The 124,549-nt window shown below is 39.3% G+C and overlaps 1 protein-coding gene across 3 annotated transcripts; it reads left to right on the top strand.

The window, feature by feature from the left end:
* Nucleotides 1–17,458: 17,458 nt before the first annotated feature.
* LGR5 (leucine rich repeat containing G protein-coupled receptor 5) lies at nt 17,459–118,983 on the top strand. 3 transcript variants are annotated; one of them, XR_004778197.2, is made up of 19 exons: nt 17,597–17,883; nt 54,227–54,298; nt 68,152–68,223; nt 69,912–69,983; nt 80,746–80,961; nt 83,717–83,788; nt 86,276–86,344; nt 88,839–88,910; nt 89,723–89,794; nt 89,899–89,967; nt 90,097–90,168; nt 92,969–93,034; nt 93,245–93,316; nt 94,256–94,327; nt 96,260–96,385; nt 101,482–101,627; nt 102,622–102,705; nt 105,368–106,769; nt 118,469–118,983. XR_004778197.2 is itself a non-coding variant. In XM_035543944.2 (18 exons), the coding sequence occupies exons 1-18, from the start codon at nt 17,669–17,671 to the stop codon at nt 106,456–106,458; spliced, it is 2,730 nt and encodes a 909-aa protein (XP_035399837.1). In that variant the 5' UTR covers nt 17,459–17,668; the 3' UTR covers nt 106,459–109,206. The 3 variants fall into 3 exon arrangements, 2 of the variants coding, with proteins under 2 accessions (XP_035399837.1, XP_035399839.1); XM_035543944.2 differs by lacking the exon at nt 118,469–118,983 and having other exon boundaries at nt 17,459–17,883; nt 105,368–109,206; XM_035543946.2 differs by lacking the exons at nt 17,597–17,883; nt 118,469–118,983 and adding an exon at nt 49,894–49,950 and having other exon boundaries at nt 105,368–109,206.
* The last annotated feature ends 5,566 nt before the right edge of the window (nt 118,984–124,549 follow it).

The raw sequence follows: 124,549 nt of genomic DNA on the forward strand, positions 1-124,549 counted from the left end.
TGGGATTTTAACAATGTTTGTAAAAATATAAAATGCTTGAAGCGTTCTCTGCAAACCTAAAACTGAACATGTTTCATCTCATTACAAGCCTTTTTTTTCACCCAGTGAATTCCTTTAAATTTTCTGTTTGAAGACTGACAGTGTTAACAGACCTGTGACATTTAAAAAGAAAGCCCAAAATCAACCTCTTTGGAAACAAATATCGATACATATGATAAAATACTTGTGTGATATCACCAGCGTAAATCCTATGTAATAATAACAACATGATTGCACAGTCTCAGTGCTGGGAAAAACATAATGATATTTTTGTTTCATTCTTCTGTTGGATAACTAAGGCATAATATAACATATTATGTTTATATTTTCAACAATCAGATAATACTTTAAAAGTGAAAAAGCAGACTACCTATCCATCATCACTTTGAAAGAAATAATGAGTCCCTACTCCTCCAGGATCAGGAATGAAGCTGAATGGAAAATTTTAAGAAATCTACTATTGCCACAAGATACACAATGATTTAAACTGAAATTGTTTGGAGGGGGAGAAGAGACAGCTTCACTGAGTTTCTCCTTATTAAAAAAATAAATAACAATAATAAAAAAAAAAAACATTTCAAAAAAATTGGGAAAAGTTATTTAGATGATTTTCTAATTAATTTTCTGTTTGATCAGTTTTACTTTCAAAGCTTTAATCTTAAAATGTAAGGCAGTATAGCTGAAATAATACACATTTATTAATGAAATGATGTATTTAGAAATGATCAAAAAGAGCAACTCATGTCAAAACAATAGTTAAGCTTTCAACCATTCTGAAATTTCAACATATTGCCCAGACAAGGGATGAACAGAATCATCAACATCTTGAAAGTTTGATGGGAAAGGAAAACATTCTAAACTGCATGAAACAATGAAGTTAATTTATATGCAATACAACAGAATTCTGTAGAAGGAAACCTTGTCTGTATAAGAGCAGCCTTGAAACCTACTCATTCTCTTAAATCCAAACAGCATTTGAATTAACTGGATATTTTAAAGTATATGGTGCATAAGTATTATTTCCCTTACCAAACATTTCTGATTACAGGGTAGCTGCACTTTCCTGAGCAATGGATGCACAACTCTTATACAATTTAATATTTTTCTGCCTTCATGAGACAAAGCAGTTATTCCAAGGCTAGATCTGTAGCTAGCATTAATAGGTAGAGGGGCGTGTTTTCCTGATCCAGGAGCCCAGGTCTCCCTCATTTGGTAAGTGGCAAAGTTGAACTTTCTGCTTTGCCTTTGACAGCAGACTCTTCTGCTTCCAGCAGCAGTGACATCTGGGTTTAATGCAAGGACTCTCTTCTCAGCATACACTGCAGTAGGAGCTGCCATGCTCCCAGGGGAAGGGAAAGGCAGTGCCTGCAGAGAGCCTGGAGTTTCTCCTCATTTTCTGGCTGGATGCTGTTAGGCAAAAGGTAATGTTGACATTGCTTTAGCAATCAGGTGGTCAGGATCTGGTCACTGAGTGCAAATAGGAGGTTGGCTTTGGATGGGAGAGGCATTTCAAGGAGAAGCTCCTCACTCCCACAACCCGGCAGAAGTCCAGTGAGAAGAGTGTCCTCTCACCCAACCTTCGGGCACTTCTGCATGGGGCTGGTGGCAACTTCAAGGGCAGCCAGGGCCATGCCAAAGGAATTTTAGGCAGTACCTGAAGTGGGTAATGCTGGAAAATAGCTTTTCTGACATCTTCTTTGTGAATTATGTACCTCATTTCAATGCAGCTTCAGCAGTCGTCAACTTTTTTAGGTGTTCTGGAGGGGAAGAAGGGAGCTGTGTTGGTAATACAAAATAGCTTAGTTTAGAAAAATTCAATTCCAGAAATGCCTATTTCCATCTGAAGGTACTTAGTAGACTGTGGCATTATAGGTATTTATGCAACAGGTTTACCAGATTCTCTCAGTTGTGATTTATATTTATTATTTAATTTTAAAAAGGCGTCAAAAGAATTGCGGCCCCCTTAGAATATGCCCTTTCTAGTTGTGACTCTTGGATGACTTTATAAACAAAAGAGCAGGGTGTCGATTGAAGTAAAGCCACAAATGAGTTATGCATGGTCATCTTTAAATCAGGAAAATATTAAGTGTCTTTGAGTTTCCCTATCCCTTTGCACTGTAGGCCCAAACTTCATAAGGTGAAGCCTGATATCCATATATTTTATGAGCCTAACTTTGCACCAGCAAGTGTCACAATTGCATCCTCAAACGTAGCTTTATTTTGAGAAAACATATGGATATGTGGGTGACTGAGAGCCAGTGAAGACTAATTGAATTCATTGTGAACCCTTCCACCAACTTCATTGGTGTTTATGATTGCAGTAGAACCACATTTTTATTAAGAAATGAGATATTTCTTTAGACAGTTGCATAAAACAAACAGCAAAACCATAGAGTCAGATATCTCATAGAATCATAGAATAGAACCAGAGATTGATTTAGGTCAGAAAAGACCTCCAAGATCATCTGGTCCAACCATCACCCTACTACCATTGTCATCCACATGACCTCTGGTGTGCTTTGTGAAAATCCCACACTGAAGGTCATCCAAGGAAGAATGATTTAAGCAAAGCCAATGCTGATAGAATCTTTTTTATTATGCTTTTTGTAAAGTTGCTTTTTCTATTAATTCAGTAGCAGATATCAGCTATAGCTACTGACATTCTATGCATTATTAATTGGTGATTTTTATTCTCTTCTCCTGTGGTGTATTATTGCATTTCCTGAGGGTCTGGTGTGAAGTGCAGTTGGTGTTTTTTGGTTAAGTATTTTTAAAACACTAATACTGTCAAGATAAAGACAACCCAGAATAAATTCTACTCATGAAATTTTTATTTTGGTTAAGTAATGTATATGCATTGCCTACACATTTGGCTGCATCCATTTGCAGACAAAATCTGCTTTCATAGAAATTTATGTGCAAGAAGCTAGGGACAAACTTTAAAAGCTGGAACACTTTAGCAGAGACATTTTACAAGGGTCCTACAATTCGTGTTCATCAGTTCCACATGTGGCACCCCCTGGAAACCTACATTAATTTTGAGTATACAGTCACAGAAGAATTGGGTCCTATATACTCCTTAGTGAGAAAGATATAAGCAGTCAGTGTCCTCAGGGAATTCACAGAATAAAACCTATCTCACTATGCAGTTGTGTACTAAAATACATCTTTGTAAAATCATGGTCCCTTCAGTATTTTTATTTTTCCATGATTTAAAAGTTAAAATACGCTTGGGCTTCCCTTTTATAAATGTCAGCCCTCCAAACTAGGCCTGAAATGCACAACTTGAGATAGGTTTTCTCAAGTTTATACTCATCAGCATCACTGGTAAAAGAAGCTCTGCAGCTGGAGCTCCACTAACAATGCTATTGTGCAAGACTGTCAATAAGCCAAATCACTCTCACTATATTTTCTGGCTCTCCAGAATGAGGAAAGTAGCTAAAACATACTGGCAGGAGCTCTGCCACCTTTGGAAGAGCTGTAAGCATCATGTGTCCAGCTCCTGTCTGCCTGCTGCCCACACACGACTGTTGAAGGACAGGCTGCAGGCTGCTCACTAGGACCTGCCTAGTGGTGCATCACTTTGGATTTGGGCTTGCACTGGCTTCCCTTTGTTTGATTTTATGCATCAGGGTTCTTTAGCCTGTGCTTGAGAGCCTTTATAAGCCCTGAAGGAGCCCATACCTCTATAGGCCATGAGTCCTGTGGTCCTGTGGTCCTCCGGATTACACAGGCGCCATCATCTTCAGACTACCGTCATCCCTACAGAGTCAGCACCGTGAGCTGGCAAAGCTCAGCACACAATGGGAGCAGACAAGAGAAGCAAAAATGTACCATTTTTAGTGTGTGCCTTCACTTTATTGGCAGTGATTACCCTCAGAGTTGCCTACAAGGTGAGGTATAGCCTCTGGGTTTCAGGGGGAAACGGGAAGCCGTATCCCAATTCACCTACTTTGGAAATGGCTATCTGTATGTTACTTGTGATGCTGCAAGAATAAAAGAAACAGTCAGATGGAGAGAATATTCTTCCAATTTCTTTTTGGCCATGGAACGAAACTGTCAATTATTTGTGCTGGTGTGCGTATGTGTCCAGATGCTGCTTTTCAAGTAACACATCCTGCCCAAGCTCCATGTAATGGCTCCATCCACAGCGAGTGCGTTCAACTGAGCTGGGTTCTCATTCCTGTCTTCTCTTTCTCATCCAAGAGAGAGTCTATAAGGCTGAATGAGTCCTGAATTATATTCTTTTTAATGGACCCAAATGCTAACTGCCCTTTCTGTGTTTCAGAATTCACATCTGGAAGCAATAATAAAGCCACTTTGCCTATAAGTAACTTTATCCATACTACTTACAACTTAAAGAGCATTTTCTTTGTATTCCTATTTAAAAAATTTGGCAAAGAAATCTCTCAGACCCTGGCTGATTCTCCTTGTCTTGGCTAAAAGGTGCAGTGCACCCTTTTCAACCTTCAAATGTGATCTTTCTGTCTCTTCTGAAAATAAAAAAGTTTCCCTTTGAAGTTGCTGAGGCAAGCCGGTGGTGGTGGTTCACGCACTTGCTTCCAGAAAACCTATTATTCATAAATTGGAACACCTACCTGATGACTGCAAAGGCCCAAGCTACAGACTCGGATACAGCACATTTCAGCAAACATTCTCCTATGTCATTATTACAGCAGACAAACCTAATGTGTGGAAGAAAATATTAAAAAAAGAATTTATGCTCGTATAAAAGCAGATACACTGAATATAAAATGAGGTTAAAAAAAATCATAGAATATACACTGTATTTTAATGAACAGTGCATGCTTCTCCCAGGATTTTTAGGCAGCATATGGAAGAATTTATTTTTTTTTGCATTTTCTGATGGGATCAAATACACTAAAACTCAGATAGCACTGAGAGTAGGGTAATCATATTCATATTTTTACATGACTTCTTGAAAATCCAGGCATTTATATAAACTGCATAATCTGTTTTCCAGTATATTAAAAATGTGTTAGAAAATAAAAAGCATGTAAAAATCTAACACCTAAAGCCACGTCCCTTCTTTGGTTTCAGAAAGCAATTTCTATTTAGCAGTGGCTTTGATTCTTCATCTTCTTGAAGGCATGACTTGAGCTAGCTCAGCTTTGCATTTGGCCTGAAAGACGTGTCAGATCTGTCCAAGAAAGCTCTGGTATATCAATATACGTATACACAGGCATGTAAACAGCTCCACTCCGTAGCATGATATATCACTTGTGAGTCAAAATTTCCACTAACTTCAATTAAAATCAGCAAAACAAGAGTATGAACTGAAAGACTGGCCCTTACAACTATGGATTTAAGATAACTGTGGAGGGGAATCCATCCCTGAAACTACACTGGGCTCAATGTGAGCTGACCCGTCTACCATTTCATAACCTCATCTAGCTCAATTAATAGATTATTTTTTGTCACAGAAAAAACAAGTCTTGAAACCTCATCCCTCAAATCTAAATATGTGTCTCAAAGTGAGGTATAAAGGAGAGAGAAATTCCTAATGCAAAGGTGTTTGCAAAGTAGGTTGTTTGCTCTGTTCATTTGCCTGCGTACAATTTAGATTGGTAAATGGTGTCTACTGACACCATTAATGGGCTAAATGCAAGTAGATTGTGCACAGCTATCTAATAACGGCTATTTATACAGAGAATATCTGAAGTAATCACATAAATACAGTGAGCTCTAAAAATACCCTAGAACTTTACAACTTGTGAAGAATCACAAGGCTTCTCCATGTTTTTTCTGTACCTTCTGTTTTGTTTTTTTCTCTATTTCCTGAAAAACCGTCTAGTGAATGAAGAGTATTTTGACCACAGAGGACTAACTAAGGATACAGTGTCCTCGTGAGAACTATCATCATAAAGCTACCAGGGTGTTTTGTACCCCTTCCTCCTCCTATTACTTACGTTGTAGCTGGGTTCATCACTGCTAACATGGGAATGAATTGGTCACCCTATGTCTTAAAGATTTCAGAATATTCATTCAGGATTGCCTTTTGTAACCTTGAAACATATCTCATAATAATTCTGACATCGTGTTTGTGAAGGCAGCTTTCCTGAAAATTAGTAGAAAAAGCACAGTCCTTTTGAGAGTTACCTTTAACTGAAATCACAACACGGGTCCAAACAAACTTTTCATCTGACCCATTGATGGCAGGGTGATAGGGATCCTGTTGTGGCAAGTTGATCTCACCACTTTTTCATATAAAATCCAAACTCATCAGATAAGAACCAAAATCCATTTCCATCCATGGCCTGCAGAACCAAGAAAATCACATTGGACACCAAGTGAGGGAAGGGAGAGAAGTATTCACAAAAGTTAAGTTTAGCCTTCAAAGAACAGACTTGTTAGGCTACCGTTGTTGTTGATAGGAGATAAACTGTATTGGAGGAAAAAATCAAGAACACCCAGATTATGGCTTTTGTTCTGAACCATCTTCTAAAGAAGCCTCTCTCTCTCATGAATATTGTATGTTTCCTTGCTTCCCTCAGGCACTGTAAACTTTCATGTAACCTACATACTGCTGTTCAATACTTTGGGAAGGATGGAGAGTTTACATTCATCCACCCTCTTTCCCATGCAGCGAATGGTTGTGGCAAGCATCTCTGTGGTAAGTGTTGGTCACAATACAGGGTGTTAAAAATATTCCCTTACTGTCATACAGTCTGTGCAGCCTTTCCTCATTGTACAGGAATGCCAGAGACTATTTGCTGAACCCTCAGTCTAAAACACAGGGTCTAGGATTCCTTCTTAAATGAACTGTAGATAGTTTTCCACAGCTTTATTAATAGCTGCTAGTTGGTGCAGAGGACATGCAGGCACTTTCCTTAATGACAAAGCAGCTCACTAATCTGCAGCCTGGTCCTCTGCACCTGTATTATACCTCTCCTCTTGCAAAGACCTGCTGGTAAGCAAGGGTTACTGTGCAGAAAGTGCATCCAAGCCCCTCTCTTTATGCAGGTAGAATGCTACTTTCTACACTGAAGGGCTTTTCAAGATGAACATTGGGTTAAAGGCTATATTATACAAACTCTTTGTTGTAACTCTAACCTTCCTCTCACATCTAGGATAAAAATACAGAACAATGTATGTTGGGAGTGGGGAGGGCTTACAGAAGAAATCTGGTTCAACATCCAGCTCAGGGCAGGACCAGCTTCAGGTCAGGTTTCTCAGAGCCTTATCCAGTTGAGGATTTGAAAAGAAATCAAAGGCTCTTGAAATAAGTTATGCCCCCAAGTCTAGAAATAGCTAAAAATAAGTTAAGGATGGGATATTAGCTTTCTGGTGAGTTTTACACAAGTTAGAATCGGTTGGACTGCATCCTCGCTTCTTTACATATACCAATCTCTTTTGGTGTGTGAAGTCACAGAAAGTAAAAACCTCTTTTGAGGTCTGTCGGTTGCAGTTTTGCCATAAAACTATTACCATTTCAGAGTGTCTGGGCATTTCAAAGGCAAGTTTTACGCAGCGGCTGCATTTAAAGGGCTAGATTACATTTTTACTTCCTGCTTTAATTGTTTAAAATAAGCTGCAGCTCATTTCTTCCCAATCGTTTTGTGCAGAGCGCCTGCTGAGCATCCTGAGAAGGGCTCGGAGCACCACCGTAGCCAGCAGAGGGAGCCCACGCTTTTAGCTTGGTCTGGGTTTACTGAAATCAGTAAGAAGGATGGAGAGCAGTGTCAGAGGCAGTATTAAGCATACAGCTTCAGTACAAAAATGCAAGTGTTGGTAAGAGATGGTAGCCAAGTTGCTTTTTAATTCAAGCAGAAATCTCTCTCTTGTGTGTGCGTGCTTTTGGCAAAACAATAAATAAAATCCCCACCTTCCAGTAATACGACGAAATTATTCGCTGCGAATACACAAATGTATGGGAATCCATTCAACTTCTTCACAGATCAGCTTATAGATACGGTTGGAATCTTTTAATTAACCCTTGGCCTCATATGCCTTTTCATCTGTCACTACTTTTTCAAAAGTCAAAATAATGTCTTCCTCTACTGCTTTATCTTTTTCACTTCACTAACGTCTTTCGACTTCAGCATCGCAAACAAATATATACTTACTTTGTCCATATAAACAGTCCGAAAGTTTTGTAACAAAAAAGAAATTCATTTATAATACTTACCTGTGACTTTTCTAGAGAGTAGTTTGTCGTTTTAATGTTTTTCTGTAATGTTTTTTCATAACAGCTTTGTCGTAACTGATGTTAATTACTCTTTCTGTGAAAGCATTAATAAAAGATACCATGTTTTTCATGCATTATAGGTATTTTTTTTACAGAAATTTCCCCAAAAAGTTGCAATTCACCTGAAGATAATTCTAAACTTGCTAGTTCTTACTGTGTCAAGGTGCTGAGATAGAAATGGAAAGAATAGCCTTGCATACTAAAGGCAAAGGAACTACCACAAAAGCCTCTATTATTAGGATGAATGACAGTAATTAATAAACTGCATTTGAGAAACATCTATGTACCTGATAATACATTTTCTTGCATCTGTCAACTCACAGAAATAATAAGAGTTGAAATAAATTATTCTTATCAGATTACTCCAAACTTCTACACCTCAAAATAATTTAATGCTAAAATTAACTTAATGCCGAATTTGATGGTTTCTTTCAGATGTATATTCCCAAGAAACATAAAGCAAGAATTTTTGCTGCTTGGAAAAAATGCAGTGGAAAAAACTTTGCAGTTACACTGCTGGGCACCTGTAAAACTGGAAAAAAAAAATCAAAACACTAAAGCTCTGAAGTAAAATATACCATAATCTTTTTTAATCAACAAAGTAAATCTGAATTTAGGATTCCAAAATAGCTTCCTTAGTCTAATTTTTCAATTTGTTTTTAAGTTGTTCTCAGTTAGTAATTAAGTTGTCCAAGGTTAGGACAGCAAGAAATAACTAGTGCCTCAAAAATTTGCAGGTACGCTTTGAAAATGTAAATAAACAGAAATACCCCCTTCTGAAGATTTCTGGGTACAAATGAGCATTGCTAAAGAGTAGTATCTGGTCTGACTTCAGTTAATCAGTGAATAGCATGCTCCTGCCCTAACAAACGTTGAATACAATGCTAATGTATATATACATAACATAACACAATGCATAATCTGACAACTCTGGCACTGTATGGAAGAGGTAGATTTTGCTCTCTGTTACAAGTAAATGGGTCAAGCTGCAAGTTGTTGAGAGGACATAAAATCTGAAGCAAAAGAGGACAGCTGAATTCATTATGGCCACCTGTGAGCAACACAGCATCCCTCATGAAGCCCTCCTCTCTTCCCAAATCATTCATACCATATTAAGTTCCCATGTTCAAAGAAGTACTCCCTAAAATCATCAGTCAACAGACATGATGCTCATGACATCTTTCCATAATAACATTTTCTAAAATTCAGCATCAATCATTATTGTTCCCAATATAAAGTGCATTAAGTGTATATTTGTTCTACAGATGAAGATGTGTTCCCTGAAAAGGAAAACCTATAATTGAAATGAAAAAGTATAAATGAAATGTTTTTGACTTGTTGCTTTTGAAACCCATTCCAAGTGGTCAAACTTGAAGTAATTACTTTTCAGTACAATGCAGTCTGTTCTCTTTTGTCATTTTTTTCTACTTAGTGTATTTTTGATTCCATCTGTTTTTACCATAGTTCACAGAAATATTTCAAAGAAAAATTAAACTTGACCAAATGCTGCTTTCTATACCACTGCTACTTCTGACAGACTCCAATCTGCATTAGACCAAAAGCATTAGTACTGAATTACTTTCAACCCTCTATTTCACCTGTCTCAGGGGCCCATATATTGAGCCAAATGCAGACCAAAAAAATGTTCTTAATCAGAATGCTAAGCCAGGGCTTTTTGTATTAGCCGTTGTTTGTCAAAATTTCCTCTTTCCTGCATATAACTACTCAGGGCTCTGCTTTACTGTAACATTAACTCTAATCATAATCAATGCAAGGTTACTTTTGCTTAGCAATCTTGATTTACTTATCCACAGATACGTAAAATAATTAATATAGGTGCTTTGAACCACCTTCCGGAGGAGTCTATTACTCTTAATCAGCTTCAGAGAGATGCCTGGGAGATTAAATTTGGGTGGTAAGAACACTCTCTCCTCATCTCTTACTATCTCCATTAATTACTAAAGAAAAGTAGCCAAACCCTTAGAGGCCTTGGTTACTAACAGAAATAAACACACTGGCTTCCTTGAAACCATACTAATGCTGTATTGCTGAGCATCTTGCCCTTTCAGCTACTGCAACAAAATGAACTTTACTCTGGATTTCCAAAGGTTTAACTGCGATCTGAACCCGGTCTATGGACTATAAATTTGACCTTCTTTCAGATGCTTTTAAATGAAAAGTGCTGCAGCAACCATGTGTTCGGACATTTCAGTGCTAATGACAGTACTTTGAGTATTATCCAGCACGGGCATCTTTGTTAGCCTTGTAAGAGCCTCTATGGTTCCCTGCATGATCAATGGACATTGACAGAGTTCTCTCAGCTTAGAGCTGGGGCCAGCAAGTGCCTCTCAGGAACCCCTTTGGCTTCATCAATGATGGAGGAAGCTCAATGATATAACATCCCGTTCCCCACTTTTGTAAAGACTTTACATATCACAGGTCTATGCTGACACTCCATTAAGGCAGGTTTTATAAATAGTAAACTCTTTCAAGTAAGTCGATTGCCTCAAAGGGAAGCACAGCCCAAAATAGCCGTGCCTACCCTGAAGTCAGCTAACCAGCCAAGGAACAGAAGAAGAGCAACCCAATGCATGTTACAAACGTGTTAATGTTATATAAGGCCCTGATTCTGACATTCAGTCCAGAAACATATCTCCATCTTTCAAATGTTCTTTTTTTTTTTCATATTTAATGCAAATATATAGCAATTAAAAGACTATTAACACTATCAGCGGTACTGTTTGTGGATGAAAGGGCACAGAAACTTGACAATAGTGTATTTCATAATTTCAACTGGCTGAGTTTAGTGCAGCTTCCAAGACTTCTTGCCTCTTTCCCTTGCAAGTTCTTTGTGGGACACTTTCCCTCCCCCTCACTGTAAAGACCTCTCTGTGATGCCTCTGCTCCAAACTTCCTGTTAGTTCTGAATGTCCCAGTGCTCTTCTTTCAAAGACAAGGGCTCTTCCAACATAAGGCTCCTTCTATCTTCAACTCCTCAGCAGCTGCCGGCACACAATCCCGTTTTCCTTTCCTGCTGGCTGCACCATCCCATTTCTGGGCCAGACCCCTTCCTCCACCTACAGCAGGGGCACTGCACGACTGCCAGCCATGCAGAAGAAATAGCACTTCTTGCACGTCCATGTAAACACTCCACATTTCCTACAACAATGGCAGGCTCTAGTGGAGGTTTTGTGCATGTGTTAGGGTATTGGGCCTGCATTTTACTCCTTCCCTCCCCTGTGTCATTTTGCATTACTGCGGATGGGACTCATCAACTTGGAAGAGTCAAGAGGTGAGTAATGCATCCTGTGGGTTTGTCCTAATGGTGATAAACTTATCAAAGTGAGGATGAAGCATGTGAGCCACAGAGATATGGATACTTCAACATCTGCTCCGATTAACTATGTACTAAAAAGCTTTGTTGTTTACTTTTGCACTGGACAATTTGCAAACAGTTTTCAAAGACTTCTTAAAAAATAAAGTCCTGCAAGGTATTTCCTGTGTGATTGTTCTAAAGAGCTGGTCAAGAATAGGAAAAGCACTGCTATTACAATGATAAGACACGTCTGAAATATTTTGGTCTGACACACTACCAAAAAATTCTTGATCTCCCTCTCTGCAAAGAAATCTGCTTTTTCTGTGCTCGGAAGCCAAATACACAGAGACAAAAATAAAAATTCAGAAATCCCTCTTCTAGAGTGGGATTTACAGGAAAACAAGATATTAGACCACATCTAAAGTCTCCTGATAATTTGTCACAATTAGGTGTTTCTTAGATACATCTCTTCCTTTTGTATGGTGGCTGATCCCAAAATGTCTAAAACTATTAAAAATACCACAAAAAAAAAGAAGAAGAAGAAAAAATCCATTATTGTGACCTCCTTCAAACAACTACAAAACAATATAATCACTCATTATACCGTATCATGCAAATACACTTCAAAAACCACAGGAACCCCAGGGTGTTTGCCACACATACACAGTGAGAGAAGGAAGGATGAAAAGAGTTGGACAGAATTTCTATATGAGCTGCTAAATTAAGAAATGACTCTATGTATGCACATGGTATGTATCAACTCTTGTCTTTTACCCAGAAAAAAATGCAGATCACCACAGCACGTACAGGACACAGAAATACATCATACATCTCCACACACTCACATATTCAAAGGTTTTATGCTTTAAAAGTGTTAAGGAAAAAAACAGTGCAACCCTTTATGAACTGGAGTTAACTTCCTCGCAGATGTGGAGGTATTGACTTTCCATGGAAATGCTGAACTTTTGTTGCATTAAGTGAGCAATATTTTGCGGAGCTTCCTCAAAGTCTCACTGACAAGCACCACAGAATGCAGCACTTTCTGGACTCACTACTGTGCTATAATGCAAATTATTTTAACGTTTGGCTCTGACACCTGCTCTTACACTGAACAACTGGCTATTGATTACTTGGGCAGGATGAGAAAGTAGAGTCCAAAAATCATGCAATTCGGGAAACAAAGTGATTCATCCATCACAACACATCCTTCCAAAAGTCAGAAGCTTTTTTCAGTCTTTTCTGAGCAAGATTTGAGCCCACTTGCCATTTGGGTTCAAACCTATTACTTCTTCTGTGCATGTAAAAACTGACAAACACATGTAAAAACATGACAGATCATCTCATTCAGAGACCTGCTGCAATGACTTACTACCAGAAAGCACAGTTAAGAACACCATATAAATACCTGGCTAGAGGAAGAATAAAGGCAATTTGACCTGTCTTGCTGCCATACTGCTATGCCTCACTGTTCTTAAGAAACTGTATCATAGCTGTGCATGACTCTCTAGGGCTAGAGAAAGACAAGATTTGTATCGACAGTTAGATACAGTTTGAGAAAAAAAGACTGATGGGCCAAAAAGAGAGATGCTGTCTGTTTTCAAATCTTAGTTGCACTAATAAAAGGTATTACGGCTCCTCTACTGCCTCACAATTCTTCATGGACCTTTGCACACAGCTTTCATGTTCTCTTTCTTCTTTTGGCTTTATGTGAGATACAGACATAAAGATAAGGTAACCGAGCAGTTAACTTTAGAGTTAAAAAGCATCATTTCAAGTATTATTTAAAGCACATAGTTCCTACGTTGGTGAAATATCCACTTAGTGCTTTTGCAGACTGGCTGTAATTCCCTAAATGATGTCACATCCACCTCAACTCACAGTAATAGGTTTTCTTTATATAGCTTATTTCCACATCTTCGCTCTAACACATGGATTTTATTTCCTATACAGAGAATTACTGTAACGGTCAGCTTTCATTCCCTCCAAACAAAAATTCAGTAAATTTGCATCCTCTGTATTTATATTTTTGCCTCATTTCTTTTCCCAAATGCCTACCTATTGCAATGTGCCTGGCTAAGCTTGTTGCGTTCTTTATTATCAAAATCTTTCAGAGAGAAAATAATGTTAACATCAGCACATCACGACTTGCTTCAAAATTACACTGAGTCAACTCTCACTGTATGAATTGTAACAATAGCAATATGGTTCTTCTAGTTTTGTCCCTTCTTCCCATCAGCAATTTCATTACTGAAGAATATTTCAGGTGAATCCAAGTAAACCTCACCTGTCAAATGTTTGATCTTGCTTCTAGCTTAACTACAGAACTGTTGAGGAAAGAGTGCAGCTAGGTGGCAGTGTGCCAAACAAAAGAATCAACCAAAAGTGACGATTTCTAAAGATCGATAACTGAGTATGCCCTAAATAGCATGAAAACCTGAACAAAAACAAGTTAATGACACATAATCCATAATACCATCACAATCGACAGGTTATGGCCATGTGGTGAATTGTTCCATGGTACTTAAACTTCAGTATTTTTTATGGTTCTAGGAGTGACTCTTTCCTAACCATTGTCCATTTCAGGTACCGTCATTTATTACTATGTAAAACAGAAATGGTGCTGTCTGCCTTGGTCTACATAACATTGTATGGCTTAATAAAGTGATGTAAATACATGTGTTAGCCTAAGATCCTCACTGAAACAAGCTAAGTACATGATGCAAATGTGAATGTATACTGACAGGTAAATATGACATTGGACACAGTACACAGCCTTCTCCTGTACAAATAAAAACCCTTCATAGTGATAGATGTTAAAAGGCATACATAATTCTTCAGGGCCGGCCAGAATAAAAGGACAAGTCAGGTGTCCTGCAAAGGGAAAAAGATCTTTCTGCAGAGATCACTGGGCAGAGCAGCACTGCTCTACAATAGCACAGCCTAAGGGCTAATGGAGCTTCACACTTGCTTAATGAACCCCTTCAATGTAAGGACTTCCAACACATCCAATGAAGAATTTGTTCCCCCAATGGGCAGAAAAAGAAATTCCACCCTGCACAATAGCTTTATTTTTTCCACAGCCTAACCACACGGCTGCACTGCCTTCTAGGTACTTACTCATCATCCATAGACAGAAAAGGAAGAAACATGATATATTCAGCTGTAAACTACCTTGTCCTTCCCTGCTGTACTTTTTTACTTTGGCGTTCTGTTGGACTCGCCTTAATATTAAAGCACTAGCTGCTACCTTTGCTAGTGCAAAATCTCTTAACATTTCTGCTTTAAGCTCCATTTTGGCTGGGACATCCGATGATTTCAGGATTAAGCATAAATTTCCGTTGTTAAATGCTTTAGCCACACTCTTTCTTTTTTTTTTTTTTAATCAGTTCATCCAGTCTAAGCTTACAAAACAGAAATAGGAGTGAAAGTTTCTTTTTACAGTCCTGTATTTTAAAGCCAGCTTTCACGTAAAATCTAAAGTCTGTCATGCTGCAATTAATGATCTGCCCAAAAGATACATGTTAAATATATATCCGCTGTGTATTCTTGACCTACAAATCGGTATGCTCTTTGTTATGCTAACAATCCATAACACACTGTTTTGTTTATGAGTACATGGCACATATTTTGTATCGATAAACCTGAAGCTGGAGGGTCATCACATTATCACAATGAGAGGACAGTTTGCTTTAGTATCAGGAAGATAGGAAGAGATTCAAGACAGTGCTTTGCTGAAACCCCTCAGGGTTTTTTTTACTACTTTGGTAAAAGCCAAAGACCACTGATGGCTGCACTACAGATGTCACTCCAAGTGACCCGGACATTATGCTGAGTGCCAGAACCTGTGGGAAATCCGATGGTCCCAAAGGCATTTTGGAACAGTAACAGAATAGCAATTCCCTAAAACATTACCAAACTGACCGATGATTTTCCTTTTCTCTTTGTGGAGAACCAGAGACCTATAAGAAACATGAAAAGAAAATAACTGTAAAGCCTAATTTAAACGTATGGAGCTAAGAACTATCCATATCCATTCCTATCACATCCTTCTGTTAATCTTCAAGATGCTCTTTTTCCAAAAAAATATTTAAATTAAATAATAGCACCTTTAATATTTCAAAGAAAGTCACTAGCAAGACAAATGTATGCATGAAAAATAACCTCTCAAAGGAAGATATTTACAGTTAAACCCCACTATTAATTAATCCACCTGTCCATCCTCAGGTATCTTGTGCAAGGTGATTAAATCTTCTACAGAAAATGAACAAGCAGACTACTCTTTGCTTTCTAGAACAAAATATGCGTGTAATGGCCTCAGGTTATATATATGCTACTTCCCTACAGTTATGAAAAAGATTTGCTTATTTGTTAACTAAAACTATTCATATGTCTTTTGGCAGAGCACATTAATGACTCTAATGCCATGCAGTACAGATGCCTAAAAGAACTGTTTCACCCCAGAAGAAAGTAAAATATTCACAATTTATCAAGCCATTAGCATGTATCTATTCTGCACAGCATGAAATCTCTTAAAGACCATGCGATTCAGAAACAAAACTATTGCTGCTTTGCAGTGATATTAGACAGGGATAAGGAAGTCTGAGAACTGAGGGGGAATGGGTCTCCTGGACAGAGATCATAATACATAATGAAAATTGATTCCTGCAGAACTTTTCTCCTTGGCCATTTCTTCCTGTAAATTTGTGCTTTCAACCGCTGTTCTTATTAGTTTAGGACACGGTGATGCTTGGGGAAAAGCTTCCCAGCAGCCCCGTAGGCCTAAATCTACAAACCATTCTGGCCTAACTAGCAAGACAGCAGATTCCTTCTTTAGTAATTTAACTAAAGCACTTGAGATCCAGCTCAAGGTCCTTCTGCTGCTCGGATTACACCAAATGATGGTCCAGCGGTGGGAAGAGCACTTATAACTGGGTTGTATATAAAAGTACGTATTTTGCTGTCCTTTTCATTAGGGTCTCATTTCAGACTTAATTGTAGATTCAGAGACAGTATAGACAAAAACCTTCAACTAACGCTCTCCAGTGCATACCAAATAGCCTGACCAACCATTTAGTCACCGGTTTCAACAATAATTGGGCTGGCACTTGGTTATTAATCTGGTAGCTAGTCTCAAATCTGGAGCTTGTGGCCCGATTTGGAGAGAAAAATGTTTTTAAAAAATGGTGTGGAGGAAGAAAAAGGTTTAAAATTTGGCGGTCACCAGTGGCTTTGCTATCCCCAGTTAGAGAGGAGCTTGTTGAAGGCCTCTTTCTGCACAGAGGAGGTGGTGAAGTGACAGAGGAGGTCGTGAAGGCAAGGCCAGGGGAAGCTCTGGCAAGAAGGTGGGTGCAGGACAGCCCAAGAGCTTTTGGCAGCAGCATCACAAGGTAGTTTCCCTTGGCAGCAGATCTGCTTGGGAAAAGGACTGGAAGCAGATCTCCTCAGAGAAATGATCACAAGCCTGCGATTTAAGTGAGCGGGAGTGGGCAGCTGGTGGATCCCAACCTCTCCACAGCTCATGGGTGGCCAAGTTGTCTTGTGAGAAGCTGGTGTAATGGGGGGCTACACTTCCTTTCCACCCCAAACGAGCACCCGACCCACCTCAGCTCCATTCCCAACATTTTAACCGGGGAGGGGGCAATGAACGGACGGGTCGGCAGCCGTGGGGGGGGGGAGAACACAGCAAAGTGCCACACCGCGGCAGGCGGGGGCCAGCCGACATTCCCCCCACCTTCCAGAAACGTCGACCGCCACGGCGAGATCCCCGCCCTGAGGCGAGCCCCGGGCCACGGCGACGGCGGCGGCGGCTGCCGCGGGCCCGGCGGGCGGGCGGGGAGGCGGGAGGTGGGGGGGGCCCCCCCCGCCTCCCGCCTCCCCGCCCGCCCGCCGGGCCCGCGGCCGCCCCCGCTCGCACGGCGAGGCGGGCAGGGCCCGTCGCTGTTCGGCGGGCAAGGCTGGGGCGGCGTCAGCGGGAGCGCGGTGCCGGCTGCAGGGCTTTAAAGCAGCGCGTAAGCCGCGATGCTACCACAGACAGCGGCGCGGCGGCGGCGGCCGCAGCAGCTCCCCCGAGCCGAGCGGGCGCCCCGCGGCTCCCGGCGCTCCCCATGGCGGCATCCAGCGCCATCTTCCTCCTCCTCCTCCTCGTCCTCCTCTTCCTCGCCTTGTGCCCGCAGCGGGGGGCGAAGGGCAGCGGGCAGCGGCCGCGGGGCTGCCCGGCGCCGTGCCGCTGCGAACAGGAGGGCATGCTGCTCCGAGCCGACTGCTCCGACATGGGGCTCACGGCCGTGCCCGCAGACCTCAGCGCCTTCACCTCCTACCTGTAAGTGGCGGCAGGACGGGGGCGGGGGGGCCCGGCCCCGGCGGTGACAGGAGGGCGAGCGCCCGGCTCGCAATAAGTTCGTAATCGCTTTTTAATTATCCGGGGGCTCCTAAAGCGGCTCCGGTGCCTGGAGGGTCCCCGTGCGATGTGCCGTCCGGAGGGCGATGGGAGGCGGTTGCAAGAGGAGAAGGGCGATCAGGTCCGCGGGGACGTTATCTGCACCTTGGCTTCCCGGGACGCGGCTTTGAACTGCGGCTGCTGCCGATTTAATCGTTAACGCATCTCCCCTCGGGCTGCCGGGAGGCAGGCAGGTGGCCGGGCCCCGCCGCAACCGGAGCCTAAACCGGAGCCGCATAAACCGGAGCCTAAACCGGAGCCGCAGCCCGAGCTGGAGCCGGAGCTGCAGCCCGAGCTCAGCCGCCAAGCTCCCGCCGTGAGGGCATCGCCACCAGCCCGCCCGCCGCGCTCGGCAGCTCCGTTAATACTAAAATATATACATATGTTCTTATTTTTGAGAAGGGTCGGCCTTCAGGCTCTCTTGGTTTGTGTGTGTTGGAAGTGCTGATGTGAGATATTCTGGTGGTCTCCGTGCTGGTTTCGCGCAGGTCCTTGCGGTTGCGTGTCCAGGGGTCCTGTAGTGGAAGGCTTCTCCCCGTCCCGCACGCTGCGGGTCGGAAAGTGTCCGTCCGTCTGTCCGTCGGGTTTGGCTGGCTGTTGACATCCTCGCTACTATGGTTACTGTAAGGATGGTTTCACGGCGCTGTGTGCCTGCGGTACTTCGGTGATAATTCTCGCTCGCTTCTCCGTTAATGCTGCTAATTCTTCAGAGGACATAAAACACGGCGCATCTGAGGGAGCAGATGAAAGTAAACTAGGAATGGCCTTCCTAAGAGAAGGGCAAACATGACAGCATCGGCGAGGTAGAAATTAAATGCCACTGATAAAATGTAAGTAGTAAGTATATGTTAGGGGAGAGCTTAGTTCAGGGGAAATAGCAGTGGTTTAGAGAGCTGAAAGGCTTTTTTAAATAGTGTACACATAAATGCCATCTGAAAATTATCTTAATAAGATCAATTTTAGCTTAGTTTATGCTGAGCGTTTCAAAGTGAAAGCCATTAATAATGTTAACACACCATGTTATTTAAATACCACTTATAGAAGAGCAGAGCTTTGGCTATACACAATAAAAATACAGTCTTCAAGATACATACACAATTCACCACTGATTTCTAACGTATCAGATGAGGATTTGGGGTATGTACAAGACACAGCACTTTCTGGTGCTTTGGAAAGTTGTAACCAGACAGATAGGTACTGAACATATAAAGGCATACTTAACCTGTACACGTCCCATGTCAAGTAGATGCCCAAATTTCATTATTACTTGGAGGAATGCTAAAACTGGTAAAAACTTCTGAGGGTCTACTGCTTGACTGTTCTATGAATAAAAAGAGAACATAAATATGCACAATGATGTCAAAATACCACTGGTGTGGACTTCTGCTGTTCAAAAGCTATATACCACCAGCAACCTGCTTCTAAGCAGGACTCTAATCTGGTCCACATTTTTTTTTTAAATCCTCTTGTCCTTCAGCAGGGGAATGACTTTTCTCCAGTCAAGAATTCTGTGCCGTTCCATAACGAACACCCTGAAGTGTAAAAACTCCGCTGCAGGACAGGCAGACTTTTAAATGACCAAGACTGCATACACACAGTGTAATAGTCAAGTGGGTTAAAGACTGGTGCATCCAAATTTACCAGGCTGTTATTCTTGGATTGATTAATTATTGCCTAATTATGCAGAGCTGTAGCTCCTGCCCGCCCTCCGTAAAGAGCTGTCAAGTCTCATTTTCTGTAGATGGCTAAGCAATGGCAAATCTTAAAACATGCCTGCTTGTTACAGAGATGTTTCCCTCCTTGAGGTTGGTAGTAGCCAACTAACTCTTTTTTTTTTTTTGGCTTTGGGTTTGTTTTCTTTTCCCAGCAAAACAGAAATGTCTTTTTGCGCAGTGACTATTTCTGCTTTAGAACAAAGTGGGAGATTAAAACCGTTTTAAACACATGGACTCTCTTTCCAGCAAAGAACATCCTCTCTAGTAGATTCCCTTCTTGTACAGTATATACATCTGGCCAAAAACTGTCTGTGGTTTTACCTTGTGTTAAGTTAGTTTATTTTTTTAATATAGCTTTTTTTCTTAATTTCTGTCATTCTTATCTGAGGCACCTGCATAGAAAACAAAAAGAAATGATAACTTGGTGTCCACTGGAAATTGTGTGAAAATTTGAAATGCCGAGGCCATTAAAGTTTGTTTGATGTTGGGACAAATGTGCACAGATCATGATATATCATAGTGGCTAAATTCCATGTGTTTCGTATGAAGGTGCTCTTGCAGCAGAGCTAAATGTAGTCTACAGCTGGACCTGTTACATGCTTCTGCACTGTTATTTAAAGTTGCAATTCTTGCCTTCCCATCAAAAATCTTTTTTTTTTTTTAATGGTTATGTATCTACTGCCACGAACTGTTAGACTTTTTAAAAACAGGCAAGGAGAATCCAGTGGTTTCTTTCCGTTTCTTCTTCTTCATTTACTTTTAGGCTAAATAGTGTACTCAGTGTTTGTAATGCAATTCCTGGTGGCATTAATGTGAATTCCGTGTGCTGAAGGGCAGCACCGAGTCTCTGTTTCAAATTAAGAACTTGTCACTTTCCTCTCAGTACACAGTGAAAGGAAGAAGCCAGGATCTACAAGTCTTTGGTACATGGGATCCTCATTAATTCTCACACTAAGCCTGTGAGATAGTGAAGTATTGTTACCAGTTACTGTGATGTGGAAAACGGAGGCAAAGAAGGGCTTGCTCAAAGTTATGGGTAACGTTTATGGCAAAGCCAGTAATTAAAGCCAGAATGCCTTATCCCAACTCCATTCTTTCACCACAGGCTCAACCTACTTCTTCTAAATATATGCTCATTAAAAATAGTGTAAAATCTGCCAACTCCTGCTTAAGAATATTTAGTATGACAAGCATAAAAAAATCTTTTCGTATGTCATGTGGTGACAATACAGATGATAGCTCTTAAAGATTTTGAGGATCTTCGTGCCTGGATAGCACAGAAACGAAAATGTATCATAAATGCCAGTGCCATCTAACAGCTCAGATGCAATGTTCTTTGTGATCAAAACCTTTAAATGAGGAGACTAACGTGAAACCCTTAAGAGGAATATTTTCATAATGTTACCATCTTGGATTGACACAGATATGTGTGCATACATGTATAATTATTGCAGGCTACGGTACGTTGCCTTTTCCATTATGGTTTACTTAATGAGCTATTCTGGGATAAGTGTTAGTTACATTTTAAAAGTTTTGAGTACATTGTAAATAGGTGTAGTAGCATTTTGAAAAATATGATTCATATAATTTGTAATTCTTCATAGGAATAGCTTGTTAAAAAGATTCCTTTTCAAAACTATGGTAGCATTGATAGTATTACAGTGAAGTCTATGAAGAGGAAATCACTGCATATTGGAAGTTTTATAACATAGTCCTCAAATAAATTTTGACCTTCTGCTTCATTCATTTCCATAATACTTTTTTTGATAATAATTGTTCCTGTAAACTTCTGAGGGTGTCTGCAAGTGTTTAAGGGCACTTAGCAGAAAAAAATGACAGAGAATTTTGGAAAAACAATACTTAGTTCTTGAAGGTTAAAAAGTACGTTGCCGTAAATTATCTGCACTTCCGAAATGAGACATTAGTTGTTTCTGTGCCAGAAATACCTGAAAACCTGAAGACTAACTCTTTGGGGGTAAATCTGCACTATTTTAGTCATTCTCATTTCACAGTGCAGGCTCAAGTTTTGTCTGCCTCTTCATCTAAAATACTGTGAGAATGACTGCAGTGTCTCCAAGAGATCTTTTCGCAGGGTATCTCCTTATGCAGAAGCAAACTTTACAAAGTCTCTTACCACTTCCAGATCCCTTGACAAGGTTTAGGTGTTAGGTAGCTAGTAAAATGTTTGCCTTTTCTTAAAAAGTACTTCTTCACATAGCTACAAACCTTATAAACCATTTTTTTTCTTTTCTAGTTGAAATAAATTAAACGTTTGCCATGTGGTTTCAGTTAATAACCTGAGTCTCGTCCCAGTTGTGGATGAAGGTGAATCCAGATTCTGGGTTTAGAATTCAGTGTTACATCCCCTCTTTGAGAAGACCACGAGGCATTTCCTCTCTGCTCGTGGCAATAATAGGTATACAGAGGTAAATGGTACACATAGATAAATTAGAGATGCATAAAAACTGAAGAAGTAACAGACTGTAAAGTTGATGTTCGCCAGATTTCAAAGGGTTTGCTTTACATTTCAAATCATAATACATCAACTCAAAGTTAATTTATTTGTGAAAAAATTAGATTTAAACTGCCCTTTAGAAGAGAATGTCACTCTTCCCACTTGAGACTAGAGTGCCAAAAATAACTTTTCACTGCCTTCTAAAGAGCCCTGTGCTGCTCAGGAGGGGGAAAAAGGACTCACGCTACCTCTCTCCTGAGAGCATTTGCTGCGTGGAAATGCTGCATAAATTGCTGGGGAAAAGGGAGCTGTCTTTGAGCTGGAAGAATACAAGGAGCTGGCAGGGTGAAGGCACCTTCCATTTCGTTTGGTATCTGAAGTGCAGAGGACAATTGGCTGGGCAGAGGGAGCCCGACTCCAGCTGGGAACGCGTGCACTGGGCTGACCTTCCCAGCCAGCATGCCAACGGAGATTAGGCTTTCCTCAAGTGCTCCCTTGTTAACCCAGTCTTCTCTCCGACGTCATTTATCTTTCAAACATTGAAAATTGCTACCAGTTTTGCCGTCCCGATTGCTTGCTTTTATTCTGTGTTTGTTGGCCAAAGATAATATTTCATCTGCATGGGCTGCTTTCGTAATTCTTGACCGGTCACTTGAATGGTCTCGATTAATGCAATTTGTAGTATTTGCCCTCACTTACTTCCTTGAACTGTCCAGCAGACCTGATTCTTTTCCCAGTAAAATCATGGTAAATAGGGTGTGGTTCCTTTGGCTCTGAGTAAACCGGCAGACGGCAGAACACGATGTGGTGTTTTTGACATATGAAAACAGCTTTAGACTGGAGCTAGAAGAAAATACCCTAATGTCTTTAAAAAAGAACGAGATGTGATCAAAGCATGCTAGCTCCTCAGAGACTTAGCAATTCATGTGGCAAATCCTTGTGCTGCACGCTCTGCGCCGTTTACTGAGAAGACCTGAGCAATGTCTGTGCAGTTTTACTGATCAGATGTGAGAAGGTTAATACCTGGAGAGCTATAAAAGAAAGAAACGTAGTGGGGGAAGGCCTGAGACAATGTTACTGTTGCCTGCTGAAGGAGTGCTACCCTCTTCTTTCTCATGGAATGGAAGTTTAAGTGAAAACTCTGCAGAACTAAGACGATGAATGTCTTGTACTATATATGACAGTAACACATGGTACCCCTGGTTTTAGACCCAAGAAGCATGTTTTTTATATTTTATTTTTTTCCTAAAAGCCTGTGGGCAACAGCTTGAATTTCTGATTTTTTAATGAGAGACATTGAAATGAGTATTAAAGCAGCAGGACCCACTCAGACATAGCATCCTGGAGTGCCTTTGCTGTTTGGATGAGAGAAACCCATCAGCTGCTGCTCGGAGAGAAGCGAGCACTCTGGCCAGGAGAACATTAAACTAGGTGCAAGCAACACCTGGAACTCCAAGCAGAAAAGAAATAGGATAGCAGTGCAGATCCCCAGGAACTGTATAGGATGTCCCCAGCTTGATAAGGCCTTTGCTGAGACACCTTCCAGTTTTATGATTTGGCCGTGGTTTATTACATTCTTTTAGCTGTGAGCTTTAGTTTTGGGGGGCATTGGCTGCAGCACTAACTTCCATCTTGGATAAGAGAAGCTGTATTTTCCTGGCTAGACACTGTTGCAAAAATAGTTATTTTGAAGTGTAGTGTTCTCCAATAGTGATAATTATAATAATCAGCCCCTCCCAAATTAAGATTTTATTGGTAACAAATGGGCTCTTAGTTTGGGCCCAATTGTATGATTTGGCTCCCATCCTGCAAATACTTATCCAGATACTTAACTTTAGTGTCAGGAGTGGTTCCACTGAAATCACATGTGCAAATGTTTGCAGGAGCAAGGCCTTGTGTAATTTTAAAATAATTGTCCCCTTCCCCAAATATGAACTCATTTGTGCGGAATAGTTCCAGTATGATGTTCTGCTACACAGTGTCTTTACACAGCCCGATGCATTATGTATACCATGAATTGTTTGAAAGCCTTTATTTCATTTTTTTTGAAGTCTTATGTAAAATGTGTATTTAGTTTAATCTAGAAAGCACTGTCTTTCAACATTGTTATGTAATTGCAAGTAATTTTAGGGACGTGTTTTTGATAAAAATTGCTGAAACGTTTTGCATCGTAGTATTTCAAGAAAGGCAGGAGGGTTTCTGGCAGGAGATACCATACTGGTGTGGGTACTGGGAAGGTAGGTAGGTAGGCAGACACCTTTTAACAACATGCCCAAAATCTATCAGTGGGTTGCAGTACAGAAAAGTGCTGCTCCCACCAGGGAAAATCTCTTGCAGACACTTGAATAAATGCTTTCTTTTTTATTGACAGTAACCGTGTTTATTAATGTTACCTAAGTATTACCTGCTTAAGTACCACAGAAGTGTTTGGTGGATTGGAACTTAATTTGTATAATGATTGTGTATAGGCTTAACCCTTTAGTCTTAATTTTGTGTGCGTGCTTTTGTATATATAACTTTTCCCATAAAAAACATACAATAATTTGTTCATGCTGTTCATGAATGGGATGTGGAGGGTAGAAAAGTGAAGATCGTGTTTAGCACTAGTTGTTTAATACTAGTACTGCTCCATTTTCTTCATGTTTTTTTGCTGTCAGTTCATTTTCCAAACACTTCAGGCTGCTTTGCCTGAGGATGAAACAGTTACAGCACCAGTGTTAGGCAGAAATAAAATTTCCCTAGCTCTCGTTTCTGCAGCAGTAGGCATCTTAGGATGCCAGTTGTACCATGCCTTCTGGATCCTGTGATAATATAAACGCTAGTCTAAGTGAATGAGAGAACAGATGTGAGATGATGTCAGCATTAAGAGAAGTGTAACTGCACTGATTTGGCATTCACTGCGTTTGTAAATGAGTCTCTGCGTGCCCTGAGGGGAGAAGTAGGTCATAACTGGCAAAGGAAACAAGATAAGGCAGAGCTCTCCCTCACCCATCTCTGAGCGTTACCTGTTCTAAGCCACCTTGATGAGTAACTTGCCTTTGGGTCTTTTATCCCTGATCAGTTTGGCGTGGAGGCTGCCTCGGAAATTAAATCTTTCTCCTGGTGGTCTTGCACATGACAAGGTTACAATTATGCATGTGATAGGGGGCAGGTGAGGTTGTCCAGTGTCCAGAAATGAGATTCGTCCTCACAGAGGTGTCAAAACCAAAGCTTCTGCAATGCCCTGCTGCACAGAGGTTGCCATTTTGGAAACATGAGGGAAGGGCAAGAACTGCTTCTGAGAATGGGGAGAGTGATCGGATAGGGATAGCCAGGATCCAGGTAGCGATTGAATAATAATAATAAAAGGTAAATAAATAAACAGAACCTTTGGTTCTGCTCCTGGATACAGTAATGAAGCAATTTACAACTTGAAGCGAGTCGTGCAGCTGTTGTGTAGTCTTAGTTTATGGAATGGCTGAGACAACCACCTACATCTGAGTTTAACTAATTTGGTAGTGACTGATAAATGCTAGAGATCTGTAGATTAAAAACACTTAATGAGGTGCTAATTACAAGTATGGCATGGTAAAATAAGGTGAAAAACCAAAGTTGTTTTGTTTTTGTTTTTGTTTTTTTTTTTTTTCTTCTCTTCATATGGATATACGTCTGCCTTTCAGTTTGGATCATGGCTGCCTACATAGGCTGAACCTGGGGGTATGTAAGATTCTTACTGGAACAGGTAAAATCCACACAGGCATCTGAAAGCAATATTTGACCTGCTGACAAAAACGTACAGGATCCATATGTTTGGTGCAGTGTGGAAGCATTGCCTGCACTCATGCTGAAGTCGTACAAAGACAACAATTTGGAAGAGGGCCAAAAGAAGTGCAGGTTCAACCCTGTGGCATGATAAGGGTCTCAGGAAGTCAACCCACGCCCTGTGGTGTCCCCCACGTAAAGCTTCAATGTATTGACCTTAACCTGCAACAGGCATACACAATTTCAGAAGGATTAACAGAGGAGTTCAAACTGCGTTGCGAGGAGAGCAGGTAGCCTGGGAATCCGTCTGTATCAGTGCCATAGAGTACTGAAATGTGGCTCTCAACAGGCACCTCAACCAATTCCAAACCCTCAGGAGAGGTGGCAGTAATCGAAATCACAGTTTGCATTTGTGCCAGGAGTCTGCAATAGGACTTTGTAGGGTACAGTTACCTTGGCATAGTTATTACCAGAAAAGAGTGTGACTAACTGGCCCTGGTGGAGATAACGCCTAAGGATAATTGTGATGGGGTGAAGAGCATAGGTTTGCAGTACTGATACTGTGTTGTTTTTTTGTTTGTTTTGTTTTTTAATTGAGTGTGGAGCACAGTGAAAGTGTTAATTGGGAGCAAAATAAGGTGCTCACATGGTGTTATGTAGGCCAGCACTGACAAAGGACAATGTGAAAGCTCATGATCCTGGGAACAGCATCTGGAAAGGCTTTAAGTTTCTCAGCATGTGGAGACTACGCATCTGACCTGTTGCCTGTACATACGTAGAGTAGTGTGAACTGCTGAGTGCCACAACATTGCTTCCTTCTGGCTAAGGTAGGAGATGTGAAATGAAAGGGCAGGACAAGCATCTTGGAACTGTCTGTCTGAAGGCCAGAGACAGCATGGCCCGTAGCTGAACAGATTACTGAAATCTTGAAGCAGATGTCTTTAGAGTAAAACAAATGTTTACTGAATACTGATACGGGGAAAAACTTTAATCTGGAATAGAAAAAGCCATTGTGTAGAAGCAGATACTTGTGGAAGAATATTATCGTGGAAGTATTTCTTGGGTTATTTGGATGGAGTATTTATAATAAATCATTAGAGGGGGTGGAGAAAAAAGGCACAGTGCCAGGTTCATCTCTGCATGTCCCTCCATGTGTGCAAGTCAATACTTATGCCAGGAAAGACTTCAGGTAGTTTTTTGCTCTGCATATACTAACAGAACTAGCTTGATTCTGTGGAATTGGTACTGCTAAAATGAATTCAGTCTGAAAAATTCAAAGTCTTTAGAAAAGCATTGGTTAATGTAATTAAAATGAAGCATTAATTTCAGTTTTAATTTGCCAGCTCATGAAGGAAAACACTTTTAATGTGTTATTACTGTGCAGGGTGTCTGTCTTTCAGAAACAAATAAAAGTCAAAATTGTTTTTAAGAAAAGAAAAAATATTTTAATCATGCAGCCAAGTGATCATTGCTGTGTCATTTGTGTCAGGATGTGGACTCTGCCAGGAGAGTTGTATTGTATCAGAGTTGTGGTCAACTGCACAGACTTTCCAGCAGTTGGAGGAAGGTGGGATTTTCTTTTATTTTCCAGTCTATTTCTTGTTGTGAAAAACGCAGCAGATTTTTTTTGAGGATGCTTACACAGCACTGTGATATATTCATTACATTTATCATAGACAGATACTATCCCACCAAATAGAGTTATCAAAATCACGTTTGTCCTCGTATTAATGCCTCAGCTGTTCTCCCTTCAGTGGCTGTCTCCGGTCAATCTGTGAAGAATCCTGTAAACCTGAAGCCAGATGTGGCCTGTTTTCTACATTTATCATCAATCATGGCTATAGCGTCTCGCAGGCATGTAGCTCTATGTTCCTGCCTGCCTGACCATAGGGCACTGCTGTACGAGCATCAGATTTCACAAGGAATTTGCAATATCCAGATTGACTGCATGGTGTTATTTACAGTGTTACGTCTCTGGGTGGGAAGCATACAGGGAAATGCTGCATGCTTTCAACATGCTGTTAGATTAATCTATGCTGATAAGGGTTTGTGAAAACTTAATTATGAACCAGTTCCGTTCCCATTGAAGCTAAAACTGCAACTTCTTAGGATCATATGGATCGAGCTCCTGGCATGTCCCAGTTAGTTTTATTATAGAGGGTTCTGTTGGGTCGCAGTGAGCCTAATCTAAAGCAAATTATTCAATCTTTATCCAAGTATCACCGTATGTTGAGTACACAAACAGATTTGTTTTTCGTATTTGGCAAATGAATAATTGCCTGAGAACACAATGAGAGTAATTAATGGTAAATTATATTCATTAGTGGTTTTGTTTATCTGAGTGCAGAGGGCTTCCGTTAAAAGTGTTCGCAGCTTTCCTAAGGCAGCAGTGAGGTGGTTGCTCAAAACTATGTACTGATTGAGGTTAGACCATAAGAAAATAAGCACTCTGTGTGTCATCATGGAACAATATGAATCTGGTAAATGTCTGGATGTCCTAGCCACAGACGAATAACAGAAAAACATTTTTAAAAAAATAATAAAAAAACTCCTTGGCAGCAAAGCCTGATGTCTCTATTCTTTGGGCCAGTAATATCATCACTAACATTAAAGGTAAATAAAAGACACGTAACAAAATCAGACATGGAATAAGCCTCCTATTTGTTCCCTGACTATAACATAGTGTGGTTTATCAGAAGTGATTCCAGCAGTGAAAACATTTGGTAATCTATCATTTGTTACCAAGATTAGACAACAATCTGTGTCCCTCTCTGCTATCAAGTCCATCACAAGGAAATGCCTCGGACCTGCATTCCCCATCGTGGCTCCTCAGAAGATGGCTGTCTGACAAAGCGACTGGTGCATTTGCTTGCTGTTTGACTCGTGGAGCAGCTCCTGGCTTCTTAGGCAAAGCAAGGTGTTCAAAGTGTGACAGGCAAGCTGCTGCATCGGTCCACTTGGGTGCAATTACTGCAGGCCTGTTGCTACTGCCGCGGCCTCGGGTGCACTTGGGGAACACGTGGTGCGGGCCTGTGTAAGCTGACCCGAAAGGAGCAGCCCAGGGCTGCGCCAGGTGGGGAGGATGACACACAACAAAGGGATCTCAGCATTTTTCTTTATGCACCATGGCAGCATTATTGATGGAGCTGAAATGTGAGGTGGAATTTCGCAGGAGTTACAGTAAGAAAGAGGCTTTGAAGTTGCATACTAAGATGATTCTACAGGGATGTTTCAGCGCATATCATTCTTGAGTATTTTAATGATGGAATTTATATATGTTTTTCTCTTCTAGTTAAAATAGCTTTGAATAGTTTGTCATAAGCCATGTCAGATACAAAGAAATAATTTATCTGTGCACAGGGACTGATCTCGGTGCATGGGGATCTAACTGTGGAGAAAGAAGCCCCAACAACATTCAGGTATTCAAACTCAGTCTTTCCTTACACATCATAACCTATCTGAATAGATAATGCATCTCAAGTAAAATCGGAAGTTTTATTTGTTATTAATAATTTCCATTTATTTAGTATTCATAATCTTGTTGACAGGATTGTCTCCGACCATCAGATTTGGTAAAATTGTGTAATTATATGTTCGGATAGGCAAGGTGATGGTTAGGTTTTATTGCTGTTTTCTGCTGGTATGGGATCATACACTAGAAATTGTTACAAAAGCACTGAGAGCACAAATTGCATTAACATAGTACATTGAGTATTAACATAAGACACAATATTGATGGATAAAAATTCAAACTAGACAAAGAAAAGTACAATTAGGCCATGGAATAATGTCTTTAAACATGTAACACTGAATAGCCCTGCAGTTTCCTTAAAATAAATAAATAAACAACACTTAACCTTCACACTGTAGGGAAACAAATTTGAGATGTCAGCATGTAAGCATATACATGAGGCTGAGTGATATTCTGAAGTGAGTACATGATGTTCTGAAATGAATGCAAGATTGATTGTAATACCAATTCTGTACCTCTTGCTGCTCTTGCAGTATTTCACAGAGCGCATGATGCAGTTCACTTTGAAAGATGCTGATTAGGACCAGTTTCATAAGGGATATTGGAGCAGAATTTAAGCTGCTTCTAAAAGCCAGGTTTGGCAAGGACAGCTAGAGGTTCCTTTTGCCATTTTAAAATATTTTCCACTGTAGGTTACTTAGGACAGCAACACATTTTACAAAGAAAGTAGGAAATGCCTAAGGCAGTTTTTCAGAAAAGCAGTCAGCTCACAGCTACCCCGGGAGCTACTCCGCTCTTTGGAGCTGTCAGGCAGGAACATGAGGGACTTCCATCGGCTTCTGAGGAGGCTTGCCATATACTGCTGTCAGCCTGCCCCTGAGAGGGATAGTTCCTTGGAGGCACGTGATCTGCATCCACACTGATCCCCAGCTGGGAGAAGTCAGTGAAGCAGTTCCCGAGTTCTGTTAAAAATGGTCAGGATCTGCCTGATCTATTGATTTAGTTCTGTAGTTGAAATCATTGCCTTTCCCTGGATCTTAAAAGACTTGCATCTGTGCTCTTAAACCTTCAATATGTAGATGACCTGACAATATAACTACAAGCTTTGCTAGTTCCAGATAAATGTCTCCAGTAGAATGACTGGATTCATTATACATAGTGTTGTCTACTTTCTGGAGACGCACAAATGCAGGATAATGCAAATGCTTGCATCTTCAGGTTAATTGCTTTGGCTGCAATGCTTCTGGATGGTGCAGAAGCTCCACACAGCAGCTCAAATTCTTATCCTCAATATAAAGTGTAAAATGCACAAAGATACAGAAGTCAGTGTAATTTTTCTCAGTATCTGAATCTTTCATTCTGTCAAAGTAGAAATACTTTTTATAGATTAAATTTTCCCTTAGATACCAAGGTATCTTATATTCACGGGAGTTAGGCAGTTACATACTTTCGGATAGAAGTGCAGACCTAGCTATTTTGTGTTTGGAAGGAAAAAGAGATCATGATGTAATTGGTGTGACATAGGTAATCCAAATGTGGGGACTATTACTTCCATATTATCTGCTCAATGCCCGATCCATTCCTAGTAAGCCTGTGTTCACTCTCTGCATCTGTAAGTGCCTATACTGCTTTTAAGACCTCTATCCTTACCATATTTAAGCTATTAAAGTAAGAAAGAGATGCCTTACAACGGAAAGCTAATAGCACATTCAAACTTCTCAGCTTACTATCCTAGGTCTAGCAAGAGATTTTTATAAGCTATTATAAGAGATTTTTCTAGCTATTGAGTCTGAAGTGTGTTTCTTACTTTTTAAGACATTAGCTGACAAGATGAAGATTGGATATCAGAAGATTATTTCCTTTGCAAGTTGCAGTTGGTAGAACACATAAATGTATTTGTGTGCTTGTATGCAGGCTGGGAAAGAGGTTCTGGCAAATATTTATTTTTACATTAGTTTTTATATTCTATATCATTTAAAGGTGCCTGACAGTCACTTGGAGATCTGCAAACTTATACACCTACATTGCTTAAAGGCAAGAGCATGACTGTACATGTACAGGCAGTGGAGAATAAGACAGCTGTCTAAATTTGATCTTCAGATCACTGATTAGTTTTCTGTCATATTCCTAGGTCTGTCCTCACGTGGAAGTAGATACTTTCAAATAAATGTGAAAACTGAATGGTCTTGTTATCACAGTGAACTGTGTAAGCTCTGGTAACAGAGAGTCAAATTATTAAAGTCTACAAATTATAAAGCAATTAAATGGGGAAAATCAGCGCTGAATTATTAGGCAAGCTGTATTTTTAAAGGGATCAGACCAAGATGATTAAATCTGTGTCTCATTCTAACAGTGGCCACACCTAGCTGTTTTGGAAGGTATTTAACTACTGCTACCTTTTAAGTAAGAACAAATCCCTGTGTCCCATGGTATTTTAATATACTTGTGAATATTCTTATTCCTGAGAACATACTGATCCATCCTAATTGCTGTCAAAATATTAATCTCAGCTGCCCCAAGACAATAGTTTTTTACAGCTACAAATATGGTGTTTTTTAAAGATTATTTTTTTTCATGGTTAAATATTGATAGCTTTATTATCACAGGAACCTGTTATTAAGAGGATTGTTTCTCATTTTGAAGAGTGTATATACAGGTATAGTTTAACAATTCTTTTCATCTTCTTTCTAAATGAAACAGTCAATCTTTTTTTTTTTTTTCATCCTCCTATAGTAAGTTGGTTTTTTTTAAATTCTTTCAAGCAAGTGTTCTCGAAAATAGTGGATAATCAATGGATACTGATTTTTTTTCCAATTCTTTGCTTACCAAAATGGATAAAAAAAATACAGTAATCCAAAATCAGCTCAGTTGCAGAGCTGTGACTGAGAGCCAGTTTTGGACTTTGAAATAATTGCTGTACCTGAAAAGGTAACAGGATAAGGACTGAGTGGACATACTGGGTTTGGCCCAAAGATTGTACTTGAGGGATAACTCATCAAATGCTATAGCAGTGATGGTTTAGTGAACAGGATGGGAGAGTGTAGGAGAAGCTTGATTTATATGCTTTATTTTCTGGTATGTTTTTTCTCTTCTGGTTTCGTCAGGATAGAATCTCCTCGTACAAAAGCATAAGAAATTAAAATGGACTTTTTTTTTGCAAGCTGTGAAGGGTAACAGATTTAGGACTTGCTAGATCTGAGGAAAAACATTTTAGAAGGAGAGGTGTTCCACCAAAAGTGTACTTCCTAGGTGCTAGCATGTGTGATGAGTCCCAACACTCACAGCTCAAGCACAACTGCTAATTTCAGTTTGCAGGGCAGAGCACTGGGAAAAGCACTGGCTTTCTGCAGCTGAATGCCTTGAGTAGGAGCCACTTGCCTTTGCTGGTTGAGCTTCTGAATTCACAGAGTTGGAAAAAGATAGAGCTCAGAATTTTCTGGAAGATTGGATTTGGAATAGAAAACTCAGAAAAAATGTGATTTCATATTAAGAGTCTCTCAGCAAGAGAGACAGTTTAAGATGTTCGTGTTGCTTTCCTTCATGCAAAGCCAGTTGTTCCCACCCTCCTGCTCTAGGCTTCATCTCCTTTGGCTGTGCCGACTTAGCTCTTTGTTGGGCAGTGCTCCCAAGCAGATCTGTGAAAAAATCTGGTCTAAAAAGAAACACATTTTTGGTCTTTGAAAAATACATCTCTCATTTCACTGATCAGTTTTAGAATGTAACTGCAGAAATGGCCAAACCAGTGGAGCTGAAGGGACAGGGACAACCAAGGGGAGAATGGTCAGCTGCCAAAGGGGAGTAGAAAACTCTTCAAGTACTCTTGTACCATTGCAGTTTCCAGTGCAGAACTGAAGATACAGAAAACCATGAGGGTGGATTTTTCTCATCTTAAATTTATATGTACATTATCCAAACTCTTTTGCTTTTATTAGCTGTGTGTAGTTGATAAACAGCTTTTCATAAAAAAAAAAAACATTGTAGGTGCTTATAATAGGCACAATATGAATTCTGCAGATTATTCCAAATGAGTCTAGAATTAAGCAAAACCTGCAGAACAGAGTTAAACATACACAGAGCACATGGGTTGGTTTACATGAGTAGAGAGAGAACTTTTCACCCAGACATAGCTCTATTAAAACAATCACAGAGCAGGTCTTGAATTTGTGAGTCAAATAAATACAAAGTTTATACACCAAATAATTTCTAAATAATAACTGGAAAGACATCCCTTCCCCTACATAAAGATGTTCCTGCAGGTAAAACATTTTGTCCACTTAATGGCAAACTCCACCCAAGATACATATATCATTGGCCCACAGACCACACAAGCCCATGAAAGAAAGAAAGCTCATCAAATATGAAGGTACAGTTGAAAATATCACCTTACTCTGAAATTGCTATGAAATACATCATCCAGAATAGAACTCCAATAAATAACCCTATGGAGAGCAGTATGGCTTGTGTCTATATACTTGACATCTTTTTACAAGCATAATTTCATTCCTTTTGACACTGTGGCACTGTTATGATGCAATAACAGGAAAAAAGCATTTTAATAAGTGACTGCAGCAGCCAATTTCAAATATATTTGCTGTTTTTGCCTTATTCTCTATGCAGAAAAGGAATATTCTCTTGCATCTCCCAGCTGCCATTGCTTGTTTTGAAAATCAAGCCAAATTCTGCCTTTTGTATGCATTCCCGACCAATGTTCAACAAGTAAAACATCTAAAAATAAGGCAGGCAGTTTTAGTAGGCTATCATCTTAAATATCTCTGGTTGCCCAGAGAAGCTGTGGATGCCCCATCCTTGGAGCTGTTCATGGCCAGGTTCGAAGGGGACTTGGCCAACCTGGTCTAGTGGGTAACATCCTTGCCCACGGCCGGGGGGTGGAACTAGATGATCTTTAAGGGTCCTTCCAACCTGAGCCATTCTGTTACTCTGTGATATCACCTAAAAAAAAAAAAAAAAAAAAAAAAAAAAGGCAAGATGTAGACACGTTTGTATTTCTAAAAAGGTAAGCCATTCTTCAATTTTCTTTTTTTTTTTTTTTTTTTTAATTCAGAAATATAAGAAATGGTACACTTGGGGCATTAAAGAAAGTATATCTTTATGATAATGAATCATTTCATTTTGTGTCTGGTACAGTAGTCCTGGGCCTGCGCTTTACATGAATTTTACTATATGACAATCTTGACAGAACTATTTTTTGTTATTAAGTTTTGTATATTAACATTTTCAAGCCAGTTCTGTGTTTCTTAATATTAAGTAATAACTCCCCAAAATATCTTTCGTAATTACATTCTGTATATATAACGTGATAAGGAATTGCATTAAAAGCATAACAAGATAAATAGAGCTGTATTTTGAAACCTTGCTTCTCCTCCATGTGTTTAAGGCAAAGAAAACTGCTATATGTATTCTTCTGTAATAAGTGTCTCTTAAAATTGGCTTTATTTGTTTTACAGTGTAGAAAACCCTGCTTTAAGGTAGCTTTAAGAGCATGTTCATTTCATTATCATTAAATCAACGAGCAGAGCTTCTTTCTGCCATTCTCTGGCAAGATTAATGGGTTTTGGCATGATTTGTGCATCTAAAAGTGAAAGCTCTTGCTGTGTAAGCTAGCAAGCTTGACTAATTCTCAGTTGTGCTAAGTTCATAAACCTATTTTAAGGTTTTACCTTTGACTAAAGATTAAAGGTAATGACTTCATGCTGCTACCTTTGAATATATGATACTCTACCACGATTATGGTTAGTAAGTGTTCATAAAATATTGAATATAGATTGTATAGTACACATGTGAAAAAATGTCTGTAATGGATATTTGGCAACATCCAGCAAACTGTCGTTTTTGAGGATTTAAAATGAGATTTCACAAAAGAATTGATACAATAATATTAAACACCTGCATATATCTAAATGCTTGAAATACTAAATGATAGAACTAGTAAAGTGTATAACAGGAACAAATCATTTATATTTCAAAACAACTTACACTTGAATCAAAAAAGTGAACAATTATGATTTGACTTGATTTGATTTGATTTAAAGCTGGCTTGCTCAGCAAAGCCATTTTAACCTGTAAAGCATTCCAGTTACTATCAGGTTTTTCACCTTTCCAGACAACCCTAGAATCAGTATTCAGAAAAGCCTAAGGAAAGGAGAAAAGAGAGGAAAAAATATTTTCAGCCTGTCTGACAAGACTACATAAAAAGCTCATGATCAAAGGGTCTTAAATACACGTTACTGGTGTGACAAACAACATTTTTGTCCCTTTATTAGATTTATTTTTCTTCTGAAAACTGCAGTGGCCAGTGCATAGTTTGTGAAAGAAAGCTGGCAGGGTTGTATTCTTTGATTCCTAATTAACACCTTCAGTCTCAAAAGAGGACTAACAGAAATACCATAAAATGTTGCAGCTGCATTGTTATTCCGCTTGGTTGATTTGTTAAAAGTCGGCTGGGCATTGGCAGCTGCAATAAAGGAAAAGCTCAATGGATGTTTTGTATTGTGCCCACTGAAGTGAAAGAAGGCAACCATTTTATTTTCAAATGGGCAGCTGCATAGTGATGTTTAAATGGAGCTAAATGTGAGATTTACTGTTAATTTATAGTAATTGGTTATAAATAAAGTAGCAGTATAGCTTGGCTTTCATCTATTAAAGCCACAGAACCCAAATCGAAGGGAAATGAGTTATGAAGGGTAAAAAGTGAACAGTAAGATGCTAGAGCGATAGAAAATGCTGCTTGAAGGGGTTACTTCGAAGGAGCAGCAGTATTTGGTTGTGCAGTGTAGCAGCCACCTTGGCAGCAGCTAGCCGAGCCACTCTTTAGATTGTGCTTTGAGAAGCAAAGGTAGGCATCGCTTTGTCCCCCTATAGTGAAAACAAAAATTTTAATCTGGGATCAGAACCAAATGCAATTCTGCCGGCAGTGCATAGGTTTGTGTTTTGGGTGGCAGAATAAAGGAGGCGTTTAACTCTGGTCAGATAAATCTCGCTCACATTCAAAAAATGCAATTAGGGAAATATGTAAATCTAGATGTTTCATCAAATGCTAGCTGAGGGGTTACCAGTTCTTTCCTTGCACAATGACTGAACTAAAGAACTTCAGTGTCTGTGTAAGAACCATTGTCCCAGCCCCAGAGCCTGTTGGAAACAGAGTCCAGACTGGCCGTGGGAAATACCTACATATTTGACACAGGCCCCGTTTCTGAGAGAAAAGGGGGTGGAACAGAAAGTATGGAGATTTTACTGTTGCATTCTAATCAGCCATGATCTGCCTAATTTGCTTTGATCAGGAAGATAAACTAATTTTCCTATAGGCTGGATGAAAGTAATTAGCAATCCAATGCTTTCATGTTTTTGAAAGGGGTAAGGAAAAGAAGAGCAGAAATTGTAATGGTGGGAGCAAAGTACATCTTTTCGGCTCATCTGAAAGCATTGTTAGTTGAAAATAGGATGGTGCCATAAGAGAGAGGCCCTGATTAAGGTGGTTTTATGGGCCGGGGTGTCATTGTACACCACGATCTGTAATGCTATGCAGCTAGCAGCTAAAAGTTTCTGAAGATCAGTTTAACATGAGTTTTAGTATATTTAGATTCTCTCTTTAGATTCTCTCCACTCTTTTGTGGAAAGGGGATATCCCAGATAAACAGTACGTCTGCCGGTCACTGAGGATGCTGTTTGATTTCCCAAGGTATTTTGATACTTCTCCACAGTCGTGGTGGAATAACTTAATGGTTAACTACAGTCTGGATCTGCTGCTGCCATAAGACTTAAAGATGAGGGTTTCTAAGTGGACACTGTGAAAGCAAAAAAAGCCCTAGCCGTAGCCTAAGCCAAATTGCTGGATACCCTGCCTCCTGATTGTGTTACGGAGCAGCTGTGCAGCTCTGCAGGCCTGAGCTGTGGCTGTCAGCCTAACACATGCTGTGGTATAGTATACCTCAGCTAAGTTTTTTGGGAGCTGTTACTCCTCTTCTCCTTGGCTTCAACCATTCTGTTTAAGTATAAATCAAGATGCCCAGAAAGAGATTAAGTTTCAGTCTAAAACCATGAACATGCAGACAGTGTGAAGTGCCAGGACATGGTCCTGCAGTCTTTACCCAGGCAAACAGTTCAGGTAATCTTGCTGAAGTCCATGGGGCACAGAATCCCCCACTTTTAATACCCATCTTAAAAATGAAGAATGCTCTGGAAACACATAGTAACAAGTCGAAGTAGTCTTAAACTAAGAAGTTTTTAAAGAACACGTGTTCCTGTATTTTTTGATGTTTGCTGCCAGTCAACAGTCTGAGGTTCTGTCAGTAACGTGCCTGTTATCATAAACAGATCTCTAAATTGTCCATCACACATGGCTTGGAAGAAATTACTGAACTCCTTTGTTCAGCATTCAGCTATCTCACTCTCACAAACTTGTCTTACAAGGGCATAGAAGGTGTTTTGGGGAGGACATTGGGGTCTAGAACGCCCATTCCTTGCAGGGGGCAGACAAACCTAAAAGTATTAGGGCCTCACATTTGCACATACTTTTGTGCTGTGCAATAATAATGCAGAGGAGAATCACGTAACCTTAGGCTGTACTAAATGAAGGTTAAGGATTACGTCTTCCCTCAGGTTTCCCCATTTTGCTATGAATTGAGTAGTGGCAGGCAGCTACAGCCAGTCTGCTTAATAATTCTGTCCACCTACCTCTTCATATTGTGAAAGTTATATTTAAAAAGTCAGATAAGCATAAGGATTCTATTCATCATTTGTGTCTTGGTTGTATTGCAGCCCACAGCCATAATCAGGATTGTGGATCCGCTGTGTCAGGAACAGTTAAAACACAGAGGTAGGCTCTATAAAAGCTTTCGTAGGGAAAAAAAAAAAAGGCAGCTATTTGTGATGAATGGGAAAAACATTTTATGGTGTGGATAGAGAAACAGGGGCATATGTTCTATCTCAAGGACGCTCCTATTAAAAAAATAATATCCTTTAAAGACCGAGTTTGGAAAATTAATTTCCCCTGCCAGCAAGATGCATTGACTAGTATTTGCGGGGACAAAAAGTATGTTTCTGTATGATATCACTCTTAGACTGAAGTAGATAACAGATTTTTCGGTTGACTTTTTATCTCCTAAAATATGTTGGCATTGTGAACATCTGCAGTATTTGTATTCCAACCCATGTGATGTCAGCTGCAAAAGCTATGTTAGCATGGATGTGAGAACATGGTCACAAAAATAAAAATTGATGGAAGAGTTACAAAGAAAAGTAGAAGCATTCATTGAAGTACTGCTGAGAGTTACAGTTAGCCTGGGAACATTTATAGTTTATGCTTAAGGAGGCAGCACCACCTCATAGGTAAAGCACTGATCTGACGTTCAGGAGACGTGTATTTTCTTCCCAGGTTCACAATGGTGTTGCTTAGTGCCACAACAAAATTAGTTCATCTCCCTTTCTAGAATTTCCTCAACTTCTAAATAGTAGCTAACTCTTTCTTTAGGAGCTCTCTGAAAAGTACTGTGTAATTGAATATTATTGTACCAAAAAAAAGTGTAGGAAGGAAGACCCAGCAAGCATGTAATTACTTTTGGCCAGATAAGATGCTCATGCTCTCAAAATTCTTTCTCAACCCCACTCCCCCTCCATCCCTTGCCAGTACACATCATTCTTGGTTATCTGTGGGCAAAAGTTGCTCCCCTGACACTCCCAGGAGGAAAAGATAGCAATTGTGTCTGAGACCTTTCAATTACATCACATTTTCTGTAGGATGTGAGCTAGAGTGCAGATCCCTGCTTTATTCACAAACCTGGGGAAGGATGAGGTTGCTTTTGTCCCCCTTTCTGAGCTACACAATTTAGTTTCTTAAATCCGTAGGGTTTTTCAGAATCAAAATTGTGAGGAGATAAGAGGATTTGTGACTCCTACGGGAGGAAAACACTGACCCTAATTCTAGAAGTTGTCCTTCTTCCATAATGTTCTGTTCATTACAAGGCTAACTTTTTTTAAAAAATAACTTTCTTGTGGTAATCTGGAAAATCTAACTCTCATAATGGTGCAGAAAAAGTTTTACAAGGAATACTTCGCTCTCCTGCGATATCACGCATTTCCAGTCCCAAAAGATTCAACATTCATTTGAAGTAACATCTACACAGAATTTTTTAGAAAAATGTGTGAGCTCTGCCTGTGTTCCTAACCATCTGGAAAGCATCAGCAAAACGCCGTGTCTAACCTTACCTGAGTACTAGCCATACCAAAAGGATGCATTTTATCTAAAGACACCTAAGAATCTGCGTGGGAGACAAACCTGCTCCATCTCATTGAACCTAAGGGAATGCAACCGCAAGACAGAAACCTGCATGAAGCTAGGCTCCCTAAGCTCTACTCTCATGGAACATACCCTGAGTTACAGAGAAGAAAGATTTCAAAAGTCATGAAGTGTTGTTACAGACTAACTTCCATTCACTTTTGGTAGGGTTTTACTAATTTTTATTAAATCATCCTTTAAAAGTGTTTTTTATTTGTAGTAAGACCTGCCTGTTTATATTTTTATAAAACAAAGACCAACAATCAAATCACAAGTTTTAAAATATACTGACAAAAAAACAGATAAATTTTCACTTTCCTGCATAAAAGAAACTTTTTTTTTTTTAATTAAAAGGAAGGCTTGAGTAAACTACCAGGCATGACAGCGTGCTTCAGAGATCATAAATCTTGTTATATCAGTGCAGAGAAGGAATCACCTAATTCCTTTACACCACCACTACTCTGAATTCTATGTACACATTTTATCTTGTAATTCAGGTGTTCCTGAAGTTGACTGAGCTGGTATTCAGCTCCAGATTGACATGTGGATCTAAAATGCAGATGTCCGGAGTAAGCAAAGTGTCTCACTGTCCCAGTGGTGAGCGGAGAGCACTGGAGAGCATTGGAGAACACTGACCAAAGTCACTTACCTGAAGATGAGATCAATCTCTCTAGATTTAGCTGACTACGCTAAGAGCTCGGAAGCCTGTTTCACATGTGGACAGCTAACTTAGGGGTGTTAGGAGCTGAATGCCGGTCTCAGAGCTCAACACAATTGCCTAAGCATAGGTAGCTATTGCACTTGAATTGCCTTTGTGTATCCTGCCTGGGCTTCAGATGTCTCTTCAGAAGAGAGGGTCTTGTCATAGATGATAATGTGCCAGGCTCGTGTGGATGTCTCAGGTAACCAAGGATATTTCAGATGACTCTAGATGCCTATGCTTAGCCAACTAAATTGAGTTTCTGTTCTTTAATGCAGCAGGAGGCAGGAGCTTCATTTAGATGTTCTCACATACCTTTCTCATGCCATTTAAGGTACTATAGGCTATCTCACATGTCCCCCTGGGATAAATATGAGATGGCCTTTACAGGAGGCACCCCCTACTGTGGGGAGAGTTGCTTGGAAGACAGGCGGGATACCCTAATGCATCTCAAGATGTGACCCAGAGATAAAAAATCGGGCCTAGTTTACATTTAATCAGTGGCATGGTTCCTCTGATTAAAGTACAAAGTCTTTTCAGTTGATAGCAAAAAATGGAGAGGCACATGTCCACGAAAGTTGATTGTAAGGTAGACAAAAGAAGCAGGTGCGAGGTGTGGCCTTCATGCATAGTTGATGTAATTTTACACATATAAATACTTGACTAAGATTTTCCCTTTCGACAGTTCCTGTAGGAACGGGTTATCTGTGTGTATCCTTGTGAGGGATGTCCAATGAATTTCACTGATCCCCAGTTTGGGTGTTCTTGTCATTCATAGTAAATCATCCACTGTGGTGAAAAGGTCTATCTGTTCAAACACTGAGATCTATCTGGATCAGGGAAAAATTGACAGGGATCTGTTTTCCCTTTTGCCTAGCATTGCATCACTGGCACCTCTTCAAATTTTGCCTGGACTCTCCAGTGCACGATCTCATTCTGTTTTTCTTCTTTTCTATGATGCAAAAACATTTTGACCTGGCTATTTTAATAATAATAATAGTAATGATGATAACAATGCTTTGTACCCTTCAAAATGGTATTACTTATTGGATGCAAAATGCAAAATGTCAGACAGGAGGTAACATAGACCTTAACAGGACATAAGAACAGCTTAAATAAAAGTGCGTGTGTATGTGTGTGTGAGAGGAGCATAGAATGTGAGAGCTTAAAGTCTGTTTGGTTTGTCTGGAGAAAGCTAAATCAATATGGTATTACTATAAAATATGAACATGAGGCAGTGTGTAACATAAATTATTAAACCTCATAAATGTATGATTTTTATAAAATACTATGAAGTAAAAATGTTGAACTATGATTATTATGAAGTTCTTATCTTTACTTTTAATATAAAACAAACAAAAAGTCTCCTGACATCTGATTAAGGGAAATTTTATACTGTTTCATTAGATGAAGCAATCAGGTTGTGCTTTAATCAGTTTCATTGTTGAATTGGAAGAAACATACCGTCCACTCTTAAAATAGTAATGTAATTGTGAAGTTGTCAGTCTGGGGTTCCTATTTGAACTGATTACACTTGATAAAAATAACAAGCCATGACAAATAGAGGGGCTAGGTTTCAGTAATTCACTAAAGAATGTCTCTACCAAGTCTTTGTGGCAAAATGTCTTGTTTGCAGGACAAATGCAGAGTTGAAATAACAACCCATGAATACCACTGGTGAAATGGCTATGTACACAAGGTGAATGCTAAAGTTTTCCCTTCTGAATGGACCTTTTAATCCAGGCATTATCTAGGCTCTGAAAAAGTCTTCAGTGGCCTTACGTACAGATTAATGGGAAAAGCTGAGACTCGGAGTTGGGCTATTTGCAGAAACAGTTTTCAAGATTTACTGATGGTTGACAAATGCCATTTAAGCTTTCAAAGCCATCAATATGCTATTGAAAGGGATTTAGAGGGAAATCCTCCCACTATAGAAGACGAGGACTTTGAAGGATCTCGGTGGAAGCCCTTGGTCTCCCCACCCCTTCAAACCTTTCACTGGCTTCCTTCAGCATATAGAGCCCTGAAACGCGTGGCTATGGGAAAGGGGGGGGAGGTCCCTTTCAAGGGCGTTTGTATATAACCGAATGTGCCAATCTGCTTTTGTTCAGCCATGAGAACTGAATAGAAGTGTTTCCAGAAAAAGTCTCTTGTGCTCATGGTCAGCTTTTCAATAGGCTTTCTGCTAATAGATTTTTAATATGTGAGCTGGAAATCGCGAAATACAAGTTTGAAAATTTTATTGAATTGAAAAATTGCCCAGAAAAGACTCTCTGCCCTATAGCATTTGCTAATGATGCGACCATTTCCTTCTTTAGCACTGGCTTTTAAATAAAAGTAACCTCATGCATTATACATGTGACAAGACAAATCACCTGAGCGTTCAGTTTAATTATTTAAAATAATGTCCTGTCTTTTTTTTTCCACAGACATTTTAAAACCTGTTTCTCTGTCCTTTCTTTTCACTGGTTATTTAAAAGCTCATTTTCAAACCACATGCCTTTATTAAAGATGTCCATTATGGGATTACGTTAGAAAAAAAGAGACCTTAGACTATCGTGTTTTTGTTAAAGTGGTTTTAACTTAGGATCAGAATGGCTTGAAGTCCTCATTTTTTTCACGTGCTGTGCTGGATCTGTAGGAATCAAGGTGAAAATTGTGAAGATCTTGGTAAAGCTTCACAAGTAAAAAACTGGCAGAACCCACCAGAGCCCGCGGTCCTTTTAATTGCAGCAATATTAATGTGTGTGGAGCCATGCAGTGCCATCTTCTTCAACCTGCTGCAAGTACGTGAAAGTGCTGTGATCCAAATCGTTCCAAAATACTGGTTCATCTTCACCCAGAAAGACCTATAGCAATATAGATGATTGTGAGTAGACCTTCTGTTTTCCTGATGGAGCCGACGGGAAAGCTGAACCTTATGTGAGGCAAAAATTGAGTGAAGGCTTGTGAGGAGGAGGAAGGGAAAAACAAGCAGAATGAGCAAATTGCTTTGGAAAGAGAACACCAGGAATTAAAACACATGTACCCAAACAACTGAGGCAGCCATTACAACAAAAACAGAACATTACAACAAAACAGAAAAGAAATAAAGGCTTTAACAGTGAAGAATATGCAAGTAAAATAAACTGAGATAAACCACATCCTTATGTTTTTGAACCTCCTCACTTGAAAAAAAAAAAAAGTATAATCATGATTCTGTGTATAGCAAATATGCCACCTTCCTCTCCTTAGTGACCCAAACCAACAGCCATTCTGTCTTTAACTCAACAGATTTCAGAAACAATAAAATAAGAGCTGGGAAAAAATAGGTAGAAATCCTCCTGGTGAAGCCAGCGGTAGGTATTACATTCACTGCTCCAGGCAAAGTGATTTGTTGTTGCATGATTTCATGACTGTGAAATACTGCCTATTGGGTAGAAGCTGGCATTAGGCACCGTGGGCCTGGGACATGTCCTGCTCCCGTGGGAGTCACTGGGAGTTTTGCTGCCAACCTCAGTGGAGCCAGGTGTTCACCCTCAGGCGCTGCTCCAGTGCTGACATTGACTTGCTGTGTTAAAAGTTGTAAGACATGTAAATAATAGGACGACCGATTCTTTCCAGCATTTTTATGGCATTTGGAAAAGCTAAAGAAAAGAATCTTGGAAAGTTAATTTCATGTGCAAAAAAAAAAAAAAGCAGAAGAGACAGGTGCAGTGAAGGGAACACACATTGCATGTATGCACACAGGTGCAATAGGGTTGGCTCTATTGCCAACTGTTGCTAGTAAACCGTTGCTAGTTTACATTTGTTAAAGTTTTGAGTTGGCTACTGGTGTTTTACAGTATTGCTCTGTTTTTATCTCCAAGAAGACCCAGAACTGGTATTTCAAACCTGAAACTAAGACATAGCAGCAGATGTGCCTGAACAGTACCAATTGATGACTTGCCCTGAAGAGATTTTCAGTTGATCATTGTAACAATGACAAGATGTGGTGGGTCACTGGCCTCAAAATGAGGTGGCGAAACAGCAGATTATGTAAACACTGCAAATAAAAGGAAGGAAGCTGTGATCATTTAGTCTAGATTGGAGTTTGCTAGTTCTAGTCATACCAAGTGTTAGCCCAGCTGATCTCAGTGGAAATAGTCCTGATGTGTTTTGCCTGCATGTGTTAATTCTACAGCTCTGATTCCAGGAATTTATTGGAAACGGAAATAAATTGTCCAAAGAGAAGGCACTTTCATACAAGAAGGAGTACAGCCGTTTTCCCTGAAGATTGTGCTGGTATAGCCACGTGAAAAACACATGCCAGCCCTATCCAACACATGTGAGGTCTCTACTGGAGATTTCTCCTTGGCATTGTACGTTAGTGCGTGCTCAGCCCTGCTCCTTGCCCTGAGTTCCTTACAGCTAGCCCAGGTATTTCAGTGCTCTGCTGATTTGAAGGGCAGCTGTTCGGTTACAAGCAAACAAAATGTGAGTGGAGCAGGTACACATAATGTCAGTATAGGAGTAAGGATTTGATGTCTCTGTAAATTCAGACTATTTTATACTAGCCCAAGTGGAAGTATCCCATGATGAGTGAATTTTGAACACCTCAGGCAAAGAAAATGTGACTTGCTGGAGAAATGCACTGTTTTTAAGTGCATTATCTTTGTAAGAATCAAGCTATAAATAGTTGCTGGCACTTACTATTGCAGAAGTTTTGGTATTCAGTCTGTCAGAGAAAAATCTGACAGCTCTGTCATTCCACTGAGCTCCACAGGAGGTGTTGTAAGAGGCTGTCAGCCAGCCAGAAGCTGGCAGATGCGGAGGTCCTATTGTATTTCAGCAAACTAGGTTTGTTAGACATAAAGGGCAAATGTGTGTGTAAAAAAAAATCCACAACTTTGTATATCTGAAGAAGAATGAGAATATTTGCATCCTAGGTATAAGATCACCCTGAACTGCTCTAAACAAACACGGCCAAATGAAAACAAAAACAAGAACAAAAAAAATAGTTCTGCTTCACTTTCCTTATTTGTTTCTCCTCTACACTTTTGCTTGTGGTGGCATAAACAGCGATGCAATCAACCAGCTCAGGAAAGTGATTTGGATTAAATCCAGTTTTTATTTTCCTGCTGGAATTGTTTTAATCCAGATCAGTTGCCAACCTTGGTCCAACAGCATCCTTAAAAGGAATGGATGGTGCTGGGGTGGGAGGGATCAGGAGCAATTCGTTCGGTGGCAAAGTTGGCTGAAACCATGTGTGCTGCATTGCATTGTCTGTGCAATAAAGATAAGATTCTGTAAAAAATTATTTCAACTATGCAACAACACAAATACAGTGAAATAATTCAGAGTAGAGCTCTAGTAGTTGTTATACAGCACAGCATCATTTTCTCTGGTGAAACTCAGATTACTCTTCAACAAGACAAGGTACAGGTAAAGTAGAATAAAAGCAGAAGTGACAGTGCTGTGTTAAAACAAACCCAATCATGTACCACCAGTGCATAAGAAAATGGGAACCATACAGAATAGGAATAGTGAAGAAGCTAACCAGAGTTTTACTGAAAACTCTGAGATGAGAAGCTAGCTATGACCAAAGAGGTGGACTCTTGGCTTTGCTAAGTGAAGTTTTTGCCATTTCTTTTACCAAGCCAGAATTTCACCCAATCTAGTGCATGTCTACACATTGCAATGAACCAGTTTAGAAATACCAGCTTTATATCTAAGACAGCTGCCACCTTATATCACACAAAGTAACACTGTGCAGAGACCCTGCATTGTGAAATTAGTACAGTCGTAGCAGCATGCTGCTCTAGCAGGGATGATTAGCCATTCTGAGAGCACCTAGCGTGGTAACGTAGCTCCCAGGTCTGGACCTAGCTCACTCATCTGCACCCAGGGGCTCTCCGCACTGTGCAACGTAGCATTTGTATTTCCTGCTCTAAATGCAGGTGCACAGATTGCCGGATGCACAGACTTACATCATCACAGTCGGAATGGGCTTGCAGTAGATGCTGTCAAAGCTGTTTACTTTTGAAGTCTTCAAATCTGTGCTATGGAATTGAGCTGAGGCAAATTATGGCCAGCAGAAGTTATTTACAGTGTATGGTGTTATGAATTAAATCAGGCTAATTGTGATTCATTTCCACCCTCAGCAGCCTCACCGAAGTAATATTGGATATTTTGGCAAAAATGAGTATTAAAACTGATTTGTGTATTATATAGTCTATGCCGTGCATACCCTCCATTTGGGTAGTGAGTCCAGTTGGCTGTGTGGCCCGCAATAATCTAGGAGAGTTTTCCTTGATGGCTTTGGACCTATATTTTGAGTCTTTGTCTGTGCTTTATAGAACAGCTTCATTGTATTGAGTGATGAAATTATAAACCTAGAAGTAAAAGGAGACTGGGCCTACATTTTCTAAAATGGATGAATGTGCCACTTCATCAAAAAAATAAAAGGTTTTCCTAAATATTTGTCATTTTTATATCAAATCGTAGTAAAAATAAAGAAAACCTGGAGTTGCAGGAAATATTCTGAAACTTGGAGACATCGAGATTTTTTTTCCTAAACTTTGTCACTTCTAACACATAACTTTTCTGAAGTTAACCTCACTGTCCTACATCCAAAGTGAGATAAACAGTACCTGATAAACAAACAGGTAATGATAAAGAACAGAACAAACATTCTAGTAGTCTTCTTCATAAATTGCAATAAAAGCTGATAGGTTTTCCTGTTGTGTGTTGTCTTCAGTATTTGAACAAGATAAATAGTGTCTGCAGTTCTCATATAATCTATTTGAATTAGCACAGCAGACACAAGTAATAACTCATAAAGCAAAAACATGCTAAGGCAATCTGTGGGCATGGGAGAAGGAGGAATTCCATTCAGGCCTCTTTTAATTGCTCCTGCTAGCTCCCGTGTTATAAAATATTCCTTTAGATATTTAAGCTGTAAATTATGTGAGTTAAGTACAGTAAATGATTGACACGTTGGAATGTTCTTGTAACTTATCCTGGTAATTATTACTTACCCAACTGAGTCTTCAATGCCAAGTGAACAGCCATGAATCAGCTTCGAAAGTAAATGGATAATTCCATCCAGGGAGCACTGTGAATTTGATATACAAGAGAAGCAGAGCACAGGAATCTTTGTACCTAAAATAAAATGTCAGGTACTTGTCAGATTAATTCAGCACTGTGTGTGTTTCATCTGATCTTTGATCTTTACTTTCTTTTTGACCCTAATTGTTTGCTCTGCCCTGCTCCCTCTGCTGGAGTCTTGGATAAACTGAATGGCAAAATTGTTTCCTGAAAAGATTAATCATGCACGTACTGTTTGCTTTACAAATGTTCTGCAGTCTAGATCTAAGCAAGCCTTTGATGGCTGTTTATATGACAAAATTGCCTACCATGTTCAGGAATAATGCGTGCTGTTTAAAATGACTGTGATACAGAGCTACTTCCATAATAAACCAGATTTTGCTGTCCGAGACATTCGAGCAACCCAGTGACAGGTATGAGGAAGTTCAAATTTTGACCACAGCATTTTGTTAGATTGTGATGAATCCAGCCATGGCCTAGCGGCGTGGTTTGCCTGGATCCATTATTTAGTGCTCACCCAACGGGTTCCATGCCAATAGGCAACAGCAGAGAAGTGTAGATGGAGCCCTCCTGACCTGGCTGGATAACTTAAGTTTGAGGCAGCAGATCCTTCCAGTAGATAGCTATTTACAGTTGCAGAGCTTATATCTTCTGTAAGCCAAATGCAGTGCTGCAAGTCTCACCACTGGTGTGTGGAAGGAAGGGAAGGGAAGTACAGGGGGGGAGTAGGGCTACTAGCGCCAAGCTAGCATAAAGCTCTTGGAGAGGGGCTGACACACATACAGGGTCTCTTCTTATGTGACCACACAACCTCATTTGCTTTTTCCAGGGTGTGTTTTAATACAAAAGTGTTGGGTCTCTGGAAAGAGCAAACTTCAAAGTGAAGTAACAAAAATTTTCTGTAAAAACTGAGTAACAAGCAACCTTGTTTTAGCTTTGCATCATCTCCATATTAATGTATAGAATGGGATCAGTTGCTGGTAAGTTGCAATTATGAGTCATACTTCGTGGGATAATGACATTTTAAATATTTAACTTTAGCATTGGTCATGATTAATGTGCATACAAAATACGCACATTATTGTCATTTGTTGTCGACTGTGAATACATTGATGGGGCGGTTGCCTGCTACATGGGATGCCTGTAATAGCTCTCCCTCTTTACTGCTTCTTCCTGCATATCTACCACTTCTTTTTCCGGAAGATTTTTCCAAATAAAAAGATTTACTGCTTGAAATGCGAATCACTTAGTGCAAATTCACATCTTAATCATAGTTTTACCATGGAGTCCTTCAAAGAACCACAGATGCAGCTTGCAGCTAGCTGTGAGAAGTGCTGTGAGTTAATTGTCAGGAAGTGCTTCCAATGCTTCTTGCTCTGCCCTGTGCTTCTCTGCATGGCTGTATTAAACATGGAAGCATGTGCCTACCAATTTGTATATCGCTTTTGAAAGATAATATAATCGAGGACTGTTGGAATGAAAATATGCTCCTAGTTGGGTGTAGCTGTTTTGTGAAGCTGTTGACAGCTTATGCGCCACCGTTGGGAAGACAGCAGTGTGAATGCTGCAGGACAGACTGTGATCTAATGGAAAGGGCACTGGACAAGCCATCAGTGTTCCTGCATGGCATATATATAACCTGCTGATGGACTGTGAGCATGTCTCTTCACCATTAGGTGTCTTGGTTTCCCTTCTGTAAAACAATGGTAATTATTCTTGTATTTATTTATGGAGACCCTTGAATGAAGATGTGCTACAGGAATTTATTTGTAAGAAATAGGAACGACTACTACAGTGTTGGCAAATAGATTTATCTCCTTTAAGTCGCTGTAGCAGATGAAGTTATTTTTAATATCCATAGTGAAGCAATTGCGGTAGTAGACGGCAGGCGCTTAATAGCTAGCACATTCCTCCATCAACCAGGGGAGCTAGTCAAGTGTCCTGCCAACAGTAAGAGTGAGAGTGCTGTGTTAGAAAGATAGCAAGGGAACAGCAGTAGCAATTCTCACCCCTTTTCATTATATTGTATTACTACATGTAAGATAATGTCCAGTTTTGTTGTAAATGGATTAAGGAAATGGCCTTAGTGTAGGAGCTGTTCCCAGCTTGTAAGAACATCGTGCATTCAGTCTGTTGCCAGTGTTTTAATGTTAGTGCTTTGTCTTTCAAAGGCTGCCATAAAAATAATTATTAATACATCTTGTTGGGACAAGGCAGGCCTAGAGAAAGCATAACTAACGATCCTAATAGTGAGGCACGATCATTTTCTAAAAATTAGGTTCCAACTGTTAATTAATACTGGATTATTGTATTAGCTCTGTGATGGTAGAAACGTTTGTAATATTTAGTATAATAGAAGTATAACCTAGTAATAGATGAACTGTAGAAGCCTTGTATATATGCCAAGACAGATTTTGTTCTCCTTTAAAGGACATAAGAACAATGTGGAAAACAGATTCCAAGATGAATAGTCACTGAAACATCTCTTGTAATAACAGCTAATAACAGGTTAGTAACTTGGCCTCCAGACTCGTCCATTATATGTTAAGAACTCGTTCATTTAACTTATTTTACTGGCTTTTGGGAACTTATGGTGAACTACTTACCTTTAAGATGGTAACTGGATATTTTTTTCAGCATGTGTATGCATGGATAACAAAAGTGGAAGTGGGAGAGGAAGACCTATTGTATTTACCTTTCTGGATTCTGTTTTGCAAATGCTCAGAATTTTTCTGTATAGTCACCAAGAAAAAAAAATGAATAGTTGTATGGTGCAGTTTGCAATGTTCTCCTTCCTTCAAAAGATAATTTGCCATAGAAGTACTTTACAATTTCATCACAGGTAGGATTCCTTTCTCAAGTCATCAGAGACACAGCTTGGTGATTGATTGGCACAGAGTATAATTAAGATACCATTATAGTGAGCCATGTTGCCAAAGCAGTCATTGAAGCGAATCTTTTTATCTTCTGACAAGATAAAAGTATCATTTGCTGGTATGTTGATTTTATGGTCAGCAGTTGGAAATAGGCTGCAGGAGTGCTGCTTGGAGAAGAGATGATGTGTTCATTTGACTGTTCAAAATAACCTATCACCTTTCCAGCACAGTTCTTAAGCTCGTGGGGAGGTTAATTTTCATAGGTGAGGATCTGATGTTATTGCTGTTTACAGTAGGGGCATTTTAGAACTCAGAATGTACTCTTAATGATGCAGGTCCTACTGACGTAAGTGGGACTTGCGGGTGCTTTAGCGGTGGAATATAGGAAAAGTTGTGTTACATCAACTTATTAAAGATTTTTCAGTATTCTAATAATTGTAAGCTTTTCATCACTGTAGCCTGTAAGACTCCACCGAGTTGGACAAGAAACAATTGCAGTTTCAGCGGTTTTGATTTTGCTGAGTACACATGCACACGCACACAAGGAAAACTGGAGAATGGGTCTGATATAAAAACCAAGTAGTTCCTCTGGGGATAGTTGAAGACCTTGATTTTAATATTTTTTCAACATTACGCTACAAATCCTGATGTGCAAGCCACCTTTCATCCCCTTCTCTTTTTTAGTGCAAGCAAATGACTGATTTTGACAGGCTAGCACTGAAAGGAGAAATCAGAAGACCTGTTTGATGCACTTTTTGGAAATACACCATTGCAGGTGCAGGACGTAAGACATATCAATCACAATTGTTACAGTTTTTCGTAGTAATAATATGTAAGCCTACAGTTTACCAGCTTGCTCTTTCTGGCTGTTAGCTGTGCTTGATCTAGTTAATGGACATAAATCTCATCCTAGCTATGTCTTCTTGGCAATATGGTAAAAAGGCTGCCAAGTTTGCTGAGAGCCTCCTTTATTTGTCTCTGGAGAACTATGAAGAATTTCTGCTCAGCAGCCCAAACTTTGCAGCATTGCTCACATGAGATCCACTGACTGACTGCATTGCATCAACTCTTTTTGTTTGTCTTGCTTCTCTGTACATCACTCCAGAAGTAGCTCTGGGTCATGAGACTTCTCTCCTAAGTCCCTCAGTTCCTTCCGTGAACAAAAATTGGATGAAATGCATCCATGGTGATTCTGACCCACAAGAGTACTCTGAAACTAAGAACTATAAGTGCAGACGAACTGCTTTGCCAGTGCAAGCAATGTAAGGTTTTTAGGAAGAAAGAGTTATCTAATCAGCCAACTGGTACAGCTGGGAAAAGGAGAGCTTTTTGATTTTTGTGTCTGAAAGTTTCTCAGTTTTTCCAGATGTATCTGTTAGCCTAATTAAAAGATATTACTTCTCCCTACAGCAGTCTTCCTTAGATTCTTAAACCACAGCAACACATTGCCAACACAGACTACAATAGTCAGTATATTAGTTACCACTGTGTTAAAAACTAGCTTGGAAAGATGTTACTGAACAAATCGAGAAATAAGTTCTGTTTATGAGAAAGTTGTTAAAAATAAAAACAGTATGTATAGGTAACATATAGTTATCCTGTTCCACAAGAATATCTTTGTATTTTATGTTTCAAGAAAATAATAATATGGAAAAAAAAAAAGGAGCCTATTTAGCAAAATGGGATTATTTAACTAGTAGGTTTTAAAAGAGCTAGCAACTACTGCAGTGTAGACTGGGAAAAAGAAAAGGTTGTCCTCCATCATATGATGAAGAACACATACTTCACCATGTAAGTGGAATCTGAAAAGGAGACTAGGACACTGGAATTCACTGTTGGTAAATCCACCTCTGAGTTCTAAAGATGTTTTTAAGAAAAACATTTAATGTTGATTTTCTCATTGTGCATCAAAGCATGTAATCAAAGTGGCCTTCTCTTCTTCTGATCATCTTAAGATAATAGAGAGAGCCTGGTCTGTAGATCGCTCATGACAGGTATCATCGGATATGGGTCAGGAGCTGGGAGACATGGAGTTCCATGGATAACAAACAAGTCCTGTCTACTACTACTGGAAATTAATATAGTATAAAAATAGGCTTCAGTTTCTCCTGGTCAGCCAGAGCACTGATTAATGCTGTTTTTATAGAGTGCCCTAAATACGTGTCTATCTGAAGAAGAAGCACTCCCACCTTCAACCAACTATGGCTTTTTAAGCCTAAAATGTGATTTAATGTGTTTACAAAAACCCATTAAGATATATGTTGAAAATTTCACAATCAAAATGATGTTAAACTATCATTTTTATCTTCATATTCAGTAGTATATGATTCACTACCTGGGTGAGTTTTTCTCTTGCCAAGTAAATCCATGTATTTGTTCCTTTGCCAGAATAAATCCTTTGAGCCTTTATCAAAGTGAAAGGGTAATAACCTGCTAAGCTGTATGAAAGAATTAGGTGATAAAGTATTACAGTAAAGAATGAATTTAATAAGTTCACAGTTCTGAAATTATACCTCGATTTTGAAGTGGATGCAAAGATCTTACCCAATAGTGATTTGATAATTGTCGTAAAGTATTAACACATTTCCTTTATTTCAAAATCTCTACGTGAAGTATGTTTTTAAATTGCACGTTTTAAAATCCAGCAAAAGATCAAACATCAAAATTAACAATGCTGACTAAAAACATATATTCTGTAATGTGAAACAGACTGTGAGTAATAAGAACTGGATGGAATAGGAATAGGACCCCTACCCACCAAAGTATAGATAACTTCTTTACCTTGTGAGCTCTCAACAGCTGGAAAAAATAAAGTTATCCAACTCCTACCCAAAGTAGCTAGAATCTATAAGTGCTGCTACAAATACATATATTTGAATAGATTGTTTTAAATGATCACATAACATTTGCATAAAACGTGAAGTTCTCTAATATTTTTAACAGCGTCTACAATAATTTTGACATAGTTGTGTAAGTTGTATCTTCCAGGTAGAATTTTGTTATGCAGCCTGTTTACAGTTTTTATTCTTAATGCAAGTCAATTGTAATGATAGTATGGGGCTTGGGGAAGACAATGGAAAACAATGAAGGAACACCTTAGGAATAAAAAGGTATTATATGAAATTTAGTCTAAGACATAGCCTGAATGAGCTCTGACAGAGCTGCTATGGCTGGTTGTTTCCTGTGCCAGGAACTACTGTGGAACCCCACCAGGAAGTGTGCTACGGAGCAGGATCACATTACACCCTTGTTTTATGGTTCATTTCACTTATTTAATGCAATTTGAGAACCTGCAAAAAAAGAGCACTCTAGAAAGGGGATGTTTATTATTTGAAAATATGTCCTTTCTTTAGCTCAAGTGAGTTGGGTTTTGGGGACACCTAAGGTACCTAAAGTAACACAAGGAAAACCAATAGAACCAGTAGGTTGTACAGCAAAAGCAAAATTTTTCCGTATTCATTAAATGTAAAGAATTATGCATGTAGTTTGTATCTGTACACTTTTGCTTGTCTACTTTAGTATACCAACAGTGTGCTACAATGCTATAACAACAACGAAAACCATAGTAGTTTTCCTTTACTGCTCCAAATAAATTTTAGTACAGTACAGCGGTTTATTAAAATTATGTAGGCTAACAGGGCTGTTTAATATTCCAGCTTGATTTATAGAGCATGATAAAACATTCCAAAGTCTTTGGAAACAAGAAACATGCTATAGCCTGTGTTGGTTTGACAAAGCTATTTTCATAGGAAAATAGAATGTTTAAAGTGCTAACTAGATAATGATTCATCAGTCCTGGCAGAGGAACTAATTTTTGTTAACGTAGTACTTAAAAATGTGTGGAATGAACAGCTGGATACCACAGTTGTGGCATGCCATACTAAGTCTCTGTCTGTTTTCCCCTACAGTGATCTCAGTATGAACAACATTACTAAGCTGCCCTCAAACCCCGTGCACAATCTCCGCTTCCTGGAAGAGCTGTAAGTATCATTGTATCCTTGATGGGCATAGTCAGCACTAGACACATTCCTGTGTTTGTCTCTCATACTTACTGTGGGAACCAGATAAAACGGTGCAGGAAAGCTGTCAGCCTGACACTTTTGGCACATGCGGAAACACTTAGTTGAAAAAAACGATTGCTTGTGATTCTGGAAATTAACTTATAAAAGAGTTACTGAGAGGCTACAACTTCTCTAGGCAGGACAGAGCCAAACAAATTAAAATTTTTAAACAAGGACTGCTTAAAAGAGCTGGATTGCTTTTTGGAAATAGCTAAGCAGCAGGATATTAAAAGTTTGAATACTGGCTCATGTTTATTAAAATCGCAAGTAAAGCAATAATCAAAACCAAAACCTGCTGCCTCATTCTGCCTGTGTCAAGGACAATTGAGTCCACATTTCATAGTATCAATGCTTCTTGTCCTAATCGCTTTTAATTACTGTTTCCTTACTCTTAAATTTAGCATCCCTGAAGGCTGACTGTAAAATGCAGAATCCTTCAGAAAGCTTAGTTACGCTATCTACTACATTCACTGAGGGGAAAAACTGCTGCAAAAACTAGCTGATCAAGCACAACATCAAAAGAGGAATGCTGTTTTGAAGTGATGGTGACTAACCAAAAGTGAAAAGTATTGTGCTTTCATGAGACCTGGATTTAGCAGTGACCCTAGTTACAATGACCCAAGCTTAAAAGAAAATTTAGGTTCCTGAGGAGTGGTTGAGACTCTGTAAATGATGCACCACAGCTCTTGTGGGAAAAAAACTAGCACCTGCATTTGCATGAGTACCTCTACAAGCTGATTAAAGGAAATGTGTAAGCATCTAGCCTATTATGAAACGTGCTTTATAAGCTTTTAAAAGTGAAAGCCTTCTTTTCTCTAGCAAGTTTAGCTGCTAGCACACCATAAACCCCACATAAGATATGCAAAGTCATGATTCTGCCATTCTTGTAAAGACAGAGTCTGTTTTAAGTTATGAAATGTGCATGGTCCTCTGCAATTTAAATGTCCTTTAGGTGGCTATTGCACTGATGACTTTCGGTGTCCTTGCTAACAGTCATTTGAATTTTTCCACCTGGTCTTTCCAACCAGCATCTGTGAGAAAAAAAGAAATTAAAACCATTTTGGTGATACCGAGTTTGAACAACACCTTATTTGCAAGCAGGTTTTTCTTTTCTGTTTTCTTTTCCTTTTTCACCTTTCATATTTTTGAATGTCTTATATTTATGAATGGCAGCATTCGCATTTACGAAGCATTATTTCTTTTAATTCTGTCTTGTCCTTTATGTATTTCCTGATGATGATCCAAATAGCAAGACTTAAATCACTGTTTGAGAGACTGTTCAGCAGTCTATTTCATCTTTCTGGTCAATAACTCTGGAATTGTGCTGGGTCTACATTTTCCACCTTAAATATTAAACCACTATCCCTACAACCCTCTCTTCCAAATTCTGTATTTTCATTTTTTCACCACTGATAGTACCGGGAATTTCATTGCTATGTTTTGCCGTACATGCCGACTGTCAGCACCTCCATTTGTTTCGCACGAGCTAATCATTCTGATGCTGTTTTGTGACAGCCTTCCTGTTCATATTCACTTTCCAAATAAACATAGAAAGGTGAAGCCTTTGAAGATGTGAGGTAACTGATTACCGGTTCTTAAGGCAAATTCAAACCCAATGTGCTGAGAGCGTTTGTGGTGTTCAGAGCCACATAATACAATTCAGTCTAGTATTACTCAGAAAAAAGTATAGAAAATAGGAAGGGAATTGGATATTCAGTTTTGAAGTAGGGAGTAACAGCTGCTGTAGTTCCCATGCTCCTTTAATACTCGTTTTTGAGCAGTGGCTGTATGTATTAAAATTATTTTGCTCATCCAGGCATTACTACATGATTTCTATTCTCAGCTTACCTGGAAATTCTGTCTTGTTAATGTTACTCAGCTAAATAAATGGGACAATTGTAAAACCTAACTTGGCCTGTAATATAGACATTGTAAAATAAGATTTTACAAGATCTTTAGACCAAAGCGATGTCTCCGTGAGGTTAAAATGCATCTCAGAAATGGCCACCCACTCTTTGAAATACAAAAATAGCAGGAGCTTAAAAACGCATTTTCTAGGACTGTTTAATGTTGAAAAATGTGTTAGTAATCCCTTTATTATAAGCCTAGTTCAAAAATCTGATAAAGGCTAACAATCGATCCTCTGAGATTTAGCGTAGATGTTACGTTCTGGATGTGAGGTTTGGCAATACTTACAGGTCATTAACCAAAAAGAGCTGAGATTTTATTAAGAGGGTCAAAGTAATTGTTTTAACTCCAAAGCAGGGTGTATAAGCCAGGTCTGTTGAGCTAATTCTGACCGTCTAGGCTGACTCCGATCCACTCTTCCAGCCAAAGTTAGACATCTCTACAAGCAGCATTCTTGCAATCTTGATGATCATGCCTGGTATTTATTGATCACATACATATTAAAACTATGCTGTATTTTTGAGGTGCCTCTTCCTCCTAAAATCTTGGAAAATGTTGTGTTACTTTGAAAACTGAAGTGTTCCAGCCCCTAAAAAGTTTAGTTTTGAGCAAGATCTTCTGTTTGTGAAAATGATAGACCTTTCAGGCCTTTCAGGACCATCATTTTTTCTTAAAATGCATATGATAGAACTCCCACCAAGAAATAAAAATATGCTTCAGCTTCTTGATTATCAGCAAGTTGCTTTGCATGGACTTGTACAACACCATTAAGTAAAATTCTTCATTATAAATTCAAAATAACAGCAGATATTTATCAGTATGACTGAGCCCAAGACTTGATCCTGTGTGTTTTTCTAGATATATGTCATTCTACAATGTGTTTAGTATGCCTGTATTAATAGAGCAGTAAGTTAGAGTACTGCATTAAAAAAAAAAGCTTTTTAGAAAGTGTAAAGAATTACCTAGGCTAGGGCTCTTAAGAGGTTAACAGGCAACTCCCTCTGAATGTAGACATATCATTTTGGGATTACTAACACTTCAAAGCAGTGCCTGAAACTGTTTTATTTTATAAATTAATATCTCTGTGAAGAATGAGGAAGAAAGCCAATAATCATTTAAAACTATTTGAATCAGACTTAACTACAAATATCTCCAACTAGAATTATCTTCACATATATAAAAATACATGTGTTCCTATATAATAATATAAATATATGCACATGCACTCACATATACAAGGCTTTTATTTCACTTTTAAACAGAGGAACACTCCACAGATGAGCAAAACTCCAAGTGATTCTTAGGTCATTGCTGTTTTTCAACAAATTAAATGTTTTAGCAAAAAAGGAACAAAAAATAGGATTGTTATTATGTTTATTTTACCTACAGAGTAAGACTGTTTAACAAAATCAAGTGAGAAAATCACCTTAAGTTAATTGTAACCTACATATAGATACAGTAAAGTTTACCTAAACACGTTACTTCTCTAAAAAAAAAAAAACACTTGGAGGGAATTACATACATGTCCACAGTTTTTCACATTGCCCACAATATTATTACATCAGTTAATCAAGCAGAAGTGCCTTTAAAAGTGGATTTTATTGCCATACTGAAGTGCAGAATTACAGATACAACGCAAAACATACATATTTTGCGAACCTCACCATCATTTGTGTGGAAGTCCCTCCACATTGTGGTCAAGCAGCCACTGCATATATGAAAATGAAGTCCTAAATAACCAGGCATAGTTCATTAAAAACTGTTCTTATTTATTATTTTCCTTTTGCTTCTCTGTGTGTTTGCTCTCTCTTCCTACAAAAAGGTTTTCAAGGCTGCTAGTGGGAATTAGGTGTTCTTTTCCCCACTGACTTGGAGTGGTGGGATTGAGCTCTCTAGTCATTTGTGTCTTTGAAAACTGAGACCATTAGCTTCTGGGGTCGTGTACCATCTTTATTTTTGTGCTGATACAGGCTCATTATGGCTAGCACTGAAAAATCGTTCTTCTCTTCTTACAATTATGGAACTTGGTAGTAAATATAAGAGTGCTGCAGCCATAGTCCAAAACTTTTTGGAGAAAGTGGGGAATGTTAATTTACTTGAACATACTTTGGACAGGATGCTTAGATACCAAAGTCTTTCCCAAAGAATAATCTGCATAGACTTAGAAACCTCCAAGGCAAAAATGTAAAAATACCTGCAATGGACATGCACAGCAGAAGTAAAAATAGGGTATCACCTAGTGCCTCAAACTGTCCCCACACGTGTCCTTCTGATGTCACTTAAATATCAGTGTTTTGGGTTTTGCACAGAAGTTTTTACAGGAGCTGTTCCTGGTGGAAATCGGCTTGTGCCATCTCCATCAGTGAATGCCTCCAGAACTGTCACTGCTAAAAGACTTACAATCCCCGAGGTAATTCGGGTGCTACGCGATAGCTGGCACATAAGTTGTGAATTTGATTTCTTCCCTTCATACCCACGTATCGCATGTAGAGGTGATCTGTTCAGAATATGCCGCTGTGTTCAATACTCAGTGTTTATCGGTGAGCCATATCTGTCACCAACCAGGCAAGCAGCCAGGGGCACATCGTAAATTCCTCTGCTGTAGGACAGACTTCGGTGATAACTCAGGGCCGGGGCTCCACAGCTTTGCTTTGAGACAGACAGGGAGGCACTGAAAGCCCTGACAGAGGGAAGTGCACCAGTCCTTTTGAAATTAACCATACACCTGTAAAAACAGCAAGAAGGTATTTATCCAATTAATCAATTGGAAGCAACTACAGTAGTTTTCTCCCCTGGTTTTTACATACACAGTTAGTTTGATTTGCTAGAAAAGAACAAAGCCAAGCAGGGAAGATTCATGCTGCACAAGATGACAGCTCGGAACCTTTGCATTCACCAAAAAGGGCCCCGATGGTTCCGGAGCTGCCACCGCCTCTGTCGCGGTCCCTTTGATGCCACCAAGCTGAGGAACAACAAAGAGCTTTCCTGTGTGGCTGTGTCCCCTCTCCAAGCTGCCCTATTTCTGTGTTATCTGTAATGACAAGATGAGTAACAAAAAGAAGACAAACAATGTGGCAAATGCCTTACTAAATGAGAGCAGCTTGCACTGCTCGTAGAACAGTGTGCTGACAAACAATTACTCTTGCAATGTTAATGCGAGTTGCAGGGAGCAAGCTTGACACTGCTCTGCATCTGGAGTGTAAAGGGGCAGAAGGGGAGAGGATGAGGAGAACAAGGTAAAAGAAAAGTGAAAATAGTAGGATACACATGCAGGTAAGAACAATGAATGCTCTATGTCAGTATTCAAGAAGCCTTGTCAATAATGCTGCATTGCTCTTACTGAATGCACATTAAGTATATTTTCAGCTTGTAACTTGTAAGTGCTTTCTGGAACTTGTGATTTATTATCCAGCAATATTCATTAGGAACTAGTTTACACTATCAAATAAAGTCACAGGAAGAGCTTTTTGTGTTTCATGATCGATACAGATAGTGAAATTATACTTAATTAACTGAAGTGAAACTATGCTTTATTAAATGTGCCATGTATCTGTAGATCCTGAGGCAGGATTTTAATTTAAGTCTTACATGTTGTGCATGTACTGCAGTAGCAAGTATGCAGAAATAATCTTTTGTCAGTGGAAATTCAACCTGTTTGTAGACTGCTTGATTTCAGAGCAGTGATTGGTGCTGATACCTATACTGTTCATTTTTTCACTTGCTTAGGATTACAGATATTGAATTCAGCCTATATTAATCTCTGTCTAATAAGTTAACAAGCACAGTTCTTATCTCTAAGTTGTTGGTAGGTTTGGTTTTGTTTTGTTTTGTTTTTAATTTCCAAACAGGGCTAGCAGTAATTTCTCCTGTAGTTCTTTCGTATTACTTAATTGCTTGAAAGACCCAAACTAGGAAATGTAATATATCTGACCTACCATTTGTTGCTCCATCTTGCTGTAACACTTAAAGTATTATAACAAATTGAAGATTATTCTGGGACTAGTGATTTGGTGACAGCATTCTTCAAATGTGGCAGTAAAGTTCTCTCTTTTATTGCTGGTATCTTTGGAATCCACTCCTGGGAATCAACATGGGATTTCCTGGCTGATGCTGGAGTATCTCCTAACAACTCGCCATGCTGTAAGTCAGAGGGCAGGTACCCAGCCGCCTGTGTAGTGAAAGGCCACTCGCTGTTAGAGCCCTCTGGAAGGGAGCTGGCTGCTGCTGCACTGAGAGCAAAGCAGTTTGTTCTCAGCGCTGGCCTTGGACACCTTCATGAAAGGAGAGATCAGTTGTCCTTAGCAGTTGTTGAAACACACTGTTGGATCATGCCAGGTGCAGAAAGAGGCTCTCCCTTTTATAAGTGGAGAAAAAAATAGTACGTTTTTAGACCACATCCTTAACTGACAGAAATCTAAGATCTCTTTTATCAAAGCCAGTTCAAGATCAAATACACACTGATTTCATTCCAACTGCTTGAGGTCAGTTGGAGTTGCTCCAGTTTACACCCTCTGAGAATTTGGCACATGCATTTTAAAAGGCAATTAGGCCCTAAAGCAAGAGCAAACTGCGTTATATTTGAATTTCCTACTAAACTGTAAGTAGCAATAAGCATAATGTACAGCACAATTATGACTTGCACACTCCCCTCCCCTTTTTTAAAGAAAGGAGAGTATCTTTATATATTTTTTCTTTGATCTCTCTGAGCATCAGATTTTTTAATATATCATTTGACCCACATTTCTTTTTATATTACTGTAATAATTACAGTTTTAATTAACATGACAGATTGAAATATAAAAAGATAATTAAAACATAGAGTAACATCTAAATTCCTCATCTAACAAACTAATTCTTCAAAAACATTTTGAAAGATATACACTGATATCATACATTAATTAATTAATAATTAACACAGTAATTAATCACCCATCAATTCATACATTTCTATTGCCCAAGAATAATCATTAATAAATATAAAATTGAACTCTAATCTCAATTTTTAGTTGACTTCTGGATATGTGTCCATATTATCAGAGCTATTTCAATGTGATAAGCAAGAACATTTAGTGTTATCTATTTAATGATGTGTATGTAAACTGACGAAAGCTATAATCATAGAAATATATGTGATATATTCCGTATATATTTTTATAATTAGACTATATGTATGTATAGTGTACGTGTTGTGTACAAGTCTTTGGTTAAGTTTGACAGTAAAGAAAATCGAAGCAAAAGATTCAAGATGAGCAATTCTTCCCTAAATAATGACTACGTTTTATATATATCCAGAACAAGGTTTTTAAGAAAAAAAAATGAAATGTGCGTTTTTGTGTTATGCTTCCACATTGTATCTCCAGAAACTGCAGTTTCCTTTATTGCAAATGTGGATAGTAGTTTTGGTACTAGTGCTAGTGTGACTTGTAGGAGAAGAGGTGAATCTGGCAGATACAATACTGAGACACGATGCAGAAATGAGTCCTGTTTCTACTTATGTCAACATAAATTTTTTCACAGACATCAATGGGACTAAGATTTCACCACTTATCTTTATCGGTTACTCAGAACAATTATGGCAGTTGGAGAGGAGGGATCAGGTTTTAAGGAAAGTTTTGAATTACAAAAGAGGATTTCTTATCTGTACCCCAGGTATAAAGGAGACAATACACAATTTCATAAATGTTAAGGGAATTCTCTATGTGCAATACTAACGTTTTAGCACCAAATTCAGCAACATTAGTACCACAGAGCAGCAGAAGTGACCCAGCTGTAGGAATTTTTCACTGTCTCAGGCTTTCTATACTTCCAATTTCTATTCATAAGAACAAAGATTTTTTTCACCTATTTTTTTTCTTCTCTAGGTTTGTCTCTATAATTCCTTTCAATTTTCTGTTAGCTGCAGAATATAATGTAGCAAATAAGGAATGGAACATGTTTTCAGAGTAAACAGGTAAATGCAAAACTGAGTTGTAATATTATTGATGGTAACCTACCCGTCTTTAAACTTACTTTTACATATATGTATTTTTATATGACCAAATTCATAATGTCATTGTCTTGGTACATGCAGTCTTTGTTCTCATTCCTCAAATACAATCAACAAAGTAATGATCAGAAGTAAAATGCATAGTCAAAGGGAGATAAATGCCAGATAGTGGGGAATTATTTTTGTTGATATCCCTCAATATCTTTGCACAGTGACCGATGATTTTGAGTTGCACTCATAGTTACATTATGTATAGAATATTGAAATACATATGAGCAAATGGCATGAGGAGTGATTAAATATAATGCAGCAGTAGTGATTAAGGGTCTTTAGTCTATGATATGTAATCCAATCTTTATTAAAGGGCATGCATTGGCACCAGCCTAGGACCATAATCTGGTATTGCTACTGTAGATTACCAGCATCATAATGAGTCCAATGTATTTATTTTAAGTTTGATTGTAATGAGGTCCTACTTAACTGTGTCTGTTCAGAAGGAGAATTAAAACAGAATTCACTGGATTCTCATGTCTTAACAGTGCAGCTTAACTCTTCTTGTAATGCTTATCCCTGCCATACGTTGAGCCATACCAAGATGCAGAGTACCATCTCTTCTCCTACATTTCTACACCTTGCAGGGTTTGATCAGTCACTTCTTCAAGAAAATTCCGTTGTGCTAGTCTTGTTAGAACACAGCATGGGTGTTAATTAATATAAATGAATGCTGTTTCAAAAGGAGATGATTATCTTCCTTTCATATCTTTCCTATGATTTTGATACTACCAGATTTTGAAATACACTTTATATGTTTGTTCAGCATTTTTTGGACTAGATCTTACAAAAAGAAGAAAAGCAGCCGCTACCCATATCCTACTGTCACTATCTGCTGTAGACAGTGAGGAGTAGCTAAGTTAGGTTTGCAACAGTTTCTAGTAGGTAGGGAAAAGGTGCTTTTTTGTTAAGTGCCACAGTTCATTAGCTGTAGAGAGAAGACTTTTTAATGTTTGAAGTTCATGTTACATCCCAGCAGGTAATGAGAAGAGGCTTGGCACCAGGCAGCACTTGTTTTGATGCAGAAAACATACACACAAAAAGCAGTTTTGAGTTGGTGAAAAAACATCTTGTACTAGAAATGGAAATAGTTGACTGCGTTCAGTCACAACTGTTTATTTGCTTCTTTCTGAGGAATGAAGCTGTTCTTTTCAGACGTGAGCACCAATAGATGGAAAACAAAAAGGTTCAGATCATTTTCAGAACTTTCCGTGGGTGCCTCATTAGTTGTGTTGTCTTTAGGAATGTTCTCCTGATGTGGGGACCACCATTTCTACGAATTGTGGTACTGCAGGAGAAGTCAGAATACAAAATAAAAGGGATAAACAGATGAGGAATACTCAGAGGAAACACCAGTCCTGCCTTTTCTTAGATCTGAGAACAGGACACAAACCTGACCTGTAGCACTGCAACCATTCCAACATTGAGTGGAGATTGCCAGCTGGGCTGAACAGCATTGAAACATGTTTTGTAAGTTGCTGCCATTTGAAAGGATAGAGGCAACATGCTCTTCTGTCAGCTCATTTATTTTACATCTTTCAGAAAGAAATATGCAGTAGCATAAACACTTACACTGTGCTTAAGCCAAAAGTAGCCCAGTATCTTGTCTTCAAGAGTGTCAAGTAGCAGGTACCAAGGGAAGCATATGGTGACACATGCCCTTAAGTTTTCTAGCCTCCATTAATTTGCAAGAGAAATGAAGCAGCATAAGTAAAATCTAGTTCTAAACTATTGCAGCTTTAAAAATGTGATCCAAAGCCAGTAATACTGTGTACTATTGATTACCTTTTCATTAAAGAGATGTGATGCCTTTGAGCCTGAATTTATTTAATGTGATACTTCCAAAGTAATAAATCTCAGAAATGCTGGAAATAAGTGATTATTTTTTTAAATTGAAATTCAAAGTTCTTCAAATGGCGGAAGCCAGCCATTTGGTTATGTAAGTGCTACGAACAAGCTAGCTCGTTCCTGCTCTCAGAAATCATAACTAAATGCTGAACTGTAGAGACAGACAGGATGTCCATCCTCATCTGTTCAGGGAAAGCAATATCCATCCAGACTGAAATCAGTACCCAAAGTCCATCCAAAGTTCAGTAAAAGTACTGGGCAGCTTCCCTCAAATAGTTTAGTGTAATGGAAAACAAAATCCCTGAAACGGAGAAGAGTAAACTCCGACAGATGCTTGATAGATACCTGTAGTGTCAACAAGGGGATTCATTTTCCCCTATGCCAAGACTGAGAAAATAAACATAGTAATAGCAAGAAAAAAGCCACAAGGAAGGCATTAAAAACGTTGGGAACAAATAAGCCAGACTGAATGAGCTTTGCAGTATGTCTTAAAGATCTGGTGTGCTAACTTTCATCCAAGAATACTGAAAGAATTAGATAATGAGCCCAATGAATCATTATTACTTATTTTTTCCAAATCACACAATGCTGGGGAATTCCAAAGAACTGGGAAAGGAAGATACTGCTGTTGTGCCAGTGTTCAGAAGTGGTCTCATGGAGCATCCTGGGAGTGGATAGGTGGTTTGCCTGACTTTGATTCCATGGAAAGTCATGTAAAGGGTGTTGTGAGAAAGAATTTACTTCGGTAACTGCAGGTCAGACAACATCATTATGTACACAATAAATGTTGCCAGAAGTCTACCTTTCCTGACACTGTCAGTTTGCCTGGTAAGAGAACGGCACAAACATACATGTATTTTGTCCTTTGCGATACATTTGATTTAGTCCTCTACTGAAAGGGGATGGCCTATACATGATGAACATGATCCTCTGCTGCATAAGCAGAGAAGTATCATATAAATTATAGTAATCACTGTCTACAAAATCAGTGAGAGCTCTTTTCAAACTGAAAAATAATCAAAGCAGAACTACAAGAATGACCTGAGGTTTGAAAAACTCAGGAGTAAATGCAGCAGCTCTGAATACAAAACCGTGTGGTTTCCTCTGTCTGAAGTGTCTGTACGAGACATTTAATAGTCGAGAAGTTGTGATCTAAAAGGAAAAGAAGCAGAATACAAAACAAGGTTAGAAATCTGAAAAAAAAAGGCACACAAAAAAAAAAAGGAAGGAAGGAAGGAAAAATTACATCTCAATTTAACAATGCAGGAAACTATCGTTCAAAACATCTCAGGAACATGGTTCAGCATCCCTCGCATATACCTCTCTGTCAGCTTCATATATTCCTCCGAAAGGTGTTGGAAATGGGGCCATGCAGAAGTCGTGCTCTTCGGGTGGTACGTTGTGGGTGGCCAGATAATCCAAACGGACCTTACAATCAGAATGACAACAGTTTACTTTGGCAAATCTTCTCCCAAGGACAGGGGTTTTTTTGATACAAAACCTGACCACAAAAGGAAACAGGAAAAAAAAGTTAAATGAAAAAATTCTGGCCATCAGAGACTAGCTTAAATGCAACCCAGTGCAGTACAGTCTCATTGAAACCATGCTGAATGTCAGTGAGACATGTAGCATTTGCATGTATACGTATGTCTCTGTGCATACGTATTTCTTTCTGACTATATGAGATATGCATCACAGGTACCATAAAACCATTTTAAAAATTACAGCAGTCCATTTTCAAAAAAAATAAATAAATGCCAAATATTAAGGCTTACCACAGAAAGACACAATGATGCTCTTAAGCTGGGAGAAGTAGTACACACTGAAATAAAACTTTAAAGTTGGGCAGTGTCCCAATTGCATTGCCACAGTCCTGCATTTGGAGCAGGAAGGAGCATGCTTACCATACCAGCGTCCTTCTCTAGGAGCTCTTAAAGGATCTGATTTTCTTAGCTAGCTCTTTTAATAAAGAACAGTCCAGTTCCAAGTGGCAGTGTGAACATGTGTGTGTGGCAGTTTGCATCGCAACAACTATGAAATTCACTGCAACATGGCCATTCTTAGGAAAGGATGGTGGCCTGACAGAGCACCAGCTTGAATCTTTGGAGATATGGGTTTAATTCTCTGCTCTTTATCGAGTTTTCCGTATGACACACAAAGCAGGCACGTTTATCTGTCAGTGGAAACCTCAGTACCAGTACCTACTTCTTTTTTTTTTTTCCAGTAAAGTTTTGCAAGCTCCGCACTTTCTGATTCATGTCCAGACTCATACCCAGTCCTATCAGTAAAATAACAGCACAGAAGGTTGTTGAGGGGGTTAAGTAGTCTATAGTCTTTCCAAAACTCCGTATCATAACTAAGATCAGCATTAGAGAGGTCCCTAGCCTCTGCTAGTCTGTTATCTGCAAATGGCGTTTATTTTCAGGGAACTGATCTGGCATGCCTAGCCTAGCACACAGAGGAAGAGCCACAGGTCCTATCACCCAACAGGTGTGTGTGTGTACAGGGAAGGTCCTTTTTCACAAATCGAAGATGCCTGAAAAGTGTTTGGAGTTAGCATCTGGAATCACATTTTTTTTCTCTGTGGCCAATTTTTTTTTTTTATATGATAAGGATGTCTAAGGAGGTGTGCCCAGGACCCTTTAGTTAACTTGGGCCAAATAAGCTCCAAAGGAAGACAAATTTTAGGAACTAGTTGGTGCTCCATCTTTGGGATTGCAGTTGTAAGCACCTGGCTTTTTCCACAAACAGGATTAGCAACTCTGATGCCAATTTTGATGCTGTAGATTCCTCTCTGGCAGCTCAATACCTAAGGCATTTTGTCTGGCCTTTCCTAAAGGGCCAGATGCAAAATCACGTCAGCTCAGCCATCACATCAGCTGGCTGCAGTAACTGTCTGCAATTTTGATGTGCAATATAGCTGATGTGAAATTTTAACTAATTCCACTTGGTTTAACTTGGTGTGCAAATATGAGGGTCAGATCATACCAACCCACAATTGTGGCCACCTAAGAGCAGACAGTATGGCTCTACTGACACACACTTGGGGGAACTTGACTGGGAATCTGACCTCAGCCAGTCAGTTTTCCAGCTGTGGAACAGGTATCATAGCACATTCCTGCTGGACTGGAATGTCAGGAGGCTAAATACAAGATGCTCTGGAGTTCCACTGATGGGTAACATACCAATGGCATTGTTTCACATCAAATACGGAATACAGAATCTCTTCCATAGGCACAAATCTTACACATTGTTTTTTTTTTGCTTTTTTTTTTTGCTTTTTTTTTTTGTCAGGGTAATGTGCTTTACAGAGGTATTCGTTGTACTTACCTTGGTCTGTAAAGTATTTTCTGACATTCGGAGATGGAGGATGCAAAAGAAATAGGGGAAAAAGCCCTACAAGTTTAAGCAAATACACTTTAAGAAAAACTATCACAAGTCTGTTCACAGGGAATACTGTGATTGCACCAGTACAGAAGTTTTAGGTGTTGTTATTGTAAAATGAACTGTAATCACTAGTACATGAATATATTTTGATATTATGTGTACATCTGTTAAATGCACAGCTGGGTTAGATGTGCACAAATACTGTACATGCACAATTCCAAGAGTGCATGCCTGCAAGTCTAATGATACTATTGCTGTCAGTGTACCTGTATTTTTGTTACTGAGGCTCTAATGCTTAAAAAGAACACTACGAAGAGTTAGATATGCATTTTAAACCATAAGCTTGATTTATAATGAACTTGCATTTTGTTTCTGCAGTCCAGCTGTCAGTAAATCAACTGTACAGTTAAGGACTCCTCTTGATTTTTTGCTTTTAGAAGTGTATTAATGACAAAACAAGGCTCTTAAACTACTGCCTCTGGCATCAGTCGTTCAAACATAGCTGTGTTGCACTTTTTAACAACCAAATTAATTCCACATGAAGAGTAGAAGTATTCACTCTTTTTTTCTTTTCCTTTTTCAAACTTTGCAGACGTCTTGCAGGAAATGGCTTGACATACATTCCTAAGGGAGCATTTGCTGGCCTTTTCAGTCTTAAAGTGCTGTAAGTAAACTGTGTGTTGTTTGATATATTTCTGATTTCCTAAATGCTCCAGGGAACTAATTAACCAGTGAAGTTTTGATCAAGTAAATTACATATTTTGATCAGCTCATTTTGAACAATTCAGCTGAAGTGAAGATACATATGAACATCATTAAATCTTTGTTTTTTCATATAGAAAATATCCTAAATACAAAGGTTGGAAAACATTAATGGCATTCTAAAAACAACTTGCTCATCAAGTAGATGTCTCTGTACAATATCAAAGGTAAAAATTGGTTCAGTTAATAGTTTCTTTAATTGTCTCAAAATTTCTGGGTTCAGGTCTAAATACCTTTGGACTTTTCATGATCACACAAAAGTAGGGGTAAATTGCCTTTTCCTTTTCTTGAGAGCTGGGGTGGGGGAAGTCATTATTGTAGAACACAATGCAATATAAAATCCAGTTCTTATTTTGTATCTTGTTCTTTGCGATCTAACTACTCTAAGATAAACTGTTAAAAATGACTAGACCCTATATTACTTGGAGTAATAAGACAATACATACAGTTGATAAAAAATTATTAGCAGACCAAATCTCACTATATAGCTACTAGAGGTGATCTTTGCTTAAAGTTCATAGAAATTGTTTTATTAGCAAGAATGCCAACCTCCTAGGCAGTGTCAAGCGAAGCCAGATGCTGCTATAAAAATATACAGAGCTCTACTGCAAAGATACGTAAGTGGGAAAGAAGTACGAAGGGCTTCCCACTCCATCTACTCTAAAGTTGGCCAGCTGTAGCCCTTGTTGGCCCAAGGAGCTTTAAGCCTGCCAAAAATGATTTCATATACAATGTCCCAATATGCCTCATTTTGAAGACATGTACTACATCAGTGTCACCCAAATACAGTCCTTTTACGTATATGGGAGTTGGTCCAAACAAGGTTATTAGGCAGTGTGAATGGAACCACGCTCAAAGTGAAGAAAAGTTTCTACTGGACTGAAAAATTATTTTTCTGTCTTTGCATGCTAAAAGATGACAGCTTCAGAAAAGAGGTTTGTCAGGTCATTGCAAGCAACCTTTCTTTTCAGAAAATTAATTTCATTGGGAAAGGTTTATCAGTTTTTACAGAGTTAAATTTTTTCAGACCAAATCATAAACTCCTCATACATTTAAAAATCCTGATGGCCATAGTAGCATCTTCCCAAGTCAGAATTTCAAGACTCAGTCCTTCAGAGCTTTATCAGAATAAAACACTGAAGTATTGCACAAGAAAAAAGAAATCAATACATGAGGATCACAGAATCACAGAATTGTAGGGGTTGGAAGGGACATCAAGAGATCATCGGGTCCAACCCCAAATGAGGATGACAATTCCAGAATCACTGGAGGCGATTAGGAGTTCAAACCTAAAAAACTCTATCAAAAGCAATTAGATTTGATCTATTAACTTCCTCACCTGCTCTGAAAATCCCACTTAAAGCTGATGAGTAGCTCTTAACAAGGCTATTATGCTACAGGTATTTGGTTTGAAGAGAACTAGAATTTTGAAAAGGCCAGGCGAATGGAGCATTTGTGTAAATTGTTCCTTGCTTTTAATCTTCAGGTAAAACCAGTACAAAGGAGGTAAGCTTAGAAGAAAATTTGCAATAGAAAAAGAATAACTTTACTGTGTTGATTCTGGTTTTTTTTGTGCTACTCAAAATGTAGGATGCTGCAGAATAACCAACTACGCCAGGTTCCTACTGAAGCACTCCAGAACTTACGCAGCCTGCAGTCTCTGTGAGTATACTTGATAAATCAACTTGTAAGCCTACATTAACAATAGTATATAAGATTACCTATTAATTACCTGTTAATGTCACTCAGTAACATGCTGAACCAACTTTTCCTTTTAGCTCTCTTTGAGTTCCTTTTCAAGAGAATTGTACTCTCAATTAAACATCAAAAGTGACTGATTTCATTCCAGTAATTTCATGACACTGGTGGCTTCTTCTCAGTGTTATAAACTGGTTCACCATCTGAGAAGACACTCCTTGCCCTGCAATACTTTCTGTGTCAGGAATATGGTCCCTTGAGCACTGGTCTTTCCCATGGTTTCTAGTTAAGATTCTTTACAGGTGAAAAGAAAGAATCCCAAACGAAACTCGTGTTGTTTTTTTTTTCGTTTGCTGTAATTTTTTTCTTTTTAAGCAATATGGAAAATACTATTAACTTATGAAACAAAGTGTACTAGAGGATGCTTAATTATATTCTGTGCTTCAGGCAGGTCTCCATATTTATTGTTCTTGACTGTGCCGTTCTGACTCAGTCCACAAGCTTCAGTTTTAACAGAACTCCTGCCAAATTTCCTAGACCAGGAGTGAGGATTGGCTGCTTCATGGTATGAATGAAATTATTTTGATGTGCTTCTGCCCCATAACATAAGGACGGTTGTACCGCATCACGCTAAAAGCTGACCTAGCCCAGTATCCAGCCTTCAACAGCGGATGCCAAAGGAAAACTAAAAGGTCAAGAGAAGAATATAATAATACTCCCTTGGTAAACTGTCCCATCTGCCAAAACTTGGGACTCAGGGACTCACTGAACAGCTTCTTTGAACTCAATAGCTCTTAAAGGATTTTCTTTGTGAGTTTGTGAGTTTCTTTGTGAGTTTGTACAATTGCTTTCTGAGCCAATGTAACACCCATTATTTGCTATGGCAGAATATCTGCTGATCAGCTAACTCTGCATAGCGTGGTGAACTACCTCCTCTAATGTACTTGGAACTTACAATCACTCTTGATGGTAATAGATGCTGATAGATGTAGGACTAAGGTGTAAACAGTTGTACCCCAGATTTTATAGACTTCTATCATATCTCCATTAGTCATTAATGTTAAATTGTTTCTTATGTGGGAGCTATTCCCTGCATCTGGTCATCCTTGTCACTCTGTACTGAACTTCTTTCCAGTTCTTTGACAATGGATTTGAGACAAGTCAGGGAGGAATCAGACCTGCACAGAATACTGAAAGTGTTCACACATCCCGGACTTATAGAGAGGAGTTATGGATGTTTTTTATTCACTTTCCGGCTAACCACCCAAAATTTGTCTTGTTTAAATTTTTAACCCTTAGTAAACACTACACTATGATTTTCACACTTACTACAACTTTAAGACTAATTCATAGCATGTTTATGGCTACTCAGAAGTTTGTCATGTCAAGTGGGAATTGCTTTTTCCCCAGAGATGTGACTTTACATCTACCTCTACTGAAATCCCCCTGCCATTTTGTTGTTCAGTCAATTGATTATCATTAGTGTCTTGTACTGCAATTGCAGTTCACATTTTCCAACTACAAAGACATTCTTGTTGTCTCAATGCAGGATGCAGAGTAGATTCCATTTCTGAATTACCCACAGAATTTCATTTTCACACTAAAAAAAAAAAAAAAGTGTCTAAATTTTCTAAAGTATCTACCAACCTTCTACAGGATGAAGTATCTAGATGATTTAAGATAGCCAGGCACATTCTTCTTTGGACATACGAAAAGCATCAGCTGGTCAGCTGACTGTGTGCTTTAGTTGATCACCATATATTTTCACAGAACTACTTTGAAATAAGATTATTTTCCTGTAGAGGTCATCAGAGGTCATTAGAGAAGTTCAAGTAACTATTGCAAAAAATGTTGCTACAGTGTGCAGTGATTACCACATCATTGGTCTAAGAATGACAAGGGTAGCACATATACCAAGCTATCTAGTCTGGTTACAGTTGAGATACTTTGATTGGGAAGCGTACTGTGCTAAACATGCTGTCTTCTTTTTTTGTGTGTAAAGAAGTTCTACCGGAAAGTTAACATCTTTTGCATACATTCAATTCAGCCAAAATCTGAAGAACAGAATTAATGAAATGAATTGATTTCTAGCAAAATTTTGTCATCTGTGTGTAACTTACCACTACACAGACTCACATTATTCTGTTTTAGCTCCCAGGTGCTTATGTCTGTCTTGAACAATATTTACCTCCTTAATATACAAAGTATTCGTTAAGGTTTGTCAAGGTGAAACAGCCTTAAGAATTAATTACCTTATAATTGTTATTTGGTCAGTGCCTTTTTTCTTTATTGACCAGACACAGACTGAAATATCTTAGCCATATACTTTTGAGGTTACAGTTCTTTCCTTTGATCTTTTAAAAAGTCATGAGAAAATGCTGGTCTAGTGACTATATTAGATTTTCTTTCTGCTAAACAAACAAAAAAAAATCTTGCTGAGATCACATCATGCTATACACACTCTGGACCAAAACACGATAAGCCAAGCAAACAAGAGTTCCTTTGTTGCTCTGAAAGAGACTGTTGAATTTGCAGCACAGTTTCTAAACAAAATGACGGTCTCACCCACTCGTTTTTTGCAAATACTCTTTTCCATAGGTGAAGAAGCTGAAGAAGTAAACCAAACATAGTTACACTGTGTATTCTATGTAAAGAAGTGGTGTTTCGTGACAGAATTGAAACAGAGGGAGAATAGGAGTGGTCAGGAGAAACCTTTAGACAGCTGTGTAGCAGACCCAAGATGGAACGATACGGGTTTGTACAGAAAAGCTACTATCAGCTGAAAGACGATCACTGGCGAAAGAGACCTCTTTGAGGAAAAGACGACTATTATTCTTTTGTTTGCTTAAACTGGGTTGTGCCTGTCAGATAAAGGTGTGCAGAGATTCAATTTCTTCTTTCATACAGTCTAGGAATTTTCTGTTCACAAGGTGGTTCTTGCATTGGTTTCTGATTTACAATAGGAGTTATTTCTCAAAACCTTCAGAATAGCAGGAGTCTTTTCAAGGGTGTAATTAAGAGGTTAAAAGCCTACACAAAGGCAAGTTCTGTAAGATAACAACTTCTTGTGTTTATTATGTTTAACTAAACAGGTGGCATGGTTTCTGGAAGCCTCGTTAACCCTTTTCTTTAGGTTAGTATAGTTGCAAAAACCTGAAAACTGGTGACAGGACTTAAAATCTACCTTTTAAGTTTTCACCCAGGAAGGGCAACCATGTAGAGAGGCAAACCATACTAATCACCTTTCTACCTTAGTGAGCGTGAAGAGGATAATGTTAAAATCATTTTTATATAAGTATATATATAATCGTGTGTGCGCACACGATATATACGTATACAAACACAAGTTTTCCGTGTTCACTTACTATACAAATTCATCACAAATTTTTGCACAAAAAGATATTTCTGGATGATATTCCCTCCTTATTGTCTAGTTCCAGGCTCAAAAAATGACATTACAGGTATTGGTATTGATAACCAGATTAGTTGATGTTAAATGGCATGCGGTACAGAAAGCAAGAAAATCTGCTGTATTGCAGGGATGAACACCAGTTCTTTCCACTTTCTTGTCCATGTTGTTATATTGTTGGCATGCTGAATAGCATGACAAGATTGAGTGATAAATACTCATAAATTTTCTGAGGCTTGAACTACCTTCAGCATACATCAGTCGCCTTCAGGCAGCAGGCAGTATTCACTATATACTATGAAATGAGAAACGACCACACACCAAAAAAAAATTGTGTTTCATCTTCAACAGCAAAAAATCTGAGAGAACCGTAATACTGTTGCCTGAAAACAAACAACCATATTGTTTTTCTTAAGCAGAAAATTTAGATTTAACAATATTAAAATCTTCTCCAATTTTAGAAGTCTTCGTAGTTCAATAATCAACAACCGTGATGTGCTACTTTGATTAATAAATAAGTTCAGCTACTGGTGCTTGGGTGATGATTGTTTTGGACTCCGATTCCCTTTATGGCATAAGGATTTAAGGAAGTAACCAGAACATATGAATTTTGAGATGTGGTTATCTCCAAGTTCAGCAGAAGGATATCTTCAGTTTATTATATGGGCTATAATTTTCTTTTTGTATCATGAATAAAAATTATCTGGATTACTGGCCCTAACAATTCAAATGGCAGTCGTTTCTGTTAAACCAAAAAGAGGGAAACAGCTCAAATACCATGACCGAAAACGACCAACACACAATCACTGGTGTCACAACTTAGATCTTGACAGCAGGGTTTGAAGTGCCACTTAAATGCTCTCTCTCCTGTTACTCACTTTTCTTTGGAATTGACTGTAAGTAAATGGTGTCTGGATTTTATGTTTCCCAGAGCTCCAATATCTCTGTTCTGCTTTTAAATCAAGAAGGCTTTTAATAATTTTAAATATATCTGTATAGTCCAAAAGCCTTTTACATAAGTATATTGATTTATTTTTCAAATATAGTTATTAATTAGCAACTTGCTGTCTGGCCAACTCTTTTCATTGAATTTAAGTATTTGCTTTAATAGGTTTCTTTTTTTTTTTTTTTCCTGTGGTATAATCATCTTGTCTTTTCTAGTGACAGCTAGGTACCAGAATTATCATATAAGTATTTTTTGAAGAAGAAGGGATTGATAAAGCAGGAAATAACGTAAGAATATGTTTGTTTGGGTTTTTTTAAGTTCGTTTTCTGAGCATGTTAACACAAATTTTAGGTTATTAGCAACTGATAAGTTGGAGATCTTTATTTGCAAATGTTACTAAATAAAGGAGGAAAGTCTAATTGGTATCACTGATAAGGAAGTGAAGCTTCTGCTATTCTTTTATTGAGACTATTGTAATACAATACTTTGCAGTGAATACTACAGATGAAACTTAATTCTCACTTTATTTTCTTGTTTAGGCATCATTATTAATGAGCAGCTTTTCCTATTGTGTTGTCAGACAGGAATGGTCAAAATCAAGAACAGATCAAGTACCATGTCACTGCCCATGCCAAACCAGTCATCAAGGCTATTTAAAAACAAGCATTATTTACAGTAACACACATCACCTGCTTTCATTCCTGTAGAATTTAAGAGGACTTTTACTTTAATAGCAGGAAACAGGGCAGAATGCAAGACAGTCCCTCTTCCGAAGTGCTGGAAATGCTGGTAGAGGAAAAAATAAACTATCCTTTCCCCATCAAAAACCTGTGAAGTTGGAATTTAGTGTAGCAAATTAATTTGACTTTACAGATACAGGATAAGAAAATAATATCAATTAAAATAATTTGACTTTACAGATACAGGATAACAAAATAATATAAATTAAATTTGTTTGAACTTTCTGACAGAATTTATAAATCACTTCAATTTTATTTTTCAGATATGTTTATAAGTTTGGTGCATATGGTGGTGATGCAGTTTTACATAAAATGTTATCTAGAAATCATCTCTGATTTTCTAAATAATCTGCCTGGCTGGAACCAGTCAGAAAACTGATTTTTCAGCTCCTTCTCCCTACTCCTCCAAATATGTGACATTGCAAAGGAAATTCTTAATCTGAGCAAGGAGTTGAAGACTTTGATGGCACAGAGTTCTGAAATGCATCCACTTCAGTCTTGAAATTAAAAAGCATTTTTTTCAGAAGCGTTAACTTTAAACATTTTTTCCGATATGTTTGTGGTAATAATCCTGATTTTTAGTTAAAAGACAAACCAACTTTGATGAAATCGCATTCTCCGAAGAGAATTGTTTTCATGAAAAGACGGTAGCTTTAGTTGTGGTTTTCCATGTCACAGCCCATGATAATGAAGCCTATAGAAGGCTTTATCCTTCTTAGGAAACCCAGTACCTCAACAGTTACCCAAAAACTCCCTAAGGAGGAATTTCCCACAGTTTTAATCAAGGTTGTGTGTACCCATGCATGCATCTGTACACATACATGAAGATGTCTCAAAACTCACCATTGCATTTGATGCATGTTTTATCCATGTGAGCTACTAGAGCCCTAGGGCACACTAGGTAACAGAAGAGGGACTGAAACATCGAGCACTAGCCCAGTATCAGAGCACAGACACTCTTTTAGCTTGATAAGCTGCTGGGAGGAAGGCAGAGGTGCAAGGATTCCCTAACTGTGTATGCTACCCCTTTATTTGGGTCCAGTCCCTAGCACAACCAGCTGTAGGGTCAGATGGCTTTCAAAGCAGGGTGCAAATAGTCTGAACTAGATCAGCAGTTCCAGGCTGCTGAGGGATGTTTTCTTTCATCCAGTAGAAGCTACTAGACATCTGACTCTTTTAAGTCTGCTGAGCAATCTCATAAGCACTTTTTTTTAATCATATCTGTAAAGAGAGAAATTTCTCAACCTGAGGACTGTTGATGAAGAATCTTCCCGTGTGGCTGAACCTCACCTCCATCTGTGGGAGGAGGACGAGTAGCAGGTGTTGAAAAGGTTAGCAATGTGAGGCTCATACTAGATTTCCAAGGAGGTCCTCCTAGGCACCACACAGTGACATACTGTTGCTAGAGCCAGCCTAGCAAAGCAAACAGCGCTTAGGAGTGCTCCCAGGCTCCGGCCATGACCATCTACCAAGCTGTGCTGTTAACGGGGTCCTTGCCACACTTTCAACCAGCGCCAGCTAACATTTGGCTGAGCTGTCCTGTGGGGTCACTTGGCAATTCGTACACCCCTGGGACCATCCCATCAGTGCTCTGCATGCAGCCACCTGCTCGGGAGGCCAGGAGCGGTCACACAAAATGTCTGGCCATGGACTTCAGATCTGGGTGTTCGGCCAGATTCCTAGGATGACCCAAAAACTCCTGCTGGCCCCACTTTTTTCAACTTCTGGGGTTTCGGGGCCAGTCTTTGTTTGAAAATAGCTTTGTAACTGGATGTTTGTGCTGTGTACGTCGTGCTAGCATCCTGGCACACCATCTTAAATGCAGGTTTACCACAACACCTGAGCAGAATATCTGGATATGGAGAGAAATGCTAAGGATTGAAACTCTCAGAGTTGTTGAGACCTCCTCCTGCTTTGCATGCACGTGGAGTTTACACCAAGCAGTGGACAGAAACAAATGCTCCTAAATTATGGCTTGTGACTTCTCTCTTTCAGACTTGCTTTTGCTGCTCAGGGTTCTTTGTATCGGTCCTGTACGAGCCCATACAAGGGCAGAGCTGAAAGTGAGCTGTGGGAACCGCTGCGCTGATGTGTTGTAATTAAGCTTTCACAATAGTCCTAGCATTTTCCCCTGTGGACTGAAGGGGATATCCTGCTTAAAGAGCCACATTTGAAAAACCAAGCTCACAATGGCCAGCTCTGTTTTCATTACAACCACTGTTCAGAGCCAGTTTTGATGTCACTCTTGCCATTCCTTACACAGGGCTTTAGCCCAACTCCTATCAACAAACCCTTGAGGGGGTCCATGTCACCACAGGCTTGTAAGGATGGTGGGGCTGCAGGTGACCCCATCCTGCCTGTTACACCCGTCCTAGACAGGCCCTGTCCCCAATACTTCCCCATCACTGCCCCACACCTTGCAGCAAGGCCTGTGTGCTGCACCCCACATAACGGATCCTGGTCAGGCGGTCAGGCGGGGAGGAAGACGGTAGGAGAGGGAGGATCGTGCCCTTTGTTAGTCTGCCGTGCCTGAAATCAGCCCTCGTGTGCTCTCACCCCCCTGCCTCCCCTGCCTGTGCTGTATAGGTCCTTATCATTTGGGTTTGCATGTCTTATTTTAAAATGAATGTCAGAAGAAGCATGGTATTCTTGACTTCTTTGTCTGTCTTTGTAGCTTTCCTCTTGCCCAGTCTCTTCATTGTATTCAGTCCCTCATCACTGCAAGAAGAGGCAATTCATGTAATAGATACTTATTTCAGAGGGGAGAATGACTTGGGAGAAATTTCCTTCCTGATCCCATACCTAGCATTTGACTTAATCTCGAATGAATGAGAAAGACACACCGACAAGCCATTAAGGAATGTCTTTAGCAGGTATATCACTAGGTGGTAGCTGGGCTCACTCCGAGAGAAGACTCAGAGAAAGGGAAAAATATATATATTGCCTTAGAAACCTACCAGTGGCGTAAAACTAGGTGTCCATTCATATTGACCTGATCAAAATATCTGCATCAAAACTTATTCAAAGATCTACTTTCACCCTTTTCGGAGTACCAGTAAATTAGTCGTGTTTACAATTCTATATGAATAATATCTTTTCATCATTTATAATGCATATGGTCATAGCATTCACAGTATGTCACAGGAAACACCAGTGGGATACAGTCCACATAGCTCAAGCATTTTCTTTGAAAGGTTTGGACATTTTAAGTGAACTCATGGTGAATTTCATACTGGCTGCTTTATTTACATGCCGCCTATCAGAAGAGATCAAGCTTTTCTGTTTCCTTAAATTGGTTCTCTCTGGAATATAATAGCAGCTTTCAAACTCACCACATGTTATCTATATATTTTCAATTATAAATAGGGTCATGTTTGTGAGTTAATGGGTTTAGTTCAGAAAGTGCCAAAACTTTGATCAGCACATGTAAAACAATTGGCTGAAAACAGCGATTTTGATCAATGCTTTATACATCACTGTGCATTACCTACAGTATGACAGGAAACATAACCACTACTGAAATGTTTTATTATCTGCAAGAGGGAAAATGGTACTTTGAAATTTTAAAAAGATTAGATAACAAAATGCATTTGAGGCAGTACTTCTTATGAGCACTGGTAGGATACGTAGTCCAGTAATAGGACTTGCAACTCAGATCATTGTAGCTTCTCATTTTCTTACAAAGTTTATTCAAAGAGTAATCCAACTACCTAGAATCTCACTTATGTTACAGCAGTACTATTTCGTGTATTTTGCTTACGTAGCTAATGGTGGGTTTATGTTTGGAAACTTCAGTTATAAAAAAAGTTGTTTCCTTGATTTGCTGCTGAATATCGGTGAGGTAGAAATCCTGACCTCTCTGAGGACAACAGAAATATTGCCATTTCAGCCACAGGGTCACATAGAAACAACTGACTTTTGGCTTCAACATGTGACCAGGGGCTCTGTGAGTAACTCCTCTGGAGCCAACGGGGAAGCCAGAGCTGCACACTCAGCCTTGGTATTGAACAAGATGCTGACTGTAATGCAGTAACACATTTAGGTTGAATAAAGCCTCCATTCTTTAATCAGTGTAACTGTCAAACTAATGCAACTGTAACTTCTTAGTTTACATACCAGCATCACACAGGGAAGAAATTTACTTCTGACCAAAACACAAAGAAACCTCATCTACTCATTCAAATTATACCTTATTTGAAAACACAGGCATAGCATGCTTATTGCCTGGGGAATGGGGGAGGTACAGCATGACTATTTCTAAACATTTCCAGCCTCACCCATTTGTTGACCAACCCTTGAGTTATTTTGGAAGCTCTGTCTCTGCTGCCTGCCATGTCAGTTATTATATTGAAAATTTAATTGTACAAGGGCTTTGACACTGAACTTTATAAATTTGTTCCAACTGACCTTGTCTCAGTTATTTGCCAGCCTGGCACAGAGCCTTAGCGTTCATTATTTGTTCTCATGCAGTAGGTAGAAGAAGCATGGAGAAGGAGATAGAATGGACCTGACATTTTACATGACTGCAAATGAGGAAGCAGCTTTAAATAAAGAGATTACCATGTCCGCCACAAAGAGTATTACATTTCTCTCAAACAGACCGAATTTAGGCTGTACAGAATTGCTTCTTTGTACCCTGGGTGTGTCTGTTTGTTCTGCAGTGTTTTCAGACTTCTATTTAAATTTGTTTTTATTTCATCATTCACTTAATTACTTCTCTGTACAGATGTCTTCAAGAAAAGTTTTAGAGAGTGTCTTTTATGTTACAAACAAGATATTAAAAGCAGAAAAAGTGTATTGAGTACAGGTCACCATCTGGATGTTTCATGAAGTTGCAGAAAGTAAAAGCCAGTGAATATATGACATAGTATTTCTAGTGCCATATCTGCAAAGATTTCAGTAGATTTAATCCTTATTTGCAGAAGTGTGAAAGCAAGATATCACCTGCAGACTCTGAAAAGGTACGATGTGCAACTGAGCTCCCTCTGTTGGCTCTGCAGCAACTGAAGTGTATTAAGTACTTTACTTTTCAAAGTAAATAAATTGCATTAGCAGCACTGACCTCTGTTTAAAAACACTTTGCTCCACTATTAAAAAATGTTAACTTCATTGCTCATTAGAATCATTGGAATACACAGGATTTAAGAAGGTGTAAAACATGAGCAGAAACTCAGAAATTCTTTTTATTTTTGGCTTTTAAAATGGTGGGTAGCATCTGGAAACCAAAGTCAACTTTTGGCACCATGATTCAGTGATTTATAGATTCTGAAAGAGAATGTCCTGCTGAGTTTCTTATACTTTTTTGTTCCTTACTTTCAAATAATTTGGAAAGGAAACAAATTCATGCCTGATCCACAGAGAGGATCTGTTCAGAAGTGATTAGTCTGTGCTCTCAGTGAACTGACAGCTCCAAAGGAGAGCTGTCTGCAGCAAGCCAGCTGACTAGGAGACTTAGGAACACCACGTGAGGTCTCAGATAAGGCTGCAAGCAAGATGGAAATGTAGAATCTCCAGGAAATGAAAGATGGATGTGGCAACCCCTACCTATCCTTGTGTTCTTGGTGATAATTTCTTGTGTAAATCCACTGTTCTTTTCTCGGAGTCAATTTTCTTTATTTCTTTTTCTCCTAGACGCCTGGATGCCAACCACATCAACTATGTGCCCCCCAACTGCTTCAATGGCTTGGTCTCCCTTAGACACCTGTGGCTAGATGATAATTCTTTGACAGAAATACCCGTCCAAGCTTTTAGAAGTTTACCAGCACTTCAGGCAATGACACTGGCACTGAATAAAATTCATTACATACCAGACTATGCTTTTGGAAACCTCTCTAGTTTGGTAGTTCTGTAAGTTTTATCGATTGCTTTTTAGCCACAATCTCTGCTTCTTTGCAGAGCTTTGACCTCCTTGTGATAAATTGCTTGAAGATGCAATGTTTAATTTAAGCATTGCTTGAGAAAACCTTTAATAATTAACATTCCTCTAGTCTCTCCCTAGTTGGTAAACAATAGGTAAATAGCTATATACATGGGTCAACTAAACCTCAGTTTTGTCTTTCAATGTTAGTATTAAACTGATGTATCTTGGGGCCATAAAGCTGCAGTTCCCTTCTACTTTTGCATGAGTCTTAATGACGATACTCCTTTACCATAAGGTCAATACTGTTTCTTACAGAAAATGTTCTTTTTGGAATACAAATTAAGTTTTCTGGCTTGCATATGTACTATAAAACAAAATTTGAAAGAAAAAAAATAGAGAAGCATATCTTTTACATCTTCTTACAGTTAAACTCACATTTGCTAAATCGCTTGTTTTGATCTAGCTTAAAAGTTTCCGTCTCCAGTAAAGAGCTATGTAAGGGATTTTTTTAAAAAAATCACCATATCTGGTCAGCAAAACAAACAGAAACAGATGAACTGTTTGCCTTCTAAGACTCCAAGGCAGCATGGACTGAATGAGAGAAGATTAGAAAAAGGAAATGAACAGAAAGCTTTCTGGGTGACTTGGAAAGAATGCTGTCCAGTAGAAACTACGTATTTCCCTTCGTAGAAAGTATATGTAGTTTTGTATTTAGATATGTTTGCATACCAATACAACTAAATGAAACAGATGCAAAACCCACACCAAAATCTGGAAGGAATACTCTGGAACATGGTTTCAGTTTTTTATCTTCTGGGAATGCACCAAATGGAAAAAATTCTAGACTGGCTGGAGAAACTGAGGAGGAGACTGAGGGGGAGAAGTTATTTCAGGATAGTTTGGAAAATCTTAGTATTATTAAAGAGAGAATAGTATATTCAAGATTTACAAGCTGTCTGAAACCGTAGTCTGTAAGACACTTAGCATATTTTAGCATGTTCTAACCCCAGTGTGATCATAGAACCTGGCATTCTTCAGGGTTCTTTATTGAGCTTTATAATCACCATCTCTGCCTAGTGCCTAATATATTCATGTCAACATATAGAGCACCAATAATAGGGGGATAATAGCTACCTTGTGGCACACAATCTTTGCCCTCTGTTTACATCAAGTAACAGTCTCATTCAAGTTCAAGTTTTTCAAGGAGTCATTTACCGAGCTAAACATCTCAGCAATGCTTAAGATAGAGAATGTCTTCAATGCCATTCTCTACATCCATACCAGAAATACAGTGATATGAGGACAGTTAAGAAATCCAGGAGAAAATGACCTCTTTTGATTCCCTGATTCCTTCTGCTCACTTAGGTTCCCTTATTTTAGATCTGCCCTGCTTATTTCTAGTCTTCTGATTTTCGTATTGATTAATAATTAAATCAACCCTCATGATCTACGATAACTGATATTTTTGGCCTGTCAAAATCTTTCCGTGTGGTTCTGTTTTCATTTGTTTCCTACTCTATTCATTCTGGCAAATTTTCCACTCTTTGCAAATATGCATGCTCATTTTGCGTAGGTTTGAAGCTCGATCACTAGCAATCCAAATGTAATTGGAATTTGTAGACACTCTTCGTGCTAACTAAAGCATAACAGCTCAGTGTAGTCATTTTAAAAAGTGATTAGGTTTTTCACAGGAAAAGAAAAACCCACGAAACATCTGTATTTTGCCATTAGTAACCTTGTTTTTCATGGACAGGGAGACTCAACTTCTGTAGGCTCTGTGGTCTTTAAAATTATTTTCGGAGCAGAGTGAAGCATTGAAGGGTATGTGCTTGGCAGTTCCTCATTCACAGACCTTCTTTTCTTTTAAGTGCTACTCTCATAGTTTCCCTCCACTATGAGAGCAGAGTGTCAGAATAAAATAAAGCTCTGCTGGGAAAAAAAGCATTCTCTTTGGAAATCAATCTGAAGTATCACTAAGTTCTACCTACTCACATTAATGAGCTTCACACGGAATATTTTTTTTTTCTATGTCAGTCTAAAAACCATAGAAATAGGCAGCATTACCAGCCTTCACATGGGAGGTTTTGATTGAAATGTGACATGCAACTGTTTCTTTCAGTTGCTGAAAATATGAGAAAGTAGCTGTTGTTTTTTATAGTTTCAAAGGAAGGCAAGTTAAAGCACTTTGAAGATTGATTAGCTTACTCATCTCAGTGAAGCTGTGACTTGTTGTCCTGTGGCTTTGTGTCTTCTTTCATTCTGCAAGGCTAATGACTATTTCTGCCTGATTATCCTTCTCCTCACCTGCTCCTGCTTTGTGCCATCCCCTCTAACACCCTCTGAATATACGTCTTCCATATATACAGCTAACACTCCCCACTGTTCTTAAGGCAACATGTTAATTAACAACTGGTGAGAATATGTATACAATTGCATGGTATTTAATATGCAAACCTCAACCTAGACCTCCAGGATATACCCTTCTTAGACCATCTAGGTGGTTGTAAAAGAAATCCCATGTACGAAATCAAATTGAAGCCCTCATGGGTAGGGAGATGTCAGGAGAAAGGGGGAAGGGTTGGCAAAGGTGCCTCCTCTACATGCTCTTGCAAAAGCATGACTTGCATATAATCGGTGCATGCCTGAAAATAAGTTTCTTTTGATTGAAGCATCAAAATGTTTTACTTAAGTCCACTGTGTGTAGTGTGCTTTCCTGACTGTGTGCTTAATGTTCCCCTGCAGACATCTCCATAACAATAGAATCTACTCCCTGGGAAAGAAATGCTTTGATGGGCTCCACAGCCTAGAGACTTTGTGAGTTGACCTCTTATTTGTTTCCTTTTTTTTTCAGTGTTTTCATTAATATTCTGAAAGAATAAAAAATAGCCTAAAAGCTAAACGTGGTTTTTGGCTTGCCTAATCGCTACAGGATCTAAGTGATGGTTTACAATGACTCTGTACAGCAAATCCTATTTTTCTACTATTAAATTAGTTTGCCTTTTTAATAATCATTGTTGATAAATTGTTGAGAGGACATTTTAGAACTATACTGGGCATTCAAAAAGAAGTGCCTATTCATGAACAGTTATGTTTGCCTAGTTTAGTACTATTTATTTGTCTTGTTTAATCAATAAAGCTAATAGCTAGATTGGGAAACTGTCACAATGAAAATGTTTACCATTAAGAAACTGTCTCACCCTAGAGGGGGGTTATAAAATGATTTTATTTTTCTATCCCTGGAAAAAGTGCCAAATAGCCAAATTATATATGTTTTGCAAGGGAAGCAAGGAACATTTCAATTGTATCCATTTTTGTCTTTAAAGAGCTCTGATAAAGAGTAGCGCTTGTAAAGATTCAAATTGCCTCAAGTGTTTGCCATAGATGAGTGAACACGTTGTCTTATAGAGTAGATAACAGAACCCAAAAATGCTACAGGGACAATAGACCTGTGCATATCTTTCTATCTGCCACCTTCTGCACTCAGCTGAATCCTTTCCAGAGATTTCAGAGGTTTCAACCAACCAGGGCAGAACATAAAAGGCCTGGTTTGAGGAGCAAAGTATCAAAACTGAATAATGCTGGTCTAAAGGTAACTATTTTCTTTCTCATCCACAGAATTATGTACTGCTCGTTCATGTATTTTCGTAAGATCAGAAAGCAAGAAGTTTTGGCCTTTTTTTTAATCACTAGTTTCAGTTGCATAGATCCCTTAGTTTTACAATTGCAGTTTTACAATTTTGATTTTTAGCCTGCTGTGAGTTGAAAGGAAGTCCCTTAGTGTAGCACCGGAAAGGGGGACAGGAAAGGAAGAAGGAAAATGTAATAGTTTGTTTTGTTTTCACAAGTGAGATTCACATGGCACTTGGTCAAAAATGGGGAAAAAAAGAACAATGGAATAAGTAATTGCAAACCCAGTCCCAGCCACCTGGCATGAAAGAGGCGAAAACACAGAGGACAATCATGAACCTGGGAATAAGTGTAGGTGCAGCCATTTTGCTGCGATAGGAGAATGCAGCACTTGCCCCAAGTGCAGTAATTGTGTACTGTATAGACCAGTTTCCAGATAGTTTCAAGCTAATCTAAAGAGATCTCAGTGTAAACGATGGACGCCAGCTTTAAAATCATTTGTTTGCATCAACGCATAGGTCTGGAAATCACATATCACTGGAGGGCAAAACCAAACCGTACGCGCCTGTAATCTCTTTTTGTCAATAAGCAGGAGAGAGAGATTTACAAGCAGGAAGGAAAGCCTTGTTGAGTTCAGACAGCAGTTTCCTGCCTGCATTACTTCAGCCTGATACTATTTCAATTTCAATCTATTGTAAACTGTGATTTGTGTTTTGCCCATTCAAAAAGGCAAGTTTTTCAGACTGTATTCCTCACAAAGCAGTGCTCAGGGAGCATTGCACTAAACAGGCACATCTCGATTTTAGTTTCAGGTGTCTCCTGAATGCTAAAGGATGCACATATCATGCTCAGGGCAGAAGTATGCTAACAGCCCTTTCAGTTTAACAGAATGAAGTCTAATTACCACAGCAGCATGAGCAGCTCTTAAAGCAGAGGTTACTACCCTAGCTAAACTACTGTTCCTACAATGTGTGTGGTTAGAAACATTCTCCATATGAATCCTGACAAAGCTTAAAATTAACTATATAGTTAATGATAAAGTTGAACTTACTGTATGTTTTCCCACTTGCTTTAGCCAGAGGAAGATTTCTCCCAATCATTTTTACCTTCCAAACTCCATTAACTCCAGTATCTCCAATTTCTTGGTCTCACAGACCATGAAAAGTACATTAGATGAAAGAAAGACTCAAGAATTAAATCTAAGTCTTGAAAGACTGAGTGAGTCAGAGGCAAATGAAACCTTAATAAAGAGATGTATTAACTGTGTAAAATTCAGCTCACGGTACAAAGTTCTTGAATATTCTGGGCAAGAGGTGTTTGTTTTGTTTTGGTTTGGTTTGGTTTTTATTTTTTCTGTCGATAATTTCCAAGTTATAGCAAGCGATTTACAAAAGAGCAGATCCATTAGTAGTATCTGAATCCACTTTTGGCTTCTTCATTGCTAAATAGCTAGGATACAACTGAAAATAGGATGCTGATAGAAAAATAGGAATGAAAATGTGCCCTAAATAGAGTCTATTAGAAAACATCCATATACTTCTGATGATTTATTGGCTTTTGCCTGTATGTACTTATTCAATGAATGGAAGACGGTATTTTGTTACAAATGCTAACAAGTCTATGTTGTCCTTAATGCAGCACATAACCCCAATAATACAATCTGTTTTCACACAGAGATCTAAATTACAACAGTCTGGACGAGTTCCCCACTGCTATCAGGACACTAACAAACCTAAAAGAATTGTAAGTACAGAAGTACAGCACTTACATTCGGAAGGAGGATGTTTTGTCTAGTGTGTGACAGATTCTTTTTTAATGCTGGTGATTTTATCAGTAATCCTTAAAAACTCATATTCTAGAAAGAACTAATAAACATGCCAACATGGATAAAAGATAATTTTCAACGTACAGTTTAGAGCATACAAGTTCTGAAAACTTCTATACTGCATTGTGCAGTAGATTTTTTTCAGGAACTTCATCCTTGGAATACAGTGAATAATAAACACAGTAATTCATTTTGAGTCCCAAACACAACAGTTGTTTTTTTCAAGCAATCCAAAAAAACCCCACAATCTGCTAGTCTAAGAAAAAAAAACATGGCATTCTTACTGGCCAATCAGGTTTAGATGCTATCTTCCATCCCTCCCGCACCATTAAATTAAAACGATTTCTTTTCACTGTAAATACTCCTTTGTAACGTTGTAAACAAAACACTTCTGGATGGACAGACATAGTTTCCGTAAAATAATGTCAACAATGAAAAGAAACCAGCCAAGTTTATTGTAAGAAACAGCTGAATTCTAAAAGAATGAATGAAATATTCACACGTTGTACACACAATGTACACAACGGTGTGCATGTTCAGAATTCTTTCCATGTGAAGTATTTACCACATTACCAGTACCATCAGCATCGAGATTTACAAAAACTAGGTAACATAGCAATTGGATGCAGTTGTAGCACTGTTGCATCACAAGCTGATGATAAAGCCACTTTAAGTAGGGACCTGGGATTTTTTTCCAAAGCAGGGAATCCCCAGGCAGCGTTGACTCCAGCTCGGTACCTCCCGTGCTAGTCAGGAGTGTGGCTCTGGAGGAGGGAGCAGAGGGAGGTTCAGCTCATTGCAGGCGTACCTTACCAAGGGGGTTTCTGGGCCAAGCCTTGTTTCTCTCTCAGAATTGGTGCCTGGGCTGAAAAGACAGAATGTGGCATTTTGTTTGTGGCTTGGAGACGCCAAGGCAGCCACTCAGAGCTGGAGGGCTGGCCAGCGAGTCAGAGCCAAATCAGTTTGTCCCAGAGGCTCTGCATTTTGCAATCTCAGCTGTAGGGGTGGTTCTCTGCAAACTAAGTGGGTATAACTGTTACCCAAAGTTAATGCCTACATAACGTTTGCCAGATTGAGTTTTGAAAATACCTGTAAGACAATTTTTCCCACTGTGGCCTTACTAGTCTTCTTACCTGGGGGTTCAATTAGCTCTAAGCAATTTTCCTCATGCACATGAACTGGCAGGCTATAACCTAGCTTTGGTTTGGGCAGGGTGTGTCACTGGTGAGCAGCGCCACAGGGCAGAGGCTCTCTTCCAACCAGTTCAGAAGCTCTCTAGACTCTATTTTGCAGAAATGCACCAAAATCTACTCCTGGCTGAAGTCAGAGTGGTGATGAGGGGCCAGACAGTGCCCTGGGAAGCAGTCATGCCGTTTGCTTAGCTTTTCTGCCATGCAGAGAATCCCAGTCAATACAGCCACAAAACCAGTCTCTTTGCTGGTTCTAGGTGAAATGGGATCCTCATATTGCTTGGATTCTGCATCTGCATGGATGCAGCTTTTATTGCATGCAGAAGAACAAGGGATTCAGAGCCTTGCAGCGTCTCATCAGCAGTAGCATGATGACTAAACAAGTGAAACCAGTAATGTGGGACCTGTCCAAGTAATGACCAAGTGTGCTTGCATCAGTAAACAATTTGAGGCTTTCTAAATGTATAAATTTAATCTGGGAAGCCTTTTTCATACCCGACTGAACTAATGGGAGTTTCCCACACAAATCATCATTGTTCTTTTGAAACCTTAGTTGTTTCTTTTGTTTTTCACAATGGAGAATTACTCGTATGAATAAAATCCAGTGACTAATGATGAGACAAAGATTTGGTCCTCTATCCAGCAGTCACAACTACGTTGGATAGTTTGTTTGTGTCCACATCTAAAATATTTCAACAGAAAGTTGGTTGTGGGAGACTTAATATAACGTATAAAATCATTTACTTGACAAATTTGTGTAATTCATTATTATCTCAGCAAAAAAAAAATAGTTGCAGTTTAACAAGCACGGGGAATATATATATATGCTGTTTTATTGTTATTTAATTTTAATATTTAACTTAATTTTATTATTTCATGTGTATATATTTACATTACATATACATACACATATATTCATACATACATGACATACAGCTATGAAGCACTGTTGCCTACTGTGAGCGTCTGAAGTTTAAAATGCCATTTTGCAGTTTACTTTATCTGAACGGCACTCTCATTTAGAACAGTGCAGAAGTCTAACTATTTGCTTTACTTTTTCTTTTGCTTTTTTTTTTCAGTTCTATCTTCCCCAGAAAACAAGGATATACCCTTACACGCAAACACTTTCCTTATTACAAACAAAAAACAATGTGCATTGTGAATACAGATTATGCCTTCACAATTTTTTTCTTTACTGTGTAAACCATTTTTTCTTTTGTAGGGGATTTCATAGCAATAACATCAAATCAATACCTGAGCGTGCATTTGTGGGTAATCCATCACTTATTACAATGTAAGTGATAACAGTTTATTCAGTGACTCTTCCTGGTAGAGCATGTGGAACTAAACACCATATTTGTGGCTATTTGTCTGATAGATCTTTTTGTGAGTGTAACATACAGTAATGCAAGCGAACAAGCTTATATCTTTCCAACCTCATGGAAAGAGTGGCAGTTTGCATACCCTATTTAAAGGGAGTGAGTACTGCTGCCTTAGCCTTGACCTTTCAGTTGAACTATTCCTTATAGGTCTCTTCGTTTTACTGGCAATGTAGAAGATAGCAAAAATTACTCCTGATGGATTCCAGTCTCAATTTCCATGGTTTTACGTGAGAATACTTGAGAATTGTCAAACCTCAGATTAAGAGATTGTAAAACAAATTTATTAAAAATAGTGACTCATCTTGAGCAGTGTTATTTTATGAGTAAAAGCAGCATGGCTTCAAAAACACAGTGGAACTCAAATGCAATGGATGGTCAACCTCCTCCAAGTGTGTGAAGTTCTGACTTCTTCACCTGCTAACTTTGTCTCATGTCATAACAAAATTCTTCATCTTTGGATTTCAATGTATGCAAACCTGGGAGAAAGAGGAGATGGGGTTTTTTTGGCAAGCTTCTGGTTTTAAATTCAAGGAGACTGACTACTTCAGTATTCAAAATATGGTTGATGGACTTAGGCTAGTGGGTAAGAAAAAGCCCAGAGGTGCGCCAAGTCTGTGGCTGAGAATACAGAGTATACTCACTTGCATATAATACAATTATGTAATGTGTTCTGAATATTTTAAAATATTTTTTATAAAATGCCTTTTTCGCTTTCTTTTTACAGACATTTTTATGATAACCCCATCCAGCTTGTTGGAAAATCTGCTTTTCAACACTTACCAGAACTCAGAACTCTGTACGTGTTTAATTTTGTTTTAATTGTCTGTATATGTTGCAACGTTAGAGCTGTCCCACACATCCCTCAACACAATTATATTGAAATGATGTTTTAAATTCTAGGACTTTAAATGGTGCTTCGCAGATAACAGAGTTTCCTGATCTGACTGGGACTACAAGTCTGGAGAGTTTGTAAGTGCTAAAGCAATATTTTTGCTTTGTTTTATATTTTTGGATACTATTTTTTCTAAAGAATGTTGTAAAAAAAAATGTTTTACAATCTCTAAAAAGTAATTTTTTTTTTATAAATGCTCTCAACAGGACCCTCACAGGAGCACAGATCACCTCTCTCCCCAAATCAGCTTGTGACCAGTTACCTAATCTCCAAGTGTTGTACGTTTCAGTAAGATTAATAACATTACAGTAATGCAAAAGATTAATGAACAAACAAAATCAATATGATTTTGAAATTACCCAATTGCTGCTATTTCTGTGTATCACATTAACTGCCTAGGAATTCAGAGCAGGGAGCAATTCCCCATGTTACTCAAAAATACCAGCCTCCAAAAGTTTACAATCCACGTACCAGTCAGGATTTCCCATACATTGTTGGAAAAGATAATTAATTTTCATATTTTTAGGACGGCTTAAAATGGTTCTCGATTTTCTTTTAAAAACTGCAGAGCTACATGGCCTTATTTTCATTCATTCTATGTCTCCTATAGTGTTTTCTTCTCTTTCTGAGGCAGATAACTCAGTGAAGTGAATGGAAAATATAACTGAGTAAGGAGTTTAGCTTTGAGTACTTTTTATGCTTCTCTTTTAGTTTCTTTTCCAAACACACACAAGTAGTTGACTGAAATTTTAATAGATTATTATTTGGCATAGTTGGGGCATACTTCTTATACCAAATATCCAATATTGTTTTAGCTTGAAAATGTCCTTGGAGTTTGCTTAATCACTAACGAAAGTAATCATTGTGTCCGCTTCTTTGAGATTCAGCCAACAGCACTTTCCTCTATGTATTACATCACTAGGAATGCATTTGATATTGCTTCTCTGGCCAACATTAAAATAACACTAATTATAACACATTATTTGAATACCAGCTTGGATGTCATGAACATTTCCAGAAAAATTAAGTTTTAGTTGATGGACTCAATATAATCATTTCCAGAATGATAAAAGACAGAAACAGTCTGTTGCCAGAAGGAAGTCTGCACACAGACTTTCTTTTGAATATGCCCTGTACTATTCAAAAACAATAAATAATCTCTAAAGTGAAGGCAAATAAATACAGTAGCAATTAATAAATTGTACAGTTCATGGAAGAGCAGAAGCCTCCACTGAAAATTCACATCCCGTATTCTCAGGTATCACTCAATATTATTGAAGCTGACATTTAAAAGGGCAGGGAACCAGTTTGGCAGCCATGTCATGTACACAGAGTTGCTTTTTCCCCATTCCCATCAGACTGGAACAAACATGCCACATTTTACAATGTGTACACAAGTTCACATTTAAGCTTACAGATGAGTTTTGCCTGCACCATGAAGTATAAGGGTGTGCTGAACCCAACCAGTTACTTGGAGACAGTGACCTTGAAGCAGCCTCCTGGCTCAGTTACTGCAGAACACCCCGCTCTGAGACACAAATCCTACAAGCACAAACACTGCTTGGAAAGCCAATTTTTTTATCCTACCTAGCCACCAGTGCTTCCAAACGTGGATGAACAAACACAGAGACTTCCCAGGTGCACCTGTAGTAAAGGTATATCTGAGAAGGTGGACTCCTCTCAGCACAGTTGGATACACGCTTCAACAGAGAGCCATAACCCCTGGCCCTCTGCTGCTGCCAAGAGCGTCATTTATTAACAAAGAGACAAAAAATCCCCAACCATCTTTTACCTTGGCTTAGAAGCTTCCAGCTCACTTGAACTCTCTGGCATGTCTGATCTGGACCACAGAGTACCTGTGAAGAGCACAAAATTAGGGGCAATAACCCTGCTGTTACAAAAATGTGTATATATTAATGGTAGCCTTTCTGCATAGTAAAAGCAGAGTGGAACTCATTAAAATCAGGCGCTGTTGTTACTTGCACCACTTTCACAAGTCAAATATAGAATCTACAAAATGCTCCTATCAGAATAGTAATTGTGAAAATAATTTTTTTTTCCAGAAAGTAAATGGGTAGATGTGATCCAATTTTAAAGGATTTGAAGCAGGAATGATAAGAGGTTTTTTGTTGATATTTTTTTTTGATAATATTTGTTGATAATATTAAATAATTGTGAAAAAGGACATTTTTTGTAATTATAGGTATAAGGTTTTACTCTATATTCTTTCCACCAGCAAAATTCCAATTCAGTTTTCCCCAAACAAGATGTATATATACGATGAAACTATTGAGAGTGAGAAGGGGAGGGGTGTATGGTTCTTTTCCTTTTTTTTTCCCCTCCAATTTCTGCAAATTGCCTGGGCTTGTTTTTGATTAGTTAGATTATACTATAAATCAGTCCAGATGTTTCAGTTATTCTGTAATTTGTTGAGTTTTGGCTCAAGTCATTTTAAGAGTTTTTTTCTCCCATGTAGTGATTGATTTCAAAGTTAGTTCCAATATCTTTAACCACATCACTCAGTTATAAGACATAACAGTTCTAAGGATCAGAGGCAGTACTGCTTAATTAAAAGTGTAGAACAGAAAGCTGATTACAGTTCATTGTGATTATTGCCAGAAAAATATAGGATATTCTCTGACAAAATGTGAGTATCTAGTATATATATGTATATGTGTATTTAATAGATCATTTAAAAAGGTTTAAATATTTGTCAAGTTAAACATGATGAACATGAAGTCTGTGATGCAAAGCCAGTACTCCCTTGAAGCAGACTGCTGATATTGTTACTGTAAAACACTCAGAAGTCTATGCTTCAGGCAGGAAATTGTCAGACAATGCAAGGCATTTGCAAAAGTAGGATATGGAGTTCATACATCCTACCTTTTCCCCTCATATCTCCTTCTCAGTTAGAAATAAAAATCTGACAGATGACAGGTGATAACTGAGTCCACTCATTTCTATTCTCCTGTAAAAACAAGCTATTTTAAATTGAGCATGAAGAGACACAAGGAAAGGAAATCTTTTTCTTTTGATGTTACTTTGAATATTAATCTTTTCTTCTCTTGTGTATTACAGGGATCTGTCTTATAATCTGCTGGAAGATTTACCCTGTTTTACTGCATGTAAAAAACTTCAAAAAATGTAAGCTTCAAACTATTCTAAAATGCCTAACAAGAGTCATCTGTATACAAATTTGCTTGAGCATCATTAATTTGGTTACTGCTGACCAATTTGACATATCCCAAATACATACCCTTACAATGCACCAGAGTGGATCATAAATAGTCTGAATTACCATGGAGCATCCTCCAGGTGCCTTTGAAACTGAGGAGATTCTTATTGCTATTTCAGTGACTTGCATCATAACGAAATTGATGAAATCAAAGCAGACACCTTTCGGCAGCTGGCTGCTCTTCGTTCTCTGTGAGTACGGCCCTAGCAGTGGTTCACTTGAGTTCTCAAAAGCATGGGGCATATTTACTATCTATTCATTGTCTGTCCACTGTTTGCCCCAAAACATCCTTGTTTCTATTTCTCCTTGCTTTGATCTTTCATCCGTTAAGTCATAACTGTGAAAGCAGAATAAACACTGTGAAGCTTAGCATCTGCAGCAATGAATTCAAAGATGTAAACTTCCAGCTATAAAAGCTGTTACTTGTGAACATTTCTGACAGAGGTGGAGAGAGATACTGAGCCAAAACTAGCATCTGATGGGAGGTTCACGTAAGAATCATCTCTAGGGAGCATGAAATCTTTATAGAGAACACTGTTCTCTATAAAGAAGAACAGTAAGAAATAGATTTCAAACTTGTATGTGTTTCTAGTATTCACATAGACACAGTAGAATAATTTTGTTGGGAAATTACTTTTGTAAGTTTTTACTTTTTTAAGTTTTTGAAGAATCAAGCCCATCTTTTTCTTTTTTTTTTAATTTAGTTGCTTGCAGGTGTTTTTTATTATTTTTTTTTTCAGGGGTGGTGAAGATTGTTATTAAGAAAATAAGCCTATTGACAATGGATTTGCTGTTCCTAGTCATGTCATGAGGGCCTCTTAGAAGTAGTCCATTACCCCACTCCTCTTTCTGCTGCCTTAACTGTGAAGCAGGCTGAAAACAACAGAGTTAGACTGTAAAAGTCATTAAGTTTTAGAGAATGTTGTCACCTTAGTAACTAACACCACTAACTGCCTAACATAATTTGAAAAAAATGTAAAAAGTTTTTGCAGTTTGAGATATGTAGAAGTTTATTGAAAATATTTGCATGTAATTAATACCTTTTTTATATTTAGGCACCCTAATCAAGTGTATGAAAACTTCCATATTCACTCAGTGGGTATGTAATTTTCTACTCACTTTTCTTGTAGGGATTTAGCTTGGAACAAAATTAAAATTATTCACCCCAATGCCTTCTCTTCTTTACCATCTCTGATCAAACTGTAAGTATTTATATATCTTTTACATTTAAATTTTCACATTTTTCTTGCAAGAACATGCAAAAATTTTGTAACTTGGTGCCCCACTCAGCAGAAATCGAGGCTTTCTCTCTCTATTCTAATCTTCTGATCTGTTGAATCCATTTCTAAATGTCTTTTTTCTTGTACTTCACTAACTCCCATAGGTATTGTGGAGAAGCTTCATATACCAGAGTATAATCACAGTGATTGGGCTCCAAGAAATATGTCAGTCTACCTGTCTTGCTTCTTTGAATTTGTTAGTAGTTCAGTCTCTATTATCAGCAATGCAGATACCTTACTAGTTGTGTATGAGGACTAGGGAACTGGATTCAAAATTAAATTAGAAACATTTTCCAGTAAGCATCTTTATTTCACTGATTCTTCTTTGATGGAATAGTTTTTCTTCTTTAGTAACTTCAGCCAGAGAAGTTAGTGGTCAAAACATCAGAATCCAAATTGCGTATGCCTTATTCACAAGCATCTCTGTCTTTAAAAATTTTTCCTGCTTCCCACTGTCATTGCAATACCTCGTTAAGGTACCCCCTGAGGCAGTGGATGCATGGGGAAGACATGAAAGAAAATTCCTCTGGAGTCATCCTACTCCAAAGTTGTTCACAAAGACATACAAATAATCCAGTAGTTGGATTTCAGAGTCATGGGAAACACGCATTTGGAAAGGGGTATTATTTTTTGTTAATGGAGGAAGCCTCCCCTCTGAATGGTGCAAAATCCCCAATATTGCCTATGGCATTCCTTTTTGGGTTCCTCCTCAGTGCTTTCGTACAGAAGAAGGGGTGAGGGAACATCATGCTACCAGCAATAAATTCTGCATTTGTTCAATAGCACCAAACAGCCACACAAAAGTAAAGAAAAAAAGCCTTCGAACACACAGAGTAAACCAGTGCACCGAGTGTTACCTGAAATGCTAGTCTGTTGCCTTGGTCTGACTGAAGTCAGTGGTAGATTTAGCCTTTTCAGCAGGACCAGAATTTCACTTTTGGTATTTAACTGTGTTGTGAGCAGTAGGACACACACATGCACAAACACAAGTGCACTATACCAGAAAAAGTAGAAGACCAGTCCATCAACATATCTCTTATTTTATGACTAGCCCTTTAGATTTAGATAGTCCTAGAGACAGGAACTTTTCAATCCACCCTTGCATCGGACTCCCCTTCTTTCTCCTTCTTGAGCATTAACCATCTTACATATTGCAGTGTAGATTAGTAGGAAGAGGACTGAAAAGGCTTATACGGTAAATGGAAGGGATGGAGAGCAATACAGAACAGAATACATCTGAGCTTCCCCCTCTTTGATTACTTTACCATTTCTCCTTGATCACAGTCACTTTTCCATTCACCTGTTTTACTTTGCCAAGTTATGTCTCTGTATTCATCTGCATTTTCTCAGCTCCTCAGACAAACCTTAGCATAGAAATATCACCTTCACTCTCTCCAGCCCAAACCTGTCCTACTCTGAAGTGCACTTCTTCACCATACACCTGAGCTCCTCCTTGTGTAGATTTCAGCGCAGCCATGCCCTCTCGTATCCCACTGATTTTTTTAGGGTGGGGGAAATTGTTCTGGTATTGGCTCCCTTTGATTCAACAGTCCATTTAATTATTTTTAAACTCATTTGCTGGTCTCTAAACTTGTATTTGAATGCTTAGAGTTAAAATTTGACAACAGAGATTATTCTTAATGAGTGCTAGGTATATACTACTAGCTTTGTGCTAGAGACATATGTGTATACTCCTGAGTGTTGCTGCAGCTTTGCTTTGCTGACTGGGGCCTCTCTAATGCATTCATTTTTTATCAATTTAGAATAGTATAGTCTGTTTTTCCAACATGACTCTTCTAGCACTGAAGAAAAAAATGAGAACCTGTAAGCTGATTTTTATTTGCTGTTATGCAGGGATGTGTCATCCAACCTTTTGTCCTCTTTTCCTGTGACGGGGCTACATGGTTTAACTCATTTAAAATTAACAGGAAATCATGCCCTACAAAGTTTGATATCATCTGAAAATTTTCCAGAACTCAAGTGAGTATATCATTAAAACTAATAAGCCACATTTGTGTTCATGTGCAGTGGAAGGTGTGTCAGTGTGTAAGGCATGTTGCTTCGTATTGTCAGTCTTTGATCTGTGGTATTAAAACTAAAGCAAATATGATAAAAATGATAGAGTTATTTTATTATGCTCACTTTTAACTGAAGAACTATGAAGTGTTTTGAAATATTAACCCCAGTACTTGCTTAATATGAGCCACATCTGCTTCCTGGTGATACGTTTCAAAAGCTGTTAAAACAATATTGCTAGCAGCTTAGTGATATCTCCTTCTACTGGACTGTGGTCACAGAACCTCCCTTATATTTAGTGAGAATTCAGTAAATATCAAGAATATACTTCTGAAGTTCCAAAATAATTTGCCATTTTTGTTTCAAGTAGAAATGAACATTATTTCTTTCCTGTAATATTTGATTAAGATAATACTTTACTGTTACTACTTAAATAGTTTGATGCTAATAATTTGCTGATGGATGCTGTATGATAGACAAAGGAAATGATCTCTAGAGATTATTTGAAGCTCTGCCAGTCACTGGATGACCATAGAGAAGTCACAGTACAGAATTTTGCCTCTGACTTCAGGATATTAGGGAGTGTCTCCTAAGTCCCTCTTGAATTTCTGTTTTAGTTGGAGGATGCCAACTGCAAAATATATTTTTTTCCTCATTTTAATGTAAAAGATATTGTAAATTTTGAAACAATTAAACAGTGTGAACATACAGAATCACAGAATGGTTGAGGTTGGACAGGATCTCTGGAGGTCATCTTGTCCAACCTCCTGCTCAAGCAGGGCCACCTGAAGACAGTTGCCCAGGACCACGTCCAGACAGCCTTTGAAGGTCTCCAAGGAAGGAGACTCCATCCTCATATCCTCACTTGATTTGGCTTTTGCACTGGAGAAGTTCCATAAGTCATAATAGGCAAACAACTCAAGGAGACATGTTACTGATGAAAAGGACTGGAGTGTTTGAAGATATGAATAAGGCAGTCATAAGTTGAAGTAGGGAGATGATTTAATGTTTGCATACAGCACTGGAAGGATCCACACTAGAGTACTTCTGTGATGTTATGTTAATATAAACAGAGAGAAGAGCTGCAAAAATGGTTCAAGGGTTAGGAAACAGTGCCTTAAAAGACTTAATAAACCCAATGTTTGTAGTTTGTCGCAGAGGAGATTGGGCAGTGACTTGATCACAGCGTATGAAACTACTTCGTAACACAAATGTTCAAAGCACTAGAGGCCTTACATAAGTCTTCAGATGAGTCTCAGAGGTCAAGAAGCAAGTATCATAAAAAGTTGTGCATGTCTGAGGCTGAGCTTCTGCCAGGTTTTCTTCTCTCACTGACTGCCCTCATGTTGAGGCACATGTCAATTCTAAAATGCCTTAATTTCTTAAAAAGAGTGTAAAGACCAAAAAAAATCGATCATTCCAGACTAGCAAATATATAGTAATATTTATACCACAACCTACTGGCATAAGAAATCCTGCAGTGGTCCTAGAATAATCCATTATTCAACTGAATTGGGTACAAGTCAGATTTTTTATTTTTTTTTCCTCAACATTTATGTTTTGTATGATTTTTCCACCAAATTATGTACATTGCTAAAATGCAACTACAGTGTAGTTACTCTGCACAAGTAATTAAAAAGGATGTCAGACAATAGCTTAAGGTTTTTTTTAAAAAGTTATTAAAAGTATGATTGATATATCTAGAGCTGATTAACATCTGTAAGAGCACATGATATCCAATCAGGAGAAAGTGGGGTAAAATCCTAACCTGTAGTCTGTAGGACTTCTACATTTTAATGAGGCCAGGACTTCACACAGGATCACTGCACAAACAGTGCATGAAGCACCAAACTTGAACAGAGATCTAAAACAAAATGTAATTTCACCCTTTGTAATTGTTGGAACTAGACATTGGTTACAACATTAAAGACAAATTCCTGTACAAAAGCTGCCTGCTCATCTAAATAGGTCACTGCTGTTCAATACACAAACACATCAAAGAGCTGAGCATCCTCTGCCCCACCTCCAGCAATGGCACAAGAATGCTCACAGAGCCGAGCCCAGCTTGCTATAGCAAGCTACGAGGAAATAAAGTCAAGCTGCCAACCACTCCTTCCTTCTTTATCTGATGCTTTGATTCAGTGCTGTAAAGAATTCAGTAACTAGCTCCGTCCATTGTAATTCTGCATTCCCATTCACCTTTGTGAGGTGGAAAACAACCTTGTATTCTCTGCTGCTTAATCCAAAAACAGAAATAGAGGCATTCCTTGCTGCAGAAAAAAAAAATCAGGTGTACAGATACCATCAGTAAGATAAGTAGTATATAAAAATAAATTTAGACAGTGTTTCTACAAGACTTTAATTTGACAAAGTCCAAATCTAATCACCCACATCAAATAAACACTAGCCATAGAAAGGAATGCTTCTGGCACTGTACGGCTGAGAGTTGCCTTTGTATTTTAATGTTAAAAGTAGCTGAAAGGAACTCCTTGGTCACCAGGAAGAGCTGATACTAGTTTCTCTGCATTGCAAAGTATATGTTGTCCAGTGTGTTCTGGATCCCACTCAGTCTGTGCATGTGTGCTTTACACACAAATTCAGAAGTATTTGCCAATTTGGGATCTATATGTATAGCCTAGTAACCCAGGGCGGGTAGGAGTGTGGAGGGGAACTGTTCAGGTTTAACAAAGGATGCTAGAAAGTCCTACAGGGAGGATAAGAAATGGGCATCACAATACAAAAAGGATGATGAGGTGCTTGAAAACCTCCAGAGGAGGATGACAAAGCTGGTATTGGGGCTGGCAGGCGTGTCCCATGAGGGCAGGCTGAGGCCTTTGGGCTGCCTGGGCTGGAGACAAGGAGGCTGAGAGGCGACCTCCTGGCTCTCGGCAGCTTCCTGAGGAGGGCGAGCGGGGAGGGAGGTGCCGGCCTCTGTTCCCCGGGACACCTGGGGACGGCCCAGAGCTGCGCCAGGGGGGCTTCAGGCTGGGCACGAGGAAAAATCTCTTTGTGAGGGTGGCCAAACCCTGGACCAGGCTTCCTAGCAAGGTGGTTGATGCCCCGTGCCTGCCGGTGTTCAAGGGGCGTTTGGACAGTGCCCTCAGTAAGGTGCCTTAACTTATGGCTAGCCCTGAAGTGGTCAGACAGTTGGACTGGATGATCTCTGGTGGTTCCTTCCAACTCAACTATCCTGTTCAAGAACACATTTGCTCTCTTTCCTTGAGCCTAAAATATCCACTAGCTATTCATTTCCACAGCTATATCAATGTCTTCAAAGAAGTCTGACACTGCAAGTTGCAGTCATCACCTTGCAGAACTTTCAGCATTTCTTTTTATAAGGTGTTTTGTGGTTTGTTTTTGTTGGTTTTTGTTTGTGTGTTTGTTTGTCAAAAAAGGGGCATTTCTGTTGGGGATGTGGATTGCTTTTCAACCCAAGTGACTAGGTATGGGTTAGTCTAGTAAGCTAAGGGTTTAGTGATAGTTTATTTAAGGGCTTCTAGGAAATGTTTATCAAAATGTTTAATCAGGATAATCTCCATATTTTAAAAGATGACATGCACAGAAATGAATTAGAAATTACATATTTAAATCTGCTGGCCTGAAGTTGCATGATAGCTAGATCTTGGTCACCTTGAACTTTTATCGGAGTACTTTAAAAACAGCTTATATAACTTCTTGTATTGGGTACAAGAGTACAGATTGTTGTTACTAATTCCCTACAGAAATATAAGTATATAGAATATAAATGCCCCCAAATGCACTAACTTAAAAATCACTTCAGAGCTTAGGGTTCACTTTGTTCCACTTTGTACCGAGCCTTTGGCTAGTGCACAAGTCCTATTGGTATTGGGCCTGCTTCAGACAGACTCCCTGCTGGATTTTCCAGGACATTAAAGGTTGCTTGGAACATTCATTATGTTAATTTACATGATCAACCTGTTGAAGGTAACCTGAAAGTAGGATACAGTTCTATTTTATTCTTTTTAAGACAGAATAACCTAGTTACCTATTTATCTCTGAAGCTTTTGGTTTATTGAACTTTTGAAATTAAGATAATTTTTTAGGTTTTACTATGTACTATTGGGGAACTGCATATTAAATATCTCCACTTCCAAAGTACAAAGTGTATCCAAGGAATAGAAGTAGTCTGTAGAAGTTGAACATATGTAGTTCTTACTTACTACCCCAGAATTTGGACATCCCCGAATGAATGGAATTCAAAACATACAGGAAATCAGCAATTTTCTGGCAACAGAAAACCTCAAAATCTTTGAAACTCGCTCACTCATTCTCAGTTTTGTGTTAGGAATACCAATGATATTAAAGGAGTTAGGAATGAACACGCAGTGTCCTGCAATGACTGTGCTCACTCCTGTGAGAATTAATAAAGTAAAGCCTTTTTTCAGTGACATCTGTTTTCACATATGCTGCATTTGTGATTCATTCCCCTTTCAGTGTAGACTACTGCTTCCTTGGTCTGTGCACAAAAGACAATCTCCTTTTTGCCATTTTACTGTGATAAAATTTGATGTGAAAAGAGAGAGATGAAGTTTGAATCCAAAATTAGATCTCATTTTCCCCAAACTGGAAAAATTATCATTGGGAAGTGAAGTTTTGGTTCTGCCTGTTAAGCAGGTAGGCGCAGTTGTGATGTTGCCCTTTTTTAAAAGAAGCCATTAAGAAAGTAATGTGGAGAAATTGTGGAGTTATACTGTAAAATTATTAAGACATAAAAAAGAAACAGAACTCTTAAGGGTAACATTCAATAAACTGCAAGTCATGTTCTATATTCATATCTCCCATGAAAATGCATAAGAAAGCTTCACTGTGCCTTTACTAAAATTACCCTAGAAATCATCTGCATGTCTGATGTGGAATTCTATTTGTGAATCCTCGATTTGTATCATCATGATTGATTTTTACCCTTAAACATTTTGACTTTCAATCATGGCTACTTAATCAAATTAATTTGTGCTAACAATTGAAACTGTGAGCAGTACAATTGAGTAACTCTGGTGCTCTAAACCAGTATCATGGCATGCTTCCTTGTTCTTCTACAGGGTCATGGAAATGCCTTATGCTTATCAGTGCTGTGCCTTTGGAGCTTGTGAGAGCCACTACAAAATCTCCAGCCAATGGAACAAAGATGAGAATAGCAGCATTGATGATTTTCACAGGAAGGATGTTGGGTTGTTACAAATTCAAGGTAATTGTCACCTTTTGCTTTTAAATCTACCTGAAGGCTGTGATTTTTCTAGTAAGCAATCTGTGATGTTAAATCCAATACTCTTTCGCAGTCACCAAGGCAGTACCTTCCTTTCTCTTGCCTGGTAATATGTCAGTGTTCCCAAGCTTAGCAAATTCATTTTGTCAGGTCTATCTTTCAAAAATCTCACTCACTCTTCCTTCTCTCCAAATAATAACGTGGGAGGTGAAATCTTCCGTTTACTTGAGAGACAGGGAAGTGGTGCTGGTATGTAACCCCATACAATAATAGGGCAGCAAAGATTCAATTCTTGCCAGCTTTGGAAGTAGCAACACCTTGGCTATTGTGCTGTGTACATGTTTCAGGATCTGTCACAGAGCTAGTGTGGCTACTTAGGCATAGCTGCTGGGTTTTTTTCTCAGCACTTCCTGGGTACCAAAGAGCGCATCTGCTCTCAAGAACAGAAGTTCACTGTATTTTTCTTTCCCTTCAGCACAAGGTCTGTTATTTGACCTGTTACGTAAGTGTATACATGCATTTTATATCATCCTGCTGCTTTCTTTGCTATTTCCACTCCTGCAAACCAGTGTGTCTCAGAGTTCAGGGCTAGTCCCAGCAAGAACAGAGCCAAGAATACATAAAGTGATGACACAAGAAACATAAAAGAACCTGGGTTAATTCTTAGTATCTTGGCACAACAGTGGAATTTGTATTTTAAACCCCTTCCTAGGCAGTCATCACACTACAAATTAGGTAATGGAGAATGTACCTTTCTAAAAGTGATTATTTTCAGAGAAGTAATGGTGCCAACTTTTTAAATAATCTTGAGTAAAGTGATTCTAAACCAAGTAAGCATACATCTGCTTCTGCTTACAGTTTGGCAGGCAAAGAGATGAGAACAGGCCTTAAATACCGAAGATGTTTTTGGAGTTTGTACTAAAAGAAATTTCCCTGAAAATTGCAGTATCAAATCTGGGTATTTCCTCCCCCACAGATGAGCGTGACTTTGAAGATTTTCTGCTTGACTTTGAAGAAGATTTGAAAGCTCATCATTCAGTGCAATGCTCACCTTCTCCAGGTATGAAACTGCCAAGTACCTAGGAATCTAAGCATAATACTACCAGATATTTGAAATGCAGAACAAACTCTGAATCTGAAACAAGGACAGTAACACTATGTTCTGCAATAATTTGATGAGACTGGATACATTGTACAAAAATACAAAATTCTGCATTGAAGTTCAGAAAAATATTCAGGTACTGAATTCATCTATGAATGTACCAGAAGTTTTGGAGTCCTCTGGCAGATCCTCACTCCAAGCCCCTTACCACAGGAATTGATCCGCCTTATCGAGGGAATGGAAAAGCAAAGGTTCTCTTCTGCCAAGAAACAGATAATAGAACAGAATCTTTGCTCACTCATTCCTTTGCAAAGCTGAAGTAATTCTTCTCAACTTCATTGAGTTATTTTACATTTGAGCTTCTCGAACAGCACACAGTTTAGTTCAATGTCTAGGATGTACCGTACTGTACTATATTAACATACACACAAGGGACTCCCAGCACTGTCATTTTTTTGTAGAATAGTGTATCCCTGTGGAGTAACATGTGTTTTTTTTTTAAAGTGATTAAATTGGAAACTAATTCCACTGAAAGTTTCCTTTAAGGCAAGGAAATAATTTAGAATGTTGCTTCTAGTTTTAGCATCCTGACTCAGCAAGCAGTTTCCCTAGCCATTCTTAAATTGTAACACATGAACAAAAAAATGCAAGTGACAGCTGGTACTTCAAGACTCATTCCAAGCCAAGATTCTTGTTTATAACAGCAAATAATAAATGAAAAGATGTTATGTGAAGAGAGATAGAAAAGGTAGGAGGCCAAAGAAAGAATTTAGAAGCATTTGACCATCCTGTATTTCTCCTATGGCCTCCTTTGGAACTATCAAGTTCACAGAAATGTCCTCATCTTCAAGGTAAGTTATCACCAGACCTAAGAGAAAATCTAGCTTCCATGCTGTTCTTTCAAATGGTATCTTAGAAAAACTTACAAACTGACACAATGGGTGCTTCTGCCTACTGGATGGCAACAACTGTAGTCATATGGAATACATCTCAGCTGCTCGGGTTGTGTCTGCATAGACAATCAGAGACCACTGTGGAGGACGTGCTTTGAGGAAGCACAGCTGACTAGTATTAAGATAAATAATGTTTCTGAGACAGCAGAGTATTCAGCTTCAATCACACAGCATATACACCTCAAAACTATGAGAGGACAGCAGGCTTCAGTCATACGGACCTGACTTCAGCCACAGATCATTGGAAACACCTCCAAAAAGGCAGCCCTTACACATACAAATACAGCTTCAATTTTCTATGATTCGGAACACTTTGGGTCACAAACTGTTTGTTGCAGGCTGCTAAGATGATGAAATCAATGAGCCACATAAGCCTTCTCCTCTTACAACCTAGCTCACATATTTGACCTCAAGAGAATACAAAACTGACAATCCAATTTTATTTGGTGCCTATCTTCAAACTACCTTCCCCATTTATCTTCATATCTCATGGATGTGTCATTCTGGAACTGCTGTATCAAACAGTCTATGAAACAATACATTTCACTTTCTGCAGTGCTCGTTCCTTGCCTGCAGTGTCGCTTAATAGTCAACTTAAACAGAAAAATTTATTTGAATCTTAAATGAAAGATTTAAATATTCCACTATAGGGATATTTTCTCAAATAGGTTAGTCCCAAAAGGTCTGTTTGTAGCCAAACTAAAACATGTCAAGTCTTCTATCATTATTAAAATTCTTCAAGAACCCTGATCTCCTCTAAAAGGTTAGATTTCTCCTCGGAGTCTAAACTGAATCATCTCAGATCATATTGGATCCCTATTCAAACTTGTAGCACTATGGTCCATCCTGCATTTGTCTATGAAGATGGGATATTTAATAGCCATTACTTCAGTGAGAGTGGTGGAGATGATGGCAGACTTAATGATGACACCCAGATTTCTCTGTCTGTGCAACTTGCCTCTAAGGATCCATTCCAAATTCCTGACAGAAAACATTACAAAATGCATCATGAATTTATTTGGAATGGATTTGTTTAAAAACCCATGTTCTCTTATTCTTTTCAATGCTATATGCGTTAAAATGCTTTCTTCCTCACACATAGGATATCAAAAAATAGGCCTGGCCTTACACTTGCAAAGGTCAAAGCCATTTAAGTCATATCCTGGAATCATTGTGGATGAAATAGAGAAAATGAAGAGCAAAGCAGTCTTCTGAAAAGACACTGCAAAGGAGACTTGGACCATGTAATGACATGTTATTAGGTAGCCAAAGTGCATCTGTCCATATCCATTACATCACACTTCACCAGGACTCATTAGCACAGCCACCCTTTTCTTTCCTGAGAAATTACCCATGGTATTCATACTGCACGTGTACGACTAGGCAAATATATATATGTATGTGTGTGTATATATATATGTATGTATATAATATTTGGGTTGAGGAACAAAGACTCGTGTAACATGCATATGAGCAGCACATTATTGAGATCTCTACTACAAAGAAAGAAAATTTTCAGATCCCCTTTTACAATAAAATTCAGTGCTTGATTGTGCTGAGAACTTTTGCAAGAGGCATGAAAGTTGAAGTCTTACAAAGTACAAAATTAATTTTTAGTTTACATGGGTTTCCCTTGCCCTTTTGTTTGTTTGTTTTTGTCTTTTCAGGTCCCTTCAAACCATGTGACCATCTGTTTGGGAGCTGGCTCATCAGAATTGGAGTGTGGACCATAGTGGGTTTGACCTTCATTTGCAACGCACTGGTGACTGCTACAGTTTTCAGATCTCCGTTGTATATGTCCTCCATAAAGCTTCTGATTGGTCTAATAGCTATAGTAAATGCCTTCATGGGCCTTGCCAGTGGAGTACTGGCTAGTGTGGATGCATCAACTTTTGGTAGCTTTGCTCAGTATGGAGCACGGTGGGAAAGTGGAATTGGTTGCCAAATGACTGGTCTTCTCTCCATTTTTGCTTCAGAAGCTTCCATTTTCCTCCTTACCTTAGCCGCACTGGAACGTGCATTCTCTGTAAAGCATGCTACAAAGTTTGAAACAAAATCCTCTATTGTTAGTGTCAAAATTGCCATTTTCTTTTGTTTTATGTTGGCACTTATCATTGCAGTAATACCACTCCTCACTGGGAGTGAGTATGGGGTTTCTCCGCTTTGTTTGCCATTACCATTTGGAGAACCCACTGCTATGGGCTACATGGTAGCACTGGTGTTGCTGAACTCACTTTGTTTTCTGGTAATGACTGTTGCTTACACAAAGCTCTACTGCAGTTTAGAAAAGGGAGAACTAGACAACATTTGGGATTGCTCTATGGTCAAACATATAGCCTTGCTACTTTTTACTAATTGCATTCTTTATTGCCCTGTGGCCTTCTTATCTTTTTCCTCCTTACTAAACCTCACTTTTATCAGCCCAGAAGTGATAAAGTCAATACTGCTAGTGATTGTCCCACTGCCTGCGTGTCTAAACCCACTCCTTTATATACTTTTCAATCCACACTTCAAGGAGGACTTGGGAAGTTTGCGAAAGCAAACATTGTTATGGAGGAGATCAAAACATGCTAGTCTGATCTCTGTGAATTCAGAAGACATAGAAAAACAATCTTGTGACTCAACACAAGCATTGGTAACCTTCACAAGTGCTAGCATATCATACGACATGCCTACCAGCAATTCACTAATGCCATCATCTTATCAAATGACAGAAAGCTGCAATCTTTCATCAGTAGCATTTGTTCCATGTCGCTAGTTTCAGTGGCAATGCAGAAAATATCAATGTTTACAAATTATTTAATCCCAAAAATAAGTATGGGTGTGCGTCTACAACCTAGAGAATGCCTCTGAATTATTTTTACATGCATCACAAAACAGATGATGACAAAAGTTGCAGCAGGCTGAAAATCCAATACTTGAGCCTTCACAGCCTGTCTCCGAAATGCTGGAATGAAGAGAGAAACTGAAAGCTGTTGCGGTTTGTGCAGTTGTGTTGGCTGCTCTCTTTTAAAGTACCACCACTCAGAAAAGGCAGTTGGTCAAGAGCAAAAATACCATGTTAAATTGGTAAGCTTTTTCTTCACCTGGCAGTTTGTTTCAGGGGTTGGGTTTTTGTTTCTGTTTTCCTGTTTATTATAAGTCGAACTTAATTCAGTGTCTGTATTCAGATATTCAGTGTCAAGATTGTTTTTATAAGCATCCGTGTGTGGCCCTCATTCAGCAGGGTATCTAAGTGGAAAAGTATTCCTGTTGGAAGTCCTAAAGGTTTCTGCAGAATAGACTTTGATGAAGCTCCATGTTCAGCTGATAGAATTCATTTAACAGTTTACCTGCTCTTAGGATTGGATTGGATCTTGGATTTTTTTAGAAGTCAGATGACTTGACATTTTTAATTGTCAGTCAAAACCACAAAAATAATATGGTAGGAAGGAAATTAATTAAAATCCTGCTGAGCACTTAAAATGTAATCATAAATGGCAAGCCATTGTCACATGGATATTTTTCTAGTGAGGTTCTGCAGAGCCTGGTCATGAATTGCTAGCATGCCAGCAGAATTACTTCCAGAATTACTGCTGATAAAATTAGTAGATGAGGGACTCAGAATTTGAGAGTGGGAAATACTACATAGCAAGTCATGAATACAGGAAGACTGGTGTGCTGAGTACAAATAGGTGACACCAAAGGCACTCACATAGAAACAATGATTTAAGGTCATTTGTCTAGAAACAAAAACAGTAGTCCTGCTCATAGCACAATTTCTGTCCTGTGAAACAGTGCTTCTAGAAAGCCTCTAGCTCATGGTCCTTAGTCAGATGAAGATTCAGAGGCCACTGCATCCTTTTGGCTAAGGATAGATGAGGGAATATTAAGTAGGAGTGAAGAGGTTGTATGATTTGTGTTCTTAGCACTGGTACAGGCACTACTGGAATATTTCAGACAGTTCTTGTATTCACACACTGTAAAGAAGACTGGGAAATTGAAAAGGATTTGAATATCATAAATTTACAAAACAACTTATCAAAGAAGTGACTTGATCACAGTTTATAAGTAGCAGCTTCTGGGAAAAGAAGTTTGAGAGCAGAGGACTAAGTCAAGAGGAGAAGGATCTAGTATGGACCCCTGGAAGTTGATGTTAGGGATATACAACACAGAAATAAAGGTACCAATTGTTGACAGTGATGGTCATTAGCAAGCCAAGCAACTTAGCATGGCTTGGGGTGAACTATCCGTCATCACATATGTATAAATTCAAATTGGATCTATTGCCAAAAAGTTATTGGAGCACCTATTGGTATTCAGGGATGCCTGATGGCATTAGTTTACGAGTAGGTTAGATTAGATTAACACAGAGTTACTCTCTGGATTTAAATCTATTAATACTTTGCTGAATCAAGGCATTTACATTTAGACATCATGCAATTAGATGAGAAGAAACTTCAAGTCTTTGCCAAGTCTGCTGGCAAAATATCTCAGATGACAGAGCTCCCTTCAATTCCCCCAAGATCAGTCTTTGACCTTAGTCAAGCCATTAGAGGACATTCCAGTCATCCTTTTTTAGAGCTGGAACCTTTTGCTCAAGTGAGCTGATCGCTTAAGACACGGAAGTGAAGAGTTTTTGATTTTTTTTGTTGTTAAAAATAGCTCCCTGAGGAGTAACATTTAATAGCCCAGTAATCACTTCTCGGTTAATGGCCACTCAGCTTCTGGGTGAATGAGACTAATTTCTGAACATTACCAAGGTTAGCCTAGCCCAGTAATTAAGGTAATCAGTTACAGATGATCACGGTTGTTCATCTGTTACTGCATATGTAACTTCCTGGGACTCCAAGAATGGATTTTCACAGTGAAGAATCTGTTGCCAACAATGGATATGCCCTGATTTTCTTGTCCATTCACATTGGCGTATTTTTAGTTTTGCAGTTACAGATGCCATCAGTTGACTTTGGCTGACATGTTCATCTTTCAGGAAAAAAATGAACCAATGCTGAAATTATGTACGATAAAGTCAGCTGAGTACTTATCTTAATCCTTTATCTCTTGTGGGTTTTGAAGCAGTGCAGCATACAGCTGGAGAACGATGCCTGAAACCACTTTGGATTAAACAGAGGATCAGTCAACCATTGCACAATACCTATTACCATGTTTACTTAGCTTTAATTTAACTTGGGTCCATCTGTGCTGCACTGCTTAATGTCAGTGAAATTCCTTTCAGCTCGCTATATTTAAGAAGTTTGTAAAGTGATTTGAGAAGCAAGATAATGTTATAATTCTAAAGACTAGTTAAAGAAAGCTTCTTTTATCAGAACTTTTTTAGCTTGCAGAAAGTCCTAAAGGCTTTGTGTCTTATTTTTGTAAGCATGTTTGAAATATTTTGATCAAATATTTTAAACTTGAAATTGTTAAAATTCATTTAATAGATTTTTAAAGTAAAATTTGTAAATATAGAACTGTATTTATTATTACAGTGAAATGCAACCACAGTAAAGGACATGAGATTAAGCCCTGTACAGTTTCATATTGATATTTGCTATATTTTCTGCTCATATATATTACTAAATTCATTATCTGTAAATAATATAATGTAAATGTGTAGTGATTGTAAATAGATGACATGCTTTCTTTTCTATCAGTGTTCCAAACATATGTAAGTTGTAATAAAATGTGACTACCAGTAAAGAGCATTTAATCAGGGCCTAACACCTCACAAAATGGTGTGCATCCTCAATTAGTCCTTCCCAAGTTATTCTAATACTTACACTAACCGCCCCAAATGTCCAGAATTCTTGGTGAAGTATAAATTACAGGTCGTGGGTTCTCATTAGGTGCCCTGGGGAGCAAAAAAAAAAAGATGAATAGTGTTTCATTTCAACATAGACTGTCTTTTACAAAAAACATTACTCGTAGACCCTTACGAACAGATTCTGCTCCCTGCACGTCCTAGTTTTCAGTGACAATTTCTCACAACTGCCGCACAAGAGACTCTCACCTCAGACCCGTGTGACACAATGGATGTGCACGAGTACTCAGAAAGTGCAGTCAGGCATTGGGACGGATTGCCCAGGGAGGTGGTGGAGTCACCATCCCCAGAGGTGTTCAAGGGAAGGTTGGATGGGGTGCTCAGGGACATGGTTTAGTGGGTGACATTGGTGGTAGCGGGATGGTTCGACCAGATGATCCTGGAGGGCTTTTCCAACCTCAATGACTCTATGAGTTACCCAGCAGATTTCAGGTCACAGTGGACCACAGGAGAGATGAAGGTCTGCTGCACAAGGCTGCTGCTGGCAGTATATGCCAGACAACGAATTCTCCCATGTGCCTTTTCATTTTCTCTCCAACGCTGTATGTGGCAGACGGAGCTGGTCGGGGGATTACCAAACAGCTGGCAAAGTTCAGATGATACACAGCAGAGAGGCAGTGGCAGCATCACATACAAAACGCATGGCACGCAGGTGCCGAGGGTAAGTGGAGGGTGCAGCACAAGCATGGGACTGGCAAGAGTCGGGTAGCTCAGGCTGCACCAGAGCTTGCAGCTCAGTTGAATTAAAGACAGGCAGCAGCTAAACAGTCAAGGTCTAGGTACATCTAGGTATCGAGGAAGGGCAAGGCAGTGGATGCATTCTTGTTGGGAGGGACCACAGCACAGAGCAGTTAGTTATATGTGCTTGGCTTTTCAGAGATCATGAGCCTGGGTCCCTTCTGTGAAGAACCTGAAAGAGGTGAAACACCAATGAAGGACAAATGCTGAGAAAGCAAACAATCGTTTAGGCAGGAATTCAATCCACATGGGAAGTAACAAGCTACAAAGCTAAAAAAAAAAAAAAATTAAAACGATCCCAGATGAAAATAGGTTTTAGCAGGGGGTGTGCAGGTTCTCAGCACAAATGAGAAAGGCAGAGTGGGCGGGGTCAGTGCAGCTGGAAGGCCAGTGAAAAAGAAGTACTGTCGATGGGTGAGTTTTGGGACAGTCTTGTTAAGGTGGGACAGGATCAGCAGTGAATGGGGATGAGAAGGGCATTAAATATCTGCAGAAGAAAAAAAGATGCATGGCAAGGCACAGGGGAGTGCACAACTCAAGGAGGAGAGAGGGTTTCAAGAGACAGGAAGCAAATAGCAGAATTTTATGGGATGTTAAGAATAGTGTTGGAGTTTTGTGATGGATGAAGAGCTCGGGTTCGATATAAAAAGATGGAAGTGCAATGGCTGAGGAGACTGAAATGGTAAGAAAGCAGGCAATGAGGAGGCTTCCACATGCAGTTACTTGCTCCAGACAAGTAAAGAGCTGGGGGCCTGTGGAAGAAGAAGGAAGTTGCATTTTTTGAGTAAGGAAATACTATGGCTTGACCACAGAAGAGCGACAGAGTAGCTACAAAGGAAGAACGGGTTGGTTAGCAGAAGCCTCAAAGCAGAAGAGAAAAAGAGCCATCAAGGTTTTATGCCCTGATACATAGAAGAAAAATTTTCATCAACTTATTTGCCAAATAGTGAGCAGTAGGTACTGTGGTCAACTTCAGTATTCTGGCGATCTCAAAGGACACACAAGCACAGGTGGGTGACTTCTGCCTTAAAGCACTCATGCCACAGAAGTGCAGTGTTACCACCAGTAACAGCCGAAGGAGAGTTTAGCACATCCTCTCCTGATGGGTTATTTTGGTAGAGCAGACAGAGCACGCCACCAGCTCACTGCTCTGGCACGCTATATACAATACCAGGTTTTAGTTGGGAACTCAGAAAGCCCTCAGGGAAGCTGCAGATACAAGTTTGGCCAAGGCAAAAAGCTAGCCAGAGAAACAAGTGAATGCCATGAAGAAGATGGGATGACCTGTAAGAAAAACAGAAATGCATAAAGGCCAAGCTTTAGCAGACACCAGTGGAGAAGCACCGGGAATGACACTGCAGGATAAGCTGCTTCAGCTGGGCATGTGGCTTCAGACCTCCTTCCCTTGGTGGGGGAGAACATCCCTGGGTAACCTGGTGGTCGTACTTAATCTCAAATTGAGACCAACCATTTGCACAGTCCTTGCTGCTGCTGCTCCATGTTTGCGTTCTGGCTTAGTGGCCCGCATATAAGAGCCAGCCAAAGTATCTCCTATCTCTGTCCTCTGTAATAGGAATTTCAGCTATACAGCATATTTCCTCTGACTGTTGAATAAAAGACTGGAACAATAATCTCATAATCAGACATTTCTCTACCGTCAGTTTAGGTCACTGTATGAAAGTTAAGGTCTTGCTGAAAAACCTTATTATTCAACCACTTAAGGAAAAGCTTAAATTGTTAAAATGTGTGTAGCAAAATTAATGGTCTTCCTCCAGGAAAGCACTGGAAGTCAAGAAAGTGGAGATAAAGGAGTAAGAACATGAACACAGGAAAGCTAACAACAAAAGAACAGAACTAGGATCACAGCAGCAAGAACAACATTGTTAGAAAATCCTTTCCGGGTCTGTGAGGTGTAATAACTGTGCAGAAGCTCAGGTGCAGCAAGAGGGCACAGCACTCAGCCTCCAGCAGAGCTGTGCTCCTTCCACCAGCAAAGGATGGACCAGCATCTCCACCAACCATAACATTTGTCTCCCGTTCTCTTTCACTAGCATGGCAATGATAATTCCGTAAGGGACAAACTTATCACTCTCCAACAATGTTATTATTAAAAGTAATTGGGTGTTATTGTATGTTATCTAAACTAAGCTCAGGAAATTGATTCAACTCTTATCTGTCTTTGCTACAAGAGAGTCCCATCTATATGAAATTAGGAATTTAAAAGAAGAATGCAAATTTACCGATGCTAATAAATGAAGTAGAAAGAATTCCATGTGTTTATACCTAACACAAGTGTGCTGGAAAGAAAAGGCAGTATCAACATTAAGAACATCTTGTTCACATAACGAGAATCACAGACTTCTGCTTCAGTGACTCTGGAGACATAGGAAATATGAGTATATTCCCTCCATAAAACAGTTTGTTGTGTCATTGACAAAATTATCTAAGGATCCAATCTCAGCCATAGGAAAAAACAAACATTACAAATATTCCTCTTGAGAGCTGGCCCACAGCCAGGATTTCTAAAAAACTCAGTCACAGACAAAGAGTCCACTCAAAATCCCTATTTAATCTTTTCACAGGTGGCAACATTTTCCACTTGTCAAGCAAAAAATATGCCTTCATTAGTAAGGGAAAAAACTCCATCTGTGAATCTCAAGACTTCCACTAAGTATAGTGCATGCACATACCAAGAGTCTTCTCCAACTGGCTTTAAAAGTCTCAGGACTCCAAAACTAATACTTGAAGGAAGTTTCAAACATCTCCTTTTTCATCTGGAGTCATTCTTGATATGTAATCATTGTTTTGACAGGTGTCTGCAGTTATTAATTTTGTTCCATGCATAACAAGAGCTTCTCAAGACCGTCTATAGATTTCACTGCAGTTATTGTCAGCATTTACAGTTAATGAACTGACTTTATCATTGAGGAAGGAGCTCTCCCAGCTTTTTAAGAAAAAAAGTAATTTGGGAGATTGTTTTACTAGAAACAGGTTTCATCTCTTTTAGAAGTGCCACAGTCTTCTGTGAAATTCTCCCAGGCCTCTTGTTCTGGTTAGCCTTCAACAGGACTCCAGAAAGTTTTGCGTGGTCAGGGAATGAATTCTAGGATATAAAATCAGTCTGAAGTCTGCAGCATCAGCAAGCACCTAAGCACTTGCTCCCTGAGTACGTACTCTTGATGAAGGTACTCATTCAGTCAGCAAAGAAAAGAGGAGCCAAGATCATTGTTCCAGGGAGATACACAAAAGAGAGTAATAAGAACATTTCTAACCCATGACACCCCAAGCAGGTGGAAGAGCCAGCCATTGGCATCTCAATTCATGAAGTGGGAAGACTGTTCTTTGGCTTGATTAAATGCTCAATTTTTTGTTGTCTATTCTTTGAAAAATAGAGTTGTTTATGCATTCAAATGACCGATTGTTTTATGCATAGTATGTAACTGTTCTCTGGAGCATGGGGACCAAGAGCTCCTCTTTAGGTGACTCTGTTGAACAGGTTTATACCATGACTCTGCTTCCTGCTCCTTCTCAAAAGGGGCCGTGAGTCCCACCACCCGCACTGTGAGCAGGCAGCTCAGTCACCCCCACACAAAGATGCTGGCCCCGAGCTTCCATGTGAAACCACATGAGCCACCAGCACCAGCCAAAACAGCTGAAAGCCTGTTGGCTTTGGTATTGGGAGGAAAAATGGCATGGAGAGAGAATGGATGAAAGGAAGCTTCCCAGGCAAAAAAATCACCAGTTCAGTTGAGGTGTCATCTCCCACTGAAGGACTCAGAAGAACTCACTGAGGAACTCAGGAGAAGAAAGGAAGAAAAAAAAAAAAAAGAAAGAAAGAAAGAAAGAAAGAAAGAAAGAGAAAGAAAATGAATTCAATTATGAAAAACATATTTTAAAAATGTAAATGTCTTTGATTAAGTGTAATAGACAATAGCAGGCAATGAAGCTGGTAGCATGGGCTTTATCATGATCACCAGACTGGAAAAGGGAGTGTGTAAGAACTGCTCCTGAAGTACCCCCTTGAGGTACTCTAATGGATGGAATACATGCCTTGGTCCACCTTTAAGGAATTGGATTTCTGTTCATTACAAAATACAGTCAGGCATGGATGAAACATCATCACAGATCATTTGTTCTTTCTGAGCACACAAACACTGTGTGAAGGTAACTGGTACTGTAAAAACCACAAATATTAAATACACTTAGAACAAAAAATCCCTTGATTAGCATTAAAAAAGTAGAAGTACAGAGGTGTTACCTTCAAAAAGCAGCAGCAGGTGAAGAAGACTGAAGTAATTGTGGTTCACACATGCAGAAACGTCTGAGACTGGAGCTGGCCAGTTGCCCAAGAGCTTTGCCTGCTGCTGCACGGCCCATGAGGAATAGCCTCTGTGATGTCGTGCTCATTGAGGGAAGGGACCTTCCCTCAGCTGAAAGGTGTTGCCAGTGTGGATGAGCTCAGAGAACAGTGACTAAATCCATGAGATGGTGACTGGGAGGGTCTGTATCTCAGGAATGCAAAGAGCTAGGGAAGATGATGCGTGGCAGGAGGGGGGCATGCAGGTAACCCACCGAGAAGCCAAACCACAGCCCCAGGCTGAAGATCAGGAATGGGCTTTGGAACATGAGACCCATCAAGGGTCCCGAAGGGACAGGTCACAGCCCTGTGCCCAGCTGTGTGATGTGGGGAGCCAGCAAGGGGCTGGGGCTGAGCGACAGCCTGGCTTTTCTGCAGCATTACGCCTGGGCGCACTGACCTCGAGGGAAAGAGGTGAGGAACATGTTCAAACTAGCAGAGGGGATTTTCTGGTGTGGCATGTGTTTTCAAATTGTTTGCATTTTATGTGCAAACAGTGCCATTTGCACAAGAAGGCATGCATTACAAAAGCTTAAATATTGCAGGACACGACCCAGCCTCAGCATGTGCCTGGAGGCCTATGCTCGGCCTTCCTGCAGCAGGGAGCGGTGGTGACAGGGGCAGCATCCACCGTCCCCTTTGGGGTCCCTCCACAGTCTATAAGGACTAAAAAGCCCTTCTAGAGAGGAGTCCCTGATGTAGGGTCCTGCACTGAATCATCCCAGAAGGGCCCTTTTGTTTCACTGGTGGAGGTGGAGCACTTCTCTGAGGTCCCTGCCCACCTCAGAACAAGCCCACCACCACCTCCAGCCCCCACAGCAGACACCTCAATGGTGGTTGCTTCCTGCTGAGGAGGAAAGCAAAGAGTTCTGCATGAAATGAATCCTACTCCCAGAACTGATCCCGCTGTCTTGTGAGAACGTGGCAGTAGATCTCAGGTACGATACAAGAAGTGTGTTGTTTATCCACTCGAAATTTGGCAGACCCAAGTGGTGCAATACACAGCCTCGCTTCCTAGGCATCAGTCCTTCAATTCTACCATCTCCCAAAAGGAAGGAGCAACCTGCTCTGTATGCCTCTTCTTTGATATAATGTGTGGCAATTGAGCCACTTACCATCACTTGGACACATAAGCTTTCTCTGTGAGATTTGTCAGCCTTGTATTTTGAACAGTCATGAAGCTTCTGCTCCCTTGGAGCCCCATCCCCACTCGGCCTGGCTGCCCAAGTGGGCTTCTCCATCCAGAGGGACGTATCCTATGCTGGAGGACATGGGGAACTAAAGACACCAAGCCCTGAGACACTGGGAGGGATTTCCTCGTATCTGAGGGACAATGACATTCTTGCTGAGCTGATGTAAGGCAATAAAGTACACAGGGTGGAATCATATCTAGGAACACCTGCAACAGAGCTGGCATGTGTTCGTTATCACAAAGACAAAGAGGCAATATGCTCTGCAAGTGAAAAATAACATTTCACTGTAATAGCTGGCAAGGAGGCAAAGTCAGAACAGACTGGAAACTCCATAATGTCACCAAGGGACAGAAGGGTCATACAGTTACCTTAGGAAAATGGAGGCTGTGGGTCAGAGAAATATTACTTTGGAGTAGGCTTCTTCAGAGAATGTGCCCCTGCTCTCCAGCCCCAAATCTAGTGTTGGAGGATTTGTCCATGCAGTGAGCGGTGCCAAAACATCTGCCCCAGGAAATGCCACCTCCTGGACAGGGTGCAGCCTCCACAGCCTCCTGAACAAGCAGATTTGCTACTGAAGGTCCCAAACACTCCTTGCTCTGGGCTTAAAAGTACCACGAGCACTTAATGGAAACTGGCCCATCTCTAAGGTGGCATTCGACTCTTGGAAGAAGCACGTGAAAAGAAACTTTTGAAGGAGCCGAAGCAAAAACTCTTACAAAATCTCAGAGTCACAAAGGGCCTCAATCCAAAAAGCAGCAAAGGGAAACTGAAGTAGTAGTGGGCAGACTGCACATGCAAGGAAGGACTAGACAGTGCTATTTGTTTGGATTGCAAAGGGGGACGAAAGGTCTCCAGCCTTAAACAGAGACTTAAATGCATCTACAGATCTTTGTGGAGCATCAGTCCAAGAAAAAAAGATAAAGATATTCATGCAGAAATACCTGAAATGAGAAACACCTGAAAAAAACACCTTTATATAAGTGACAATAGCAAACAAACAAAACAATAAATCATCGTGTTTTATTGAGTTCATCGGGTGTTGAGTGAACTGACAAGCTATTCAAAATTCACTTTTTTTCTTCTATTCACTTAAATAGGAAAACAGGAATCAGTAAATTACCAATATTAAGTATTGAGTTCTGTACCTGAGTCCTTCTTTTGCACCTACAAGAATTGACAGGCTTTTCTTTCTTTTTTCTTTTTTTTTTTTGGAATAGCATTCTCTCTCTCCTTTCCCCATACTCTTGACATTATGCTTGACACAACACTGCTGGTGTGTGTAGGGTTTTCCAAGTCTTTAAACACTTGTCCCCTGCTTGGAGGGATTTACAGCTGTAAGAAATCCATTTTGTGAGCCATAAGTGAACTGTTCTCAGTATTGATCTCTCTCTACTTTTATTATTATCTGTGTTAGGAGAGCACTCAGGAGCTTTGGTCATGGACCAGCATCCCACTGCTCTAAGTGCTGTATAAATACAGAAGAAAAAATGCTGCTTGGAAGCTCACAGGGCTAAACTCTAAACATAAGCAAACACAAATAGAAAGAAAAAAATGGGTAAGAAAGCCCGCAGGCTTTTCTAGTGTGGAATGCAGAGGCTTTGCTGGGACCTTCTGCACTTCAGTGCATTTCAGCAAGTTTTTATTTCCACACCAAACATGTATATATATTTTAATTTTTTTTTATTATTTTTTTTTGCACAGTGGAACCTCTCACATTTGTAGGCAGTAAACAACAGCACAGCCTTAAAAACTGTTACTTTATGGTAGAGTGAAGAATTTCTCATCAAATCTGGGACCTCATAAATGATACCCTAGGTCTGATTTTCTTAAAAGGTAAATAAGTGACAAACAATAGAGCCATTGTCCAGAAAGCTCCATTCTTACACCAAGAGCCTTTCATAATGAGAGCAGCATCATAAAAGTGCTTTGATCTATGAAGGATCAAATATCTTTGTTTTCTATTAACATAACTTTCTTTCCCAATGGAACACAGAGAATTCCTGATAATGGCACTCTATTAGGATAATTAGAAAAAGATTGTTCAGCTCTATTTCCCCCCATAGAGCTCCCTGGCAAATTTCTCTTTCGTGTCATTCAGATTTTCTACCCCAAATACCTCTGTCATAAGGAAAAAATTTAGAAGTTTCAAATTTATGACTCAGAAGTTTAGGCTGCCAGCCTGATATTAACCAGCCATTAAAAGATTCTGGAGAGGGACACATACTGAAAATTAAGCCATCACCTTTTAAAAACCTAATATTTTTTTAATGTGAACAAGATTTTAGATAACAATGTCATAGAACTTTTAATAAGGTAGCAGGAATGTGCCCTGGGTTTATTTGCAAGGGAGGCTTGAGAAAGCGTTACAGGAAAGGTTTGCCCCGAGGGACCTGCGAGTGTAACATGACCAGAAGCAGAATTTGTATGACAGATGACAGACAGAGGACGACACTTGTTAAGCGAGTATTCCCAGACATCCTATTAGAAACCTTGATTTCTTGCTTTGTCCTGCTGCGCAATACTCAGGCGTTTGCTTCTCCCATCAGAGATGCAGATCTGAGGCCACCGGCAGTCAGGGCCAACCAGAGAAAGTCCTGTTTTGCCAGGCACCTGGTGCCACCGTGTGCCCACGCATGCCTTGCTGCTGTTGTGAAATATCAGTAATTATTTCCCTTCTCAGGTTCTGGTTCAGTGAGTCATCCTTCTTCCAGAAACCCCATGAGGACAGTTTGAGGAGGAGACTCCCTGTGCAGATTTGGGGACTTCTGGTGCAGGAGATGCTCCCAGGCTCTCCCACTCTGGTGGAGGAGGAGACGAGCACGAGGATGGTGATGGGATTCTCACAGGCTTCGATGGTTTTCCATCTGAAACACAGCATCCTTGATCAGCAAGGCGGATGCCAACCATGGTAAAAAAAGTCTGACCTTCAGAAAGGAAGTCATCAATGAAGAGAACAACAGATCTCTGGAATTATTGGAGAAAAGCATCTCATCAGCCACTCTAAGCAAAGTGATGGCAGGAAAGCCAAGGGCACAGAAAATAGAGCCGAGCCAAGAAGATCTTGGAAGACAAATTAATGTGGGGAGACTGGGAAATCATGCAAAGGGGACTCTGAGATCTGCACAGAAGAGTGGGCAGGAAATAGAGAAAATGAAGTCCACTGGGAATAACTGTTATTCAGGTCTATACATTCATCATTCTATATAAAAAAAATAAATAAATAAAATCACCTGCCTGTTTTCTTCAGCTATCTGAAAAAGTAAGCTTTAAATCCAGGGTATTTGGAAGTCTGGGAATCTGGGCAGGGATATCTTGAACCTGCAGAAGTGTTACAGCTCCTGATTCCAAAATCTGAAAGCAGGTGGGACTTTAGAAAGTGTCCTGGGGAAGTCAAGAAAATAGTAAATACTGCAGCCCAGTGTGGCATGTGCTTGTACCAATCTCCCAGCCCACATGCACAAACTAAAACCTGCAGTCCAGCAAGCGTGCAAAGTGGGGGAATTGCAGTAGGGATGCACCACAAGAAACTTGCACTCTTCAGGAGTGAAATCATCCTGGAGTATCTCACAGTCTGCACACACTTGACTGCTCATTCAAGCTGAGGTCTTCATTGCCATCACCACCACAGTTTCTAGGAGCCGTATGGAAAAATGATCACTTTATTAACTAAGCACCCCCTCTTTCACCCTGCAGACTGTTTACATACTTGTTCTTTAATCACTACAGCCCGGAGAAGGACGATATTTCATGTCGGCTCAGGGGACCTGAAGGACAGCAGATGAGAGCTGCGCTGTGGAGCCGCAGCTGTGAAAGCGCTCAGGTGATGCCAGAGGCCCAGCTGCTGCCTCTTGCTGTCCCTGAGAAGAGGATTTGGGACCCTGTCTTCAGCAGTTTGGGCACTCAGGTCCGCCAGGACCCCGGCTCCATCCAGACAAAATCCAGGAGTCTCCCGCCTCAGTGCTGGGCTTTCTGAGCTCCTCTGGCTCCACAGCACCAGCACAGGACCTGACTCGTGCCTCCAGGTGCAGTGGCTATGCCTGTGTGTGAGTTAAACAGAACAGGGCTATCCTCTGCCCTCGGCACATAATCCAGGTCCACATACTCACACGCCCTTCAGTCCTTCTTTCCCTCAAAACAGAGTGGTCTTGTCCATAAAACATAGTGGGAACAGCATCTGGTCCATATTAATTCACCAAATACCTGGAGCAGATGATGCATGGGCCAAAAGGTTTCTGTGGACCATTCTCTGAGCAGCCACATGGACCTCCACCACCTCAGAAACCAGGGCGTGCAGTACAGGGAGTGAGCCCAGCCCTGGCACAGTACCTCCGTGTTCTCCACCCATCTGCACACTGGGTGAGAGCAGGCCAAGCTGAAACAAATGATTTCATTGCTCCACTTCAACAAAAGCTTTTCATAGCTTAAAGCCTCTGGATTGCTTAGTAGAATTGGACAGAGAAAAAAAAAAAAGCGGAAAGATATACAAATATAATAATCAAGCCTAACCTTTGATCTAGGTTGATCTGATAAAGCTCTGGCACAGGGCCTGCAAAAACGACTCAACATAGCACTGTAGAAGGATTATGCTGAATTAAGTGGTGAAAAAACAAGCTTTGTGTTCATTGGCACTTTATAGACATTGACCCACTCACATGCTGATCTCAGGCAAAAGCATTGACTTTTTACCTTCCAGATGAATTACACTGGTCATATTATTATCTCCTCTCTTGCAATTTTATATCAACTTACATTATTTATGGTGCAATATCTTCATGTCTCCACACTGTTCTCCAGACAATCCATCAGATTATACTGGGGCTTTACTACTAGAAAGCACGTGGAAGCAGGACTTTCCATTCTCCAAGCCAGAACTACTCCCCTGTTGGTGTACAAGTGCCACATGCCAGTCCCCCGGACATTGCTCAGCTGGGGCAAATAGACACACTGTAAAAACAAGAAGCAAAAGTTCTTTGCAGTCCTAACAAAATTGGTGCAAGGGTGCAAGTTTCCCACATTCAGCTTCTACAAATGAGCAGAAGATATGCCATGGGCTATCTCCAAAATATTCTCCCAGTTAGTGCCCCATATAGTTAACAAAGTTTTTGTTGTGTGTCTGAGCTGTAGGGAGCACTGTAATGCACCAAGAAAGCCTCCGGTTTCAGGTCGACAGGGATGCATCACACAGACCAACGAAATCCTCTCAATAATAAAACCCACACCACCTCCCGTAAACAGTCTGAGAACCTCACTGGTGGACAGAGGATTCTGGATGCTGTTACAAATGGCTGTTTCCACTGCAATATATAATCTCAAAGCTCTGATCTATACACTCTGAAGTTTACCGTAGCTTTCTGAGTAGGTACTGGGTGATCCTCACAGACAGCATTGACTAGTCCTACTGACTGGGAGCACCAAGGGCTAGTTTGAGGCACAGATATTAACCTCTCTTTTATAGTAACACAGGCAGAGATTAAAACCACTGTGTTTGTCCTCTATGTAGACAGGTTTTTTTGATCCTTCCTCAAGGATTTTAAGAATGATGGTATATCATACCTGTAATTGCGCAGCTTAGTGCTAGTGCCCTTCTGAAATCATGCTTCAGTCTTGTAGGACTACCTAGGGCCATGTAAGGACTGCACACTGCTCCTCCTGCTGTCCCAAGAAAAGGTGATTAGACAAAGCTTGGCTTCTCCTGACTTCCCAGAGGTCTGAACTGTGCAGGCCCTGGTGGTGACCTTCCAGCAATGCAATTCCTACCAAGATCTAACCAACCTCTTCAGGCAGAAAACGGTGCATTAACAATGCATCGGGAAGAGAAAGGAAGTTCACAGAAGATTTTGGAGGGGGAAGGAGGCCTCAAGAGGGAAAGATGAAAGTTGATGGGAAAGGCAGATGTGATTACAGTGAGCAGGGGCTGAGCAGGAGCACGTGGGCTATTCCCACATCACATCATCATAACTAAAACTTCTTCAAGGAAGTTTGTAAGAGCAGTTCTTCTGCCTTTCCATTCACGCTGCATTAACTCTTGTGAATACAAGAGAAAACATCATTGCTTTCAAGACCTGTATTTAGAAGTTCCCCAGCCATGTTTCCTCAGCCATGGGGTTTTCTTGAAGTGATGGAAAAAGGACTAACCTAACTAAAAAGGACACAAATGAGACCCAGATCAACAGTTGTCACAGAAATAAAAAGCAGTGATAGAATTCAAATGTCATCTCAAAGACCAAAGGTTCCTCACAGACCACCTGTGGCCATCATGTGCTGTGAGAAATAAACTGAAAATCATTTTCCGTTTCAAAAATGCAGCATTTTCCCCAGCTCAGACTCTTTGATGCAAATCACTTATGTGACAGCATCGTTGCATCTTCTATGCTATTTTCTGCTAGATCAGACCCTGCTGTCTGCACTGAAAGTCTTACTCCTGTTTACTCTTTGTAAACATTTTACTGAGTGATGATACAGTCACTTCTGCCAGGATCCCAGGTGCAGTACTGCAGACTTTATGATTGGATTTTATGCTCCTGTTGGCAAACAGTCACACAGATAATGCATTGCCAACAAATTTACAAGGTTAAGTTTCAATTACAGGCCACACTCTGCTTTACTATCAGCTACTCAGGTAGGACAACAACAAATTGTAGTGTGCAATAAAAAAGAAAAGCAGCAGTTAACATCTATATTCTATTTTAGGCCCAGTTTTGATCTTGGGTTTCTTGGAAACATGAAGCCACCTTGCAGATACAGATAAGCTAACACTCGTGCACTCTTCAGAGCAACAGAAATCCCCTGTGATGAAATACCAACAGACTCTGGAAAACAGCCCTCTTCTGCTCTCATCTCATTCCTGACCACGGATAGGTTGGTCCCCAGTGAAATGGCAGGATGTGTAAGGACATCTGCTGGGTTTAGTCTAGATTTCTCAGATAAGATAGAGTTCATCTATTTCTAGGCAGTCTAACTGCCTCAGTAATCCACTTCAAAATTCTAATGGATTTGAAAGTTACTGAAAAATATTGAAGTTGATGCTGCTACATCTTCATTTGTACTCTACCTAAGCTAGTTAGGAGTATCTCCACACCTACAATTATACTTCCATTGCAGGATGGAGATATAACTAGAATATCTTAAATGTTAGCAAAAGTAGGTAGGGATACTCAACGAACAGTTTTTTTCACCAGATACATAACCCACCAATTTATTACCTTGTAGCCAAATGCCACCAAGACATTGTTGATCCAGGTGTGCTTCCAAGGAAGGAGTCTGCTCAGAATCCTACTAAGCTGATCAGATGACTGATGCACTCATCCCTCAGCTGAATTGTTCCGTGACATAAATTTTGGTGGTCAGACTTATTTATTCCAATAAATCAGAAATGTTGTTGCTTTATAATTCTGGATGACAGATCATGGGGCATGAACTCACTTGACCTGCTAAGGAGAATGGCACCCAGTCAGGGTCTGACCAGCTTCCAAGGGGCAGATACAGGTACTGAGCCTTGTGGACGTGAACTTGTCCCAGAGATACAGTGATGGGCAAGTCAAGAAATAGTTTATTTTTCTTCCCTTCTATTAGAAAATTAATTCAGTTCTGCCATATTAAATAATTTGAGTAATATAATCTGTCTCAATGGTTTCCAAAGCTTTGAGATGGTCTTTACAAACAAAAGGAAAGCCAAAAACAGTCAATGTGCAAAATTGCTAGAAAAGAGCAAAAGAACAGAGGCCCAGACCAGGTGGTTGTCAGGAACACACTGAAACCAACTTCTGCAAGGAAGAGATTTTTATTTTGTGATGCTTTTCTTCCTTCACTGACTGTTTACCTGCTTCTGGGAGGAAGCTTTATGTGATTGCTGCCCCTTTATGGCACATAGTTTCTATCTGTCCTCCTCACTAGAGACCAGAGTCTCTCTGAGTGAAGGGCTCCCGCATTTTATTCACCATCTAAGTGTGTATCTCAGAAGGAAAAAGTTATGTAGAGAGTTGCAGCTTCCTTGGATTTTGAATGCTACAACTGTGATAGCAACTGCAGTGACAATGAAGAGTTTAAGTATCTTAAGGCCACATCAGGGACATAAGTTCCTTCCTCAAATTAGAAAATGGTGAAGAAAAGACAGCCAGGATGGCCTCTGCTATTTCTAATTGGATTTTTTTCTCAACATGTTGTTATTCTTCAGACTCTTAGGACTGGAAAATAATGATTAATCCTTCCAAAGATTTTAATCCCAGGCTCCAGGTGATAATTACAGATAATTTTCAAGGCTGGGCAAGATTTTTGGTGACATTTACAATCAAAAGCTGGGGGTGGGAGGGGAGGAGGGAGAGAGAATGCAATGAATGCTTCCCAATTAGACAGAAATACACTCAGTTTTTCACTGTCAACATAATATCAACCTTGGGCATTGTGGAATTGGATTCAGGCATACAGTTGGACACTGTATACATACAGGACTGTATCATAGAACAATAACTGTAAAGGGCTTTGTGGTCTGTTGTGCTCTTCAGGTAAGTGGACACTTCCACCTCCTCTTTTCACTTTGGAGCCTGTTTTCGATTTACCTCACACTCTGCTCACCCAGCCTGTCTAGGTATATGGCATACTAACTACCGTGACATACCCATAGAAGAACTATGAGGTCGTCCCACCCACCACCACCCACATTCCTGCGATTCTAGCTTCCATACAGGCATCTAGCTTGGGATGAAAAGTGAAAGCAGTGCAGTGGCTAGTAATTCCTCATGGCTTGGACTGGCGTACGCTTCGT

The sequence above is a fragment of the Cygnus atratus genome, chromosome 1 (assembly GCF_013377495.2).
Source record: "Cygnus atratus isolate AKBS03 ecotype Queensland, Australia chromosome 1, CAtr_DNAZoo_HiC_assembly, whole genome shotgun sequence".
NCBI lineage: Eukaryota > Metazoa > Chordata > Aves > Anseriformes > Anatidae > Cygnus > Cygnus atratus.

What these genes read in the sequence shown, in the direction of transcription:
- LGR5 (XM_035543944.2), top strand. Translation starts at nt 17,669, where the DNA reads ATGGCGGCATCCAGCGCCATCTTCCTCCTCCTCCTCCTCGTCCTCCTC. An exon ending in CTCTCTAGTTTGGTAGTTCT is followed by an intron (nt 80,962 to 83,716) that starts GTAAGTTTTATC and finishes GTTCCCCTGCAG; the next exon opens with ACATCTCCATAACAATAGAA. An exon ending in CTGGCTGCTCTTCGTTCTCT is followed by an intron (nt 93,317 to 94,255) that starts GTGAGTACGGCC and finishes CTTTTCTTGTAG; the next exon opens with GGATTTAGCTTGGAACAAAA.